General features: G+C 39.0%; 1 protein-coding gene across 3 annotated transcripts; it reads right to left on the bottom strand.

Moving 5' to 3' along the window:
- Nucleotides 1-4,903: 4,903 nt before the first annotated feature.
- Nucleotides 4,904-97,052, bottom strand: negr1 (neuronal growth regulator 1). 3 transcript variants are annotated; one of them, XM_049732207.2, is made up of 8 exons: nt 96,670-97,051; nt 73,816-74,054; nt 60,418-60,543; nt 51,132-51,263; nt 40,394-40,514; nt 37,476-37,624; nt 29,366-29,407; nt 4,904-11,333 (listed from the first exon to the last, which is right to left on the bottom strand). In XM_049732207.2, the coding sequence occupies exons 1-8, from the start codon at nt 96,828-96,830 to the stop codon at nt 11,233-11,235; spliced, it is 1,071 nt and encodes a 356-aa protein (XP_049588164.1). In that variant the 5' UTR covers nt 96,831-97,051; the 3' UTR covers nt 4,904-11,232. The 3 variants fall into 3 exon arrangements, with proteins under 3 accessions (XP_049588164.1, XP_049588166.1, XP_049588165.1); XM_049732208.2 differs by lacking the exon at nt 4,904-11,333 and adding an exon at nt 25,836-26,633 and having other exon boundaries at nt 96,670-97,052; XM_049732209.2 differs by lacking the exon at nt 29,366-29,407 and having other exon boundaries at nt 96,670-97,050.
- Nucleotides 97,053-101,496: the final 4,444 nt, after the last annotated feature.

Below are 101,496 nucleotides of genomic sequence, written 5' to 3'. Positions count from 1 at the left end.
AGCGCGCTTCTGCTGCGGTACAATCGGCTTTGCACTCAGCATGTTCGTGGCACACGTTGAAATGTGCAAGCTTGCTGAAAAACAAAACAAAGAGATGTTGACAGTATTTATGAGACATTATTCATCAATGTCCAAAGTGAGATATCTGTAGCGGCACCCAGCGAGAGGTGTTTAGAGTTTAGGAAGTGAAACGACACAAACAAAACATTTAGTTAAATGTTACAGTAATACATTGCCTTACATTTAATGCCACATATTAATAATAATGTTTAGTAGTGACATACTCACAGTGGAACTTGTCCAGGGTGTCTGGCCCAAAGTCAGCTGGGATAAGCTACATGTTACCATGTGACCCTAATGAGGACAAGCGCTGTAGAAAATGGATGGATTATTCCGAAAAAGAAGTAGCCTCAACGAGGATTGCTAAATAGGGTGCCCAGGCGTCCAGATTTGTCTTACGAAAAGAGGCTGGCCAACATTGAATAATCTATCCACACAGTTTCAGTACGGTTTAGCCTCTTGAGGGTCACCCCAATTGACTTTGGACAAACGGCAGACTAAACCCAGGGCTGAATCCTCCGGTCAAAGAGCATAGAAACAGCCAATTGACACGGACACTAAGTGAATTCACAATTTTTTATTAATATAGCACTTTAATACAAAAATCATGAACAGAAAATAGAAACAAAATAAAACATACGTACAATTACAGTAATAAGAAGCAAGATCAAAATAACAGCAATAAATACAAATGCTACGGCTAATAATAATACTAATAAAAAATAATAAAAATAATAAAAATAATAATAGATACTTCAACAGCTGAACCTAAAAAATTCCACCGTCAAAATCTTTAACAGCATTTGAGCTCCCCACTGGCATTACGCAGCAGGCACCTGCCATTTTCTAACGAAAACTTTAAATTTCATGAAGATTTGGCAGTCCTTTGTGTCCTCCAACAACCATGACTTCATGATGCATGAGGCACCAGAACTCATCGAATGACACAGCGGCAGACCACCGCAAGCCGCCAGTCCACAAAAATGCGTGACAGTACGCCGACAGCTCCGAGGCCGCTCAGCCAAATCCAGCTGCTCGACACTAATGACGCGCCGTGAAATATGGAGCCTGGCGCCCGTCAAGAGGACAATCCGAGGAGAAGAGCGTAAGAAGGCATTATCGGGCTTGGGGCCTGTTGAGAATAAACACCATTTGTATCTTTTGTCTATTTATCATGTGCCTGCTGACCTCTCTCCTGCTGATAGCATTTCCATTAGTCCTACTTTACAGTTGAAAAATGCACTTTGAATTTAACAGTGCTACAAACATGTGAGCGTAGTAACAGCATGCTACTGTTTTATTGTCTTCCCCCCCCCCTTATTTTTAAAAACACATTTTGTGTGACTCCATATCCATCTGGGAGGAGAAATGCCAATAAACTGAATATGATTGAGTCAAGGATGAAAATAAAGGACGGTTCGGATGCAACAAAGACATTTTCGAAATGCGCCGTGTTTGAATTAAAATGGAAAACATCGCCTGGGGGTGTTAAAAATATAATCTTGCAGGAAGTGAAAGATGCAGTGAGGTTCAGCTTAAGTGTTCCTTTCATGCAGTCGCTGATATGGTCCCACTTTACATCCCAATGCTACAAACGTTTGCATTTTTCTTTAAATAAATACTAGTCCTGTAAATATGTTTTGCTAAAAATGATGCCAAAAATGATGTTTATGCACAAGTATCATCATTCACTTGACTGGAGTTGACCATATGCATACTGCACATTTTAATGCAAAAATCACGATTGCAGTTTGTTGTGGCTGTTGATAAAAAAAAAAAAAATTCCAAACTTTTTCACTATATATATATATATATATATATATATATATATATATATTTGGTATACCCTGAGTGAAAAAGTATAAGTTGAACACCAAGTTAATATACTCAGTAATTGGAGCAAAATGCACATCTTCTACAACAGCTCTCAGTCTTTCTGGTTTTTTGTTTTCATGGTAATCACGCTTGAAAAGCTCAGCTCACATAGAAAATATGGTCGGGTGATTTCTCTCAGAGCACATCTCATTTCCAATGATTTTGCAACCGGGTGTTTTTATTGCCTCTGCTACAGTGTGTTGCTGTATGGATTCGGAAATGAGTTTAGAAAAATAGTAGCAAGTTTTTGCTCTTATTCCTCTTGGTTGTTTTCCTCAATAAAGCCTACTTGCTAGTCTGTTCTGCGGAACTAAATACTATTTGTCATTGTTCTGAAGCGACGGGTGTTTTGTTTACATGGCGTTTATGATTGCTTTGCAACCATGACAGTGTAAGACAGTTTTTCTTCACACATTGTTTGTTGTTAATCAGTGATACATTTGCGTCTGCTCTGTTCTGGACAGCATAGCCAATTTCCATTATAAGCCCCATTTAACACCTCTGCCAATAACATTCATATAACTGCAATTGGATCGCGACCAGTCCAGTTCAGGGTGCCTCAAAGTCTGATGGGACAGACCCCATCTCACCTGTGACCCAAATGAGGATAAGTGGTAAAGAAAATGTATGGATCCATGGATTTCACACAACAGACACCCCACTACGATGGCTGTGAAAACACAACTCTCATTTTCTGGTGCTAAATCTGTCTGATCACAGTTATGTGTGTGCAATTAAAACTGCTCTTTTTGTTTTATTTATTTTCGTTCCTGAAAATAAATCCCCCCAAATATTACAGAGGCAAGTTTTCATTGAACAACAACAACGCTATGGTTACTGATTGCTGAATAAAGTCCTGCATTGGCCGCTCTTAATTGCTGTGCCAGAGCAGAGACTCATTAGCAAGAGTCTAAGCACTTCTCGCTGTCTGCCTTCCCCCTGCTGTCACTTTTTGGACCAAGTCAGCCGTTCAGGATTTTAAAGTCTACCTCGACTTATTTGCATCCCTGCCAAAGTCTTTTCTCTTTTCCCACTGCGGCGACTGCACTGCAGGTGAGATCACACTTAAAAGGACAAAAAAAGAACCCAACTTCTCAGACTGCATGACCTGCCTCAATTAAGCCAAGTGGCAAGAGAGACCTGATGTGGAAGTCACTGGAATTGAAGGTTGAATTATCTTGAGAATCTCCAAAGGCTTTAATTATTGGACCACTTAATGTGTACTGCAAAGTTCATCTCGATGCGGTAATATTCAATAGTAAGGCTGCCAAAAAGTAAGGACTTAGCTGGTGGGTGAGTGGCAGGGTGCTGATGTGAGTGGGCAATTAGCAGCTTCCGCTCTCCCAGAAGACCTATATGTGGTTCCCATCACAGCGTTGAACTATTTACCAGAACATCACAATCACTACCCCTGTGCATTGTTTCTGGAGCTCAACAGTATTATCAAAGTGATATTTGACTGTCATAAGAAAAATTGAGGAGGAAAAACAGCATGAGTGTTGTCTTCTTCCTCCAATACCCCTGAAAATACCAACAAATGAAACTGCTCTCAAAATGTCTGATGTTATCTCGCTTCATTATCGCAATATATTATATTTTTACTGATGTAGTTCCCGTATTTTGCAGACTATAAGGCGCACCTAAAAAAACCTTAAATTTTCTCAAAAGCTGACAGTGCGCCTTATAGTCCAGTGCGCCTTATATATGGACCCGATTCTAAATTTAAACCGGCCCGAAGCATTGTGTCATAAAATCAATCATAAGTGGCCCGCTGAAGACTATGAATCATGAATCAAAAAAACTATGGATCATTATTTTGTGATTATAAAGTAATTTGTTGCATCTGAAGTTGAAATAAAAAAGATAAAATGGAGAATGATTTGATTTGGATTAAATATCTGACATGATGCAACCTGGCCTGTTTACTGCAGTCACAAACACCAATATCACCCTTCTTATTCATGCAACAATAACAACAATAAAATATTAACATTATTTATACATTGTTATTGTTTTCACAATTTCAAGTTATTATATTGTGATTGCATTAATGGTGCGCCTTATAGTCCGGTGCGCCTTATATATGGACAACGTTTTAAAATGGGCCATTCATTGAAGGTGCGCCTTATAGTCCGGTGTGCCTTATAGTCCGGAAGATACGGTAGTCCCTTCCCTCTTGGGTCATATGATGGAAAATTGGACTCTAATGCTTATATAGAGTAAATATTTTTCATGATGATGCCTGTCTGTCCTCATTGGGATGGCAGGTAAGATAGAACCTGTCCCAGCGGCGTTGGCCAATAGATGGGGTACCCCCTGGACTGCTCACTCACCAATCAATTACAGGGCACAGCCATCCAAATTTGTGTGGAGTTTACATTTATCTTCTCCCCGTGCTTGCATTGGGTTTCCTCCGGGTACTTTGGTTTCCTCCCACAATCGCTTTGCTTGTGTGGTAGGGCAATTGACTACTCCAAATTGTCCATAGGTGTGATTGTAAATGATCTTTTTTGTCTATGTGGGCCGTGCTATTGCCTAGCAACCGGTTCTGGGTGTCCCCTGCCTATTGCCCAAAGCCGGCTGGGATAGGCTCCAACGCGTCTGCGACCCTCGCGAGGATAAGCGGTTTGGAAGATGAATGAATATAGGAGGACGGGTCAATTCAAGCACAAAATCTGAAATTGCCAGACGTGTCAGGACTGAGACCTACCCGAGTATTTTATTCCAGTAACGCCATGTTATGCGTGCATGTATGTGACTTCACGAATGCATTAGATTAATTTTGTATCGTGAATGACTGCATTATATAATATGATATATTATATAATAATATATTATCTAATCTAATAAAAAGTCAAAATTTGATTCAAACCTGGTTCGTTTTGACTGTGGCAAACACTAAATTCTCCACTGTGCCATCCCGATTGGAACACACAAATGAAAGTAACCTCACATTTTTACAATTCCATCATCGACTGCCATTTATTAGTATCAAACCACTGCTACAAAATTACATCAAACATGATGAAAATGGACTTGCATACGTGCTATACTGTACACAATGTAAGCTTTAAATCAATTAAAGTACATGTATTTTCTCATATTTGGGACAAATATCAATATATATTCATATATTTAAATATATATTTATATATATAGGTATAGGTATATCAATGCCACTTATATCATTCCAGTGATTTAGAGCCTATAAATATACAAACGGCATCTAAAGGACCTTCAAACACATTTGAGTAAACATTTCCATTCTTCAATTTCTTTAGTAATACCATCATATCCTCACCATTAAATACTTTGATTGATCATATCATATCATATGGTGCCCTCAGAAAGTCCATCCACAATTTTTGAACAAACATCTTTAAATGCATACTTGTGTGTGCGCAAAACAGTAAACCAAATAAATACATACAATATGATCCATTTGTGTAGGAGAGCTGGGGTGGGGGACTTTTTCCGAGCAGGCCCTCAGAGGGCCATCATAAATGTATGAAAAAAAACCGATCCAAATGATTATTACTAGATTTTACGAGCATTTGTGTGTTACACTTTTGGGGGCTTTTTATAACAGTTCTTCTGTTCCTTTGTTTGCTTTCAGAATTGCATGTCCGGCCGTATGAAAAGCTCTCGTGGGCCAAATGTTATCTTCTCCACCCCTGCTTTCGACCAAGAATAAAATGAGGCTACAAAGAAGTGACGTGTGGTGCCATTGTGAGCATTGCGAACAATCCCAAAAAGCACCATTACATTGACTGTCACTCATTTTCTTCCAAATTGGCTTTAACAGCCTGATCCACAGCAGGCAAAGTAAAGAGGCCTCACTTGACAAACATCCTCTCCAGCAACGGCACCTGCCACACTAGTATACATCCTTGAGCCAGAAATGAATTGGAAGTTTGGAAGTGGGCAAAGCACATTTTGTTTTCCGTGTGTTTGACGGAAGGACTACTTCCAGCCTGCCGTGTGATAAACACGTCCGCTAAGTGAATGCGAGTGTGTTTTTGTTGTCTTTTTGATACTCAGTATGCTGCTCAGGGAAGTGCAATGTGGCTGCTGCAGAGAGTCAGGCAGCGGAATGCAACAATATATATCCCCAAATGAAAATTACAAAGGGTTGCTAGGTAGTTTCACTAACAGCGCAGCCAACCCCCCTCCGTAAAATGAAAACAAAATCCAATCAATAATAATCGAATCAATATAAATAATGGAGAACAGGACCATGCAGCTGGACATTGCCTAATTCCTGCAAGACAACGTAGATTTGAATCACCTTGAAGTGAGCAGTAGGGGCATTACATGAATGTTAGATATGTGTACGCATTTTAATTCTATGAAGAAACAAAGACCACACTGACAAAAAAAAAGTGTGTGTGTGTTGTTCTCAGACAGTTGTTTAAAACCAAACTATAATAATAATACTTTTTTAAATTTGTGTTTCGTGTGGCCTTAACACTTTTTGTAAATGGGGCACATTCTGCGCACTTGAGTGCACTCTCACCTCCCCATATCGTAACTCACACCTAACTAGATGCATTCTGACTGGAAGAAGTGTTGCTCCTGATTGTTGAAATCTACTGCCTCCAAGGATCATTGCTTATTCTATTTTTTCTGAAGCTGCACGGAAGCTAACTGTCAGGTAGAGTGTGACCTTAAACAGACAGAAATGTGCGCCAACTTAGTTGAACCCTGCATATCTTACATTGAAGGCAAAAGATACTCTGCTTAGTATTTGGAGTGTGGAAAATCAAAATGAATTTTGTATAAGAGCAATTTTCTCTCTTCTTTGGCTCCATTAAGTGATTTTGTTTGGTGCTCAAATGTCAATATGAAGCAAGTTTCTGGCTAAAGTAAAACTACAGATGGATGTAAAAAAAATATGGATGTAAAAAAATAATGGTAGCAACGGCATACAATAATTTTAGTTTGGACTGTAGTGAGAAGTAAGTTTTGAAGCCTTGTTTATTTCTCCAAGCAGTAGTATGGTTCCGTTTTTTTTTTTTTTTTTTTGAGTTTCCATTGTCAAAAGCTAATAAATAAGTTTTACCAACCCACTTTTCAGCATAATGTGGTAGGGTAGTGCAGGGTGGAGCTAGGCACACTACTGTCCATTGATTGGTTGACAGAGCCAATGGGAAGCAAACAGAAAGCGGCTCTGAAGAAAACCCTGTTGAATAATAACTTTTAGACGCTTGCTTGAGAATTTTTTAGGGAGCAAGTCGGCACCGAGCGCTATTATATTTTATGGAATCTAAATGTTCTACGCTGCTGTTTCAATATGTACTGTTTCATAAGAAGAATATTGCTACCCCGGAGTTATGCTACATCATCTGTACTTGTCTTAACTTGCCAAAGCTGGCGTAACGTTGGGCTCCTTTTGACAGCAAGCTAGTGGCGATAGAATCAATAGCACCTCCACCCAATTGGTTAAATTCTGAAGATCAATTTAGAAATTAATTTGCTTATCCATGTGAAACAATACTGCTTGATGTAAATGGGGCTAAAATGAAAGGTCAACTTTCGTCATTGCGGTGTTTGACAAAATACTTGAAGGCACATTCAGTACAGTACTTCTGGGATCCCGGGAGTGGCTGGTGTGCATTCGAACGGATCAGTTGGATGCCGATCTATGGAGATGGCTCATTTTAAAGTTGAAGTTGGGGCTGCATTTTGATGTCAGTAGGGAGGTGAGGGAGTGAGCTTTCAGCTTGTAAATCAACATTTTAATTTAGACTGGAGATCATCATGAAAAAGCCTGTTGGAGCACACAGGGAGTTCAACATCATGTGATCGTAGTTTGTGCAAACAAAATACAATCCGAGCCACCCCTCGATGCATTCCGGGATGAAATGAACCGTGTTTTATGTTTGTAAATATGCCAGAAGATTTAGCGAGCAACGGCGCAGTCAATAATGACGGCAGGCGCAAAAGCAGGATAATCCTATATGCTGCGTGCACCGTGGCATCTGGCCATCTGGGCTCAGCTGAGTATTTGCGCAACGTGTTCGAGGGCCAACAAATATGCATGATATACCAGGATAATCATAACTCAGCAGCTACGCTGGGACTAACCCATCTGAGCGTTCATGAACTCACATATGGGTTTAAGTGTCGGGATGTGAAGGCTTTTATTGCAAATAAAATTGAATTAATAAAAGGGAATTGTTTATAGCATTTCTACTCCCAAAATATTCAAAATCCTGTACATTTGATGAGGAATATAGTGGTGCCCTGAGATACGAGTTTTATTCATTACATGACCACACTCGAAACTCAAAGTGGTCATATTTCAAATCATCTTTGCCCATTAAAATACATGGAAATGCCATCAATTGGTTCCAGCCTCCCCCAAAACAAAACAAATGAGGAAAATAGTACTCTATAATGTACTTTATAAAAACAGAGTAACAACATAAATACATTTTGGCCTGAGTGCCTTGACCACTGGGCGACAATATAGTACTATCAGTGCTTTACTAATCAATCATTATTCATTTTCGCGGAGGATAGAGAATCGCCCATATGCCTGTGAGTATTGTTATATTGTCAGTCTACATGTGTTGCACAGTATGTGTTCAAATATGCATTCTTTGAAATACTATCACATAGATGCTATTTATGAAGCACATCTATGACGTTTGCTATTATTCGTTAGCATTAAGTTAGCGGGGGATCCTCCCATATGCGATCTCTTCTCAAGGTTTCTTATTTTTCCCCAGTAGGGGTTTTTGAGTTTTGTCTTGCCCTCCTGGGAGTTAATATCAGGGGATGTTGAAATTAATTGTCAATTTTGCATATGAGAAGCTCTTTGAGACTTGTCTGTGATTTAGGGGTATGTAAATAAACTTGACTTGACAAATGTGTAAGTCAGGTCACTCGTATCTCAAGGCACCGCTTTACCAGCAGGTGATTACTGCCAACAAAATTTCAGGTAGTCATCAAATACGCCACAAAAACCCACAGAATAAATGATAGGCGACTGTGATTAGAAATAAATAAATATATCAAAAAACAAAATGCCTGATGTTTCATGTGGACATGCATCACAAGCACACTCTCTGCACGTCAAACACTCAAGTGTGTGAAAACTAGGACTACACACACTGGCTCTAAAGATACGCATGTATCTACATTTTCTCCAGATATACACACACATCGAGTCTGCTCTAGAATACTGTTATATTGGTGCACACCCTCTCCCCACTTCAAAAAGGAATTCAATTGCTTGCAAACATTTGTTCTTTTACTCAACAAATAAACCCCCGGACAGTCATGACACCTCAATCAATGCCACAATGTGTCCATTCAATTCAAATCAAATAAGCGTCACATGACCTGTTGTTTTCAAATGTACTTTTATACATTGTTTTTATAAAGGAAGTGAATAAATATACTCCTCACTCATTGTAGCTGAACATTTAAACAAGACCATATGGTGCAGATTTTTTCTTTTTCTTCTCTTTTTTTTTGTTCCTTTTTTTTAAGAATTTGTTAAACAAGCCAACAATAAAAATAAATCACCACAAAACCAAACGTAGAAGCAATTACAGTGTTTGTGCTTTAAAGTCTTTTAACTGCCATGGCTATTTCGCTAGAAGACTTGCAGTTTCAAGTTCATGTGAGCATACTGGGAGTTTGACACAACGACAACTCAATAAATGTTCTTTTCACTTTGCTCCCAATTAACTGATTTGGACTATTTGTTGGGATGGAACATTCAATAATACAGTACGTCAAACAAACAACTAGTGGCTTGTCTAAATGTCCTTCAGTGAGTATGTTACTATTAAGGCATTACAGTATCTTCTTACATTGTAGACAAATTGATAGATACTGGAGGATGATTATGCCATATACTGAAAGTCAGAAGTCACCAGGCGTAGTTTAAAAAAAACAAAAAAGAAACAATATGTCACGCTTGGAATAGTTTGATCGCTATGTTATGGATGATTCAAGCTATGCAGTTTTTAGCTTTTAGTATGGCAAATACTTAGGTTAAAAAGTGAGGAAATTTTAATGATAAATATTTTTCTAGAAGTCACTTGTAATAAGGGAACATTTCCTGTCAGGTTTAATCTTATTTATGAAAAATGTGTGGAAAACAGTTAGTTGCTTACTAATTAAAGAGAACAGGGAAAATTGGTAAACAAAATTGTAGTACCAACTTGTCAAATCACGACAAAGCCGTGTTTTCTTACTGCACACGATGCAGTAGTTGGACGTCTCACACAGCTATGGCGGTGCCCACTAACACACGATATAAATTAGATTAGCCTGTATTTATTGGTAATATTAGAAACTGCCTTTTCATACAACCGCTGATGCAAGTTAAGTTGTATGGTTTTTTTTTTATAATCTGTACACTATATATATGATTAGTCCTGCCCAAAAAAGGCTGTTTCTATCAAAGAACCCATTCACACACACAGTATCATTTTTTTTTTTGTTTTTGCTGAAAGGTTTTGGGGTCATAATTCATCAATTCTAAATGATGTCATTCCAATTTCCCGTCAGTCTCGAAAGCAGCAGTTAGGGTAACGATTTAAAATGCAACAACACTGTAAGGTAACCATCTTTTGAAATGTTTCTTTTGTAAAAGAAAGAGGAGTTAAACACTCCCAAAATGCAAACAACTACTAAACCTCCAAGATGCAAGCAAAGCACGTGAGCTTGGCGTTTTCCTCTCAACTGAAACAGCGCTTTATCAAATGTGATGAGTATTCATATCTGCAAGGGGAAGTAAGGGCATCATCTGTATGTACATGTCATCTGATTAGTATAGTCCAAAAAAAATGTGTTTGCTAAGATTAAGATATGTTACAGGTGACTTCTACTTTGACTACGTGATTAAAGATGTTCAGCAGGCACAGTGACTAAAAGAAAATCAAATGAGGCGACTACTGCTTTTGATTTTTTTCTTTGTCGTCAAGTGAGCTTTTTCTTCCTTTCAGCAACCCACAATAAATTAAAATAAACATTATGTTAATCATTTGCACTGAAAGAATTGGCACAGTTATTTCGTTATAGTCATGAGATAGATGCCAAGTGAGTGAAGCTGAGCGTTTGATATGATTGGACGCCAGGGGCTGAACAATCGAAAAATAAAAATGCAAAGAAAGAAAACAACAAATTGTATTTACATGATGTTCACCATGACTAAAACTGAAAAATAATGATTATTTTGCCCTCTTTGCCTTGCTTCCCGATTGGAATCCGGTTGTGGGCGATGCCGCCAAAGACCTGTAAATGCTCTCGACAGTCACTTTGCTTGCCGCTCCGCCGCTAGTACGCCGCCATCAAGGTGGTCAGAGCCAGAACCAGGTACCGGCAGGCCATCGGGACGTGCGCACTACCTGTGCTCCCGTAGGGTGCAGTGTTAGGGGCTGTGGGTGGGAAACACGACAAGATTAGTTGAAGTAGCGCCGTCCCTCACTTGGGAGCAAACTCAACACTGACACGTGTGAATGGCACCATTGATTCCTGTTTTCAGTTGGTGTTGTCATACTTTGAGTTATTTGACACGAGTTGATTTCTCTTACGAACAAGTTGAATAATACCAAATATTTATTTCTAATGACTTAGGCAGAAGAGAATCACAACTGAACACAAAGTGCATGTTTCATCTAAATGAAAAAACAAACCTGTGCCTTTCAAAACCCATTTTATGGAAATATTTTCAAATCTGTGCAGATTTAGACTTTGAACACTTATCAAAGCAGAGAAAGAGTAATTAAAAAGAGATGTACACATGAATCCCAATTAGCCTCATTTATTTTTTTGTAAGGCACAGAAATTGTTTTATCTTCAATGAAATGTACTTAAGGTTTTGTTTGAGTTCATTGAAAATATTAATCAGTCTTCTCAAATAAAGTAACATTCACAAGTTTAGTGATGAAATCATGATTAAATCATGCTGAGTAAATATGATTATACTACTGGTAGACAAATTGTACTTAAACTAAAAAAAACAGCCTGCGTTTGTCAATAATAAAAGCGATTATCAAATGTGACAAAACTAATCTGTTATCACAGCATGTCTCAACTTGAACATTAATAATGTGGGACAAATTTTGTTCATGCTCTGATGATTACTTGGATAATATGATCATCAAAGATGAAAACATACACGGGGTAAAAATGGCAAAATAACAGCTCTCAAGTCATTAATATATCACCTGCTCATCAAATTTGTCAATACGATCATTTTGAATCGTGATGTTTAAGTGATTGAATAACAGCAGAGCTTTAGATGTGAGAAAAGAATTTGTTTTGTTGGTGTGACCATCATCCACCGTAATACGAGCACGCCTCTCACGGGAGCTGTTTCAGTCCGGCAACGTTTCATTGGGAGGGGCTACTCCTCAATTCCAACTTACTCTTTTACCTAGCTCAATAAAGTGCACAGGCTCGCACACAAAGCATGTCGAGGCAGTGCACACAAGCCTCGTTCCACCTGGGGAAATCATGTGGTGCAACGCCCATACCAGCAGGGTGCCTCTATTTACACGCCAATATAATTAGTTTGATGTAACGTTTTTCATGTGGACCTCACGCTGTACAAACACTCACCAGCCAAATGACAAGCATAAAAGTACACACATCCAATTAGTAGCCGATACACATGACACAAACCGTAACTGCACTTTTCACTCCAGTAGTGTTGTTTTGACAAAGACATACGATAAATGCGATTCTTAGCCAACACAAGAGCTTAGTTTGGGCAATGGCAGGCAGAGAACAAAGTGACATCTGTCCTATCATCACCTGACAGCCCTGCTTCTACCTGGTATTTTCACACATTATTTGCTACTATTGAAGTTGTTTAGCTATTAAGGAGAAAACCCCACTGACAGGCAGAGAGAGTGGGGAAGCATCAGTTTGAGATGTCCAAATGAGAGCACAATTTGGTGACGTGTGGCTCTTATGTTTCCTTTTGTCTTTCTAGTTCTATCTTTGTCTCATTTTTCTTTCTTTCCAGCTCGCTCTCCTCTGCTCTCTTCCCCAATCGACAGTACAGGATAATGACACAGTTTTCGGCGAGTGAGCTGAGAAAAGGTTTCCATGGCAACAGCTCCTGTCCTGCTCAGCCAGCCCAGTGTTTGCTGGAGTCTGAGAGCTCGGCATTGTGCTCCAGCCACACCACAGCGACATCATTTAGACCATTTTCCCTCTTTTCTTTCTATATGCAGTTATTATCAGCGGCTTGCTAATATTTAATTTGCATAAAAACAGGAGAAGCCACACAATATAGGAAATGTACGTAGGTAGAAGGCTTGTCAGAGTTACTCGGTCCCTGTCTGCACAGTGTTTGACTTTAGCTTATTATCGCTTTGTGTCACTGTGGAAATTTTTTTTTTTTTTAAAAACTCCATTGTTTCCACTGTGTGGGCTTTAACTTGCCATTCTAATTAACTCCCAAACCTGGAACTGCCTTGCAACACCATTATACTGTGCTTATTAACATGAAGGCAAAAGAAAGGGAGAGGAAGTGTGTGTGTGTGTGTGTGTGTGTGTGCATGCCGAAGGGGGGGGGGGGGGGGGGGGGGGGGGGGGGGGGACAGATGCAAGGAAGACGTGGAATCAAAAGAAACGAGAGTGGCGAAAGAAGACAGTGATTGAAGTGAAGCTCTTTTGTGGCTCCAATTTAATTGCTATGTACATCAGCAGCCGGCTACAATAAAGCATCAGACTGTGAGACAATATATGATAAAGAAACCAACAAGGTGCACGAGCGGCGGGAAGACAAACGGCACTCCAAAGGGGGACGAGAGCTCAAAAATGAGCGGGGATGAAAGCAATATGCTTCAATTACTGTTTTGCAACACATTGGCAATAAAAAGCCTCCACATTGCAAGAGACAAAGTCATGAAAAACAAAAACTGCTTCCGTGTGGTCGTTCCGGATCGCAGCCATCAGTTATAGTCCTGGGAATATTGAGCAGACCCTCTCTCCTTGTCTTCCCTGCCTTATCCTTCCAAATCTCCACCGACAGCAGTTTTGTCACCCACATATCATATGTACAACAAATGTTAGGGCCATGAACCTCACTCGCTATCGACTCAGACAATGAATCATACTAAAATATGCAACAGTGACACTCTATTTGGACTTTGTGTATACTACCGTCTGTTTGTGTGTGTGTGTTGCACAAAAGGAATACGCATGTGTGAGAATTATTCACCAAGGAAAATATTTTTCTTGAATCGCCTTCCAATTTAATTGTCGTCATCTCTCAATTGAGTCGTCTTTCTTAGGGACAACATGCATAGCCAATTCAAGACAGATGAGTTAATGCTTTTCTTTGGGTAAATATTTTTTGAAATTGAAATGTCATCAAAGCCCCTCCTAGAGTCTACTTTCTTCATGGGCATAGTGGCATAGCTTCTGTGGATGTCGTACTCATTTTTTGTCTTTGCCTTGCATAGAAAAATGGAAACGTTGCATGGCCATAAACGAAGAAGCTAATAAAATAGATACCACACCAGCATTCCCAAACAATTTCTGGCAATCTCCCATCTTCTCTTCACTCTTTTGAAACCTTCTAAATTTTAGGTTTGCTGACAGAAATTCTCAAACCTCCTTTTCCTGTGTACCATACCAATAATTACAAGAAGAATCAATGAGACTCTCTGGTGCGGTTGTATTGGATTGTGTTTTGAGTTTCAGTCCTTTTATTGTTGAGTGATGATTCATCCCTCGACTCGGTCTAATCCCCCAAGCAGGTCGTTAGGAACGACGCGTGGACAGGCAGCCAGCCAGCCAGCCAGGGAGGCAGCAACCCACTCTCCCAAAGGACGCTGCTTCAGATGGGCTCCAAAGGGAGGAGCTCGGTGTCCTTGACCATCAAGTCTGTGGCCTGTGGCTCTATCCTCACGGCTCCTCAAAGTTCCCACATGTGATCCTGTTCACGCAGGTAGTATAGTAGGTTCAATCCCTCCAGATGCAAAAATCATGGCAACCATCAAGAGTATCTTCAATGTACTGAAAAAGCAACGGTAAGATGGTGGGTCAATGAACTTTCAGGACAGTTAGTGGCGGTATCATCCGCCCTCATAGAGGGTGCCATCCATTTTCTTTTCACAAGCTTTGCTTAAGGCAATTTTTCAATACCATTGTTCCAACAAGCAGCATGAGGAGTGTCAACCATGAGTATCACGTTGCATTCTAGTCAGTCAGAGTCCATGGTAACTGGACTCACCGACCCATGAGTCTAATCATTTCTACTCCTGTTCTTGTTCAAGGTGAGCAGCTTTGATGTTCGAGATTCATCACCAATCACCACCATAACCAAGATCACCCCACACAGTAATTCCTCAGAGCCCTCATTCACATGCACCTTCAAGCTCATTAGCCCCTCCAATCGTTTGCATTACAGCAAGTAATGAAAAGCCTCCATTATCAAAATAGCCTTCAGAGATCATTTAGCTGCCTCACAGCAACGCCGCTCCCTGCACATCATGGTACCTGACTCGGAGCATTTACACCCAACAGAATGCTTTTTTGGTTTGAAACTTGAATGGCCACTCTCAGTTGTTGTCTCGGAATGAGCAAAAGAAGGGTCACTAGATAGCTGGATAGCGGGGGGGCCTCTGATTGAAGGGTTGCCTTGGCTGTCAGCTTGACTCAATCAATCAATGAATCCGTGGGGTACCTGGACACATGACGGAATCTCATTCAGGATGGCATTTCCGGGGTATTCCTTACAGATTGCCCTCCTTGTCAGGATGGATTGACCCCTTGCTTGACTCTTCTGTCTTAAGCAGGGGCTATTTGTATGCTTTAACAGACAGCCCAGTTATCAGAGGAGAGAACTGGAATACCCGAGTGCTCTGCTCTTATGTTTATTGCACCCATCTGTTCAACTCTTGATGTCTGGATTTGGGAAGCCTGCAAATCATGCATTTCACAAGCATGTCTCCTGGGTAAATCTTTGTTTTAAAAAGATATTTTATTATTTCCCCCCCAACACCTAGAGGGTAAATATTCCAGGAATAAACAGAAAGAGTTGAATTTTTAATCACAGTGGATGTTTCAAAAAGTATAATTATTCAACGACTTTGACTGCTCCCTCTAAATCTGTTTAATGTTTGAGGCTTAATAAAGTGCACTAGGAGACAAACAAATGGTGTCAGCATGCAGCAAATTCCCACAGCTCACCCCAACTCTCTCTAATAATCCCCCTCTAATATTTGGGTCTCTCATGCCCACTCTCGCTAATAATTCCCCTGCCCCCTCTCATCGTTAATTCTTATCAAGTGTTTATTTCTGTCTACAGACACAAAGATTTTGCCGAGTCAGTGCTGTGGCCCCCACTGTGATGACAGTGATAGTCTGGGCCGCTCATGAGCAACCCATGCTAGTAACATTCCCATCAATACAGCCTGATACCATCTGATCTCCAGCCAGGAAGCAAGCTCATCTTCCTGCCCTTCATTTCATCTATTACCTTCTGTATGTTCCCAAAACAACAATCCCTGCTGTTATGTATGTAGGATTATGATAACACAGCTCGTTGTTATCATTCCCCATGATGGAGCCGATAACTGGAGGGCTACGTGTATTTTAGTCCCGATTGATCTAAGATAAACTTATCGCTGCCAACCGCCTGGTTATCACTATCTCACCTGAGGCTACTTGAACAGGACTTGATTTCACTTCACGTCGAGCTCAGTCACGCCGAGCTGTAGCTTAAACTCGATTGGCTAGCCCTACTGTTTTTGCCTACGCTGAGCCGGTCATTGATCTCAAATGGATCTGTGGTTTACAGGAATTGTTGGACCAAAAAAAGACTACATCAATTGGCAGGTGATTAGCATGAGCAGTGGATTATGTCTTGCAGTTGCATTGCATGAGGGTGTAAGAAGGCAAGTCACAACTCAATAGAGGCACACGCCATATGTGCAAGCAAATTATTCCTAACTCCGCGCTTTGGATAGGGCACGCCCATGGGCTTCGACAGTGTCACACTTGAAGTATTTCTTTATTAAACAAACACAGAACCAGAGGCAGTGAACACAATGCAGTTCCTTCTCCCCACTCGCTTTCCTCCTGCCTGCCTGGCTGCCTGAGGTCCAGATAAAAGCTTTAGTCTCCTAAAGAGAGCAACATTGATTCAAGAGCGTTTCCAAATCTGCCTCTCACACCATTACTACGGTCTGTTTTGGTGAGAGTACAAATATCTCTTTCAAATTCACATTTCAGTACTAAAAAAAAAAAAACTTCAGATCTGCTGCAATGTCAAGAAAAGTATGATAAAGTAATCTGCAAGAGTACATAAGGCCAAGTAAATTGCACTTGAACCTCTTGACACTTTTGACAATTATGTGCGTACATTTTTGTGAAGGGTACAACTCGTCTTAGCTGAACGAGATGACTCATTTCGGAGCTGTTGACGGCCTTCTATCTGAGAATTTTATTTATTTATTTATTTTAGACAAGGAGTTTTTAAAAGACCGCACCTGGATGAAGGAAACCTGAGCTGTGGCTTTTAATACAGTATTTTGGACAAAAATAATTTCTAAAGAGAATAGAACACGACAATGTATCCAGTCTATAAGTAGTAATTAATTGTATATATATATATATATATATATATATATATATATATATATATATATATATATATATATATATATATATATATATATATAACTCAAATTCTTTTATGAAAATATTTGCCAAAATGTCATAACATTTGGTAATCAAATAACATTTTGGGGAGGCACGGTGTCACGCTGCTTAGCATGTTAAGAGTATGTGGGTTCGATTCCACCACCGGCCCTCCCAGTATGGAGTTTGCATGTTCTCCCCATGTCCGCGTGGGTTTTCTCCGGGCACTCTGGTTTCCTCCCACATTCCAAAAACATGTTTGGTAGGCCAATTGAGCACTCCCAATTGCCCGTAAGTGTGAGTGCGAGTGTGGATGGTTGTTCGTCTTTGTGTGCGATTGGCTGGCAACCGGTTCAGGGTGTACTGCCCGATGACTGCTGGGATAGGCTCCAGCACGCCCGCGACCCCCGTGGGGACAAGCTGTATAAAAAAATGGATGGATGGATAACATTTTGGCATAAAATTAAAACCACAAAATCAGCATAGGTGATGTCATGTGAAACATGAGTTTAAAATATAGTACAAGACCTTAATCAATATAATATTCATGTAGTTTTTGCTTTAATGTGGCAATATTTTTCCCAAGTTACAATGCAGTACAATATGGTAAGGTCTTGTGCAATGTCATGCATGACTAAGGTTTGAATTTGCCAGTTTAAACGGTGCATTTTACTAATTAGATTCATTTATTTATGTAATTACAAATTAGCCTCGGGTGGAATCCTGCTTTAGAGGTTCCACTGTCTCGAACAATGAGAAAAGTGCACGTTTCAAGGTGATTAGACACATCAATGCAGGAAAAAACAGGTGTATTTGAAAGTTAAGTATGATATACAGTACAAGCTAATTCAATCTGCTCAAAGTGCATTTTGTATAATGGCTTCAAAGTGCTGAGCTGTGTGCTCTTTGTGCAATGACAATAATGTTTAGCCGCTAAACTTTAGCGTAACAGAAAAGTACTGATGATCATCTTACTCTGAAAGGTGTCAAACTGATCAGAGAAGAAAAGGAAAATAGTCTTAGTTACATATAATCTGTCGAGAAATTAATGCTCAGAGCAGCACAGACAATTCAGTAAAACATGTTTAGTTAAAAATCTAGAATCTAAGTATTGAGTTGGGATAACAATGCTAATTTATTCAGCAAATTGCACACAAAAAAAATCAACATGTCATAAAGGTAAATATTCTTGACGGCGTTATAAATCATTTTTTGAACTTCTAATTTAAAATACTTTAACTGTAGGCTTGGTCTGATCTGAAACAAAAAGTTCCTCGTCAACTCAACCCACATCAATCTGCTCAATGTCATATCAAAGCGAACACACACACCACTGAGATCCGTCCAAAGCGAGGCAAGTTGAACAATAATAGAATGTCTTTGATATTTCTCTGTGATGTCAAAGTCTTCTAGCGGTGAAAGGCACATTCCCTCGTATTCTGCTGTTTCATGTTGGTTTGCAGATCTGTGGCTGGGGGCCCACTGGGAGCCACCCACCATCAAAAAGATCTCGCCATGTTATATGGCTTTAGCAATAACAAAATGGCTTAATCCGCTAGTCTGCTTTCAAGTGACACGGTGCAGGATTTCTCAGTTCCAATTAATTAAAAGTCAAAGGTGGCAGACCTATGAGGGGCTTGTAAGATGCTCAAACGTGTTAACGCAGATGAGGGAAAATGAAGAAATGCAAGGTGGGTTTCGAAGGCCATCCTCTGTGTAGTTCGCCTTTTTGCCAAAGGCATCTCTCAGCATGCTCAGTGACGTTTCCTCATTATTATTAGTGAATCTAAGGAGGCCAGCTCCTTGTCAAGAGCCTTGAATAAGTCATCAGATGGAAAGCCAAGGGAATAGTAAAGAGTTAATAGTTTCTATTGGGGCCTTGGGGGGCTTTGCCCTTAAGCACTTGCATTTTAATTCCTCTGTTGCATGAGAGGAACTCGGCTAAAATGAGAAGCCGCTGAGCTGTGCAGGAGGCAGGGAAGTGTTTGTGCAAGGGTGTGTGCAAGAAGAAGTGTATCATTGACTGTCAGCAGCAGCCATCCACAACTAATGCGAACATCCATACGCAAATCCTGCTATCAAACGGGACACACTTGGCTTGGAAGAACTTGTGAAGCTTGCAGACCGGCCAACCTTTGGAAAATGTTCCCGGTGCCACAATACCAAAACTGCAGACACACACACACCACGGTCATACAACTGCTCCTTGGGAATAATATTGAACAGTATGTAAATTAGGGCCTGGTTTACCCATTAATCTGCCTGCCGATTACGTCAATTGATTCTAGCCCTTCTAACATCAGTGAAAACCATTGGCAAATTGGCAGATGTTTGTTGATTGTTTGTTCCTTTATGTACTCTAATCATCTAGAACAAACTCAAGGCCCACGGGCCAGATACGGCCTGCTATATAATTTTATGTGGCCCGCAAAGAAACATTTTGCATCGACTTTGTGTCATTACTAAAATTACAAATTGTCTTCACTTTTTAAAAAACAGATATTGCTAGCAATTTTTGTTACCATTAAGCTTTTTAAACTATTTGAACAGTATTTACTAGTCCCCGATTTCAAAACTATCAGTTTGTTGTGTAATTGTGTTTGCTGCCAATTGAGCACTCCAAATTGCCCGTAAGTGTGAGTGCATGTGTGAATGGTTTTTCGTTTCTGTGTGCCCTGCGATTGGCTGGCAACCAGTTTGGGATGTCACCCGTTATACAGTGATCCCTCGTTATTTCACGGTTCATCTTTCACAGCCTCAGTGCATCGCAGGTTTTTAATAATATTAAATATTGCAGATATTTCTGTCCATTGTGGCTTTTTTGCAGCGTCACTTAGAGCGCAGGGCTTTGTCTGCCCATATGACTTTACAGCACACTATTGGCCAGTAGAGGAGACGAGACCAATGGGAACATGTTGATCTGTACTATTGCCGCTGATTGGTTTAGAGCTGTAAGAGCAATTCTAACCACGCTTTATCTCAGCAGACGGGCATAGCAAGCTCGTGGTCAGGGACATGCAGAAGGCCGTGCAAAACAGAGGCCAGAGCAGATCATAAAAACAGGCTTTCGCTAAACAGGCACAGTGGATCAGGCAAACGGGAATCACGTGGCGTGGCATAGCAGAACCAGGTGGCAGGTATACGTGTATCAAGACAGACGTACCACCGCAGACTGACGGGCTTGCGGGTTTAAATAACGCCCTAATTAGCCGGCAACAAGGACACAGGTGGCAGCCATCAGCACGTATTAGCGCACGCTGTTCCTTATTGGACCAGTGCGAGGGCGCGTCAGCCAGCCAGCACGGCGAGAGCAGAGCGGAACCTTGACATGTTTACGGTAGATTTTTTGTGACTGTGAGTTTTAGTGACGCCCTAATGTTTGCGCTCTCACACATTTTTTTCACCTATCTTGGAACTAATTATCAGCAATAAACAAGGGATCACAGAGCGTGTGAAGGAGATTTGGCACCATCAACGGAGGCTAAACTCTTGTTTTAGAGCAGGCAGCAACTCACTGCCACCTCTTCTGTCACAGATGAGTACTACAGTTGTCCAATTAAAATGACAGCTTTGCAGACCTTTTTGTGATGTTTTGAGTGACAAACTGTCAACAAAAATAAATGCGTACCCACTACAGAAAAAGGTTGACAGGTTCCAGGGACCAATTATGCTGCCACATTGTTTTGGCTGCTTTATTCGATAAGGCCTTGAAAGTTCAACATTTTCAAAAGCAGTCCAAAGGTGGAGGATTTAGGAAATTATCTGGCTAACCCAAACACCAGAAATGACATTCTCGTTGTTTTTGCAGGTTTCGCAAGTATTAATCTTATTGCAAATGCGTTTATATTTCCATTAGGTCATTGCGTACCAAGGATTCGTTCAAGAACAAGCATGTTCTATAACATTTTACTATGCCTTCAATGAGTGATTGTCTGGTTATGCCACACTAAACTGAATTGATAACCTTCAGTATTATTGTAAGGTTAACTGTCTCTTAGCTATCCCAGAGAGGACTGAAATTGAGCTGATAGAACTAACCTTATTTAACGGCAATACATTCCCCCCAAAGAGAATGCCATTCCTTAATGCCATGACCTTTTCTAACCACGTTAAAAAACCTCAAGCTCTTCAGGTGTGGTTTGTCAATACAAAAGAATTGGAAGACAGCGGGATAGTCGGTGGATCTACTCTGTCCAAAACCGCCGATCGTTGTCGGTCTGAGTGAGAGCTTTTTTCTGACAGTGGTTGAAGTAAGTTTATTTCAGTGTGATTTTAGTTTATTTAAGTGGTTGGGGGAAGCTTTTTGCAGGCTCCCATAAAAATTAATTACAAATATTGTGCAGTAGCAGAGACAGTATGAGTGTAAAGTTCACAAAGGGGAGTGCAGAGGCATCACCAAAGATGCAGAGTCTGACAAAAAAGATAAATATGAAATGAAAGAAAAGACACAAGAAAGGACTACGAGAGGTTGGCACACCCTACTGCTATAAGCACAGGGCATATGGATCCATGTAGTCGATAATACCACATTGCTGAAGGTGAAACAAGTGCAGCAAGTCAATAGGACTTCTTTAAAAATCTCTTTATGTGGACAGAGAGCAGGATAAGAGGGGAAAACCTGCTTCGTGAGAGCACCATTGAGTCCTCCTGTCACACTTGCGCCAATGTGAGATGTGCTGTTTGTCTGTAGGACGCCTTGAAGAGCAGCTTGAAATCAGATATGGCCAAAGCCAGCCCAAGAAAAAACGAGAAGTTGCACAGAACTGATGACAGACACTTTGAGAGCAATGTTTAAAACTTGGCAATTATCTCAAGGCGTGTTCTCTGATTTCTGATGAATTCCAATACACAAGCAAATAAGCAGTGCGGGTCAAGGGAAAGATGCAATATTTTGCTCAACATCCTTTGACTAAAATGAAAAAGGCAGCTGTAGCCAAGTGGTTAAGATAAGCGACTGCCACCATGGGGATCCCACTTGAAGTCGTTGACAAAAAAAAAAAGAAAAAGCCCTTCAGCTTTGTCAAGTATGGACAGACAAAATTAGAGAGGATTCAATGGACCATCCAACAACTGCCAGACGGGCTGTGTTGTCCTTCAGCAAGACATTGAAACGCTGAACTTTTCCTGAGGCACAAAGTTGCCCCCTGTGTTTACTACTGCTTTGAGGTAAATACAGAGGACGGCTTTTGCGAGTAAGCATGTATTCATGACAATAGAAATTCTTTAAAAAAAAAAAAGCCTTAAAAATGGAAAACTGTGACCTGTGTTCAGCACCTATATACTTCATTCAAAATAATGATTAAAATATAACGAAAAACATTACTGTAATTTGTGGACTATAAGCCGCACCTGAATATAAACTGCACCAGCTATAATTCGGGGAAAATCCTGTTTTGTTCATATATAAGCCGCACTGGATATAAACCGCAGGTGTTTTAATGTTTAATTTCCATATACAAGAGAATATGCACAAATCATACAATGTCATAAAAATCATAAAAAAATCCATTGATAAACCGCACTTGACTATAAACCGCAGGGTTCACAGCTTGTGCAGAAAGTAGTGGCTTGCAGTCTGGAAAAGAAAGTATGTACTGTATATCTGAATAAAGAAGAAAACAGAACACAGGTACAAATATTCAGCAGTTTATCAAAACAAGTAAAATGGTATTCCATGACAACAGATTTTATTCTGGGTGAAATAATGCTCCAATAATGGGATGTATTCTGTTCTGGCAAAACCACTTTGAAAACAAATGAGCGCAAAGCGCATTGCAGGCTTCTTCCTCGGTCTGAGTCAGTCAGGATGTAGTTAGAATAGTGATGCTAATTGCAGTGCAATTCCCACCATTTATCATGGCGTGACATATACGAGGCATCCTATTCGTTCAAGACTCAACAACATGGGGAAACGGCATGTTGCGGGTGGGAAGGATTCCAGAGGTTTAAGTATTTTAAAGCTGGTAGGCTACAAAGACTCCATCTCCACTGGCACGCTCACATAAAACACCAATAATCTGCTGCAAACCAGCTGTCACATATGAAAACCTTTGAAAACCTACACCAAGAAAATGATGGTGAACCAAAACAGAGGAGTACAGTATATTCAACTTAGTTCAATGGTGAGCACCCCGCCCGTGTCAAAAAGAAGTTCTAGTACTGATAACTGCGGCATGCATGGGAGTAAAGCGATGGTAACAAATAATTACTTTGAGAATGATTAGAAACCGAAGAGCACAAGATTTGGAGTCATCAAACAAATCTAATGGGAGTTTACCTCCTTAGGTTCTGAGGGTTCGCAGGTCAAATGCAATGCCTCCGTTGTGAAGGATCACTGGAAAGGATGGCAAAACTTCACTTTCATTACCACTGCGTGTTCACTCTCTTAGCTCTAAATTACACCCATTTACCAAAGGGTGCTCCCAGCACATGAGGAAGAGCGATAGTGATGTAAACTGCACAGTGTGAGACCACTACCATCAACAAAATTGGACCAAAAAAAACGGCATTTTGTGATTTACTGAAGCCCTTACTGTAAGTATAGGGCTTTCTTCAATCATGCCCCTTAATGCACAAACCATTAGACTCTGTCCAGAAAAAGAATATACCCTGGTGTCTCAATTATAGACAAAGACTGAATCTCGACAGCAGCCTTCTGTGGCCATAAAAGGAAATGGCTATCCATTTTCTGCTTCATCTCTCGCACAACTGACTCCTGTCTGCGTGTTGGGAGCACCAAATTCCTCTTTCCAACTGAATTGTTTCATTAATAACCATGAGTGCTGTAGCTAGAGTTCCAATTAAAGTTGGAAAAAGATTTGAGTTAAAAAAAATATATTTCTTTGTCACATAACAAGTGACTCTGTGGTCTTTGCTTATATGGAAAAACTTTCAGCTTATGAGTATGACTATAAGTCTTGGAAAAAACAACAACCTTAAAATAGAAGATTAAAATCTGGGAAAGATGTCACTACAAAAAAGGACCTGAGTACACTTTAAATCGAATCACAATTCACAACTGCGTGGGTAGCAAAATAAGTTCTTTTAAAGTCACTTCATGCTGGCATGATCTTATTGTATGCAAATGTCGCATTAAGACACGGGGAGTGATGTTCACTGAGGCGGACTTGAATCGCAAGCCTACTTTGATGTTTTGCACGATCACCATGTAACGCTCATGAGCAGTATGAATAACTAGAAAGGAGAGGATACATTTAATGTAAAGGGTGCATTCCCAAGGAACAGAACAAATGGTTTTGAAGTCACCTTTGGTCACAACAAGTATTCATCTCTGTATTTACAGCATCCATGGAACCGGAGGTCAAGTAGTCGAGATGACATGCACACATCTGTTTATCAGCCACTTGATTTCTATAAGAGTTAACTCTTTTTTAAAAACGAAGGTCAGCACATCACCTCTAAACAAACCACGAGACCGAAGGATGGTCGCAGAAGGGCTTGCACTGCTCTTGATCTCGCTACCATAGACTGATAAGGCTGCTGGAAAACGCACTTCCAAAACGGATTATCTGTGTGGGTAGCTCAGTGGGTCTGACAGCCGGCACACAGTGTTAAGTGAGGCAGGCGAATACTAACGCTGTATTTTTTTTTTTGCGTGCTAGGACTCACCGGATAATTCTCTTCAGAAAATAGAACCTTATCAGTGGGATACGGTCCGTCCTGATGAATGTTTCATAAGTGTGGTGTATTCATACTGCCATTAGCTGGGGAGACTCACAAATCCAAGGACACTGTTGTCCAAGCTGACAATGTTGTAATTGCGACTTGACACATTTCCATACTTTCAGTTTGTGCTTCTAGTTGCTGCAGCAGAATAGGATAATGTGAACATTGTAGAGATTTTACAGATTCATTTATGAGTTCGGTCCACATTTTCAGATAATTTGACTTATAATAAAAGCCAAGCTTTAGGCAGTCCGTAAGTAACTTTTTTCTCAAGCCTTAGACATCCACATAGATCTTGAATTAAGATGTGACCACCCTCACTGTGTTTCCAACCACTGCTTTATTGTGACTTCCCAATAGCTACTGACCCATCTTAATGAAACGGGCCAATCAGAAAGACCTCCAGCACACAAGAGGACAAAACACAGTACAATGGAATTGGAAAAAGCACAATGCAATCCATATTAGGATGCTGGTCAATTGCCAACTGTACATGTCTTGAAAACATTGATTAACCTTCCTTAACCTGTTCATTTAAAATCTCCTGGGGTAAAGTTTTGCGTGTTATCTTCATTCCATTACATTCAGTCTGCATGGATATTTCTTTGTTTATTTAGAAGAAACACTCAGGAATTGGAGACATACACTTCATGCATAATGCATTTAGTGTTCATTGAACCAGAAGTTTAGTTCACTTAAGCGTGGCTTAGTACAGTTTTTCGACTGTCAAGTGATTTGTAGAAATAAAGACAAGTTACAGCCTCTGGGAATAGATGCTATCATCACACATCTACATTTCATTTCGATGACAGGGTAGTAGCAAGCCAGCAGCTTCAGGCTGCTGTGTATTCTGTTTAGCTGAATGCAGACAAAACACACATGCTGAAGACAGGGAGGATATCGGGTTAAGTGGTTTTGGACAGAAACTAGAGCACAGTTGAACAGGCAGAGCCAGTAATAATTAACACTGAATTTTGATGTTGCAGTAGCTGTGGTGATAACAATTGGTTTGACATTGCTGGGAGAAGGCAGCTTGGGTCACAGCTGGCTTAGGCTCCGGTCACGTTTGCCGTGGTGGAGTTGCGATGGCCGGTGACACGAGTGAACGCCTGAAGTACTCCCGACTTGCTCTTTGGTAGAATGTGCTGGTGGATGAACGCGCTCACCATCTGTCACAGTTGGTCACAGCGTGGGTGGGAGCGGGTCAGTGAGGAAGGTTCATCTTATCTGTCACCTTGCTCTCTGCTACTGCCTCCATACCGTCCATTTCCAGCCCAAACGCTAAGCTTGCAACTCAACATTTTAGGCTCCAAAAGCCGCCTCTCCTCCGCAACGATGCCAAGTCAATTCTCTGCCCACCACGGGCTTTTGAAGAGCTTTTCCAAATCCTGTTGCAAACATGGAAGATGGAAAAAAAAAGTTTCTGCTCTTGTTGCTGTGTGATCAATATATTTCAATTGGGACTTCTGCTGCTCCCAAAATTGAGTGAGGCTGTACTTTAAGTGTTCATCTCATATGCATCAACTGGTTTTGTGAAAGTGAATTTTCTTTTCGGTAAATGATTTTGTTACATTCTCATTAATTTCCAGATGATCCAGGAAATAATATAGAAAGTCTCAGTATTTTTTTAATTAAGATCTATTAAAATATGGGTCAGTTATTTATTTATCAAATTTGCTTAGTCGGCTCCAACAAACGCTCACTATGAGGAATAAATGCTTCTACTTAATGTTTTGTTTCCCTTGCAGACATTTTATATTTTTCTCTTATACGCCAAATTTTATTAAAAGAAAAGTGACCGCAGATGATAAACAAGTGGAGAGAAAAGTATTTGCTGATCTCTATAATTATTCTCATTTTTTCGTTATTTAAGCAAGGCAACTTTTAATTTCGAAAAGTCAGGAGTGAACGAGAGAACTGAGTTTCTGCACGAGTTGATCTTCACTGGTGCTCCTTTGGACCATGAAATTGTCATTTGTTCTGCCGGCATTACATCAAATGAGAGATGGAGGTCGCGCCAGGTCTGCTACTCGGCACTGAGTTTATTTAAAGTTTTTATCGGACAGAATATCCACGGGTAATTATATTTGGTAGTAGAGGCACGGGCAGGGGAGTTCCTGCTTATCCCGCACATTGTCTCCACACTGTCAAAGAGGAAACAATGCTATCTATTCATAAGGCTGGACAAAAAAGCCACAAAAAACACTGAGCACATCCATCATGCAATACAAAACCTTGCATGAGGTTACGTATGGAAGCAGAGGTGAATTTGAATGTTTGAATATTTCAAGCGTTTTTTTTTCAAGTATAAGGACACGACGTCTTCTGAACCGCTTATCCTTTGGGGGGGTCACGGCCGTGCTGGGGCCTATACCAGCAGTAGGCGGGGTACATCGTAAACTGGTCGCTAGCCAATCACAGACATAACAACATACCGTATATACAAAATATTAGCCCACTGCATCACTCCTACTCACCAAAGATACCAAACACAACACTCCATTACCAACAGACATTATTCTATATCAAATTGTTAACAAGACACAATGCATACTTTGCAATTTGTTAATATATCTTGCTATAATCCTCTATCTAACTCAGCTAATTTGATGTATGTAAAGAATTACCCATGTAATGAATGGAATAATCAATATGGTATTCGATTCCATAAAGATTCGTTAGTGATAGCTCAATATACGGCATTTTAGACAAGAACATATGTGGAACGAGACTTTGTAGCCACAGAAATATGGCGATGTAATTAAAATTTTCAACGAAATTCATAGGGTCATACAAAAGCTTTAGGTTGAATCACAACCATGCATGTGGTCACATAAAACTCCATCAAATCTTGTGCGACTTCTGCTCAATTAACAATCTAGGAACCAAGCCCAAGTGTTTTTTGCTTTTTAATTGGTATTTTTGGGGTGTATTGGCTGCTGATGCCCCCACATTGTTAGCAAAAAGGGAAAAACAAAGAAAGAAAGAAAAAATAGCCCTGTAGGAATGTAGTGCGCACAAGTCTTGGCTAATCGGTCCTATATGGCTCAGCATTAGGTTGACAATAACAACAGAAGAACTAAAGTAACTGCATTTAGTCGTAATGGCTGATGGTCTGTAAATAAGCATTGCCCACTTTGAATTAACTCACTCATTTTTATAAGAACGCACACAAAGCATGAGTTGAACTTTTCATCACCGCAGTGCTTCTTGTGTGACATCATGGCTTTTTATACATTTCTAAGACGACCAAACCATCCGTGGTTAACGTCAACTGTGCATTCTTTCCTCAACGATTCTGCATGTCGACAGTAATAGGCTGAAATAAGCAGCAAAAATATTACACCATGGAAATCCATTAGAGAGGGAGAAAAGAGGAACAGACAGAAAGGATTATTCTGGACAGCAATGTGGGAGAGTACAGTGATGAGTGTGAGGGAAGAAGGGTGACATTGACAGTGCACCACCACCAATAACAACAACAACACGAGCAGATCAGGGGTGGCCACAACACCACATGGTTGTATAAAGAGATGGAAGAGAAGAGAAAGAAGGGAGAGGGATGTTACAGGATTAAGCCTCGGAAAGAAAGAGGGATAAATGAAGGAGAAATACAAAAGGCGAAGAGATTCCATCTTCCAAACAACAAACCGAGAGCCATCAGCATACTGCCTTTGATGTTTGCTACGTTGAACTAGCGCTAAGAAGCAAAGAGAGTGATGCCGGCGGTCGTGGGAAAGCCAAAGAGAAGAGGGAGCCATCAGCATTATGAAAAGCATCTGGCCCAGAGGCATATGTAACAGCCACTTTGATGATGCTACCATTTACTTCACGTGGGGAAGTGAGAAAGAGGCGCAGGCAGCGTTGTGATGGAAGGGACACCGCGTGGAGATGGTTCCAGGCTATAGAGCCGAGGTGTCGAAGCCAACCCAAAATTATAAGGCCAAAAAAAATTTAAAAAAGCAAATATAATAAATTAAGGACATACAGGAAAGCTGTGCACCCAGCAGGCGTTGCATCCAGCCATTTGATATAAGATGGAGACGATAACGAGTCTGGTTAGTATGAGGCAGCGGACCTCTTTGCTAGTTTGATGTACAGCACGGTGACATATACTGACCTGGCCTTGAGACAGCACTAGTGGTGGTGGGTTCAATAATTGCTACAGGGGAGGAGAGGGGGGGAGGGAAAGGGGAGGGAAAGAGGACATTCATGTATTATTAACAGAATGGAGACGTAACGTGAAAAGGAAGAAAAAAATAGAAAAGCATGCAACGACAAAAGGATCAGCATCTCTGTGGTAAGATGCAACCTCTACATGCTCAAGACTTCCTGTAGCAGAGATGTCTCAGTCATGTAAATATAAAAGATGCTTGGAAACACCACATTGAGTGAAAATGTCAATCATACTACATGCCTCGTGCCATCAATATAAATGCCCGTCTCTCTGATGGCTACAATTTTCCATGTGACTGTTAGAAATTTATAATTAGATAACACTTTATACCTTACAAATCCCCTTGAAATGAGTTTTGAGCAGTGGTCAAGTCTCTTGCAAATGAGCCATTGATAACTCTTTACTGAAGGGCACCTTAGTGCCCGTTCAGAGCTATCGCGTTGCTCGTGACTGTTTGTGCTCAAGTTAGAAGTAAAAAGCAAGCCCCCTATCAAGACAGTGCATGGATTGTATTTTCACTCGTCGAGGCAGCACATCATCACCAAGCTGCCAAACTACACTTGTCAATTCAGAGTGCAGATTCGTGCATTTGGCGCATGCAATGGACAAACTGCCAGAAATAAATATCATATATAATTCAAATACATTGGTCGAACAGTAATGGTAAGGCAACGAGAATTGCAGGGGAAAATATCAGGCTGCGCCATTAATGACATTTGGGGGATGAAATAATGTAAAATCTAGGGATGTTCAAAACTTTATGGGAACTTTTTTCTTCATAGTCCAGGTTTTAAATGCCACATGTAGACACATCCGGGGGCAGACAAGGTTAACAATACATAGGAATTTATCAACTCTGCACAATTTGCCTTTTTATGACTCCAAATACAAACGATGGACCAGCTTCAACAAAGGGTGTTATGAGAAGAAGGTACAGTATCGACAGTTTCAATCATGTTGTTGATATTTGTTTGTCTGCCACGTTGGAGGACGAGATCGTTTCTGTATTTCCCAAATCACTTTCAGCAAACAAAATTTTTAACTGATGTTAAGTTCACACTGCGTGAACGAGCTTTAAAGGTTCAAAGGGAAGCAATGAGGTGGTTATGCTGCTTGTTTTGTTCAGCTATGCAATTGGGACATGTGCCCACAGTCAGCTGTTCAAACTCTTTGTTCTTCCCACAAAGGTGTGAGCTACTTTATTCCTCACGGCTTGGTGACAGAAGAAGAGCTTCTATGTCACTAGGGAAGTCATGGCAGCCTTGCACATACAGTATCAAAAAACAGAACAGCATGTTATTGGATTTTGCATTAGGATTTTCCATCCAAGCCAAGAGCCTATCCAGACTTCTAATTTGAATCAGATTACAAATTTAGTATTCAATTTATCCGTACCATCTACTATTGTCTGTTGTTTACTGACTCTGTTGTCTTCTACTCGAATAAGCCACCAACAATTAAGGCCCGCGTGCTTTCATTTCATTTCATCATTCCCCTTTGAAGCTGAAAATGTGTAAAGATCAGCATTCATGTGGTTTCTCCACAATGCATACGAGTGCAGGGGCAGGTCGAATGCATCTTTTCTTCATTGAATGCTTCCACTTCAACTCGTCCTCCGGGAGCAGATATGTGAAGACAATTTCTTTTGAGTTCTTTCTTCAAACAGACAGACTCAGGCTATCTGATTAATATTTTAGCATGAATTATCAGTGAATCCGTCCAGCTCTCAGACACTCAGTCGCTCCATTTCTGTCTGGTACATGTCTTTTGACTGGAAAACTCTCCCTTTTGGATTTGCAGTGTTTGCCAAGATGCACAAACTAATAAAACAAAACAACTTTTTGAAGTTTAACAGCTATTTCATTCATTTATTCATAAATATGGTGGTAAAGTTGGTGTTAGTTTCTCTGCAAACTGCACTCTACAATTATTCATTGTGTCATTTTTTTATTCTGCCCATAATGTGTATCATCCTGCAGGGCATCTACGATGCTCACTCATCCTGGGATAAACGTTCCTTCCTTCAGGAGATGCTGTGACGTGGGCGTTATGTCTAAAACCTGTTGGGCTGCAGCATAAACACATTGTCATAGCACCAAACGTTTCCTCATCCCAGTGAAAAAAAATGTTAATGGCTTTTTGATTGCCTAAATATGTAAATTCAAGCAAGTAAACGGTGCAATATTTTTAGTCTGCTTTTAGGAGAAGACAAACATTTCCACGTCCCATATATGTGAGTGTTTAACATAAAACCACCGTGACAAACACCAACCAACGAGTGTGCATTATGTAAGGATTGACCTTGGGTGATTGACATTTTCTTATATAAGTAAAAAAAAAAAACTAGACAGGAGTGATTTCAAACTCTGATGAGTGCAACTTGCAGAAGGGTGCATCTGTAGGTTTCATTTTCCACCTGGCTTCAATAATGATTTATGATTATGGCCCAGGTCTCACTTTTAGCTGTCATCTCCTTGCTCCTTGACTCAGACACAATCACACAGCGTGAGCAAACAACATCATGTCAGCTGAGGAGACATGTCCGAACGACACCTACATGTGCTGATTAATAGGAGTGACAATCGAACACAATGCCCATTATCCAGAGCCAGCAGTGACTCTTCTGCCTGAGGGAGACTGGGCGGTGATGGAGAGAAAGTGAGTTACTACTTTTTTCTTCATCAGTCTCTTCTGATTACAGCTGGGGGGGGGGAGAAGCAGAGGTATAGAAGAAGGAGAAAGCTCCACTGGGGCTAAACCGAGGTGGGCTGAGGGTATAAGAGCTTGACCAATTAAGCTGGAGGACTTCTCAGAAAATTGGAGAGAGCAGCTTCACTTCTTTTCATCAAATTTTACTTCTGTCCTGCAGTTGAAATGGGAAATCGAACTGTAGTATGTGGTTATCCAAAAGGAAAGTGGGAATAACACGAGATAGACAATAAATAAATAATGGCTACAATTTCTTTTGCTGTTTCCAACTCTAAATTCAGCTGGACACACCCACTTAGTGAGCAGGTTGAGTCTAATCCTTGTTTTCTGTTTCTGATAAAAAAAAACATTTTTAGACATGCAATACACATGTCATGTCAGCTCTATGTTTGGCTTTGTTCACAGGCATTAACATTCATTTATGCATATATAATCAGTTTATACCAGCATGTTTATGGAACTAAAGGATTTAAACACAGCTAGAGCCTGCTGCAAAATCAGCAGGCTGTTTATCTTTGCTTTTTCTTGAATGTCATTGAAATAACTTTTGATTGTTTGTACATAGTCTGTGTCATTTAAACATATGCTCAAGTTCTAGAATTTCAGGTCATGATCGGAAATACCACAAGTGGTACACACAGCAGAGTCATATCGTCGCTCACAAAGGACAAACATTGTCATAGTTGTTCCTAGTTAATGTACCCAAACGGGAAGAATTAATTTCGTTCTATCTTTATGCATTTCGAAATTGCACATTTTTGCAGACTGATCGTGTTTATATCCTGTAAAATTTTGCAAAACAAAAATACATAATAATAATAATAATAATAATAATAATAATAATAATAATAATAATAATAATAATAATAAATCATTCACGATTACAAGCGTATTATATATATAATGAAGATTTGTCCTATTACATAGGTGGATAAGGTATCAACACTTAAGACATCTGAATATTAAGAACCAACAAAGCTGAAGTCAGAGTACTGCCCCTTTTTCACACAGTCAGGACACATAAATCTTCAGACCCTCCTCCACACAACAGACATGTTCTGCTTCCACTTGAAATTCAATGCAACGTATGACGCTCGGTCAAATATGCAAGCCTCGTTCGCCTTCCCATCTTGCTCATCAATGGCTATTGACTGCTTCTAAAATAGCTCCCCAAAGTCACCTGTGGTCTCACCTCTGGATTCTGTTATTTGCATCTGTGTACCAGTGAGAGTGCACCACGGTGATTGCTTGCCGTTCCTCATTAAGGGCGACAGCAGAATTGTCCTTTCTCTGCTCATGAGTAAAAAGGGGCGAGAGCACACACTTTTTGTGTGTGTGAAAGAAGAAGATAGATGTGTAAAACGATGACGCGGGATGAATAGGAGACGGGGAAAGGACAAAAGAAGGAATAAGAGAATCAGACAGAAAAGTAAAAGTGTGCCAGAACGACCGACGAGGGAATCAAGAGTGAAGTGAAGTTGTGGGTGGTTCAACAATGATTCCATTTCCTCTAACTATGCTGAGGGTTTCTTTTTTTTCCCCCCTTTCGGCCTCGCCGGCGTCACATTATGATCATCCATTGGAAGATCTGAGGTATTCTTTTGATGCTCTATGTGCATATACAAACAGGACTGCGGCATGCTCCTTTGACAACAGCAAATGCTACAGAAATATATTTTTGTATTCCCGGTCCCTGGTTTACGAGGGACAATGTTATCATCTAAGGGTGCTGCGCAAACTGGTGAATAATTCAATTCACCTGTTCATATTTCATCACCGAATACATTAAATTGATTTTTCCCTTTTATCCTTGCTCTACATCATTGTTCTTCAATCCTTAACTGGCATTGCTACTCGCAGCTTGGCAAGTGCATTAGGTGGACAAGATAACGGGATTCTGTCGTATAGGTCACATCCAACAGAGGCTCAATAACACATTGTTTGTAAAATGCCATAGTTGCTCCGCTACTGCCACACTCTATTCATGCTCACATTTTGTCTCAATTAATTGGTGGGTGAATCATCCACTTGAACACATAAGCCCCTGTCCCGAGACGTACAGCTCCCCTTTTTCCCCTCAAAAATACAAGCTAATTATCTCTGTACATAGCAGCTAGCATTCACGCACAGAAATTAAAGAGATAACTGTTATCAACTAAATCAAATGACATATGTAGCCACGCCAGTGTCTCAAACAAATCAAATTGATCAATTATTGTATTATTTATTACGGTTCCTTTAGGATTCGGATACATTTGTGAAGATTGGATTTACAAATTATGGCTGGCAGAGTAACAATAAAAAAACTCAACGTGGCAAGCAAAACTAATTTATCTCCTGGATTACAACCAATACACAGCAGTCAAACTTTTATTTTTTGTACGATTGCAGACGACACCACAATCATCTGCCTTATCAATGATGATGACGATGACAATGACATATTAATAGGAAGAGTAAGAAAACTGCCACAGCTAAATATTTGTATAACTGTTATTGATCGCTCTTCCACACCACTGGACACTTTAACATGCTCTTTACATCATTTGCACATTCGGCTTCTATCGTACTCCCTGAACCACTGGTCTCTTTACCCAGCCTGTATCCCACAAAGTGGCAAATTTTAACATTGTTAATGATGATTTTTCGTCAGCATTCAGTTAAGGTCACAAACGATTGCGAACCTTTGCCGGTTAGTGGCATGCAGGCTTGAATTGTATGACAATTTTCTCCATCGTCTACATACACAACCACCATTGTATCATTACACTTTATTTTTGCTTGATGACCGCATAATTTGTACAGCTGTCTGCATTTTGTGCTGAAAAACTATTTTTATTTTACTAGTTGCTCGTTATTGTAATACTAGCGAAGCTCAAGCCTGCTATGACTACCAATCAAGCCCGTCATTCAGTTTGCGATTGTTTGGACGACACATTTATCTCGTTTGAGGTGTATAAGGTTCATGCCACACTTTTTGTCCTATTGATTCAAAGTTTTTCTGTCCTTGGGTGAGGTTTAGGTCGTTTCTGACATACTGCGGACCTATCCTCAATGATTCATCGCTGTAGATTTTGGTAAGATTATAAAATGATAACATATCTGTTCCAGTATTTGTGAGATAGCTTTGTACTTTCCTCTTTACCAACCACATTGGTCTCTGCCACTTCTTCCGACATCCTAGCCTCCTCTAATGCACACTGGCTTGAAAAATTACTGAGGGCGTGTAGAGCAGCAGGATGTTCAATTCTATTCTAGGTTCGGGCTCTCTAGGCATCCTGTATCACGCTTGTTTCTTATTTGAGAAACCTCTGAGGTATATGTGGGACTCTCCAAGATGGGATGTGTCTGTGCAGGATATCTCCAAGGAAAGTTAGTTTATTCAACACCTTTTTAATGGCAATTTCAATGGTAAATAAGTAAATAGGGAAGCAATAGGTGGTCAATGTTAACGGTATAATAATGTTCAAATATAGGTATCAACCAGGTAGCAGCATTTATTGATAAACAACTTTCCCACCCCATTTTCCCCATTGAGCCTGTTCCAGGGTGGCTCAGTGGCGCACTGGGTAGCACGTCAGTCTCACAGTTAGGAGGGTGCGGGTTCGATTCCACCTCCGACCCTCCCTGTGTGGAGTTTGCATGTTCTCCCCGGGCCCGCGTGGGTTTTCTCCGGGCACTCCGGTTTCCTCCCACATCCCAAAAACATGCTTGGTAGGCCGATTGAAGACTCCAAGTTGTCCCTACGTGCGAGTGCAAATGGTTGTTTGTCTCTGTGTGCCCTGCGATTGGCTGGCAACCAGTTCAGGGTGTCCTCTGCCTACTGCCCGATGACGGCTGGGATAGGCTCCAGCACACCCGCGACCCCCGTGGGGACTAAGCGGTTCAGAAAATGGATGGATGGATCCTGTTCCATGAGAGACTTCGTGACCATGTCAAAACCTTTACAGACAGAATATCTAGGTGCAGCCAAAGGGTTTGCCTTTTTGCAAGTGATGTGGTTCTGTTGGCTCAAGAGATCTTCAACTCTTAGTGGATCAGTTAGCAAACGATTGTGAAGCAGCTGGGATACGAATCAGCACCTCCGAATCCGAGACGGTGCTACTCAGTCGGAAAAAGGTGAAGTGCCCTCTGGAGTATTGTTCACGAGTGAGGAAGGAATGGAACAGAAGATTGACAGGCAGATCAGTGCAGCATTGGCAGTGGTGCAGGCTCTGTATCGGTCTGTCGATTTACTGGCCAATCTAAGTTCCTACCCTCACCTATGGTCACCTGCTGTGGGTCGAAATGAGATTCTTACACAGGATGTCGAAGCGCTCCCATAAAGATAGGGTGGTAAAACTGAATCATACGATTTTCTGCTTTTCTGGATTGAGAAGAACCAGATGAGGTGGCTCGGGCATCTTGTTAGGATGCCTCCCGAATGCCTCCCTCGAGAAGTGCTTAGGGCACATCTCACTGAAAGGAGGACAACTCAGGGATGATACTACGTCTCCCAATTGGCTTGGGAATGCCTCACAATTTCTTCAGAGGAGTGGACGATGTGGCTGAGGGAAGTGCTTAAGATGCAGCCCCCATGACCTGACCTCAGATAAGTGGAAGGGAATGGATCGATGGTATTTTCTTGCAGACGGTTTGCTAAAAAAATATATATATTCATCCTCGCTTTTAGAGTTGAGTCTTGCAAGACGTCTGTGTGATAATTAATGCCAAGTGGGTCTCAGTAGTTTGTCTGTGTTAATACACAATTCAAATTTCCATGGTTTTCAATCATACAATATTTCAGTCATCTTTATTGTGTGGTAGTCTCTTGCCTTGAGTAATAACTATTCTTGTGATGTCTGACAATTTATGCGCCAGTATTTTGGCTTTTAGTCTTCTCCACCTTTTGAACCTAGTTTGATATATTTAAAAAATAAAAAAGTTAGGAAAGGTTTGCCTTGCAGTCTTCTCTTGCAATCGGGGTCAGCCTGCCTTCTCAGCATTCATCTTAACATCGCTGACCTCTGTGCTGCAATTGTGCTAATCTTGAAGTGAAACTAAATGTCAATGCTCATGCAAAATTTCAAAGTAGACCCACAGCAACACACAGACAAGATATGCTCGATACAAGCAGCAAGAGTGGTGAGTTGAAAAGAATAAAAGCGAATAAAAGAGTTGGCGGGCCAACACGCACTGCAACGCCGGTGAGGATGTGTGGGCAAAAAGTTGAAATAGTGCTTAGTTGTGGGTTTCCTCTGGTATAAATGCTTCCGAGGTCATAAACCGCTTTTAGAAGCCAAAAGATTCTTTAACAAACCAGCACAAAAATGAGAATAAAAAAATCCGGTGTAACGGAACTTACGGATGAGAGGCACACTGGCGTTAGCGGTCCCAAGTTTATTGGTAGCAAGACACGTGTAGTTTCCGTAACGATCCTCGGTCATGTTGGTCACTGTTAGGACTGATCTGGAACTGAGGCTCTTGATCTCAATGCCCTGGCCCTTGATAATCCTGAAAAACGAGCACAATGACAACACATTAAGCTTTTATTTCTCACCCACATGTGCAGAAAATGTCAAGGGGGAGGAGAGAGGTGTCAAGGACAGCGCAAATGTTTGTCATCCTGACACTAAGTGGCACTTCAATAGCCTCTTCAGCTGGTCAAGTTATTCCTTGGTGAGTCAGATCTGAAGCCTTGAAACGGAAGGTGAAATGACGAACAAGATCGGTGCTACTTTACGTTACAATATAAGTTTATTATGTTATGCTGTGTTACAAAATTAACAGTCATTTATAGCTTGAAACAGTGTGCGGAATTATATTTAAAATCCTGCAGAATTCGAGGCTCAAAATAACTTGCTTTTTAATATATTCAGAACAATCATAACGTGTTACGGACGAAACGAGTTAGCGTTCAGATATTTTCGTAACATTTGGCAGCTCTGCATTTTAAATGTTTAACATAATTGTGCTGTTAAATTGTTAGTATTTATCTAAATTGTTTCTTCCAAAATAGCCTCACAAATCTATTGAAATGCATCAAGAAGACAATGACTCAAACTGTTAACATTCAAGTGTTATATTTTCTGTAATATGTACTATGTATATATTTTTTACTCATTTTACTTCATTTCAGAAATATAAGGACATCAAAAAATATTTTTAAATGCAAACATTTTAAAATCATATTTTTAAATGAAAAACATCTTTGTGAAAATAATTAAAAACAATACTTTTGTTTGATTCATTCAAATGATAATAATTTTATGATTACATTAAAATATGTTCAATTTCAAGCCTTTGCAATTTCTTGAACTAAACCCTTTCTTAAGAAAGTACGCTTGTCATAATCCTCATACTTCACAGAGCAGGCGTGTTGTATATACTACCCTAACTCCTTTGTTTATAGTATGAGGAACTGTGCCTTAACCCACTTCATTAGACCTTTTGTCAAGCGATGTCCCAACGTGACAGCCTCACTAATAATCTTGATGGTAGCCTCCAAGTGAGCTTTTCTCTTTTTTGGGTCAACATTAAACAACTCCTCAAGCTTCTCATTCAGATTGAAAGCACCACCACCCAGTCATGCACATGAAAGACTCCCTCGCCTCCATTCAAAGCAGTGACAGATCATGAAAAGTAGTTTGTCAAAGAGTGTTATGCTTTTTAACAGTGGCAAACTTACAGCAGCACTGAAATGATGTTAAGGCCGTAAAACAGATAGACAAAAAAAGAACACACTGGGAAAAAAAAAAGTGGCCATTGATTTCTCCTACTTTGGTGTTGTACAGACACTAATCCTATTGTTTTTTGTGCTGAACAATGAAGACCACATACCGTATTTTCCGGACTATAAATCACAGTTTTTTTCATAGTTTGGCCGGGGGTTTGACTTATGACTATAAGGAGCGACTTATGTGTGAAATTATTAACACATTATATAATTTATTATATCATTTATCAATTAACACATTATATCATTTCACCTGTTATTTTCACACTAAGCCGCAAGAGGCCGCTCTAGGCCGGTGGAATAATTGGAACTGGAATTGACGATGAGTCTCACGTAAGCCACGTTGAAGAGGAAGCGCTGCATCTTCTACTTCGGGAGTTAGCGGAGTTGTTTTAAGTGACACCGAAGATGAAGATTTCATTGGATTTAGTGATTTTGAGTGACACGGATGGTTTGGTAAACTTGTTAGCATGTTATTGATGCTATAGTTATTTGAATAACTCTTAATATGTTTTGTTAACATACCAGGTACGTTCTCAGTTCATTATTTATGTGTCATGTAACGTTGGCATACCGTACAATTATTCAACCTGTTGCCTCTATTCTATTTTCATTTTAAATTGCCTTTCAAGATGACATGTCTGTTCTTGGTGTTGGATTTCAGCAAATATATTTCCCCCCAAAATGCAACTTATACTCCAGTGCGACTTGTATGTCTTTTTCATGCATTTTATGGCTGGTGCGACTTGTACTACAGAGCAACTTATAGTCCAGAAATTACGGTACTTCTGTCCTTTAATTGATAAAGGGTAGATTGAGATATCACCAAGTAGGAAGTCACCGAAAATAAAAATCTTTTAGACTCTACAAAACACTCCTAGCAGCTTGACTCCTTAGTGATTTTAATTAATTGATTGCATGATTACACAGAAGGAGCAAGTGATTGAAGTTGTGCTCAAAAGGAACGATCAAATAATGTTTTTCTTTTCTAACCCAACGATACTTGGGTGTAAAATGAGTAATGTATATGCAGAGACAAATTTCAGAGGATTGCCAGGGAAGGTCTTATTAGGCTTTATCGGCTACATTTATGCGAGCTCTCCCTAGCAGCCAGCCAAACAGAATGACAAACCATTTTCCTTCTGAGGGAAAACAGATAAGAAAGGCACCTCTTTAATTATGCTAATGCATTGCCTGTAACATCAAGTAATCTTGTAGTTATCAGTGATAGAATACCGGCAAAGTGTTAACTCCTACTTCAAAAAACATTAGACAGGGATTATTTATAAACTTTTGCATTCATTCCATACTTATTGTAAATAGTACCTACACAGGACTGATAATAAATGGAAAACGATTGATAATTAAGTTGAAAAATATTGAAATCATTTTCTGAACTCTACTTTGTATCATTTTTTTAGGCCAAAACCCCATAAAAATCATTCTTGGTGTGAATTAAAGTCGTGACAGAGGACAGACTTTTCTGCAGAAGAAATGGAACACAGCTCATTCATGTGACCATTGATGCTAAAGCAATCTCGGCTCACCTTTTCTCCCCTTTGTACCACTCAAATGTTGGTGAAGGCACAGCAGCTGCCTCGCACCTTAGCAGAGCAGTGCGTCCCAAACCAACACCATGGCTTTTCATCTCATGGATGGATGGGGCAACTGGAGAAAAGAAAAACAAATATGTTAGAGAAAAACACATTTTGATTGTTATTCTACAGTTGAGAGTGCTAACATATGCGGTTTGGTTGAGAAAAAACAGACACAAAATGACAGCCTTTTAATACCGCAGTCAATGTTCACATTTTACAAAACTTCTCAGAGTGAGAATCCGTCGCCAATGTTGGGAAAATGAAATGACTCGTACTGGATGGTGATAAACGGCCTAATGGGAGTTCAAAGACTCAATGGCGGCAGCAGGTTCTGTGAATGCAGAATGAGGCTCCTTTTATGTGAAGAAATGTGAAGAAAATCTCGATTCCATTGTCGTGGAGGTAGAAAGAAATAGAACTCATGTGCAATAACAATAAAGAATACAATTCTGACAGCAGCTGCTGTTTGTCCTCTTCAAGATAAAATGTGTTACATTCACTGTTACAATTTAACACTTAATGAGCATTGGATTCCCCTTATCTGTGTAATGCATGTTTTTTTCTTATCCACAATATCCTCCTTTAAGGGCTTTGCAAACCAGTGTGTAGGTACATAAGACTCAAGAAAACACGAAGAGAATAAGATCAGCTCAGCATGCAGAGGTGGTGTTGGTCACTATTACTGGATACGGTGCTCAAATATCTTCTGATTATCAGCCTTCTACCTAAAGCTTTCTTACAGCTGAAATATCTAAAAGAAAAGAAATCTAGGATCTATTGTAGAATATATCCAAAGGGTTAGCTCTTTTCTAACCTGTAAGAGTCTATAGACAGCTGACAGATGAGGTGGGATGCAAGAGATGTGAGCAGTATAAAAAAGATCCATGTGAGCTTTTGTGAACGCGGACTACGATCGCGTAGGAGAGGCCGAGAGAGGTGACAGTGTGCTCTGTGATGATGAATTTGCTTCCACCAACATTCTGCTGCAACCTAATGAACACTCTCATATGACTTGACTCTGCTGATTTTATGTCCTTGCATGTGTGTGCCAATTATTCCACTCCTTTCGCTCTACCAAGGCCGGGGCTGACTAATCTGAAAGACCTGAGGTAGACATTCAAGTGATGGGTTCGGTCGGCTAAGGCCTTTCCCATTCATTTATCACGACAGGACATGTTCGATGCCATGCTGTGGGGTCGTGCAAGATTTTGACTGCCTTTGCGTGCTGGCTGTGCGTGGAAATGGGTGCGCATGCTTTAAGTGCGCATAACATTAAAAAAAAAAAAGTAATGACCCGATTCAAATTCCCACCCACTGAATTTGAATCCTTCGTGGTGATCACACCTCACTATCAACTTGGAGACAAATAAACATGCACACACACAGACAGTTACAGTGTGTCAAAAGGAAATTAAAAGAGAATATACTCGATAGTTTCCAAATAGTGGGAAGCATTTAACACCATTTTTATAGGTTCATGAACTGTTGGAAATTAAATAAACAATATGAATTGATTGACAGCACGGGAATAATAAGAACATCACACATAGAACAAAATCAATGGTTTAGTAGGTTCTCATAATCTTCCACTGATGCCTTTGTGCGGCGACATTGATTACCGGGAGCTTCTGAAGGCAAGAACATTGTAGGAATGATTGAGAGTGTGGAGGCAAGTTATTGTGATTACTTTTGTTAAAATAAGCACAAACTGAAACTAAAAATCAAATCAGTTTCTGGTGGAATGTTTTTGGTAAAGAAATATGTATGATTAGGAATAAGCATGATGGTATACATGTAAGATTTTCATGCCAGTTTGGTGATCATTTTACATATTAAGACCAAATACCACATGACGGGTTGAGTTGCCAAAACAGATTAACAGATAAACATGAGAAGATAACTCTTTCATGTTACACTATTTTAAACTTTCACAACAAAAACGTTTCTATATATTTTGCAATATAACATCTCTGAATAGACAGTTTTTTAAACTGCTGGACTGACACTTGCTGAAATATTTTCACATGGCATCATGCACATATTTCTCAGTCTGAATGAGTCAGCTTGAGTTAGTCTTTGCTATGTTTGGCATTTGCATTATAATGTGAAGTTTAGGATAATACCGCAGACTGGCTACCTTTCTGTTATGTGCTTTCCTGGTAACCATCATTTTTTGCTAAATGTCAACCATTGATATACAGAACAGTTTGAAAATTACATACATCCATTTCTATTCCTGGTTTGTCAGTCCAAGATGATTTCAGGTTTATTATTTACCCCCAAATAGATCGATGACATGGCTGGTTTCCCAGACAATTTGCTTTTTTCATTAGGATCCATTTCCTATATATTATAATTTTGTTTTGTCTCACCTGTCTATGTGTTCAAGATGGACTGCATCAAAGATCTTAAAAAATTGATTTCTCAGTGGGGTATGTGAATCTGATTTAGCGTTTACTGATCCAGTGAGAGGCTGAGCATATATATTACCTATTATGTTCTCTCTTATCAAGGGCACCTTACATAACTGTTTACTACACAAGGTATCCAATCCATCCATTAGAGGAATTTGTATCAGTTCAGGCAAGCAAAGTTTCTGTTGACCAGTTTTGGACCTTTCTAAAATAAAATAATACCACAGGATAGGTGGTCCAATGTAAACTACCTGTAAATGCATAACAATTCAATCCGATCTTTCAAATTAGGTCCTGCCACTCAGCTCTGTTAAGAATGATCACACCTATAAAAAGTTCTCCTTTCTGATTATTCCAATTTCAACTTGATGACATGTCTTACATCATAATATGACGCGAAATACGCCTTCAGTGCTTGGGGAGAAATGCAAAGTAGTGCACTAAAATTCCTCAACGTTCAATAAGGCAAGTAATTTAATGTCCTAAGAATGCTGTGGTAGTGCTGTAAATCATGCTTGGATTCATGGCGTCGCCACCAGATTGAGGTGAGGGGTTGGGCCCAAGAATAGCACACACACATACACACGCGGCTGAAAAATGTGGCCTCCGTGGTACTGCTTGATGATAAATGGCCAGTTGTGGGTCGATTACAAACCAAATTTCCTCGTGTCTATATTATGCTGAGCTTGTCGTCTAAACAAATGCAAGGTCTCCAACTGTGCATCCCTGCAAAGTGAACAAACATCCGCATGTTAATGATTAGTAAAATGTTTGACCCTCAATGTAATATTCATGGCCAGGTCGTGTTCAGACTGCATCAAACTTTAATGTAAAATCACTCACCTTAAGAAGCCTCAAGGGACTATCAATGATTAATTGGTGTGTTGCAAGACTGAGGGCCAGATGTTTGTACGTTGGGGATGTGTGTAATGTAAAATTACAATACTCTGACAATAATTTGTAGCAGCCAGAAGTGAATAAACGATTGGCCAGACTAGTCACTCAATTTAATATTTGGAAAATCTTGTGATAATGCGCTAACGGTTGTACTATTCAGAGGGAAATATATGCCTTAAAATTAAAAAAATTAAAGCTGTAGCTTTATTTTATAGCGCTTGTGTTGAAGTCTGAATATTCATTTGAATCTGAACAATGATTATGTTTAGGTATTCAACAAAGTATGGGCTCCAGCTGAAAACACAGCTGTGCAATTTCTATTTTAGTGCTACAGTGTCACATTATAACGTACTTTTTTTCCTTTTATTGTTTGCTATGTGCATTTTCAAACATTTTATTATGAAATTATATTAGGAGAGTTATTTTAAGACCGAATTTGCTTTCCCAAGACGAGCTCACAAGTTGACTAAAAACACACTAGCTAACGATGACCATTGCTTACTAATCTCTTAATTTTATACACTTTGACTACAATTGTAACGTTTGGGCTGCTGGGAAATGAAAATAGAGACCTTCGTAGGCTAATCTTAAAATACAAATTTGTAACTATCCAATTTATTATTGTCCATTACTGGAAACTAATTGTAGCAATGTGCAGTCTATTTTAGCCAGAGCGGGTCACATTTGATCACAGTTATGTCCAGAAAATTGCTAAGGTGAGTACCATCCTTTTCACAGAATTTATTTATATACTACATAATACAAAAGTACCATGAGCACACAAGAATTTTTTTAATTAAAAGATCAATTAACATCCCTATCTCTTCAGTCAGATTGGAAAATGAGTTTGCACCGCAATTAGGAAATGGACTCATCAGTGCATGACTTATCAGCTTACACACAGAGACACTGTTCTCAACTGCCATCTGTGGGCTTCACTGTCCTCTTTTTTTTTTTTTTTTATTGTCAGTCAGGAATGGTTCTACTGCCAAGATTTATTAATTCAATAAGATTTCCATTCAGAACTGCGAGGGAACATTGTGTTCTTCCTGTTTTATTTAATGAAAGGCATATAAATAACCAGCTTAGGCCCAGAATTGAGCAGCTCCTATGAGGCATTCAATCTATTGTGTGATTTTAGCACAAAACAGTTAAAGGTATGCTAATACACACGTGAGATTCAGAGGTTATTGGATGAGGACCACAAAAGAAAGCTGTCAATTGTTAAAACTGCCTTTTGCAAGTAATTAGTCGAATTAATAGGAGACATGTATTTGAGCTGACTAGTAATGACTTTTAAGAAAGCTAAGCAAATGTCTAATAACTTTAACATGGCAAAGTACATATTTTAGCTATATTAAAGCATTACTAGCTCGTCTGACATGTTTTTACAGTGATCCAGACCGGCCTTTTTGTTATAAAGTAGCCCTGTCACATATTTTTTTCCCATTTATTTTTGTGAAGATGAGTTGACTATAAACATTAAAAATGCAATACAATATTGTCACATGCCTGCGTCACCTGCCACCCAGCCACGCCCCCAATCAAGAAAATCACCGGCCCTTGTCACTGCCATGTCTTGCGAACACGTCAAAGATGAAATGGTGTCCTATGAGCGCCCCCGGACCCTTGAGGACGCCATGGACCTGGCCGCACGAGTGGCTCGGCAGATCTGGTCAAGACTGTGTGAGAAGGAGACAAAGTCTACTCCCGCCCCCCGCTGCCGTGACGTCAACGTGTCTTGGAGACCCCTTGCCGCCCACCCGAAACCCTTTCCTCGCCAGCCAGTGCTTCATGAACACTGGCCTGAACCCATGGAGATAGAACGCGCCTCGCTCTCGCCGGAGGAACGTCGGAGACGCCTCCGAGCAAGGTTATGCCTATACTGAAAGCTGAAGCTGAAAGTGACCGTGTCAATTTACTCTGAAGTGGAACTAACAAGACCATTTAATTTGCAAGAGATCAAGATTTTGCACATTTAACCGTGCTCTAAAAGCAGCAAGAAATCTAAATAGCAATCACGATGAGAGCTCTGGAGAGATGTAGAGAGACAGATTTCCATCCCAACAGCTTGAGGGCAATGACTACTTAGAATTGGATCAGAATCCATTTCATTGAAGTCTCCTCTTAAAAGTTGTAATTTGTACGCCACCGTGTTCATAGATACTGCTGACCAACTGGAACTTTCCCCCCTCATATCAAATTCGATCTAATTAACATGTAGTGTAATCAACAAACAGTATTTTTCAATTTGATCAACATGTAATGTCTCCCAGCTCACCGAAGCAATTTTTCAAACACACACATTGAAATGCAAGGACACGGTCCACACACATGCTATAAAAGTTATGTGTTAAGCAAATTTACAGTGCACAATGATTGGCAAAGAATAATGTTAATACTGTGTAAATATGCTTAGGTGAGACTAAGCGCTGTTTAATTTTATGCCATTAGGAGAAACAAATAATGTTTGTGAATGAAATAATGTCCTGGACATCTCTACCAATACACTCGCTCCTATATCGTACTTCTAAAATGGTCCAAACAACATGGGGGCTTTTGGGGATAACTGTAGGCTTGGAACAAACAAGGAACACAGTGAAGTTAATCATTCCAAAGATTTAAATCGGGTATCTGCGTTTCATTAGTGATCAGAGTTTATCTGCACTGCAGCAGAAGATCTTTGAAGTTCACCCAATCTAAAATGCAGGATCATAATCAATTATTAATCATAATCAGTGCTTAGTTAGTTATTATAAGCAGAAAAACAATATAAACTTGGTTATTGTGTAAGTAAGCAGAATTTACAGCTGCAGGGCCACTGGGGAGGAAACAGGCATATACATGGCCAGGAATGGTCTAGGTGTATAGCCAAATCTTTTGATAGCAAATAAATCAAATGCGGTTGATTTGGTCAATCAATACTGAACAATATTAAGTTTAACTATACAGGAATATTTTCAGAAAGTCAATGCAGTTAACATTCTGTGATGTAAGTGTATGAGGAACCTGTGGAGGTCTCAGATCAATGAATGCAAATGAGTTGAATCGAATTGGGGCATTTGACTATAAAGGATCATAGGAAGACGTGTATGGAGCACAAAGCTAACAACTCTGCCTGTCTGTGCTGTATTCCTTCAAATTGTCTGGTCGCGGCTTTAAGATGAAAACATTTGAGTAGATTAACATTTTAGCCAAGCAGGGAATTTCAGCAATCTGAAATAAAGGGTGAGTCTCTGGACGACTGCCACCTTTCACCCTTATCTGTTGGATACAAAAAAAAAAAAAATCATCCCTAATTCATTCATCAGCAGATTGTACAAAGACAAGAGGCAAAGGAAGCTGGTAATTAAATTACCAGTAATGTGGTCAGATGATTACAGCCTTGAGGAAACCATAAGAAATTCAAACAGAGGTTAAACAGCGGACTCTATGAAGATGCCTCAATCTCTATTTCTAATGGTTTGTATCACAGAAAGTCAAACGCCAGCCTTAGTGTTAGTGGGTTTTACCATAGCTCAGTGCCGGGGCTTAAGTTTGTTTTCATTACTTGGTTATGTTAATTAATGGCCCTAATCTGTGATTAGCTCCGAGGTTAATGGCCCTGTTATGCCCTCTAAAATGAATTGTTTTGAAATTAGAGAGAAATTGTTTGGCCAAATATTTAATTAGACTGTTAACCCATGATATGAGATGCTGTTATTATGGGAGAAAAAAAATAATACAGTCACGATTGACTGATGTTTACGACCTGTTTAGGAAGAGTTTCACCTGCTGTTAGCATGATACAATTTTATCCATGCATGGTATGTTTATCAATAATACTAGCCACATATTGTGCTAATACAGTACATCACAGTGAGTGGTGTAATTTCACCCAATTTTTGTAAAACCCAGCTAACACTGACCTCTTCGACATCCGTCTTCAACATGCAGCCCTCAAAATGTTATTCCTTAACTATGTGTTTTGATTGATTCAGCACGTATAGTAGATCTCAGCTTGTCTCCATGCCAACAATACACAGACAGCCTTTGTTCATCTCTATAATTTTCAATCCCCGTAGCATTTGTTATCTGACTGGTTCAATGCACATGGCTTGTGCATAGCCAGGAACATCATGATGGAGTAGCAGTGTAGGTAAGAGACTCCATCAGTGTGAACCGGGTAATAAGTTTGGATCACACACAAATGACTTGCCGTAACAAGTGATAGATGAGGTTACTCATTTGGTCCTTTTCGACCGTACAAGTGTGTTCAGTTGTCTATTTGATGGTATTTTATTGGCTTGTGATTTGCCATCTTGGGTTTTGGAAGCGGCAGTGACAGACTCGGATGCTTGTAGATCTATTCATGCACTTGCCCTTTTCTACTGTGAGTCACAGAAACTGGGACATGGTCCAAATGTTTCCTCGCAGAAGAACAGTTGCACCATGGAAAGAGTGAACATTGTTTACCATCTGGGCCGACAAATCAACTGTGGTGATCTGCTTCCTCAACTCTTTGCATGTTTCCTGTAACTGAGAACATCAAAATAAAATTATAATAGAAATAAATAAAAAATGAAAATATGGGAAAAGTTAGAACACCACAAATGTGTCAAAAACATTAAAATATTGTGTTGAAAAATCTGAATTTTGCACATGCAGGCTTTTATAATGGGTCAAATTACTTCTCGTGGTTTTGAAGCAAGTGGAGGTAGAATAATTCAAGGATCATAAATATTCATGTCAAAGAGTGCATGAAAATTTACACTACATATACAGTGTGCAGATAGACATTATAAACCTTTTCACTCAAATCAGACCATCAAAGACATGTCGTGTCATTGATCTCTCACCAGCATGTTAAAAAGAACAACTCATGTTTTATTCAGTAAACAGAGTCTCTCGATGTCAACAGCACAGTTTGGGGTTCCACAGTTTGGCAAACCTCATGTCACAGCTTTAATCAACATATTTTAACAATAAATTGTGTAAAAAGCTAAGTATTACATGGAATTTTAATACATATGAGTTTCTCTTTAGATAATATAGTATACTAAAATACCTGGTGTAAATTTGTTAATGCTGTTTATGATTTGTGGTAGTAATTCCGAGGTTGATAGTTTGAATTGCTGCTACAGACTCGCTGTGTGGAGTTCTCTCATAGGATTTTACTGGTAGTCGATTCTTAACTGATTCAAACATTTAATCAACTGGAACATGGTTAAATTATTTAGCTTGGATTGCTGAAAAAATAGTTGTTAAACTATTGTTTATGAGAATTGCTTTATGAGAATTGTTTTTGTGTCAATTTTGTTTTTGTGATGTGCTGTGACATATTCTAATGTAAAGCAGGTGTCTTGTATCTACAAAAGTTGTGCCTTGTGTGGATATTGTACTGAAAACCTGATATTTTTTTCCTTAACTTCAAAACCATTGGGTGAGTTTCTCAATTAACCTCCTAAAAAATATGCATTTAAAAAAATATTACAATGCATGGAAAGGTGGAAAAAATATCGCATCTTTCTCCATGGGCTAATTTACAAATCACCAAAAGGAAGAAAGCCACAAGGTCCAGACAATTTTCCACCATGTCAGAAATCAATAAAAAAGAATGAGCAATTGCTCAGTGACAGGAACGCTCTGACGATCTGTCAGCGCCTGATAACTCAGGGCAGGAAACACTGCCTTAACACTTGAGGAACGACAGCTTACTCCCACTCAAAACATGACTCTGGTGCTCAAGCAGTGGTAACTTTGTCTGACAGCAGAGTTTTCTTCATCAGTTCACTCATTTAGAATGGAGAAGTCATATGCTCGTCGCACGAAAATGTGTCCTCAGACGATGACATGCTTTATTCGAATCGCTGAATATCTATTTCGGAGCACAGCACAATGGTAGTATAATAACTGTTCATCCTTGAAACCGTATCTCAGCAGAGGTATAAATAATTGGCATATAAAATCCCACTCAGACCCAGCTCATTAGCGCCAGGCATTACACAGAAATAATGGCCACAAGAGTCAATTTCAAAATGAAGCCAGAGCCAAAGCGTCCATAGCAATGAGCTGGAAAAGGTACAGCGCATACATTGCAGGGCTCGACATTGTGGTAATAATGAAAACTAGTATATAATGGGTAAATTATTCCTCGAAACTTGAGTTAAAACTCTTGCAAACTGGTCCAAGAGGAGCCTTTTTTCAATGCTGCCGGCTTTTAAATTGCCTTAAAAGGAAGCCAACTCAAACATTTTTTTTATGTTCTATGAGGGCCCACTCGTCTAAACATGATAATTTAGTTAAAAACAATCCATATATAAACCGCACCGGACTATAAGCCGCAAGGTTCAAAACTTGAGAAAAAAGTCGCAGCTTATAGTCCGGAAATTACGGTACATAAATAAATGTTGATTTTTCTGAAGGAAACTCAATATTAGACAATATTGGACCAGCAAACAAATAAAATATTGAGTTGACTTCCCTTTAAAAGGAGAGTTTATGGCTTACAGGTTTTTTTTTTTTTAGTTAACAAATCATACTTTGTCATAGTTGTTAAACTGTCAAGCAGCTGAGGATTCAGAAGTGACCTGGACTTAGCAACATTTCTGCTTGTAAAATAAATTAATCACCCCTATTTGATTTTCTATTGATGGTACATTCACCAAAACTTAAAACAAACCAGTGCGTCTCATAGTAACACTCCATTACGAATAAATCGTGCCAAGGTAGCAGCTGTAGATTTTTGTAGGCTTTTTACAGCACAAGTTGCAGACAGTGCACATCTGCTGCATGTGGATGTTAGTCAGGGGCACGACTTTGGTCAGAGACCCAAGGAAGAAAGGGAGGGAGGGAGGGATTAGTGAAGTGAGGCAACATTCCAATCTTGCAAGGACTGTTAAAACGCCAACTCCACTTTTAGGTTTTGCTAACTGAGATCATGCACAAGCTATCTATACAGAAACCCATAAGAATAAAAGTAGGAACACTTTAAAAGAAAGCCAACGGTATCAATCCCTCTCACGCCTCTTACTTGTGGTTCTTCTGTGACCACAGCAGCTAAAGCCCAGTATCATTCATTAATGTCACAGCTCCTCATTACTGTCTCCTCACACTTTTGGAAGACTCATTAACTGCATAATGGAATAGCGCTTGGAACAGTCAGACCTTCCCTTAGCGTGAATTAATCACCTATATGCACAGACAAAAAGGGACTTATCACATTAAATATTAAGAAATGCTAAGCATTCCACTTCTTCTGAAACTTTTGGATGGCGCAGTTTCAGGAGGTGAATGATCAGGGACGTGGCAGTGTTATCATTGAAGGCTGCGCCTGCCTCTTTTATAAGGCTGAAAGGCCAGTGTGAAGTATGCAGAGAATGATGGTGTGTACTTACAGTTGACTGTGACTTTTACTGTTTTGGTGTCAGGAGAGGCGATGTCATTTAAAGCGCTGCATTCATAGTCTCCAGCTTGGTCCCTTGTGATGCCAGTGATGTTAAGATATTCACCGCTGTCATACTTCCTGGCTGTAAAGAGAGAGAAGTGAAGGCGCTTATTGCATGTCGACAAAGACCACTACACATGCACACACTCTGTAAACTCAATATAGTATAGCTATCATCTTGCACTTACCCGTGGTTTATGCGAGGAAGTCTTGGGGAAGCAATTCAATAAAATGCTGTAATAAACTCTTGGTGACCTTGCTTTCATCATAAAACAGCAGCGGATGAGCAGTGTACTCATGCACTCTTATAGATATTGTGTTTGGGAATTAAATGTTGACATCTTCAACGCTAATTTGCCCATGATTAACTCCAGGAAGTGCATTTAGAGCTTCTCGTGCACCAAGGACAAAGAGCAAGCACAGGTCAGTGTTTTAGATAACAAAGCACCATGACGAGCATGATGGCAACAAAAATAATGCAGATCTAGAAAAAGGTGACCACTTTCATTGGAAAACTTGGTGCTGATATATTGCAATCAGAAAAACATGGTTCTTTTCTAATCCATGATTCTTTATAGCCTGAAAGGGAAGGGAAGCTGCGCCCTTGACAGGTTACCAGTCAATTAGTTCCGAGTTCATTAACATGATTAGCTTTCACTGATGCAACCAATTCAACGCATGGTGAGTCGGCAGCCTGTTACAACAGTTCTGTTCTTCTCGGTTTGCACCTCCTACCCTTCATTCATTTGGCATCATGCTAAACTATTTATACGCATTTATTTTTTCTGGCATTCCTCTTCTTGTGTATTTTGGATATAATTCTGTAATTTGTGTTTCTATCCATTTGTTTGACTGTAATTTCTCATTCTACTCATATTAATATCAAAGACTTTCCAACTTTTATTTTACTTTTATTGACTCTATTTTGGGGAGCTTGCAATCATTTTGTGTAGTGTTTGGTGTGTTGTAAAACAGATGCAGGTTCAATTCTACACCTCAAGCTTGTTATAGTCAATCTCTTATTTTTATTTTTTTTTCATTGAGCTTCTGTGACTTTTTATGTGCTAAATATGTAATGTGCAACTTGAAACTGGGGGCACCATCAATAATTAGCTCTCTCTTTTCCTCACACGGTTGCCGTAGCAACAATGAAGTTCAAAGTCTCAACAAAGACATCAGTGGCTACACAATAAATGCAACACCAAGAAAAAATGACTTAAATGGCTGGTCCATAAAGCGATACTGGATGAGGCTAAAAAATTGCCTTCCGATTATAAAAGGTGCACAAAGGGAGATATAAAAGAACATCGGTTTTGTTCTTTGTAACGAAGCAGGGCGAGTGGATGAGCTTCGTTGAAGAGCATATCGAGGTATGTCAGTATGGCATGTGACAGGGGAGTTTTTTTGCACAATGAAAACTGGGTAAACATCTATTTGGCACGTGATTGTCCTATGCATCAGTTTTGGTGTGACCTATAGCTTCAACCGCGAGAATTTGAGTAACCATGACAAAGCCAAATTCATTGGTCACATGATTTTATTTGATACATTACACCTTGCCTTATTTAATGTTAAATGCTAATCTGAGCTAGTTACTAATTCCATTTCACAAGCAACACAATCGCCCCTTATTTGCTAGGCTGATAGAATTCAATAAGGTTGCCAAATGATGAGCATGAGCACAACAGGTGGCTTCCAGAAGAACTTGACATTCACATAATAGAGCCTCCTTTATTCCACACGATGTTGACCAAGATTCTAATCTTTGTAATAAAGCAGGCTGTCAGAGTGATATTTAGTTAAATATGCAGACCTCTTCAAATTCTCGCTGCCTCGAAAGGCTCTCCAAACAGTCCAGCCTGTCAAAGCTTTATAGATAAAAGAAGACCACCAAGACATACGGGTCAGTGCTTCATTTGGTAAGAAGGATGTAAGTGACAATTACATGCATTTTACTGTATAAACAGTTTTAAAGTTTATTTCTGTTCCGTGTATTTAATCATAATGCATTTTTACATTCTGTGGGTCGTTAAACTCTTTAATAAACTCAAATACACATTTCACTGCAAATCCCAAACATCTCTTTCTCGCAATTGTTGAAAAACATTGTTGACCTGCTCTGCGGCCCAAATGCACAACTCTAATGTGCATCACTGCAATGAGGAATTGTGAAACTGAGAGCGAAAGAATCCGCAGTGTACACTTGTGACTTTTAACAGGGCAATAAAATGAAAGGAACTGACCCATGATGCTGAGTATGCTTGATACGTCCAATAACACTTACCAAGAAGTTCAATGAAATGCTGGTGATTTCACATGGGGACTTTTTGAGAAGCTTAATAGCATAAGACACCACTCTTTGCTACAGGAGTTACATAGCAAGACTGAACTTTTATGCAAGAAATAATAATTTACAATTCAAACAGTTTAGTTTATAACAACCGCAAAGCATTGTAGATAAAAATAATGTACCAACTGTTCATTGCAAAACCCAGCCAGGCTTTTGCAAAAAAAGCTTTTTTTTTTTTTCTTATGTTTTCGACCTTCCAGGATTATTCCAAGGAAAGATTCCCAGTCGGAAACGTAACGTGATATTGTTTCCTAAAAGTATTTTTGTTCTTTCCTTTTCCCCAAATCTTCCAATGGACTGTATTTCTATCTATAATTACACAAATATCCATAATCGCTAACAGGAAAAACATCTGAGCCTAACAGTAATACACACGGGTAGTTTGAAAGTGTAGAAAACATATGAATTATGAAAATGTTGAAACTGTTTTGAACCACATCATTAAATTTCATAACCTAACACATGGACATAAATAAATCTGCAGTATCTAGTATACTAAGTAGATTTCCTAGATGAACTCAAATGGGGCAGAACACTCATTCTTCGCACCTTAACCAAAAACTTGTGTGCTACTGTGTTTATGAAAATACATTTAAATAAACGCAAGTGTTTTGTCAGCAGATTTGAAATAAGCTAAACGTTGCTGTGGCGCCTCATGCATTAATGAGTAAAACCTGCTCTTATCATTCCAACAGCAGGGGTAGCTGCAGGTATTGTGAGTGTCTATTGTACTATTCTTTATCCTGTTATCAAACCAATTGAACACAGTCAGGCTCAGATATTTCACATCAGGATATTTTTCTGGCAATCTCTTAACTTGTTTGTGTACTGCTGTGAATACTTGTTTGCGGAACAAGTGGAGTGTACCACCCGTTGTGCACCTTATGGTTAAAATAATGCCCTTGTTAAATAATGAGAAAATACTGCAACATTTGACTAGTATGTCTTAGTTAATGTCGCCCTTGACTCTAAAAAGGAAATCCCATAAAAATTTGTGGTGAAACGAGTCCTCGGGTAATGCAAGTAGCTAACAAACTAACTTGGCTGTTTATTTGGTGTGCACAATTGGGAAGAATGCAAGACAGTGTTGTAAAGGCCAACTAATAAATAAATGTCTACCAAATAATATGTAGACATCAGTCTTGGTAGACTTATTTTGAAGTTGGTCCTCAGCGCATGGTGATGTGCTTTTGTAATGAATAGCCAGACTTGACTTCTTTTTCCGAAAAGCACAGTTTTATTACTATTTTTTTTTTTTGCATCATGACGTCATACGGAAATCATGTTCAATTGCTAATAAAGGATGCCCAAAAGATTGTGCGTTAATCTAAATAATGACACCGAGCTATTCTGTAAATTGTGCCGTCTATAACAGATTTGTTTTTCTAGATGAAGGCATACAATAGTTAGATAGTTAACTGCATGCTCTGGTGCTAAAAATGGGCCAAATAATTATACTTACGCAACTCGCCATTGTGTCCAACGTTCACTGGGGAGAACAAAGGCACTCAGTTCTTATAGAGTGGAGGAGGGACGACTTGGGTGCCACAGTGTGCTGTATGATTTCCAAAATCATCTTCAAACATGTGATAAATATGTGAATTCATTTTATCCTGTATCTAAGTCACATAAACCACAGTCATAGTACTAAATTTGAAGGCTCTGGGCAGATTAGGTTGATGTGGCAACACAGAGGGTACACTTTGATTGGTTAAAAAAAAGTACAGATTTTTTTGTGTGTGTTTAGGCCATCAGAGACAACTATGCTGGCCAATCACTGATGAAGACAGTAGTAAATATAAACTGTGATATGATTACATCAGCATTATTTGACACCACTGCCAAGCATAAGTCAATCAAGCCTGAGTACATTGTACAGTGTTTAGGTGCAGTGGAGCAGTGGAGCCATTTTGGCCCACTGAGGAATTTTTATTATGATTGGGGAGGGCATTGCAGAGATATGTCTTAATCCTGTTTCTGTGTCTTGACTGCCAAATTAATTTTCCTAGTCAAATGTATTTCGCTAAGCTGTAATAAAGATATTCACAGTCCCACTTGGACATTGTTATGATTGAAAAATGTTGTCGAATGTAGTAACACAAAACAGAGGCAAAATAAAATACAATGTGCTAAAGTTGTTAGTATTACTGACACTGCTGTGTGATTTAACAAATAACACATGACATGTTTATCAAATTTATGATTGCATTCTTTTTACTCGTCCTGTGATCCAATAACATTATTGTGCGTCTTGATTATTGTTTGTGAAATTGAGTTCCATTATTGTACCAAGGTAGCAAATAGTGTTTCAATTGATCATGGATACAATAGGATGAGAAGGTCAAAAGCCTCTCAGCAAGAATGACAGCCTTGATACGTGACATTACACCTTGACAAAAAATACACCAAAGAAAATGGAGAAAAAAAAAGGTAAATAATTCAGTTGTAATATTCAGGCACCCGAGGACCTGCTGTGGAGATGTACTTTCAAGAGACTAACCTGACAGAAGTGTGACTCCAAGCCAAATTAAAAAAATCATAGCAAGTATAATCTTAAATTCAATGCAGACACTGAAGCAGTTAGCAATTTCCCACATTGTGAAGTGGAGTTGTACATTTCCTTCAGGCCTGCAATACACAGATAGTACAGGCATCGCTGAGGAATCCATTACACCACCAAGGGCAATCACACAAATCCTTTTAACTCTTAAAAGGAGAGAGCAGCCCACATTGCTACAGTGGCTTGAGATGCCTTCTGGTCCTCCAACACAAGGTGTGGGCCGGAAGGCAACTGTTTGTTCTTTTACTGGTGTGTAACCTGGTTGACCGTGTGAGGCAGCCTGAATCTGGAATGGGAGTTTGCCAAAGGAGCATTAAGCCAAGTCTGAATACATGTGGCATCACCCCGATGACCTAGAAAACTATCCCTGAGTTATTGCATGTAACATGTTCAATCAGAATGGACACTGTGCAGGTCATGGGTTTAAAAGACAGAGCCAGACGTATATTATCAACCTAATCTTTTCTCGACAACGTTGCCATTTTTACTTTCATTTCATTCCTGCCTCTGGAAGCACTCGGGTGACATTTGCTCATATCTGAGTTTCTATTCTTCATTTTGGAGAGATCAAATATGATTACATGAGATTTCTACCTCCCAGGACTGGTTTTGAAATTGATGGTGAGACAGAATCTTAATATGTGGTGCGCACTGCTGAAATTATCCACGTAGAACGCACAATATGAACGCAACTGTGACTTTGTACCTTTGTGTGGGGTCTATCAGCGATTAAAAATCTTTTAAGATGTGAAAATCCTTTTGTGTGTAGTTGTTCAGCATTAGGATTCAAGTATAGACATGATCAAGTACATAGTTTGTGCAGAAAAGCCATCTGCTGTGGGGTGATGTTTAGCAATCTCCAGAGTAATGTCGCAGATTTGTCAAGAATTTCCCATCAGCTACTGTCACCCCATATGGCATCTAGCGATATATGTCAACACAGGCAATGGCATCATTCACTGTATTGTGGCCATGTCAAGGTTGACCACATTGCTGACGTAGCCCTTTGCTGTTACAAGGCGGCAGGTTTTGTGGAAGGTACCGTATTTTCTGCACTATGAGGCGCACCAGATTATAAGGCGCACCTTCAATGACTGGCCCATTTTAAGACTTTGTTCATATATAAGGCGAACCGGATTATAAGGCGCACCTTCACAATGAATGGCCCATTTTAAAACTTTGTCCATATATATACATATATGTATACAAGATATATACATTTGGCCTGCGGGCTGGACTTTGGACATGCCTGCTAAAGTGGCTCAATATTGATCCATATATAAGGCGCACCTGATTATAAGGCGCACTGTCGGCTTTTGAGAAAATTGGAGGTTTTTAGGTGCGCCTTATAGTGCGGAAAATACGGTATGCTTTTGAGATGTATGTGTAAGGGGGGTGGGGCTTTTGAGATGTATGTGTGGGTGTGGCATATACCACCAAATAACCCAACAGAGACTCCTGTCTGTATTTACACATTCATGAATAAGAGTGTGCATGTCTTTTCATTACTCATTTGTGATGCATTTGGCTTTCATTAATGTCCATTGACGCTACCTTCAGAGTAGAATAATTATCTATGGAATTTTAAAACTCGCAGCTCTTTTGATCAGCAATTCAGCCACACCAAAATGTGTTTATATGCGGTTACCTCACTCAAAGCTAAGTACTCTGTAGTAGAGGCAATACGATCAAGTTTTTTAGGCTTTCAGCATATAGTAAGTAGGTATGTCAAGTGCTAGATTTATCATGCGAGAGTGGCTTCTGGGAATCTTACCAATGTACTTCTGCTAATGGTGTTTCTCATTGATATTCAGCTTCAATTTAACCCTGCAAGCTCATTTGAAACACATTTTAAACTTGGGGACCAAAAACACGAGCATCACTTTTGGAAGCTGTGAACTATCAGCTGGGTCAAATCACAAACTACATCAATCTCAGGAAGACATATTTATGTCTCAATTTATAGTCTCCAAGTGAACGAACATGCACTGTGGGAGAAATGCGAAAGTACTGGGAGATTACCCACGTAGGCCTGAGCCGATATTCGAATCCCCTCAAATGTTTGCGAATTGGATTGTCAAGAATGGTTAATTAAGCTGTTATACAAAAGGCTGTGATTCTTCCAGACATATACTACGGGCACTGTTGCTCTTCTATTCAGCATTTAATGACATGGCTTTGTCTCTTGACAAAAGAGAAAACATTGCTTGTGAACAATCTACTTTGCAATGTGCATCTCTGTTACAGAAGAATTGCCTTATTTTATAAGAACATTAATTTCCCAATAAATAGTTAATGATCGCAATACAGTGAATACCCAAAATGTATTAGATGTCAACTGACAGTCATGTAGAGGAGCAAACAAAAAAAAGCAAAATCTAAATAATCTCAGAGGGAATAAAAATTTGACAGGCAGTCAGGCCAATTTATCATTCTGTCAAACTTCACTGAATGCTGCAGGAGAACTATCCAGTGTGAAACAACCCCGCTCCCACCGATAATGGTTCACTGTTAAAGCCAAAAAATAATGCCAGCCATATGTCAACATTTGTGACTGTAAAAAGGCCTTTCTGCAGCTTTCACTTATAAAAGTGACCAAAGAGCCTTCACTTCTGTTTTGAGGACAAACACCTGCACTACTATAACATCACTCGTGTTACAGCAATCAATACAATCGGGAAATGAATGTATTTATCCTTCAAATTGACACTTGCAGACAATGACAAATAGTGTAACTCAAAGCACAGACGGGTCTGACGCTTTTTCCAATGAGCACTTGTACCTGAGACCTTGCACGCCGCTTGCACATTCAAGACATTACAGTATGCGTATGCCAAAGGAAACTGCTCTGTATAGCCAAAGGATTTTATGGCATTCCGGTAAAAGGACATTAGCCTATTACAACATTTCAGTGCTCCCACATCCTTTGGACAAATTGACACACCTACAATAGTCAACTCAAAGATCCAATAGCTAATGGCTTCGTTTCTGATGTGCTTGGAGACAGCCTGTGATTACATTCGGGCCTGCACCCTTTCATTCGACCAGCATATCATTTTCTTCGCCGACAGACTTCAAAGTGCGGACACTTCAAAGCGGGATGAGTGACTGCCACTTGGACTCCGAGGATGACTCTTTTGATCATCTTCCGAAAACTCAGCTAACACAATCAGCCAAGAACACCACGCGGGAGGATTTGACAGCCAAAAGATAAATGCAGTCATCCGCAGAGCTCTCAGATAGGCACAGCCAGCTGTAATCCATTAATATAAAAATTAGAGAGGAAAAGAGCCGGTGAGATGGAGGTCTGTTGAGGGTCTTTGAGTTACAAATTCAAACTGTTATTTCTAATTAAATGAAAGGATGTGATAGAAGAAAAATCTGAACGGTCTTTATACCCAATGTCAAAGTTATACCATTGTGTTTTCGGTCTAAAAACTTAACTTTCACTTCTAAAAAGTAAACTTCATACATTTTGAACAATGGTATTTACCTTTCCTCTTGGCCTTTCTCTTTATAAAAGGAGACATACTATGTTGTCCGTATTTGACATGACTGACTTTAAAGGTCAATTTCAATTCCGGCATGCCTCCAGGCATCTCTGCCCATCTCACGGTTTCAACTAGTTTCCTTTGAAATTATTTTCCGAGGAAGAGAGGCACTGATCCTCACTACTCATTGGTGTCTAAAAATTTTATGAGCATAAAATTCCTCTTGCTATTTAAAGAAATATATACTGTATAAATATTTTTTTACATCTTGGGTCTGATCTTTCTCACAGGCACAGTGATTGGAGTAAAAGCTCAGAGGTTGGCAATGGAATCATGTCTCCAGTTGATGCAAAATATTGATATTGCAATACATTGTAAGTGCTCTCTGCAGGTTGTCACTTACTTTATACTTGATATAGATATGTAGCAGTTGTTTTGGAAACTGGACAAATGTATTAACTCATCGCGAAAAATATAGAATTGTATGATAACAAAGGACAAAGCTTTGTTATTGCGTATTGTGCATGCTTTATACGGACATCCATGACATTGCAGGACATGCCTTTCTGCATGATGTGTTGTGCTCAATTATTTTTACATCTACCGCCACCCCAACCCTTCACTCATATATCCTGCCAACCACATAACCCACATCTCAGCCCCCCTCCCCAGTCTATATCTCAATGCACAACACAACCACCAGCCATCTCTTCTCAGTCTTTCACCTATTGATCTCAACCATGCTTCCTCATTTCCTCTGAAGGTGCATCCATCCAAATAGCTGTGCATCCACCCATTCATTAGCATGTGTATGCGTGAGGTGACGTGAACTCACCTAATGGGGTTATGTGTCTCCAGGAAATGGCTGGCTCAGGTTTCCCACTGGCCGTACAGATGAGCGACACATTGCTGCCCTCATTTACCGTGATGTCGGAGGAAATGTCATATATCTTGGGAGGAACTGTTAGGAGGCAAAATATAGACATTTAAAATATGCATGAAATATAGTATACAAACAAGCATTTAAAAGAAGAAAGAGAGGTTCAGGGTTATTGAAGGAGGCTGATGGCAATTAAATGAGCGTTTACGGAAAGGCACTCAACCACCCACAAGAATGATTGTGGGTTCCTTAATTGACATGGCTATGAATAATACCGGACATAATGAATAGAGTTGGTTATAATGACGGTCAGTACAGTGACTGTATCCTCGGCGTAGAATAAGAATCAATTCGTTAATTTTCTATTGTATTATATTTGTATTGATCTTGAGACTAGAGAGACAGAAGGTATGACGGAGGGATTCCGTTTATTGTTGCCGTCCACGCACCTCTTTTGGATTTTTAATTGATTGTATGTTGCAAAAAATAAAATAAAAAATCAACATCAAACGAGTTACATTTAATATTTTGCAACACTCGAATAAGTCACACAAGCAATGTAGCAGTTTGTGTTTGTTTACCAAGCACATTCGTAGGAGTGTGGCTTTGGCTCGAAACTCGAGCGGTGAAGTGATGCGACATTCAAATGTTGCTAGCAGTTACAAAACTGCAAACTCAGGTTTTAATGACTTAAAAACAGATTATGCGAGCTTTATCTTGGAAAAAATAAATAATGGACCCTGAGGTCATATAATTATGTGGAATTGGGACATTTGGAGGAAGTAGTATATGTGCAAGAATCAAATGTGTTTTGTTTTTGCTTTTTTTTTTTTTTTTCCTCACAGCATTTATTCAGAAACTTGAACAGAAACCACTGCAAAATCTGATCAAATCAGCTCTAATAAGGGAGACTTGCTGCATTTGTCATCAAGTAAGCGAGAGAGTGTTATCTGTGTTCTGGATCCAGTGTTTGCTTGTATAGCGGAAGATAAGAAAGGAGTCCTTCAAAATACTGAATTTACAGACATCTGTTTATCTGTTTTTGTGAGACATTGAGTAGCCCAACAACTATGGTATGTTTAATATGTTTACAGGCCTGCAGTGCTTAAAACCCCAAGTTCAACCAGCTCCAAAAATAATAGGTAGGATTAGTGGTTTGTCAAAATGACATTTACAAGAAGAAAATTAAATTTACTACACAGTATACTGCACTATAAAAACGGATATCTAGGCAGAAGCTCTAAAATCTCAACCAAGCACTTAGGTGATAATAAAACATAGATAAGAAAAAAAGTGAAGAAATTTCTATTGAGGGCAGTCGATTGTCACCACTGGGCACCAAATCATAATTTTTCTGGTTCTGAACTATTTGAGTTTTATCAAGTTGAGACACCCACAGACAAAAATCAAGTCAATGACGTGGGCATTTTAGCGAGTCATGTGTGTGGACAAACATTTCACACCAGTAAAGGAGTATAAGCATTTTTTTTTTAATCAGCACAATTTGATTCACCAAGTAGGTCGACCGTGCTGTAAAGTGTGTCGCCCTTAAAACCCTTCTTGAAGCTCACTGCAAGATAATCCAATGTGAAGATGAGTCAACACTTTTCACTGAGTTCCCCTTTCAATAAGTACACAACAAAACAACTGGGAGCCTTGAGATTGCCTTTCGGACAAACCTTTTGGATGACTCATCATTAATAATCAATACGTGGAGCCATAATGGTTCGGGGTAGGTGGGTGGTGGTGGTGGTGGTGGTGGGGGGGGGGGGTAGTATGACACATAACATCAACTCCTTACACGAGTTATCAGCAGTTATGACCTTTTTTTCCCGCACTATTCTACAGCAACAGATCTGCATCAAAGTGAGAGGAAATTGCTAATGGATATTTGGTGTAAACGGACCTGTGTTGAATCTTGGTTATTACTTCAGACTCTTGTGTGTACTTGCTGTAGGACCCTTTGTTGACTCATCTCCTCTGTGTCTGATAGCACAAAATTGAAAATGTAGTTGGCTACTGATACTATCGTTTGTTTGTAAGGACTACTTGGTTTTTCAAACATTTTGATGATGAGTGCTAAACGGTTTGGCTATGACAGTGTCTAGGTTAATTTTGTTCAGTTTGTGACAACAAAGAGGATACAACAATGACACAGAAAGTGAATAAATGATTAAAATGCAGTATTGGTCACATTGAATGCCAAAATATATTCACTCTGCAATGTTTGGTTTAAATGATCACTTTTCCACCTATCTGCTAAAAAACAAACAAAAATTTGAATATTTTCCTTTTGCATGTTTTTCTCTATATGGGTTAAGGGCTTGATTATGCACAAGCAATGACTGGTGTGCTTCATGTAAAATTGTCCTGGGAGAAACGGGTGGATTTAGTTGACCTTTCCCGTAAACTGAAACGCCCCTTCAAGTCACCCTCTAAGCGCCATAATCTGCAGTATCTTTTTTTAGCTTCATATTTAATAATTCCGTTGTAATATAAATCACACCAATGTGACAGAAGTACAATATAACGCTTTGGGTCAAATTAGTACACATCAACTCGAAACACAAAAATTGTGTATGGAAACACAATCTAGTTTTAGCTCTGTATGTGATAATGATTATTGTGACAGATGATGCTTACAAAACAGCCATTTTATAACAACAAAATCCCAATCAGTTATTTCTAGTCTAAGGGCTCTTTTATTCACATCAATAACAATGATATTTCCACTAAACAATAGAACATTCCAACCCTTCTCCTTCGCCTGCATGCACATCATGTTGTTTCCTTAGCATGCTAATTCATTAACAACAATGATTGTCATGTTTTCTCATTCTCCTCTAATTTCCCCTCCTCTAGCCCTGTGGGAGGTGCAGAGAGCGAGGTGCCAGAGCTGATCCAGGCAGCATTTCTCTCTGGCTCTCTCTCTCCTGTCAGACACAGCGGGTGAAAAAAATAAGCATCTAATGATGCCCCCTTGAATTACAGAAGCGCTTAGAGCTGCATTATCAAAACGCATAGCAATTCTACTGGAGCTGCAAAGTAACATACAGGCAACCAAGCTCCTCTCTGAATTCTGAAAGACCTTGCCATGCCAACTTTATAAATAAATAAATACAACACTCTATTACTGACTAAATGCACTGCCATCGAGTTTTCCAATTAGAGTCCAGAGAAGAGAACTAGCCACTTGGTCTAATTGACCTCAAGGCAACTGCAGGGATGTAAGGAGTTGTTATTCACATTCTAAAACAGAACAATGGAGAAAGAAAGGGCTTCGATAGCTGTCCTTGGTGCTTATCCATGCTAAACATAATGGGCTGTAATGGTTGAGACAAAACTCCAACAGAAACTCATCTGAGTGTAGATAATTTTTTGAATTAACACTACGCAGCACAAAAGTTGTAGTTTGGGGAAATATTAGCGTTTTACCTTTAAGACCATCTAATTAGATGTCGCCAAGGCTTTGTTTAAACAGATATATACAGTATATGAATTATAATACACATGTAAACAATATCAGTGTGTGTAGATTGTAAAGTACACATCAGTAATGAGACAGCTATTCCTCAAGGTTTTCATTACCTACACTGCAGCGCAAAGGACCAACTTCAAATTTGTTAATTAAGCAGCACATCCTGAAAGTAAACACAAACACTGACACTTTATGTTACACCAAGGTATTTGTAGGCCTAGCGCAATCATTCAAGGTAAAACAAAAATAAGTAAATAAATAAAAATGATTCATATTCGTCTCAGATTGCTATTGTGGTGGGCCCAAGGACACGAAAGCAGGGTGGCAAGGCAGAAGTACGGAATATTTTCCAAAAATAAAACAAAAACACTGCATACGGAATAAAAAAAATTAAAAAATTAGAAACCCAAAAAGCGAGATGAAGATTTTGAATGGACTTGACAAGAACAGAAGCAGCAGGGGCGTAGCTAGTAATATTTCATTGGGGTAACCAGTGTGACACAACTTGACATGCCCCTTTTGAGCTGAGTGTTCATTTGATGGTCCCTTTCAACATGGCTACTTCTCAAGCACATCTGCAAAACCGATGTAATCTGCCACCAATAAACAACAGTGGCCGATTTTGGAACTAATAAAAAACTACTGTACTGTAAAAAGGATCATTGTGATCACACTGGACACTATTTTTTGTCCCTCAAAATTACCAATGGTCAATGATAATGTTCCTTTTTCCACTCAAGCAATTATCATTATGTTTAAACCGATGGAATTGCAAGTCAAATGAGGCTTTTCGAAATTGTAGCGCTTTTTGAAAAGAAAAAAAAAAACACATTATATGCTGTACATGTCGTCTATTCATTCATATGTATACAAAGGATGCTTAACACTCCCATAATTCTTGGTCTAAGCTGATATCATTTCAGTCGTGATATTTTTTACAGCAAAACACTAAGCCGTAAAGTCACGATATAAAGGAAAATAGACATTCATGGTAAAGTGTATTTTATTTTTTCCTCCCTACGCATTGAAGTGGGCCCGGCAGCAATATTGGCAGCATGCGAGAGTTTCAGAGTGGAGTGGTAGAAGGCAGTATATAACCCTTATCAGCGTTTATTGCTGCTTGGCATCTCCTCATATTCCTCCTGCGTGTGGCTAAGACTGTGGCTAGATGAATAAAGAATGGAGATGTGAGAAATGGTGGTGGAGAGCAAATGACTTAAGACACAAATACATTCCAAGCAAGTGCAGACTGGCTTATGAGCATTATTCCATAATGGATTCATCAGAGATGAATTCAACGATTCACCCTCCTAATGTTCCACAGAAATTAGCCTGAGGGAGTGATGATTGTGTGTGATGGCGTGGTACAGTGTGATCCCAAGTATGCCAGCAGACACGTAAGCCTCTGTTCTAACGCATCATTTAATGTGTATGAAAAATATTTTTTTCCTGCACGGAATTTCTCCTCTAATAAACACATTTAGTGCCAAAAAAGATGGCTGATGGAATTCTTTAGGTTCCAAAGAGTATACAAGTCTATCAAAATTAGACAATCTACTTGCTGTATTTCATTTATTTATTACCAGTAAGTATTTTCTATGGCTTTGGGTTTATCAGGCTGTTGAACAAAAACACAAATGATATGAAAATAATAGCCAATATTTTCAATGTAAAAGTAATGTTAAAATATTCTATCATGTTTTTTTTTTTTTTGTTGGAATAAATTAAAATGTTTCTGTAGTTGTTAGATCCCATACATTGTCTGGGGTTGCTGATGAATGTTACAATCAACGTTTTAAAATAATATTACGCAATGGAAAGTCAAGAATAAAGGAAATTAACTGATGATTTTGAATAAACGAGTGGCAATCTTCAATGGGTTTGCAGAGCTGAGCATTCAATTCAAAGATACACTATCAGCCACTTAGTGATATTACTTTCTAATTTATTCAAAAATTCAGCCACAACATCATGCTTGGGATAAACAACAGCAGGGTAATATTTTTTTTACATTAAAAAAATCCCTGGTTATTTTAAATCAGTAGGATGTCAAGATGAATCTGAGATCAAGCTTATTAAATTATCTTTAAAAGTACATTAAAGGTGTGTTTCTTTATATTCGCAACAAAACTGTAGCCTATTTCAAACACCAATGAAGTCTTATGGCATGTGTGTGTGTGCACATGCATGTATAAAATCAATGATCTAACGGGAGGACAAAAGCTTCATCCCCATCTGTCACAGACCGGAAAGGTCAGAGTTCAACATTCTAAAGTCCAGGTCATGATTAATGTGGAGGGTACTTTTGCGAGCATGCTACGTGCAGTCACATGAAAGAACTCATCACAGTAGGGTGTCGGATTCTGCTCTTTAACAAGGTTTCCTACACTCAGACTATACGTACATGGAGTGTATTAAGACAATTGATACTATAGCTGATGCTAGTTGTACAATCATACCCTCAATGCAAAATTTAGTGGTCGCATTCAATGGAAATATTCATTAGCCCTGAGAAAAATGTAATGATTAAAATTTCTGGTGTTAATAATATGTTTCTATGGAGAGCCGTATTTACCATGTCAACAAGTAATTTCAAAAATATTTATTTTACTCTGGGGTGAAATATGCCCACCCTAAAAAAATCTATTAATACATGAAAACAAATTTTTCAGAGTACATTTTTGAGGATTTTTTTGTTTAAATAATAAATAAATTGGCTTATTCAGGCTGTTGATTGGTTGTACAGTCTGACTCGACCGATTATAGATGTATCATGCTATTAATTAAATCAGCACTTTTCTGTATAGAGTCCTGAAGTCAACATAAATTAATGTAATTTGTAATCGGTCATGCGTGCTCTAAATATCGCCCACTCCTGGTATTGCATGTCTTGAATTGGCACAAGAAAAGAATTCCATGCATCAATTAAGATAAAAAAATATTGATTTGTGTTGACAAAATAGAATAAATTGATTCTATATTGATTATTTTTTTCTCCCACCCATACAAAATCATGTTCCCATGCATCTCCATATTTCATGATGGTTTATCGGAAATCCCTATTTGCTGAGGCATGGTCATTTTTGAAAGACTTTTAGGAACGTTCGATTGTCAAGCCTCAAACTGCTTTAGCCATCACCATCATCATTGTGTGTGAAACTGTCCTTGTTCATGCACTGGTAATGACGATAAGCCATTTCCTTAAAATATTCATGTTAATCTCCAATTAGATTCTTGAGTAGAGATGAAGCCTTCATTTTCAAAGTTTAAACACTTTTTTGCAATTGCCATGACCCTGCCCAGATTCATGATACATTGCGATGAGTCATCGAGTATGTTATAAGAAATATGGTGGCCATGGCTGTTCACCGCACACGTACAAAGACTTCACTAAAACCCACGGGTACTTATAGTTTGGTGTCAGCTGCCACATTCATTCTCTGATGACGTTCAATATCCACCACAGGGTGGTGGGACACGATCGTGTCTGAACAACTCGTGTGTACTACAGAGCAATTCTGTCCCACTGAGGTGTTGGGAAAGGCCAAAGTCATGAATATTCAATAAATTGGTCATTATGGAAAACCCTGAGCCTGTGCTTTGCAGAATACAGATGTCAGCCCATCTCGTTTGTTTAGTTCTCCCTTTGGAGGGCTTGTTCAAATAAAAGGCGTTCATACAGAACACCAGCAAATCTGATCTTGTTAAATATAAAATATCAATGATTTTTCATTCTTTTTGAATTCTAGTTGTTTGTCATGCTTCAGCAATGTTGTCAAGTAGCTGACAGGGCATTGTCTTGATTTGCACTCTGGCCAACAGATGAATTTGAGAGATGAGAAGGGTGGATATCCCCCACAGCCGGTGGTCAGTCTGTATTCAGCTTGATGCATGCACTTGTGCTGCAGGGACAGGGAGCTCAGCCTGTGATATTTATCTGCCCAATTAAAGCCAGTGTTTGTCGTAGATGTCTGCCAATGCTTCACCCCCTAAAAATCTGTTTCACCGGAATTCTAATTGTGATAAAGTGTATGATAAACAAAAGCCTGAGGACTGTGGACTGTGCTTTAGTCCACACAGTAGACACCAATTACATTCAACTGGGTTAACCGTGGCAGAGTCATGCGAAAAAAGAAAATGGCCTTTCCAAAATGGTTCCTGCAACGTAGGGAGTGTGAGATTGTCTGCAGTTAGATTTACAGAACAATCTTATGCAGACAATAGTTTTTGTTTTTAAACTATTTATTGAAACACGTCCACACGTGTACCGTATTTTCCGCACTATAAAGCGCACCGGATTATAAGGCGCACCTTCAATGAATGGCCCATTTAAAAACTTTGTCCATGTATAAAGTGCACCAGATCATAAGGCGCATCTTCAATGAATGGCCCATTTTAAAACTTTGTCCATATATAAATCCATATATGTTTGGACACGCCTGCTGTAGTGGCTCAATATTGGTCCATATATAAGGCGCACCGAATTCTAAGGCGCACTGTCGTCTTTTGAGAAAATTGGTGGTTTTTAGGTGCGCCTTATAGTGCGGAAAATACGGTAATTCTCCCTATCCAGCTCAGAGAATTAAGGTGGACAAAGACCGTTTCAAGATTTGCGTAACATAAGCGGCATAGTGACAATTAGTGCTTCCGTCTGTCCATCCATCCATCCATTTTTCAAACCGCTTATCCTCACTAGGGTGCACTCTCACCACAGTTTCCCTGCAACATTAAAGCCAGACTGTTTGAATGCCTCACTACCCCACTGAGACGCTTACAAGGCATCCCCATTTGGGAACTTACTCTTAATTAGTTACCTTAATTGTGAGCACTTGATTATAGCACATAGACCGTCATGAGGGTCTTTGTGTACAAAATGCACACCAATAAAAAATGTCTTACAGGATATCGGCATTCAGTTAAACTGTTAAGCAATCAGTCAATAAAGCTCATCTGTACGATATGGGTTAATCATAGTTGGGTGCAGTGTGGATTGTCTTTTTCTAAGCACGATGAGTAATACTTTTTCCACCCATAGCTCTCTTTCTTAGCATTACCTGTTGTATATTGCTTGACATGCATGTGGTGACCTTCTGGTTAGGTGTGGGTTGCTGCTTCTTGACAAACACTTAACGGTGAGCTGGTGTTGAAATGCCGAGCATGTATCTCAAATTATATATGAGATGTACACATTCAATGAAAGTGGAGACGCATGCTTTCAAGCGACATGTAGGTAATTGGACGAAGACAGGAAAAACATCTATTTCACGTATACCTTGTAATTATTTATGGGAGTGACAGATTTATCGCATATTAGAATGAAATGTGATTAGCAAGGCCACAATATTTCATTAAGCACACTCTCTTCTGACATAGTGAATGGATTGACAACCCAGAGCTTCAAACCTCCACACATTCCTTTGAGTCATCCTACAGGGTCGGGCGGGTGAATTCTCTCTTCACATCTGCTCCGATCCATATTAATGTCTGTGAGATTTTTCCTCACCTGCCGGATTATGTCTTGACATTTGTAGAATTGTTAACCCTTTACAGGACTATATGTATCAGCGACATCTTCCGGTCCCCTCATAGTTTAAGAAAACAGTGTGAAATACTAAGAAAAAAAAAATAATAATAATAAATTGCAGTAATTGTAATTTTTAATGAAGATTCTAAAAAACATGTGCGGGTAAAATGTGTGAATGCATTTCAACAGCTTGGCCCAGAGGCATGTGTTGTGATTAAACAGACTACCAAGGGCCATGACAGCAAAACGCCTCAAACCCCCTTTCACTGTGACAAGATATTCTTAGACAGGGTGCATATTTAATGCATTAACACATCTACAATCTTAATTAACAGAGAAGGATGGTGGCTGTGTGGTGTAGTTGGAACGATCACAATCTCTCAATCCTCGCTACAAGACGAAAAAATGGTCAGGAGGATAGGTTATGTATAAAATCTTGCTAAAAACATTACATTTCACTAATTCAGTCGATCCCATTAACCTTGATGTGTTTTTTTTTTTTTGTTTGTGCTAAATTTAGACAGCTTCTTGTGAATGTAATCTGTATATTTTAAAACATCAGCAAAAGCCACCTTCAACTGCAACACAGCAAAAACTAAAGTGATCCAATGGGGAAAATTAAAACTGCTATACCAAAGCAATTATATTTTTTAAATTCTAAATAATTCTGGTGAGTGCTGTTAAATATGAATGGAGATATGGGAAGCAAACACAGCATCTAAATTAATGAGTTGAGGTTTGACTTAACTTTGCGATTTGGACCGCTAAACAATTACAATTCTTGAATCGTATTGCACCCCTAGTTTGGGTTTCGGAGAGCTTTTATACATTTTTACATAAAATATTTAACAAACATGACAAAAGCAGCAGCCGAACACAATTGAATTGAATCGTAATACTACTTAATCGTAACCAACCTACTCGTTCCACTTGTTTGGCCTCACACACATGATTCCAGCCATTAGGAAATCAAGCCATTGCGAATTATATTATCATAACGCTGAAAACTGGCACGGTAGCTTGAGCTGCCTTGTGCCATATGGCCTGTTGTGAGGAGCTGCTCTGACCCGGAACACCCTCGGTAAGATTCCTATTACAGAATGTTGTACAGAAAGCCAACTACAATAACATGATGGTCATGTAGTGATCATTACTGCCTGCCAAGCAGGTGACTCCAGTTGATCACATGTTTGGAGGCTTGGTGCAAATAGGAAATATTCACACAAGAGACATGAACGCACCACCGATCCTTGCATGTAAGAACTAAAGTTACTTGAAAAATATAGTTGTAGAGGATTTGTCGGAAGGATTACTCAAAAATGACACGACCAATATGTGTTGTTAGCGGGATTATGCAAAAACTACACAACCAATGTGCCAAGTAAAGATTTTTGTGTAGGCACCAATTTTATGCAATCTGGCATGATCATTAAAAAAGAAATGTTTGAACTAATGAAGGCGTTGGATTCTGCCTCTTTAGCATATAATTGCATAATGGGACTTGAGTTGGTTATTGCTGCATTTATTTTGCTTCCGGCTATCCACATTTCTATACTTCACAATATAAGACCATTTAAAACCAGTTAAGACCAAGTTTGGTACACATACAGACATTGAGTTGCATTATATATTGTTTCTATTTTATGTTTTGTTTAGTTGTATTTATTATTTCTTGGTATGACAGAAAATTGATCGTCTAAATTAGGGGTGTCAAACTCATTTTTGTCGTGGGCTGAAGCATAATTTCCTCGGAGGGCCATCATGACCGTCAAGACCTTTTATTATATACAGTATAGGCCACACAACAAACTGATGAATAACTAGGTTTGAAACTGGAGACTAAAACTGTTCAAATATATTTAAAAGATGAATGGTAACGAAAATTTCTAGCAATATGTATTTCTTTTAAAGTGAAGACAATTTGTAGTTTTAGTATTGACACATGAAGTCAATGCACAAGATGTCTTCGGGGGCCACATAAAATGATGTGGTGGGCTGTATCTGGCCCCCGGGCCTTGAGTTTGACACCTATGGTTGAAGTGAAGACACGTGTTAAGTGAAGACATCCGTGTTAATTAAGTGGGCGTGTTTAATAAAAAGCACTCCTGCATAGAAGTTGCAGTGAGTGGTGTGTTAACAGAGCTGAGCATCCTCCTCGATTTTCTTTGTTTTATTGTTATTCACTAAGTTCGGTGCAATTGCAAGGGTTTCACACAAGTACCTACTGTGTATGGCTCCTCTGCCAACAGACTTGAGTTGTTAATTACTGCATTTATTTTGCTTCCAGCTGTACACATTTATATGGCACCCTTTATAATTTTAGACGATTTAAAACCAATAATTTTAGACCATTTAAAACCATTTAAGACCAAGTTTGGTACACATACAGATTTTTGGCCCTCTGTGTGGGCGTAGACTACGACAGTATATGAATATTAAATCCGGCGTTACACATTCTTGCACATCTGTGTGCTTGATAAGGCTCCACGGTTTGTAGTCGATTATACTGGTATCGTTCTGGTATTCATCATTCTTGGAACTAAATCTGTTTGACTGATTCGCAATTCTGTGTGGTAACTCATAGTATAGGGAACATTAAAGACAAGTGAGGACCTCTGGGTATCTCTGTGAGCCTTGTGATACGTGTATACGTACGATACGTATACGATTCAATATAATTTGACACAATGCAATATCGTACAGTACTACAGAGTATGGCCTCACGGCTTCATAGTTCATTTTGAACACATCCATATACTCAATAAAGTAGAAATATACATATATCATCCATTTAAAAAAACAAATATAATTAACTTTTCTCATTCAAGTTCTTCCGAGGTATCTATATTCTGACCTCAACTCTGAGTGAGATGAAAAATTAAGCACTGCCATGTCTATATGGTACCAGTAGAATTGATTTGAATGCATAAGCCTTCTGGGAGTCACCTTTTACTAAAGGGAGGTAAGAGTAAGCTTCTCTAACGTCTCTTGCCACCCAGTGTAATGTACAACTACACGAGCAAGCACAATTTTTTCAAAAGACACTTATGGTGCATTCATACCTACTACAGCTTCACTTCATACCCACTCGCTTTTAAAGTGCAGAGCAAGCAGATGGATGTTGGCATATAACAGTTTAGAAAATATGTAAAACCATCATAGCCTGAGAGCACTGCAAATTCTGAGCTCATGGTAGGCGATGGGTGAAATGGCCTAGATGACAGGATTTGTAGGCAGTATTGTATTTCCAAGGATGTTGACTGACATTTAACAGTAATTGCACTTTAACAGGCTCCCGTGTTTATTTGTGCAAATGAAAATGCTCTCGTCACCAGTAGCTAGTATATATGCACGCCTGTCTTTGCAGCAGGATGGGCAACATAAATGCTACCACAATATTTTATCAGTGATAGTTCAACTACACACTTTCTAACCAAAATCAATTCACTCAAAATTTTAATATTAGAGGTACCATGTTTGAAATGCATATGGCCTTAATTTTCAGTTCACTTTTAATTTGCAGCAGGACGGACGGGAATTATGGTAACTATTTTCCCCTAAAATAGAAAACAGAGAGTGACGTTTTTATCTCATTGCGCAAGAGGTCGGGCGGGGGTCACTACAGGTCACACAAAGCTCAGACAGACAGAGCTATCACTACAATGAGCAGCTCAAAATCTTAAACATAACCATCAGACATGCAATAATTCCTGCTATTCTGTGTGATAAATACTAATCTTTCAAATGCTATCTTTGACCATGTTACAGAGAAAAATGCGCAAAATAAAATTCCATTTTCTCCTCTAAGGATCCATGCTGCGTTTGTATGATGTTTAATGGCTATATATTTGGAGACGTTCTTTAATTCAGTATCACATAGAGAATGCTACCACTCTAATGATCTCTATCTCAAAATATTCACATCTTTTTTTTTTTTTTGCCTAAATAAATTAAAGCTGCTTTAGTCAAGCAAACCTCTTTGTGCTGCACAACATTCTGCCAAAAAATATACCCAACCGTGTTGATTCACATCCACCAAAGAAATGTCAGTGGGAGATTTTCTGTCATTCTAGAGTATGAATTCTTAAAGCACTTGCTCTTCCAATAAGACTAAGATGAGAAGAAAGCAGCACATATGGTGGCAGATATGCAGGAGTAGTATTATGTAATTATGACTGACATGAATTGGTGACATGAATAGAACCTCTATTTGAACACATCAAATGTCTATAATGACTTTGATAACACAAAGTAGAAAAATTACCAAGTCTTAAAAATGACTAAAAGTTATCGTTTCAAACATTTGTCGTCAAGCACTGCAGAAACCAACATAAAAGAAAAGATGACATACCTTTCACAATGAGATTGAGAAGTTTAGGCTTTTCGTTGCGTTCGCTTTGAATTGAGCACGTGTACTGACCATCGTCCGTTACATCCACCTTCTGTATCTGAAGGCTGTACTCATGCTTGTCTCCAACGCTGGACACAATAGACACACGAGGGTCTGCGGACCACTGGTCATTCCCTGCAAAAATGATGCTTGAGCGGTTTAGCCAGGCTCCTTTTGAGATTCCATCCGACAGGTAGCACCTGTAGGAACAAAGAAATGCTGCTTAGAGGTATTCAAAATTCTAAACTTGTATCATGTATGTAGTCCATGTAGGAGGCATGTAGATTTATTGAAGTGCCACCATAACTGGGTACAATTGATGGCTAAATTGTAACGTGTTATGGTAACCATACAACTGAGACAAATTGATCTTAGCCCTAACTTAATATTTTGTTGCACGACAAGCAAACAGTTTCTGTATCTTCCAGTGAGCTTTAGCCATATGTCAAAAGGCCTTTTGGTTTACGTCACTTGCACAAACTGCTACCAATATTTATTATTTAAAGCTTACCCTCTCTAGGCTGCATGTTTTAAACCCTTTTATAATGGTTTTACAAGATTTACATGAGGGCCCATAGAAGGCCACTTTAGTGTAGTCAGGAGAGCTGTGTGTTTTGGGTAATTATCCTTCTGGATGACCCGTGAATGAGCCCAAGCATTCTAACACTGAGCAGCACATTTCTCTTAGGAATGACTCCATAGTCTTGAAAGTTTATTTTAGTCAGAACAGATTCAAAAGACAATGTGTCACGTGCTAGACGTGTAGTAGCTTTAAAGTTCTGATGGAACCTTGACCTGGTCCTTATAACTTTAATGCTCGGGATGTTCGATACCACTTTCATTTCAGACTGATATCGGTATGAGTACCAAATATTTAATCATTAATACCAAGTGCTGATGGCATTAGTCAAAGTCAAAGTCAAAGTCAGCTTTATTGTCAATTTCTCCACATGCCAAAGACACACAAAGAAACCGAAATTTCGTTCCCCCCTATCCCACGGTGACAAGACATGGCTCACAACAGACAAACAAGTAAACAAGTATAACAAAATTATTATTATTAAATTATTAATTATTAATATTATTATAGACACTGCACACACCAAAAATCACATATTTCTATCTGCCTCTTCTTATTCTTATTCTCTCATTTACGGAGAGACACACACAGAAACACATTAATGCGCACACATATTCAATATTCTATATAAAAATGCTATGCTGGACACTGTTGGTAAAATAGACACATGGCTAAAGTCTAGGTGGCGAGTGTAAGATGCCGCCAACAAATGCTACCTGTCCCACTATGGAACCCCTGCAAGTTCTGTTATTACATGCTGTCAGGTTTCGTTGAGTTAACCCCATTTTTCTAACAGCCAACTAGGCTTTTCTCTTCTCTTTCTTTCTTCACCACGACTGCTGCGACAAATGTTGTGACATGTTCAACATTTCGTCAGACAAACACAAGAATCAGGGTCTGACACAGTCACCCACAATTGTCCACGTTGTCTTGAAACAAGGCTTCAATGGCCGCTAGAAAGAAAGGGTAAAAAGCTTTATTTAAGAATCATCAAATAAAAACAAACCATGACTCTCAAAATGTGAAAAAAAATCCACTATCCACCTTTCAACTGTATTTTTGTCGTAAATTATCGTGACGAAAGCATGGATTAAAGTATTGCTGGAGCACATTATACCCAGGCAGAATCTCTACTTCACATTTTTCTCCATCTTGATTGACTTGTCCTTGACGTTCATTCACCGCCTGCTTGTCAGTTTTAAGCATCTTTGCACTATTCCTCCAGAAATGATTACTGTTATCTCTGCCAATGTAATCCCTTATGAAGGTGTCACTTGTATTTATACACCTCTTGACAAATACAAGTCAAAAGAGGCCATTTCTGACATTTTATGTAACTGAGGTCCCAGGTGTTTGTCAACGTAGCCACTCCAATGTTATTAATGTGGCTTCAAAACTTGCAATAATTTGTTGATTGGGTAGTTTCTTATTAAACTTGTCACCCGTAGATGATTTTGCAATTCTTACATCGATACGAATTCAATTAAACCTTTAAAGTGGAATATTCTGACAGTTGTACAATTTGAAGTTCAACCCACATTTTCTAGAAAGAATATGTTGCAAAAAGTTATGATGTGACCAGTACTCATTAGACACAACCTCAGTGTTTTAGTTTCCTAGTCTGCATCGGCTCCAATACATGACATTTTTATGGCGTAGGGGCAGTGCGGTATAAAATAATGATGTAAACTTACAAAATTACATTTAAATACAGCCTGGCATGAACTGCAATCAAGTCTTTTCACACATTGTCACACTTGTTCATTGTTGCATGAAGTGATTACCGTAGGCAACGGGAACACAATATACTCAAATAGGTAAAAAAATATAATAATATTGTATACAATGTGATAGATGTATAGAATAAAATATCCAAAGGAGTCTGAGTAGTCAGCGGGTTTAATTAGGAGGGTAACATTCGCTGAAAGACATTAAAGTTTATGAAAACGAATGGACCCCACAAATTAACATTTGGTTGAAAAATACGAGAATTAAAACTGGCCTTTGCCATGAGGAGTGTGAGCAATTATCTAAGACTAGACAATTCTTCCACATAATTATGTGAATGGACTGTCCACAACACAGCTACATTCAAAGTTCAAGCGTAACCTTAGCATGATTCCTTTAATCAACATTTCAGCACAAAAGCAGCAATTTAGCATTATCACCTAGAGACATCGGCTTTCTTTCTAATTATCAAGCAAAACTATTTCAAACCTATAATTGTCACTTTTAGACAACTGAGTAAAGCTCCTTGAGAAAAATACCATTGCTGTTCAATTACGTCTGTATGTATTCTGATCGTAATTGTCATGCCTTTGCAAACCGATGACGCCATATCAGTGAATGACCCCGACAATTGTTAAGACACTGAGGCAAATTTGACTCATCCCAAACACTCCATATACAAAGAGGATTTCAGAGTTTCCAGAGCTTAAAATGTCTTGTCAATAAGAGCTATTGTGAAATTGAATTGACTGTCTGGCTTTTGACATTTACTTTGAATGGATGTCTGTGCAAATCCACCCCTACAAAGTATTGAAACCGAAGCGTGGAACTGCATGAAGTAACTTTGTGGTAACCTTAAGTTTGGCAGATATAAGTACTAAGTACCAAACACTTAATGTATTTTGACACTGCTTTCAAAAAAACAGGATGGAAGACGTACTATCCTGCCTCTATTATGGTACTAATACTACCTGATTTTCCGCACTATAAGGCGCACCTAAAAACCTCCAATTTTCTCAAAAGCCGACAGTACGCTTTATAATCCGGTGCGCCTTATATATAGACCAATATGGAGTCGTGGATCAGGACTAACTTATTAAAGTAAGCTTTACGTGTTTATTTTGTGTGTTGTGTGATATTAACGTTTGAGCAACGTCGAGTTATTGCTATATTGTTAGCGTTTTCACTATTTCGAGTGTTACTATATTGTGATTGCATTAACGTTTGAGCAACGTTGAGTTATTTATACTATGCACCTTATAATCCGGTGCGCCTTATATATGAACAACGTTTTAAAATGGGCCATTCATTGAAGGTGCACCTTATAATCCGGTGCGCCTTATAGTGCGGAAAATACGGTACCTCAAATTCCTCCACTGCCATGCCGCATATACACAGAAACAGAAAAAAGACAATGACAATGTTCCAAATGGAGCATTTAACGTTAGATCACCTCCCAAAAATGGGAAACTGAACTACATATGCAGACAAAATATGTAACAACAATAACAGGTAGGGAATCACTTGTCCAAATATGACAGTTGACAATGAGCTGGGAGACATCAAACAGCGACATCTCATCATGACAGTCCATTAGAGAAAACAGTCAATCCTATTTTTCTGGACAAGCCGATGTTTAGTCGTGACAGTGGTAAAAACAGAGAACAATTCAATCAAATTTTCTCCCCCACACACACAAAAATGATGTGGGAAATACATTTTTAAGCAACTCAAGGCATTGGCATCATATCTTTTTTATTTGCAATGGTAGTGGTATTCCCAACGTACATGTAAATGGGTCATGTGGTTTTCCTCTGTTGCAATGTTCCTAGTGACATTCCTGAACGTGTGTCTTAGCATCTGCTCGCCCAAATCTTACCACCCGCTTTGAGGTAGCCTTTTTTGCTTTGCATATTTCTGTCACTGTTTCGGATCTGGCAGGGACCACCCTGAACAGCTCAACTGGGACATCTGCTTCCCGCAGCCATCTGTGCACAGGTCTACCTAATCCCCCTCTTGCTGTCAACCTTTCTCCCTTTGCTTTCCCGGCCTTCTTTCAAATGTGTGTTTGCACAACCAGTATTTCAAACAAGTGTGGATTTGAAGTCAGATACACTGAGTGTGAGATACTAACATTGACCTTCATGATGGCTTCAGTTATAGACGGAAACCTATATTCCGCCTCGTGACGTAATATCAAAGCTCTAACAGAGATGGGATAACCCATCCGCAAAAAGGGAATCCCTGGGTAAACGTGTTAAGTGTAACAATAAACATTCATGTCTCCAGCCCCTTTTGTTAAAAACAATGTCACTGGCAAACCGCCACAGGTTTAATAGCTTCGCATTTGATAATTAATGTGGGATGCTCCGTTGCTGTTTAACTGCACAATTTAGGCAATATTGTTGGAGAATCTTTTTAACCCGACCTGGTTGCATATACATTCCGCTGCTGCACAGTTTACACTCAGCATTCGGCACACAAGTGACAGGTCAGCCTTGGCAGCAGGCCAAGCAGTGCGAGCGAAGTAAAGTGAGGGTCAAGGCCGGGTGGTGAGTAGTGACACTCTTGCCTGCTTGCCAAGAGCACTAAGCACTTACAGATTAGTTTGCTCCGCCTTGTAAGAGTTTCAATCTGAAGTAAGGAGGAAAAACACATTTGTATAATGCTTACACAGGACTCCGGATTATACAAATTGTCAGGGTTGTTTGGCATTCAGTCAATGACAGTTGTTAAGAATAAATAAAAATCACCTATTTTTATAACCTATTACAATATACTGTTGGAATGAAAAGAAAGTTTGTGTGCCACTGGCCTTTAATGTGATGATTTTTTAAAAGTGCCATTAACAAGGAGGGTGTTTGTTATTGCTTTCCGGCGGGGCTTATCCACCCAGTTGATGTGCTCTGTTCATGGCACAAATGGACAATTCTTCATTGTCAAAGGACATTGGAACCCCAGCATATACCAATAGGTATGACCACATTCATCATTCTGACAAAGGAAGTAAACAATTGCCACAGAAGTTAACTAGTTTCAGTCATCTACAAATATTGGAATAAATACTTGCCGCAAAGGCGCGGGATGCTCCGTTGGGTGGCGTCACATATTACATGCCCTACTTATGTATTCATTCAGGGACACTCCGGGTGGAACAGTCTCTCAGTGAAATTTCCTCTAATACCATGAAGAGTAGTAAGTGGAAATAAGTCAAGTGCCCTAAAATGAAGATCGATGATAATTACTTGATGACATCTAGATGACTAAAGTAGTAATTATTGGTAGTATGTAAAGTACACAACACAATAAAGTTGAATAATTTCAACATAAATTCAAGAATATTTGTATTTTAGTATGAGTGGATAACACTGTCATGTAAAATATTCATCAATAATTTAGTTTTGTGATTGTGACAGTTGAGTCTAGCATAAATGGGGGAAAAATCTGAAGAGTAAATTGGTTTTGCAATTGGTTTAAGAACCACTATAATATTAATAAATACAGATGTTTGAGGCCCCAACTCCATAAGATAATTATGACGAGGGTGTTTAGGCCACATCCGCCCAAAATGTAAAAGACTGTTTTATATGCTACCCCTCTTTGGTGCTTTCATAATTTGCATGGGTTCACAATATTTCTTGATGTGCTGATTTGTGCTTTTAGTGATAGCGGGTTGGCTGGATACAGACATTCAATTTATGCTGCGCAGCTTAAAATGCAGATCCTGTGTACTGGCAGGGACCAGAAAGTCTTTAGTTAAGCTAATTGCCAGTGCATTTGGCAGAGATTATGTTCAGTTTAAGGTTGGTTCTATAGACAGGGTCTCTGCCTCATAAGAGTGAATTGATAAAGTAATTGGAAGGGAACAGACTATCTTTTGAGAATCACTTAATCCCAAATCTAAATAGTGAAACATCAGATCGATTCGATTAACATATCTAATGGATATGTGAGGCGGTAGATTCTATGTGGGATAACGTGAGGACAAACGGGAGTCAGCAAACTATTTCTTCTTGATAGTCAACAACTTGCACAGAGACACATATTTTCTTCAATCCAGCTGGACACATAATGTGGTGCCCTGGCCTTAACACACTTGAGTAGATGTCAGTGAGGTAAAAAAAAAAAAATCCAATTACTCCAGGATTGTCAACAGAGCCTTAAAGGGTTGGGGGGAAAACAAACAAAGTAGACTTCACCAAGCAATTTAGGGGAAATGATGAACAATTTTGAGTTCAAATCTTCTGTCTAGTTTTGTACTTTTGTATATTTGCCAAGTCAATTCAGGAATCTCCACTTGTATGACTAGCCAGACATGCTTGTTGGCATATTGCGCCAGAAAAATCACCCTTATTTTGTTATCAAAAAATAGGAAAAATACTCATATCAATTTTTTTTATGAATTAAAATTAGTGTAGGTTTGTGCGACACTTCTTAAAGGAGTGTAAAATATAACCAACCTTACTTAAGTTTACTGATGCTTGCCTGCCTGGGCCAGAACAAATTTGATAACTAAATACGATAAAATAAACATGCTATTGATTTTCTGTGTTAATATTCAATATTCGGTATTTTTAGTCATACATTGAATGGCAGCGCACCAAAAATCATTAACTGGTTGGCACCAAAACATTAACAATTAAGATTATACAAAGCTTATTACATGAAGGATTTAGCCAGGATTTTCCTCCAACATGCCAGCAATAAAGGAATATAGCCTGAGAATGACGAAACAAACAGGTTCATTAACTCTACAGCATAGAAATGCTTGTATTGTTTTAAACAGATGAAAGAATAGTATTAGAAAGATACCCGACTAAGAAGTCCTTCTCCTACATTTCCAGCCTTCTCGCTTGGATGGCTCATTGGCTACTGTATTGAATTAGTATAAGCAGCGAGGTTTAGACTGTAATGCTTACTAATTTTTCTTTATCAATTTCTCAAACATGCAATTAGATGAAGATGGCCGCAAGGTTTGCTAAATAACCATATTAAAAGAGAACAGTGTTAAATTGGAAAGTGCCTAAAGGCAAATGTAATGGGTTTTTCCATTGATATGCTCTGGTGTAAAAGAATGAGTTTATAGCTCCTATTTCAGATCTCAAACTCTTTTCAGAAAATGCATTTACTCCACACTGGACAAATATAATCACAGCGGCCGAAAAATATCAAATTCTACATCATAGATTTAATAAAGAAAGTGTATGTTCTTTAGGAGCCTGAGGGGCATCTAGGCTCTTTTTTTTTTTTTTTTTTTTTTTTTTGGTTGGAGACAATAAGAGTAGTTGTAAGAGGTTAGTAGATAATTATGTGTCAAATTGTATCCACTCAGTGAAAACTTGAGCTTTATGGAATCTATTTTTAAATAAACCGTTTAGGATTGTGTGTCTAAGGCAAAGATCTGATGCTTTTTGTGTTCATCTTCTGAAGGGTTCAGTTACAGAGCAAAGTAGGAAATGAGACATTTGCGCTATAATGTCGTTAGCTGACTCTTGTCTCGGTGTGTCTTCTCGCTTTATAGGTAGGCAACATCGGATGAAGGCGGGTAAACGCCCATCCTGTTTGCATAACAATGAAGGGCTTAAAACAATACATCTAGGCCAATGGAGTAGGTCAGACAAATCGGTTGCAAGATAGCTAGATAATGGAAACAATATAAGCTAATTGCGTGTTTTTATCTGTCACGGGGGAGTTGAAGTAGGACTCAAAAGCAAAGACAGAGATGTTGCACTTGATTACTGATTGATTTATCCAAATGCAGACTGGGTTGTATGGAGGTTATGTCTGTGTGTATTTATGAGCTTGACATGATTTGAGTATATTATCAGTAAAAAATGCAAATTTTCTTTTGCCTTATTGGATAGTTGATAATAATTTTGAACTTCTTCGATCTCATAACTTTTTCCCCTCCTATCCAAAATTCCATAGCCCTGATGCAGCTATTTTACAGGTGTACAAAAAAAATATGTTTTTCCAATGGCCATGACCTGGTGGCCTATGAATGTTCTCAAAGACAACATTTATGTGACATTTAATGCAACTGATGTTAGATGAAATGTGCCATAAGTGATGTTTTAGTAAATTCACAAGGTTGCCAGTCTTTTTATAAGCTTCATAACCACTGACCTTGACAGGATGATAGGACAGCCCCACCATCCAAGAAGGTGAGCTCTGTAACCATACCATCCATCATCGGGGCACTGGAGCAAAGCCCCAGCGAAGACCTCAAACTGCAAGAGAAGCCTCACCAACTCATGGTGTATAGTGGACACACACATAACCAGCCCGAAGCTGGATCTTTTATCCTTGAACGGATACAACTGGTTGTTCATTGTTAATGATTAACGACGTATGGAGTTCCATAGTGTTGTGGGAATTAGCTCTGTCAGTCAAGCACTTTCCTCCCACACGGACATATAGACTCACACCAATGGCAGCAACCCACAAGCACATTACACAAGCAGTGTGGCTTGACAGACGTGAGCCGAATAATGCTCGCCCCACACTCCGAGTGCTTGCTCCTTCTGTAGTTCTGTCGTATCTCTTTTTTTTTCTCCTAGGCTTACTGAAATAGTCCGCGGCTTCAACGGATCACCACCTAACAGAAAAGACCTCAATTCCCCACCAGTACACACTAACAATGGAACAGGAGTACTCCTTACAGCATGTAGGTCAGCCGTGCCTTCCATGTCTACCGGTTACAAGAAGAGGTTACAAGGGAAGGGTTCTAAACTGGGTTGGATCGACCTGAGAAATACTGTCAAATCTGATTTCAGTTTTTAATAGTGCATATTTGCATGAGACTAGAGCAAGATTATGAACAGCTTGTTGGAATAAGTCAGGACAAGGTCGTAGTAGCCAGAATTAAAAATGTAGACAATTATGCTTGCTGTTATACTGCAATTAAGATACACAAGCAGTGAGTGACTTACTTTGAATTGATGTCCTCAATACTGTGAGATGGATGTGCTAAACCACAGGTGTCAAACTCCAGGCCCGGGGGCCAGATACGGCCCGCCACATCATTTTATGTGACGCGCGAAGACAAATTGTGCATCAAATTCGTGTGTCATTACTAGAATTGCAAATTGTCTTCACTTTTAATATATATATTTTTTTGTCACTTTGTTTTGTAGCTTTTACTGTATATAATATGAGGTGCTCATACGTTTATTTGGGTTGACAGTCATAATGGCCCTCCGAAAAAAGCTACGACTACAATGCGGCCCGCGAAAAAAATGAGTTTGACACAAAATGAGTTTAGCAGCTAAACCATGGGTAGGCAACTCTGCTCCTCATGTTTTCTACATCTCCCTGTTGCAACATACCTGATTTAATTAATCAGGATTGTTATCCAGCTTCTGCAGACCTTGCTAAGTATAACCATTTGAATTAGGTGTGTTGCTAAACTGTCAACCACTGTGACACGTGTAACATATTACTGCAAAGAACATTAACGACTTACAACACCACAACTCTGATGAAAAAAGTTAATTATCAAACTCATGTGACATAAATTAGCTTCTCCCTCACATACAAACCTCTATCACTTCAATATGCACGGTGTACAAAGACACAATATCCTTCCTCTCTAAATCTAACCTCTACCATTCTAGTTCTTAACTGTAAACACAAATTTGTCTAATTTTGAATATAATAAACAACTCCACTTTTACCTTTAAGACATAAACCTGGTCAACTTGAATGAAAATTGTCATTTAATGTTATGCTCTTTTCCCTCATTAGGAACATCTACAGAGAAGCAATAACACTTTATACCACCACTGGTGACCAATGTAGCCGCAAATGCCATATGGATATGACCATCGAGATAATGTTGTTGGGGATGATTTGTGTGTGATGCAATATCGCTCCAATGGAGGGATAAAAATCTAATCACGCTATTCAGCTAATGGTGATGACTGTTTTATGATGGGTGGATGTCAGGCAGTGGGAGCGTGACTCAAGAGTCATTGTGTTTGCATACCTGCTCCTGACATTACTGCCCATGCATATGTTCTAAAGGTCACATTAAGAAATAACTGCAGTACAAAAACATAATCATCACACTAAATTCTCATAGTCAGAGCTTGTGTCCCATTGTGAGGGCAGCTTCTGTGACCGTTCCTTATTACGCTAATGTATGACTCCTGCGGGAGATATTACCTTAAAGTATGTTACACATGGCCGTATCAAGCTCGAGAGCATACGGCCAATAATGAACCAAAGCACTCAGACTAAGAGACGAAATCATACATTTTAGATCTTTCATACATCAGAAAAATACCGTTCTGCATTTGATATGTAAATGAAGTACTTCCTCATTCAGGTAAAGTAAAATGGTCTCTGAAGAGTCATGCAAGACATAGAAGGAACTTTTTTTTGGTCATAATCCATGAAACATATAACAAGCTCATTTTGAATAAAAGAAATACAAATTACTTCAGTGCCTTTGATTTGGCAGCTTCAGTAAAATGCCATTACACTTTGATGAAACACTGCTTACATATGTAGTTTTATGAGGACGGTTTTGATTAAAAGAAAAAGATAAACAAAATTAAATTCCTGCTTCAAAGCCAATGATGGGTTTAGTCTACAGCAACCACAGTGCCAGAGTTCATCATAATGAAAGTGCATGATACTCACTGCAATGTTTCAGCTCAGTGATGCGTGTTTAATCACTTTTGACAACAATGGCTCTCTCTGCGGCACAGTGTTTTGGCTATAAGGTTTATTTGTTTAAGGAGAATGTAATTATTGTTTTTGAAGAAACTCTTGGGCAGGCAAAATAAAAAACCTTAGGCTCTTTGCCTCACTTACTGATATTCACATATCGCTGTTTGTGAAATTGTTCCAGCTGTCTAAGGTCTAAGTCTCAAATCAAATAGTAAAATTGAAAATAAATTACCCAAATCTGAACCAGAATTTTATAGGAACTCAAGTTGAAATCACTAGTTTCATGACAACCTAGTAAAACATTTTATTGCGTTCCTGATAAATATCCAATGAATAAACATGATCACAATCAATACATAATTTATTTTGCACTAGGCAAAGGTACTGACATTTATCAAAATTCATCCTCTCGTAAATAATATTGACCCAATAGAAAAATTAAATAGGATCATCAATAGACAGTCACTGTCCCAAGCTAGGTCAGTTCAAACGTTGTCTAAATTGGCTCCGCCTTTTGCCTCCTTGTGGAATAAAATGGTTGGCACTAGCCGGGAGCTGCTGTTATGATTGATGACACGTCTCCTCTGGTGCACTCGTCACTGCTGATGTACTCTCATACCGCTTTACACTTCAGCACTAATTGGGCAACCCCACAAATTCCCTACCCTACGTATGCGAGGTCCAGCTCCGAGCAAACCACCCACGCAGACGTGTGTGAGCTACACTCTTCTGATTAAGCACTACTCACAAGCCTGCTAAGATGTCAGCCGCATGGGGGGGTGGGTCTGTTCACCATGTAGTTCACATTAGGTGGGAAATAAGGTGGGCAGCTCTGGCTACAAATAGCTTTGTAGCACTAAAACTATCGACTTGCTGTGCACGTACTGAATACATTACAACAAAGTTTATGAACAACAACACAGTCCAGACAAAAGGTTGGTGATATCCCAGAGGACTGTGCTCTGGTTCACAATGCCATCTGTGGATAACATTGTTTCTCCAGTCTTCAGTGAAAGTGACTCATAATCTAACCTGTGTTATGCGTATAATGCTTATGATAACAGAGAGAACAGATGCAATTTTGATTTAATGTCTTGCTCAAGGACACATCACTGTTCCTATGTTTGAACTGACAACCTTGGGATTTTTAATCCATTTAGGAATTGGAGGAGTGCTGCGGAGCAAACAGAAGGGGTGTATCCTTTCAAACGGTTTGATGAACAATACATCATGTTCATATCAGGCATCAATCGACGCAGGTTTGCACTGCAAATGAAGGCACTTAAAGGTTGCAAAGCAATTGGAAGGGATTCCAACAACTGAGGTGCATGTTCTTTGGTTTAAAATGAAGGGCAAAGGTTCAGAAACTGTTAATGTGAGCTGAGGCACAACAGATTGGCACATTTTGGGAGAAATGCCGTACATGATGATTACTCCTAAGTCTGATTATGGTATTGAACAGCGAGTACCATTTGCCACATCATTGTATGACCAGAAAATCTGGCAAAGTGGTTGCTGTTGAAACGTTTGGATCTCTCTTAGCATTTTTTGCTGCTGTTATGGCAATTTCAAAGCATCTCAGGGTCCCCCGGCTGAATCATTAGGACTTGTCACTTCACCAGTAGCAAAGCAAACGAGGAGAGGCTTCAGTTTGTGATATCCAAAAGAAAATGTTAACAATTTCAACCGAGGAGCAGGTGGAGATGTGTGCAGAAGCTTTCGAATTCTGGCTCTCATCTGACTTTACACAGACTCTCTTGAGGATAATCTCAGAAACATTGCTGTCCTTCCTTTGACAGGCTTGCTTGTTCATTAGCTGCTCGATGCTTTACTTTTAATGTAAAAATATTCTCAATTCGTCCTAACTCTCTACAAAGCAACTCGTGAATAATTCATGCAACTGTACACAATCCCATTATTAATCATAAGATGATAAAAGTATATACATCTGGGGGAAAAAATTGCCAGTAACCCCCCCGATAAATAGACGACTTGTGCATTTGAACTGATGGAAAAATAAAAAATAAAAGCATCCATTTGAAGTACCCTGGAGAGTCACTTCCACAGAGGCGTCTCCAAATAAAGAGTAATACAAAAAATATTTACTTAAACTACGCCTCCAGAATGTTGCATTATCGCCATACGGCTCAATTTACTTACCATGAACTCAAACATCTTCCACACATTTTACATGTATACATTTTACGATTGCTCCTTTGTCTTCATTTTTTAAATTATTAATGAATTTATCATCATCTTCAGCTACAACATAGGGCAGAAATATAAACAGCAAAAGCGTTTTTTTCTATCTGTATTTTGCTTTGTAACATGAAGAAACACACTGAGTATTACGATGAGCTTGAAAGGACTTGGCAGTTAAGCGAAGCATCATGGTGAGGGAACCTTGTTACCTGTTGTCAGGACAAGAAAAAACTCATAAAGAAAACAAAACAGCTTGTCAGAACCCCCTTCAATGTTAATGCATTATGACGTACGCTTATATCTGCAAAGAAGAACAGCACAAAACAAGACAGCACTGCACTGGAGGCAGGTTTCATTTGAAATGTTTCAAATATCTCACTCAGTTTTCAGACAATATTTACTGTGACAAAGAAAACATACCTGCAGAGAAGGCATAAATTGATGTGTGATGTTTCAGGCCCTGAAGACGAAACCAAATTGCTTCGTCTACGTGGATTATATACGTATATATGGAACCATTGAACCTGTTCTTGACATTCAATTTAAGAACTACAAAACAAAAATGCTGTATTCAAACGTATGAAGTTCTTGGTGTGCATCTAATCATTCATTCGTTATTTTTATCACTGGACCGAACAGTCTCAACCATATTGGACCATATTGTCCCATATTCATGGAAGACTCCAAAGATATGATATTTACTATTGAGAAACTGAATCCCTGGGTATTTGGACAATTCCAAATTTAAAAAGTATCTAATTGATTAATTGATATTTAAAATATGATCATTTGATACGTGATTAATTGATTCATCGTTGCTTCTCTACTTTAAACGTTATGTGCACTTTACGTATGTATCTTGACTTTTTGTCCACATATTGGCTATTAAATCACTCTGGTGAAAGGTATCAGTTTGTCTGTGTTTGAACACTGGCTACTCACAGGCAGCTATTCACTGCTGAAGAGCTCTCAGACATACAATTTTAGCTATTTGACACTTTACTACAAATGGGTATTACAAAACACTTGGTTTGCAATGTTTGCACACAGCAAGTTCTTTCAAATCCGTCACCTGTATACACCCGAATGACAGTTCACATGTATCTCAAAAAACCTGAGTCGGGTCAATAGTATCATAAATTACCACTGTAAATGTAATCATTCTTAAAGTCAGGAAAAACATGCAGCTCAACAATAATAACATACAGTGAATTATTGAATTTAGAGGTGCAACAGTTAATCGGTTAATGAACAATTGATTGTCAATTACAATTAAAAACAGCCTTAGTATGAATAGAGAAACTGTACTGCAGATTTGCTTTTGTTTTTATGAGTTTTTTGGCAGGGTGTTTAACTAATTAGATTGCTTTAATGATGGAAACAAAGATGACAAGCATACCCACTTCACATTGTGAGGACTACTACATTACCGAGTATGCTGGCAAGAACACAGGTGAATGTTTGAAAACAAAATAAAAATCAAAGTATCCAAGAGGAGAAGGCAGCGGGGGCATTGTGTTCAAATCAAAGGAAGTGCCTGGATTTAGGTTTGTAGCAGAGAGACTTGGCCCACACAGTTGCACCAAAGACAACTGGCTGTTTTAGAAAAGACGGAAGATTCTGTGCAAGCTGGAAAAGCGATTGCATGCCTCAGGGAATTTCCATTGTGGCACCTGACTGTGTCACGCAGAATGCAGATGGATGAAACCAACTCTGTGTGTGTCTGCGCGCCTGTGTGTGTGTGTGTCTGTGCGTGTGTGCATACATCAACGTATTTTAATATGACTGACTAGTTGCTACATTTAGCATAATAAAATGTGATGTACAGTTCATATATTGTATCCGAGTTCAAATTTGCATAAATATGTAATCCCATGATTCATTTTAAGGATTACAAAAAATACCAAACTGCAATACAAACATTATAATTCATAATTTATCGCCTTTTGGACCATTTAGTGTAATATCAGTTTTACATTAACAAGAAATTCAGTGAATATAATCCTGGTAGCACAGCCAGAAGTGAAAAGGCAATTTAATTAATCCAACAGTAACATCAACAAGAATATGTTGGGTAGTTCCTAGAAAGGTAATTTGAATAGAATGACAGTCTGCTCTCTGAGTCACTAATTTAAACACATTTTGCATTCAGGGATTTCCAACAACACAATACGTGATGTTGGCTACAATTTAGTGAGCTGTCGTACAAATTGTCACGGTAATCTAACATTCACACATACCAAAATAAACATAATCTCTTAGTGTTATTTCCAAAATACAAAATTTAATTAAGTCATTCAGGGGAAAAGAAAGGTTAGCATTTACTCAACTTACTTTAGAACTAAAGCCACTTCTCCTCATAAACAATAGCAACATTGGGTAGCTAAATCATTGGTGATATTGATTTGCCCTACTGCCTCTTTCTCCATTTGCTAGTAATTACCAATGCAGACACTCCAATTACCTTCCTCCAACAAACATTTACCACTGTAATCCATTTATTATGCAGATGACATATACTAAATAATCATTTTCGGAGTGACAGCCATTCATACTCCACAGAATAAATTACAATATATGCCCACTAACGAAATGTAATTTGATATGTTAAATAAAACATTTGTTGGTGTTGTGAAAAGTCTAAGTACGCCAAGTGAAGTTGGAGATAACATTTGAATTAATACTACTGTGAAATTAATACTATTCTGAAATAAAGTAGTTATATTGCCCCCACACCACATTACAACTGACCACTCAAAAAAAATGAGGGCTCTTCAACATTACACAATCCCTTCAAAAAGAAAACTAGAATTCCTCTTTTATTCATTAAACGGTATTACAAAACTAATGAAGGAATGAAGTCAGGCCTGGTGGATTAAAGTCAATCTACCTTTAAAGCTCAAACCCATGATTACACCTAAAGGAGCTTGTAGTCACGGAAGTACAAAACTAGTGTTCTCTCTGGATCGTACATCCAATTTCTAATAAAATAAATAAATACTGTGCTTTCGTACCATAGAAAATTTACTTGAGGTCTACCTGCAAAAAATTTAACATTACTCTAAATTTTACCAAAGGTTGAGAGCATACATGATCAGCATACCATGCAAAAACGGCGACCACTACAACTGTAGTAGTCTTTTCTTGAAAGATTTGCATGTCAGCATGTTCCATCTACAACTTGCTGACATCGACTCATTTCTATTCTGTAACTTAGATTGACTGAATATTTTCAGCTTGGGTTCTGTAATATATTGTGTGAGAGAAGCACAACTAATTAGGACGAGAACCTGACGTAGGCAAAAATATTACCCCTACTGTCCCTCCGAAAAACACATCCTAAAATAGTCCTATGGAAAGACTGCCATTATATGCGAACGTATACAGTGATGCAAAAAGATCAATTTTCACCCACAAGCCATTTCTCTATTCCTTAAGACTCTTATTATTACAGTGAGCCTTACGTATAAAATATTTCTCTTGGAGGACTTGGGGGAAGAAAAATCTAATAAGGAGGTAATTCACATGGGTGCTGCTAAACAATATGCTTAATTTTTGGAAAGCACAATGAATTTATGCCCCTGATCAGCCTGCACACAGTCTAGAAATGCACTACCTGCCTACAAATGCATATCAGAGTCACTATATACCGTATTTTCCGCACTGTAGGGCACACCGGATTATAAGGTGCACCTTCAATGAATGGCTCATTTTAAAACTTTGTCCATATATAAGGCGCACCAGATTATAAGGTGCACCTTCAATAAATGGCCCATTTTAAAACTTTGTCCATATATAAGATATATACATTTGGCCTGCGGGCCGGACTTTGGACACGCCTGCTGTAGTGGCTCAATATTGGTCCATATATAAGCCGCACCTGATTATAAGGCGCACTGTCGGCTTTTGAGAAAATTGGAGGCTTTTAGGTGCGCCTTATAGTGCGGAAAATAGGGTAATAATAAATAATATTAACAAATAAACAAATAACATGCAACTTTCATCATAAATTGAAACATACTGGAACAGCATATTAAAGTGTAGAAACTGCAGAGTACTAAAGTACAGAGTTCCATCACTGATAGGCACCCTTTTTGATGTCAAACAACGAATGACGAGAAACATAAAAAAATGACCGACTAAGCACAGAAAGAAGAGGGTTTTCGTCCGTCAGTGTAATTTCCACTAACCGGGTAAAGTACCATAACCGTAACTAAAATGTGGTTGCCTGAGCTGAAAATGAGTTTGACATCCCTGCTTAAAGCAGCATGCTAATGAAATACGCCATGACGTTAAATAAACAAAAACAAAAACAAGTTAAAATAGGTGAAGCCTCACATCTAAGGTTACAGGCAGAGCAACATATCTGCAAAGGAATTGAGAGATTTCTGATTCCAGTCCCAGTTTGCCATCATACTTGCCAAAGAAGAGAAAGATACAGAACCCCCAGTTGGTCATAATTCTGTTTTATTATGGTTGTTATGTCTCTATGTTATGCATCTTGTAGATTAATAGCCTTTATTTGTTCCTAATGTTGAAGGAGCTCCAATCGCTTAAATGGTCCATGAGGAGACATTTCAGTCGTATCTTAATCAAAAATTAACTCAATTCATTGAAATTCTGTTCGGTAGTGACATCGTCACTTGGGAGAAGTAGATGGATAACTATAAATACCAGCAATCTCAACAGCAGAAATAATTTCTAGGTCTGATTTGACATAAATCCTACGCAGCGTATGGCCGATCACAACACGACGTTGGAAATGATGATAGGCATGGTACGAATATATGTGTTTAAAGCCGAACTGTGGAAGAGTTTTTACTTTCTGGACGTGGATTTACCGTATCTGCTGCCAAATTGTCAAATGAGCAACGAAGCAAAAATCTGAATCCGTCCAATATGAATATGGATAAACTGATGTGGACTTTTTGAGGCCAATGCTGATCTCGATATTTCACAGACAAAAAAATAAACATGCTTTGAAAATATGATAGTAAAGGAAACATACTGTATATATAGGTTGTATAGTTTGTGGACTCATCTGGAAAATGCACATCAAACACAAATGGGTACTAAATAAATGATCCCTGCAGTTTCACCAGGATAAAAACCGAGTGACCATGAGGCTAATAATACAGCTAGCTTTTTCAATAGATTTGTTTTCACACATTACTTGCTAAAATGGAGGTCAAACAGCTATTCACACAATAGATGCAAGTTGTGAAGAAGACAATGAGCATATGGAGTACAAAACATAGCAATATTTTTCAGACCGCAACAATATTAAATGCGGTGCAAAAGCCCCCCAGCCATTTTGTTATTGTGTCCAACGAGGTAAACTGGGTTGCTTCAACTGAAATTTTTCATCATTCATTTTTATTTAATATACCTCATCAAGCCAGGAGGAGGTAGCCTTAGTTAACCAAACAGGATGTGATCACATAATGAAAAAAGCTCAGATGCAGAAAGTGATTTTTTTTCCAACAATAATTACATGATAGGGAGACAGCAGCCGAGTCAGTTTCTAAATTGGACTGTATTGCAAGAAAATATCTCCTAAATAGCTCCTATATCTGTATCCACAGAATTTGTGATGGGTATAAGACACAAACTACTTAAATGGAGACTGGTTGCACAGACAACACACCATTATGGTAATTGCCAACAAGCCAGGGAAAATAATATGTCACAGTTTTTCCTAGGGAGAGATACAACTCAGTCATGCAAAACAATTGTTTTACTTATCAACTATCTATAGGCATAATTTGAGTGTCACTTGTGGTGAACTTTCAACTATGTCCATTATAGTTACATATCTATCTTTGTATGATAGTTTGATTCTGAATAGTCACATGAGTAGTACTTTACATCTTTATACAAGCTTTAGATATTTTCCAAACCAAAATTATCATCATTGTCTACGAATCTACTGTATTTTCCGCACTATAAAGCGCACCGAATTTAAGGCGCACCTTCAATAAATGGCCCATTTTAAAATTTTGTCCATATATAAGGCACACCGGATTATAAGGCACACCTTCAATGAATGGCCCGTTTTAAAACTTTGTCCATATATAAGATATATACATTTGGCCGGCGGGCCGGACTTTGGACACGCCTGCTGTAGTGGCTCAATATTGGTCCATATGTAAGGCACACCTGATTATAAGGCGCACTGTCGGCTTTTGAGAAAACTGGAGGTTTTTAGGTGCGCCTTATAGTGCGGAAAATACGGTAATCATAAGAATATGTCTCAATGTTGTCGCTGTTTAAGAGCTATTCATCTTATACTTCAGATTTCAGTGAGCTTGGAGTCATTTCACATACTTTTTCTACTACGACTATTCCAATTACTAGTAAGAGTCAACTTAACCGAATCCAAAATGACATGAAATCTCTGAAGCGTATGCGAAGGGCTGTTGTGACTAAAGTACTAGAAAGCAATAAAGCTCTAATGGAAGTCTGTTAAAAAAAAAAATCCGCATACGGGTTAAACATAGATCTACTCGTGCATGGTGAAATGCTTTTTAATCAGCACAAGCCATGACAAACAACAAGGGCTTTTGTTGGAGGCTGAGGTTTTGCGTAATCAAACAAGTTCAAAAGGGTGATGATACACATATGGTCCATTCCTCATCTTCAAGAAGCCCAAAACAATTTAATTGGGTGTGGTCTGACATGAATCAGAGCAACAGTAATGCGGCGCACGGAATTGAATAAGGTGGGGAGGGGGGTGGGGTGAATATGTGACAGAGCTTGCACCTCACGGGATCGACTCCATAATCCAGTGGCAGTGACTAATTGCATGCTTCGGGCTTTGTCAGTTTGTGAGAGATCACTTTTTTTTTTTTCCAAGCAGCATTCAGCTTCCAGCCACCTTCTTACTGGTCAAGGAGTTCTCTTGGCAATAATGGCCAGTACCCTAAACTCTTAGAAGCAAATAAGTAAATAAATTGGAATCCACATTTTTATAGCAGATGCTTTGGAGCAATGAAAAGATGTGAAGGATAAAAAGCAAAGGGCCCATGTGGTTAAAGAAAACATCAACTTTTATCTCTACTCTGTTGAAAATGGCACATGAAGCTGGCCAGGGAGGAAAGAGGAGCAATTTAGAAGGTGTATTGTTTTATTGCAACAGGTCCTAGGACAAATATAGTTGAACTCCTCTTCTTGATACCTTCAGAAATAACAAAATGTTGCTTATTTTTCAGATTTCCTACAGTATATATTTAGGTGGTCCTTGTTGGAGGGATTTAAATGTTAAGACTTACTCTGAAGGTAAGAGGCAACTGAGCTGACTCACAGCACCGAGTTTACTGTATCTCTGGTGCAAAACACAATCAGGATTCAGGCAAAGCTTTTGCCTCCCCTCCCTGACACCAACGAATTTGAAGGCTTCTCCCAAGACACAACCAGGGGAGAAGATCTCTTTGAAAGGATGATGTTTGGCTATAGAAGTAAGACAGCAAAAACTGAGAAGAGGAAGCAAACAAATAGCAAAATTAGAAAGCATACAGCCTCCTGATAGAATTGCGTCATGCATTGTCGCACACTGACGATAACCAACACAAACAATTCCTCTATTCAGCGGGCTAGTGAGAGATGTCAGTGACTAACTTTCACCCGTTCAACTGCTCTGCATTCAGGTCCATACCCTGCATCTCGTGGTGTCAACATCTAGAGAATTCCCTGAAATGGGCCAGCATATCCTTCACATCCTCTGAGCCATCACGGCGGATATTTGATATTTGTACGACAAGATATTATCGAGGCTTGCCTGTGCATAGTTTTGTGTATGTATACCGTGTGAATCAAAAAATCTGGAGGTGTTATAAGTGCAAATGTATTTATAATAACCATAGACAACAAGTGTATATTATTTCCAAACATCCATTTTCTGTTCAGGTTAACGTGGAGGCTGCTTGCCTGACAGGGCGGGGTGCACCTAGGACTGATCATCTGTCAGTTACTGGGCTAACACACAGTGACAGACAACTATTCAGTCATTTCCATATTCTAGAGCACAGGTGTCAAACTCAAGGCCCGGGGGCCAGATACGTCCTACCACATCATTTGATGTGGCCCGCGAAGACAAATTGTGCATCAAATTCGTGTGTCATGACTAGAATTGCAAATTGTCTTCACTTTTAATATCTTTTTTTTTTAAATATTTGACCAGTTTTTACTCGTCTGATTTGAAAACGAGTTATTTATCAGTTTGTTTTGTAGCTTTTACTCTATATAATATGAGGTGCTCATAGTACATTTATTTGGGTTGACAGACAAAATGTCCGTCTGAAAGAAGCTATGACTACAATGCGGCCCGTGAAAAAACTCAGTCTGATACCCCTGTTCTAGAGTCTTGCATTCTTTACAGAAAGTGGGATAAGTCCGTGTACCCAAAGATAGCTCACTAGCACAGGAAGAGCATATAAATCTAATACCTATTGGACCCCTTAAATTTCATGCTGAGGCGACAGAGCAAACCATTGAGCCTTAGTGCAGCTGTGTATATTTCCTATAAAGTGAACAACCAAAACCAGTGGCTGAAGTTCTCAGAATTCAAACTAGAATTTTCTAAAAAATGTGTTGAAAATAAACAAATAAACTGCTCAACTCTTTCTTTTTGAAGGTTCTTTAGTCATTGGTAAGGTTTGTAACACATTCCTCTGAACAAGAATAAATCGTTTTTGCAATTCCATGAACACGAATAAATAAAGGCCTTCATGTTAGCACACTTTCTAGGGAATTTGATCTCATACTCAAATAAATTAAACCTGGTGATTATTTATTTATTTATTTATTTATTTATTTATTTATTTATTTAGCGCATTTTTTAGTTCATTAAACCTGGTGATCATTTATTTATTTATATATTTGTTAATTATATAGCGTATTTCTTAGTCACACCGCATCCATAGCAAAGACAACTTATATAACATCATATAATTATATTTATAGCAGAATGACAGCTACCAGTGCAGTTGGCATGACGCCCAAATGATGGAAGAGGCTGAACTCGGGATGAACATGAGGAGGGAGGGAGCGACAGCGAGTCATGACCACACAACCGCTCTTGTGCGTTGCATTTGAAACTGCGACATCACACTGTACCTTCCCCAAAGTTAGCATTAAAACCCACGATTGCATTTTATTGTAATCTATACCTATTCACTTACAAAAACCGAGACTTATTTGATGCATTCATTTAACCAGACATAAACATTATATGATGTAAGTGACGACGCGCTGCAACGCGTCTAACGATGCAGTGAGAAACTATCGCATCATATTGAGTGAGGCATTTATCGAGGTTAACAAGTCCTCTAGAGTAAAATAAACGTGTTTCAAAACTTTGATGGTGCTAACAAGGTCTCTTGTCGCGGGTTTGAGCGTCTTGCTGGCGGTCAACATACTCGGCAGTAGCCACAACCCCCAAGATCGGCTTGCGGGGGAAAATGAAACAGCACCCCATTGTGTCCTTTCATGGGGTGACAAAAGCCCTCTTTCGGGTGTAAACAAGCACTCAGCTGCAGATAAAGTGCGTGCAGAAGATTTACTGAACTCCCGTGAGCAGCAGTAAAAAGTGAAGTTTGTCTCTCTTTTTTCTTATTATAATTATAATTTACCTGAGTAGAGCCGTGTCGCCTTGCCTGCTGACCACACTTTCCACGGAGGAATAGTCCACAGTTTGTCCCGCGGGCAAGCACGACGGCAGGAGGCAGCCCAGGCAGAGAAGGATCGCACTTAGCCACTGAGCAGAAACGCAAGCATCCGACAGCGCAATCATTATGTCCGTCACAACTGGACGTGGTCGCCGCTCTTGCCCAAGTCTGCCAAAAATCGGGGCAAAAATAAGGAGAAAGCCTTTTTATTTCCACGCTCCACGCAGCCAGTTATGGACGAGCGTTGAGTTGTCCCGGGTTCGTTCGATGCTGTGAGCCCACTGTGCAGGGGAAGTGTACTCTCCAGTGGCTTGCACACCATCTAGCGAGGAAAGGCGGTTTAAAATGGGAGCAAAGCTAGAAGCAGACAACCCCCAGGCTCTGATCCTGTTGCCATGCGGCCGTTTCCTGGGCAACCCGGTTCCCAGTGGCTGGCGATGGAGCAGCGGTATTGATACAACCTAGGAGCAATTAAAGATATCGACTGGAGAACCACCCCTATTATTTATTGCTATTAGGGAAAAAGCGAAGTGAGCCTTCTGTGTAAATGGAGTTGATGCTGCTGGTGATATATTGATGAATTAAAGGAAAACTCCAAATTATTTTGCAATGCACTGCTACATTGTATATTGTAATTGACTGGCTTGTATTGATCCAACTTGTTAAAACATAGAGAAAATGTTCAATACAAAAAACTTATAAAACAAATGCACCCAATTAAATAATTGCTTGGGAAGACAACACCAAAACAACAATTACACTTGTGGGAATATAATATATCGTTGAGAAGCTGACAATACAATATTATGGAACCTTTTCATGTTGACCAGAGTTTTTCCATGAAGATGATCAATCTGTGATTACTTCATATTTGAAAACATTTGTCCCCATGGGAAATAATGGACAATGACTGTCGCCATTAAACCAGTGACTGCACAAGACAGGTGTAAAGTGGTCATTGGGAAATTCAAGACAACTCCCAAACAGATAAATGCTTGTTGTTCTCAACTCGTCTACGAGGCTCACAAAAAAAAAAAAAAAAACACAGTACAGTACATTTTTGGAGGCATATATTTTGAAAAATATGTGTGTCAAACTTTTAATTAATTTATTCCCATTTAGAAGGTTCATAGTTCCATCGCAATATTGACATCTGGCTAGTGAAACTACCCAATATTTTTTTTTTCCATTTTGACAGTGTACACATCATTTGAGAAGAAATGTAAACACTGTACAAGATTCTAAAACACACAGTATTTTAAAAAAAAATTCCATTGGGCGTTGTAGTGATTCATTATTGTATTTAAGTCTGCGTTAGTGAAAGCTCCCCCCTACACATACTATGTACGCACGCACACACTCACACACTAGGGACTTAGCAAAGTTTGTTTAAGAGCAGTAGCCCCGTGCATTATGCTGCTGTAAGCCTTTCGACTTAGTCAACATAATTCCTTACAGGCTGAACAAGTGTAACCATGGAAATGGCATATATTTCTCAGTTGTGACATGTTGGCGTCAAGCCCACGAATTATCACGGATGACACGTTATTTTGTGGGAAACACGACATGCCAAAAACTGCCACGTGGAGAAAAGTTGGACAATCAATCAAGATACAGTGGAGAATTTGAAGGGATTTTTTAATGATATAATTATGTACCTTCAAATTCCTGTTCATGCTTGACTACACTGCTCTCTGCTTTTACACAGCCACAGCCATTTTATTAAACACCATTTGCGCGAAATCCTGTTACACTTTACTCTAGTTTTTTTATTATTTTATTAATTTCCCCAAGGGGGGACGATGTACTGCCATGGTATCTTTAAATCAAATCTCACAGACGACTACTGCAGTTATCAGGCTGCACTGTTGGGAGCAGCTGCGGTGAAAGTAGAGGAGTATATTTTGCTTGAGTTTTCAAAGTTGCTATTCAAGGGGAGGTTCATCTTCTAAATATTTGGGTGTGAAAAGTTCTTTCTCTATTATTTATCTGCCATTATTTATCTGAGCACATCCATATGTTCCTTCCTACTTATATATCAAACTGTTTCCCAAAGGTTACAAAGGACATGTCGGTATTGAGTCATCAAACAGTGTCAAGCAAACAGCGCTGAAGAGGTGTGAAAAGTTCACGCTTTCAAAAACACAATTCAAATTTGCATAAATGAGGCGCCTTCAACAGTGGCTTTGCCACATATAAGAGTCTTAACAGTATATTCTGGAATTTTGAGACGAGTGCTTAGAGGCGGTGCTATTTGTCGTTGGTTGCTTGTCGTTAGAAATGTCATATTTTTTGTTTGTTTTGCTTCACTTTTAGCATTTTTAAATTAGCTCAACGCACTTTATCATGCATGAAAGATACACAATAACAACAATGACTCTGCCTAAAATATATAACTCTAAGAAAAAGAAGACCAGTTGGTAAACATGTTCATAGTAATGGATATACACTTATACTTGAATAGATGACATAAACAATCATCTATTCAAAAGCAGAGTAAAATCGATGCTTGCAATTTTCTCTCAGGTGAATGTTTCACTGAAATGACCTAATGTCAAATCTCTAACATTCAAGAATAAATGGAATGCAGAAGATTAGTGTTTTCTGTTAGGCCAAACCTTTCACAATTGTCATTTTAGACCATCCATTTATGGAATAAATGAAAACAGTGGTAGTATCATTTTTGTCTAAATACGCAAAATAAAAAAAAATACATGGTACTGTCACCAACGTACTACTGTCCGGTTATGCCGATATAACGTTTATAAATCAGTCTAAGCAGTGGGGTTTTTTTACACGCAAAAATTTAGTTTACAAAGCTGTTGGCGCGTAAACCCTTTTAGTATTTTTTTTGATGACGGCAAATTTAAAAGGGCACTTGTTGGCTTAATTGAATGATGATTGTGTGGAAAATAATAAATCCCATTATTCCTTACTTTGTTGACACTAAATAATGAGCAGAGAACACAAAGCCTAAACCGAGATGATTTTACTGCACCACTTTTTGTTCAGGTATTTTTAGTTTTTAACACAATGTATCCATCCTATTTCCCTTAGCAATTATCCTATTCAGGCTTGCACGAAGCTGAAGCCTAATCGAGGAGAAAGGCAGACTATATCCTGAACTGGTCACCAGTCAGGTCACATATAGCGATAGACAATTTTACCGTCACTGATTGGGCACCGAACCCACGCTGCGTTGCTGCATGCACCGGACGGAGGTCAACCCCGGACCATGCCATCAGTGGCAACAATGTTCTCCTCCGTGCGGCGAATATGACTAATTTCGCATTGCACAATAAAAGCTATTGTTTTCTAAAGTACTTAAATGAACGAGGTTTTTTCCCCCTGTAATAGTGATTGAGCCTGCTATTATGATAATGGATGACATCCAGCAGAGATATGTGCCAGTTGATCACAACAAACAACAGCTTGGTTAAATGGATCCCAGCAGCCCCATCTGTGGTGGAATATATGTAAGGGACCATTGATCTCACTCTCAAATGGTCAATTTTTACATGCAGATGTATGCAACCCTTCAAGCACTAAAATCAATCCATGACAATACTCCATTATGTCCCATTACCTCAGACTGCTCCTCAGAAAGTAGGATGCAAACTAAAAGAGGAATAGATAGGACTCCACTTGCAAGGTTTGTCAAACTGAGTCTGGATCCTGCTATGCCCCGCCTCCTCCCAACAAAGAATATATCATTAAAATTGTGATGGTACCGAAACAGAAGGTGAAACTAACACATGGTGTTAAAGTCAAATCTATTGTATTTCAAAATGCATTAACTAACATTTGGTTTGCTTGGCAACACTTGGACAACATCAACGTAACATCCTGCAACTTGCAAAGCCTGACCGTTAAAAACAAGCATGGCAGTAAAATAGCATGCTCATACCACAAGATCTATTATATTAGTGTAACTGATCAAACAGTAACATTATAATATTCTTTTTCCATTGCGTCTTGGAGGAGACCATGATGGTCACAGAGCATCTTCTACCCTCCTTACCACATTTAACAGAACCCCCTCACCCGAGTTATAGGCAGCCTACACACTAACATCCTTTAATCTGTTTTAATCGAACTCTAGTTTGTTTCCTCCCTTGGTGTGGTTCATTTCGACGTGTGAACACAAATCACCCTTAAGGATACAAGACCTCCTGCAAGTTACTCCTCTAAATATTTTATAAAGGTACGATTTGCGTATTGAGTTGAAACCATCCGAGCTCAGATGCAAGGATGTGAAACTACTCAAAAATCATGATGGTGACATACTGTAACTATGTAAACTGATAGACTGTTGACTTAACAGGCACATTTGGTTCAGCATGTTTGCAATTGTCACGAGCATAAGCTCAATATTTGCTACATTGTTTTTAAGGAGACGTGTGATGGAAATATATTTTCCACAAACAAACTAGAATAATATGCTCGAGTACCAATTTGAGAGGGCACCTGGCTGTTGTGTGAAGTTAACGCCATTTTTGTTTCGTTTCTTATTTTTCACTATAGTCCTCAGTCAGCAGTCCACGGCGCGGTATCGGTCCCCACACAGGAACAGACAAAAAAAGAAAAATATTTTTATACTTTACAGCTGATGTCAGCATGCCAGTCAGAGTCCCACCTTTTCGTCTAACTTTGATGTGCACATTTCAGTAAACAGAAAGTAACAGTGAAGAGCAAACAATGACGAAACATGTAGCAAAACGTGTGGTGAGCAGTATAGTTTTTTTTTTTACTGCATCTTGAGTACCAAATCAGATTAAAACATTCAAAGAA

The sequence above is a fragment of the Syngnathus scovelli genome, chromosome 10 (genome assembly GCF_024217435.2).
Source record: "Syngnathus scovelli strain Florida chromosome 10, RoL_Ssco_1.2, whole genome shotgun sequence".
In the NCBI taxonomy this organism is placed as follows: Eukaryota; Metazoa; Chordata; class Actinopteri; order Syngnathiformes; family Syngnathidae; genus Syngnathus; species Syngnathus scovelli.
The sequence above is the reverse complement of the archived record's forward strand: the minus strand, read 5'-3'. Positions and strand labels throughout refer to the sequence as shown.

Bases quoted from the DNA above. Each gene is read 5' to 3' on its own strand.
- negr1 (XM_049732207.2), bottom strand. From the start codon at position 96,830: ATGATTGCGCTGTCGGATGCTTGCGTTTCTGCTCAGTGGCTAAGTGCG. The intron at 74,055-96,669 runs GTAAATTATAAT...TTGTTCCTACAG, and splicing joins GGCGACACGGCTCTACTCAG to GTGCTACCTGTCGGATGGAA. The intron at 11,334-29,365 runs GTCAGTATATGT...TCCCACCCACAG, and splicing joins TAGTGCTGTCTCAAGGCCAG to CCCCTAACACTGCACCCTAC.